Genomic DNA, 120,668 nt, shown 5'->3' with positions numbered 1-120,668 from the left:
ACTTATTAGATTTGTTAGTCCTTAAGCAAAACAAAAAACAAAAACAAACATAAATACATTAACAAAAACAAAAAAAAATAAAACAAAAAGAAAAACAATTAAAAAAATAAAAAGAACTCAAACCAATCTTTCCGAACATTTTCTGAAGAGAAATGACTCATGCACATGACTCAAAAGTTTTTAACAATAAAAGCTCAATTTTGGACATTATTCACAAAGCGGCAAAGTTCAAAACATAATATGCTCAAAGTGTGGTAGTGTGATAGCCAAATGCAACAAATTCCCCAATCTTAGTTTTCACATAATTTCAAAAATCATACAAAGCACAAATTCAACTTCAAATCTCACCAAAATTGTCCTCTCACAAATGAATCACTCGGAAGAGGGCTACAATGCAACACTCAGTTATAAACATGAGATTAGAGTTAAACCATAAGGGACTTAACTCGCAATAGAAAGATGAAGAACTTGCATTAATATGATCTCAAGAAGGATGCCAAACACTTAAAAGTAGAAAAATAAATGCAATTCAACCACATGACATTTAAGATCAATTTAGGTCTTTAGCATAGGTTGTAATGGGGCCAAGGGTGTAAGGTGAGTAAGAAATGAAGGGTATGGATAAAACAAAGTCCAAGAAACTCAAAATATAAGAGCATAAAACAATTGTTTACAAGACTTCGAATCATCACGAATAGATTTTTTCTTTTACACGATCAAAACTCCTTATACCTTTATTTACAATTATTCATACTCCTTTCCTTGAATTGAACAAACACCAATTTATTTAGAAGGCCCAAAAATGAAACCCAAAAATGAAATTTCATTCAACCACCACTTAATCACAATTTTTCTCTTTTCTTTTCTTTTCTTTCACCAATTGAGTGAATTTTTTTTTTCTTTATGTAATATCCCTTCCCAAACTTAGCATGAAAAACACATCCGAATTAGAGCTCATGAGTTCCTTAGAAAGGTAAATTCTTGTTTTTCGGGCTAAGGCGAGGAAATATAATTGGTAAAATGAAAGAAAAGGTTTACATGTAGGCTCAAAATGGTTAACAATGGAAAATCATGCTTAAGCATGCATAAGGTTAGCTTGAAAGGCACAAACGATCCAAAGAAGGCCTTAATATCATTTCTTTAAATGTCATGAAATCAAATTGCATAAGAATGAATGACTTTTAAGTGTTCAACCAAATCAATGAATAATGAGATCAAACAACAACTTTGATGACAAGAAAATAAGAGTATGTGTATAACACTCATGAAATGAAGCACAAGGCTCAAAAGCTCACATTATATGGTTGGTTATATAAGTCTAATTTATGCTTCATACAATTCTTTAGATCATGCAAATCCTTTAATTGGAAAATTATGAAGCAAATGGCAAGTGTAAAGAAGGTTTCAAGCATATCATACCCCCAAACCTAGAAATGAACATTGTCCTCAATGTTTAAAAATTAGCCACAAACAATGTCATAACAAGAAATGAAAGGTACTAAAGTAAATATAAATCACAAAACACACTTGAATTAAAATACACAAATAAAATAAAATAAAATAAATAAAAATAAAAATTACAAAACAAACAAACAAATAAATAAATAAATAACGAAACAGTAAAACACTCAAAACAGTAAGCCCTAAACAGACAGTCTTACGCAAACTAAAACCCAAACGTTTGAAAGCCCAACCCCAAAGAAAGTTAACTCACTTTGAAACCAAAACAATGGTGAAAACCCGACCCACAATGAAATCCAAAGCCCACACGTTTTAATTTTAATTTTTTCTTAAAAAGATAAAACGTGAATTATGAGCGCAAAGCGGGATTTCTAAAAAGAGGGAATGTGGTCCCTGATGTCGTCTCATGGATAGTCATGGGTAGACTGAGCGAGACACGTGTTGACAGATAGAAGCGCCGCAGATTTCACAAGCAGAAATTACGGGCTCATGGAAAGGCGCGAAGGCTTTACTGAACGCGTCCGTTCAGAAAAGACATGTCGTGATAAATGAGTTGGGTATGGTTGGAAAGCGAGAAGGTTGTGGGACTCGAGGAATGCTGGAGATTCAGAAATGCTTAGACGCTGCAATGGCTAGGGTTTGTCAAAGACTATGTATATAAGAAGGAAAAAGATGGGGATAAAAACAAAACCACAAACTCAGAAACACAAAAGAGAAAAGAAGAAAAAAAATCAGAAATCAAATGGCCTCTTCCTACCCATTTTCGTTGGATCTCAACCTAGCTCCACCGACTCAGACATTGGGCCAAGCAGCGGCACTAGTATGGATGCCCTACTTTGGCTCCTCCCGGGGGCCTGTGTCTGTCAATGACTCAATACTCCTAGACAACGATGTTGCTATTGGAGTTGGCAGAAATTTAGTGACTCCCAAAGATATACGTGTGTTCGGGACAAGGGATGACAACCGGGTCACGAGTGATGCCCTGGCACTGAGCGTGCAGAGTACAGCATGTGTCGCAAGTTTGGGTCATCGCCTACTTGCGAAGTCCCATGAGGTGGAGGTGCTCAAAGCTCAGTTGACGGCGGAGCGAAGTATGGTTGAAGATTGTCAGAGTGCTATAAAAAGCTTGAAAAGGGAAAGGTCAAGGATAGTGGAGGTGAATCGACACCAGCTAGAAGTATTGCGGGACGAGAATAAAAACCTATCAAAGATGGTAGAGTTGTATTCTCGCGACATGCGAAAGCAGCTGGAGGACCTAGACCGACCGGGTAAATGCAAGAAAGCAGATCACGAGAGTAGTTACGCTCAAGCTAAGATTGCGATCTTTGGGAGCTCAAGTGATGAGCCCCAAGAGGCTGTGCGTGAAGACCCAGAAGTGGACATCCAGACGGCCAAACTAAAAGCTCCAATGGTCGAGACACCAAGCACCGAGAAGAAATGATTTCCTACTGCATTATTGTTGTTTTTATTTTATTTTGTTGTTTTTGTATTTTCGTTATTTTGTTTCGGAAATAAAATAGTAAAGTTGCAGAAGAAAAAAAAAGAAAACGGAAAAGAAAGCACACTTCCCAAACTTAAATCAAATAAAGACGACAAACGGAAAAGAAAGCACAATTCCCTAACTAAAATAAACTAAAGATGATAGCCGAAAGGGAAAAGCAAAAACACAAAGCTCTAGAAAATGAAAGTAACGGGCAAAAATATTAAACACCAGAAAACACGGAGGAAAAAAAAGTAAAGTAAAGTAAAGGTGCTCCCCCTTGAAGCGATTAGGTCGAGCATGCCCGGGAAATCCGAAATGGTGTTGGCTCTCTCTCATCAGCATATGTCTATTTAAACCACACTTCTGCAAGCGGATGATACCCAGCATTTCTTCCTGCAAACTCAAGGAAAAACATCAAAAAATTCAGAAGCAAAACAAATGGCATCCTCATGCACTCACCTTGATGATCTCAACCTTGAGCTCTCACTTGCACCACCGAATGCCCAGACAAGGGCTCCTCCAACTCCTGTCTTCCCAAACTCCACATATCATCACGGCACGGCCTCAAACTTTGCTGAGGCAATACCGAACTTTTCTGAGGCACTGTCGAACAGAGCAGTGCTGCTAGGAGGCATGATTGGTAACAAGCTCACACCGACAGATCATCTGCATGTGGCACAGAGGTCTGACAAGGCAGCGGTGGAGGAGTCCCACAATTTAACTGTACTCCACGCGGTCTCGGCTACCAATTTGGGCATGCGATTGCTGGCGAGAACACGGGAGTGTGCCGCGATGAGCGAGGAAATAGCTTCCTTGAAGGCTATGGTGGCGGACTTGCAGAAGCGGCTCTACTGTGCCAATCAGCACGTGGAAGCACTGCAGAGAAAAAATGAGGACCATGTGGAGCTGCTGCAGATTCTACAAGTGCGAGAAAATAGAGGCAAGCCATGATGATGATGGAGATGAAGAAGATGAAGAAGATGATGAAGAAGATGATGATGATGTTGTTTTTTATTTTTATTGTTTTTTTATTTTTATTTTTTATTTTGTTTTATTTTGTTTTTTTGTTTTTTTTTTATGCAATGTTTGAAATAAAAATGTGTTTTAACACTCAGAAATAAACTAACTAACCATACCACGTAAATAAATAAATAAATAACATAACAACACAAAAACAGAAACAAAACAAAAACAAAGACTCAACAGAAAAGAAAACAAAGAAAATAAAAAAAACTTAATTTAAAAACACACAATATACAAGCAACTCACAGATGACCAGTTAAGGGCCTCAGAAAACACAGCCAGGGGATCCGGGAAGGTTGGAGGGGTCACAATGGTCCCGCTTAAAACCCAAACTTCTTAGACACCGAAGGTGTCGCCTAAAGAACTCCTAGACACTGTATTAACGGAAGTGCTCACTGGGGTTACCATAAGTCGGCTCATATGAAAAATCTTTTTTTAATTATTTAAAATTTTTAAGATAAGAAACAAAAACAAATTAAGATAAAATGAAACAACAAACCATAAACGAAAATGAACTAAGTACTGTAAACAAATTCAAACAAACAATATAAATTGTTGTACTAAAAGAAACAAACCAAGAAACCAAAGAAAAACAAAAAAAACCAAAAAAAAAACCAAAAAAAACAAACAGCACTTTCTATCACCCATTTATCACCATTTGGACAGATTCGTTTCTATGTTTTTCAGCTTCGACCTATGTTCAGTTTTTAGGCTATAACTTTCCAACCGTAAGTCCAAATTTTACGTTCTTTATATGGTTGGATTCAGCATAGAAAAAAAAAGAACTCAACGCGGACCAAAAGGCAAAAACAACTACGAAAATAAACAGAATTCAAAGAAGAGAAAGGATTGAAATGCTCCCCCTTGAAGCGATTAGGTCGAGCATGGATGCACTTGGAGGTCGCGACTTCTCCCATTGCTCCACACTTCCCATTCTTATGATTGAGGTTGCCATCTCTCTCCATTTATTATTGAGCTATAATAAATTGCTAAAACAAACATAGAAAACTTGAAATGGAATTAAAAGGATTAGGAAATAAAAACTAAAATGAAAAGGAAAATCAACACACATCCAATTCCATGCTTCAAAGCAACAAGCACCAATGGGTTGTGTAAGCTGGGACTTAAACCCAGTTCTCTTGCTTATTGGGCAATTGTCCTTTTCTGTTGGACTACAAACACAACTGGTCCATTAACGTCATTAACTTTAAAACAAGAAATTGTCCAGTTAAGAAAAAAAATAAAGTAGGAAAGCCAAATAGAATCAAACAATGTTACCGATCCCCGGCAACGGCGCCAAAAACTTGTTGCGTAGATACAGCTGCACCAAAATGGGTTCAACTGCATCCTCAACTTGTGATACTCGCAAGTGCACGAGCCGTTTGGTAGTATAGCATATGTAAGTGCGAGGTCGATCCCACGAGGATTGGTGATTGAATGATTCAATTCATTTTCCCTACACAAAACAGAAATGAAAAAGAAGGGAAATAAATAAAACAAGGAAGAAAGAAAATAACTAACTCAAGCAGATAAATTCCCAAGTTCAATTAGATTAACGGATTGATTCTAGCTAATGTATGATTAAGCCATGGTGTGTGGTCATAACCTTGTGTTCCTAATTCCCTAATTTGATCATTTGTTGTCTAACCTAAAATTAAGCATTAGGAACCCATTAAGCATAGAAGAACAATTTAAACAACCAAGCATGTATCTAATCCCTGTTGTCGAATGTCCATACATACTCTTCCTATTCATAGTTCAATTCGAATTAAAGTATGGTGTCTACTCTTAATTCAAACCAAGATAGCTAACATGCAAGCCTAAATGGTGATCAATCATTCAAACTAGCATATTAACTTATAAGCATAATGAATAAGAACAAAAATCATAATTGAAACTTGGAAACTAATCAAACTTGAAACTAAAGAAAAGAATTTACATAACAATGAAAATTAAAGTAGAACTTGGAAAAACTTAAGGAGAATTTCAGCACAAAGATCTCATTATAACAATTGAAAACTAGAAAGAGAAACTAAGAGAATTTGAGGGAGAGAAGGGAAGGGAGCTCTAGAGAAGTGTTTGAGAGCTCCCCCCCTTGGGGTGTGTTTACAAGCTTAGAGAACCTCCCTATTTATAGGCCTAGGGGAAGTGAAAATCTGAATTATACAATTGAATTTTCTAAACACACTAACTTCACCTAACACACAACACTTAATTCATCAACTTAACCTAACACACAATTGCATTTGAAAACAATTCTTCTTGTCATTAAGCTTAGTGTTGCATCATCCACTTCAACATCTTTCAATTCATTTGGCTGCTGCAAAATTCCACTCAATTATAGGAATTGAATATGCTTCACCTAACTTCCCCACAATCAATAACACCTCATGCATATGTCAAGCATGACAATGCATTGCAGTCTTCTTTTGGGCTCGTTTTGGGCTTGTTTCTCCATCCATAAAACTCTGGAAAAATATGGATCTTGAAGATCTTTGAATTATCTTTCCAAGCATATGCAGCCCAACTCAAGGAAAAATCCGGAAGGCCTTCAAATGTGATTTTTTGCCCAGTAACGCAGATGCTGCCGAATTTGACCTTAAGTTGCCAAAACATGTATAACTTTCTCTAGAAGACTCGGAATCATGAACCGTAAAATTCTACAGAAAATAGACTTCCGTATCTTTCCAATGATGTATGGCTCATCATCTGGTTCTTCTTGAGCAAGTGCAGTCCAATCCGTGAAGTTGACTGATCTGCAGACACCGTTTTGAGCTAACTTGTCTCCAAAATGCAATTAGTGATTCTCAAGCTTATCACATTGAAATAAACACAAAACTTATTAAAAGCACAAATTTAACTCAAAAACATAACCAAATCATAAATTAGAAGGGTATAAAATGATATGTAATTATGCACCGATCAGCCGGCCAGCTATACTAGATTTTTTTTAATTTTTTTAAGAAAATGTATAGCCGTTCGGCTATACTGGTTTTTCCTAATTTTAAAAAAAATAGTATAGTCCCTGGGCTCTACTGTTTTGACACTTGCCTCGACAAAATTCACTTATGCAGACGAAATTTCATCGGGGGAAAGTCTAATTCGGCACATTTCGTCGGGATAGACGTGTGCCAACGAAATTGCGTCGGGGGAGGCTTTCTAGCCTTTTTTATTTATTTATTTATTTTTAAACAAATAAAATTAGTTTCTTTACTTATTTTTTGGCCAACTTCTTTAGTTTAATATATGTAATTAAGTAATATCTTAGCCTTTTTTAATTACTTTAATTAGTAATTATGTTTAATTATTATTTCTTTAGTGAATATTTTAATATTTTACTCATTTCATAAATTACTTAATAAATAGTTTTTTTTTTTGGTGAACTTTGTTTTAAATTTTTGTTTCCGCAAAATTAGTTTGGGTAAATCCAAGTCTTGAACCAAAAACCCTAGCTTCTGAAATTGTTCCAAAACCTTTCTCAAGTCTCAAACCCTAACCATAAGCCTATTAAGGAGTAGATACTTTCTCTTCTTTTCCAATGTGGGACTCAAGTTCATGTATTTCAATGAAACTCCAAAAAGTAGTTGATATTATCGAATCACGTTGTCACTTGGATTTAAGTTTCGATGCTAAAACCCATTTTTGGAGTACTAAAGTATTTGGGTACTAAAACTAAATATCTAGGATTTTTATTAAAATATTTAACACTAATTATTCGCTAAAGAAATAATAATTAAAACATAATCACTAATGAAAGTATTTAAACAAGCCTAAGATATTATTTAATGAATAAAAAGGAAAATTTTAAGAGTATAGCCGCGCGGCCGTACTGTTCTGTTCAAGGGTATCGCCGCGCGCGGCTGTACTCTATAAATAGAATTTTAAACGTATAACCGCACGGCTATACTATTTAAATAGAATATTTTAAAAGTATAGCCGCCCGGCTATACCCTTTGAATAGCATAATCTTGATTACTCTTTTTTTAATTAGTATTTAAATATTTGATTAAATAAAAATAATAATTACCATTTATTAAATTAATTAAAATATTTAATTATTAACTAAAGAAATAATAATTAAATAAGTCTAAGATATTATTTAATTATTAAAAATTAAATTAAATAATAAAAGATACTAAATTTATATTTATTTTTAAATAAAATCTCTCCTGACGAATTTTCTTCAACACGGGTCTATCCCGGCGAAATTTGACGAATTAGACTTGCCCCGATGAAATTTACCTCTACCGACGACAGTTCGTCAGGGAAACTCTAAGCCGGCAAATTTCGCTAGGATATACCTATGCTGACGAACTTTCGTCGGGAGAGGTTTTCTAGCCTTTTTTATTTTTATTTTTATAAAAAAAAATGTGATTAAATAATTTAAAAGAATAATTACCATTTATTAAGTTAATTAAAATATTTAATTATTAACTGAAGAAATGATAATTAAATAAGTCTAAGATGTTATTTAATTACTAAACAAAAGTTAAAATAAAAATTTATTGGACCTAAAAGATACTAAATTTATATTTATTTTTAAACAAAATCTCTCCTGACGAAGATTCGTCGGCACAAGTATATACTGGTGAAATTTGCTGGATTAGACTTGCCCCGACGAAAGTCACCTCCGCCGACGAACCTTCGTCGGGGAAAGTCTAATTCGGCAAATTTCGCCGGGATAGACCTTTGCTAACGAAATTTCATCGGGAAAGGTTTTCTGGCCTTTATTTATTTATTTTTTAATTTTAAACATATAAATTTAGTTTCTTTACTTTTATTTTTTGGCCAACTTCTTTAGTTTAATATATGTAATTAAGTAATACCTTAGGCTTTTTGAATTACCTTAGTTTGTAATTATATTTTAATTATTATTTAATTAAAAAATTAAAGAAAATTTCCATAAAATAATTAATTTCCATTTATTAAATCTTTTGTGAAATCATTTGGGTGTCTTAATTAAATTTCCTCAGAGCCCATCACTATTAGACCATCATTTGAGTGCTAAAATCTTTTTACTTTTTCAGAGTTATTACTCGTATAAAGATTTTAGCACTTTCACGTTTAATAATGTATTATGCACGTATGCAAGTATTTCTCATGTTTAATACACGTTTTTTTACAAAAATTTCAATAAGACACACGAAATTCACGTATTTTACACATAATTCTCACATATTATTGAATTAAAATAATATATATTTAAAAAATAGTATAGCCGTGCGGCGCCACTCCTTTTTTAAAATTATTTTTAAAAATAGTATAGCCACGCGGCTTTACCGTTTTCCCACATGGCACATATATATATATATGTTTATAAATAGTATAGCCGCCCGGCTACACTAGATTTTTTAAAACATTTTTTAAGAAATCGTATAGCCGTGCAGCTATACTCGTGTTTCCTACTTTTTAAAAATAAATACTATAGCCTCTCGGCTTTACTGTTTTGACACGTGCCACCTAGGCACGGTTATATTTTTTAAAATAAAATTTAATCTTGGAAATTTCGCCGGCATAGACCTGTGCAAACACAATGTTGTCGAGAAAGGTTTTTTATTTTTATTATTATTTTTTATTTTAGAAATATAAAATTAGTTTCTTTACTTTTGTTTTTTGGCCTACATCTTTAATTTAATATATGTAATTAAGTAATATCTTAGCCTTTTTTAATTACTTTAATTAGTAATTATATTTTAATTATTATTTAATATAAAAAATTTAAAGAAAATGTCCACAAAATAATTAATTTCTATTTATTAAGTCTCTTGATAAAAGGTAACTAGTATATGTGATTATTTATACTATATTGTGACCAATATGTGTTATTATAGTACATAAAAATCAACCTCATTGTGTGGAAGCTTGTAAGTCTAGTGCCTTTTATGGATTATTCATGTGTTTACTAATCATATAGGAATGAAAGCATAAGCGCCACAAAAATATTAAAACTCATGATTTTGGAGGATATAATTGTTGGAGAAACGACCCATCAAGAGTCCATTTTTTTTACCTATTGTACATTCACAGTGATTTCTAAATTCCAAATTTTCTCATTCACTTTATTATTAACTATTACATAAAATAATAGATTTAGAAAATTCACATCTTATTAATCTAACTGATTTCAATTTTGACTCAAGTGAATTTGTAAACAACTTCAACACGACTCCGGATTCTAACTCCTCTTCATCCAATTACAGACACCTCTTGTAAGTTTGAATTACTCGTCTTCCTTTGACCTATTTTATAAAAGAAAAACATGTTTTCGGGTGCCCATCAATGTAAAAAGAACAAAGGAAATACACCATCCAAATCCATATTTATCTGAAGCAGGTTTGTTGATAAAGTTCACGGGAGATGCTACAATGGGAAGTTTCAAAGTTAGGAGGCTATTTGAGAAGGCCAATCCCACCATCAAAATATTTAAAAAATTTCAGTCCCATTATTTCTTTACATTTGTTAATGGTGAGATTGACTTTCTCAAATATCCTTCTCACTTTAAACACCTCATTATAGCCTCCTCATAAAGGTGTGACGAGAAACATTGAGCTCACATAGACTTCGTTTAAAGCCCATTAAATTATCAGCGGTAGAATCGGTCACACCTCGCTTGGGCTAAACCCAAAAACTTACCCAATTTTCAAACTTGATAGATTACAAATTTTCGCACCAACGACCCAAGATTCCATTTCCCGTCGTTCCGTTCTCCAACTTCCAATCCAAATTTCTGTTATCTCTCTCTCTCTCTCTCCTCCGACTGATCCGACTCGACTCGACTCACCGATCCCACTCGTTCATCCATCCAATGGAGAATCTGATATCGCTGGTGAATAAAATACAGAGGGCGTGCACAGCTCTCGGCGACCATGGCGACGAGAGCGCCATGCCCACTCTCTGGGACTCCTTGCCCTCCATCGCCGTCGTCGGAGGCCAGGTCTCTCCTCTCTCTTATTCTCCAATTCAATCTTCTCGAATCTTCGAATTTCACAATTCTCACAAAAAATAAATTTGGCTTCGCAGAGCTCCGGCAAGTCGTCGGTGTTGGAGAGCATTGTTGGCAAGGACTTTCTTCCTCGTGGTTCAGGTACGCCGTCATTTTTGGTTTCTTACGCGAACGCGTTGATTATGCGGTTCGTATTCTGATTCGAAGACGTTGTGCGCAGGAATTGTTACGCGTCGTCCTCTGGTTTTGCAGCTGCATAAGATCGATGAAGGAAAAGAATACGCAGAGTTTATGCATCTCCCAAGGAAGAGGTTCACTGATTTTGGTACATTCTTCTTCTTCTTATTTATTATTATCTTTGCAGATTGTTTCGGTTTTGTGACTTTCGTCGTGGATGTTAAAATCTCGTATTTTTTATATTATATATTTGTAGCTGCTGTGAGGAAGGAAATATCTGATGAGACTGACAGAGAGACCGGCCGCTCGAAGGGGATTTCAAGCGTCCCAATCCATCTCAGTATCTTCTCCCCTAATGGTGAGATAGAGTTATAGCCGATTTAAATAAGTTTGATTTGATGATATTCACAAAAAGAAAGAGAGGTCATATTCTCCGAAGCTCGCGAAATTGTTCTCTTTATTCATGGTTTTAATTTTGTCTCACTAAATTTTTCTCTGTTATATTCACTGAGCTCACGATAAATTGTTCTCTTTTATAGGTGTTGTTTTTTTTTTCTTCAAGTGATTGCATAATGCTTTTATTAAAGCTGTTTCGATTTATATTTATGATTTGTTTGAGTTTGGCAGTTGTGAACTTGACACTGGTTGATCTTCCTGGACTCACAAAAGTAGCTGTTGGTGAGTTATAACTTCCTTTCAACGTTTTCAAAATAGTTAGGACTTAGGAATGTGTTAATTGTGTGGTCTTGTAGAGGGTCAACCGGAGGGCATAGTGCAGGACATCGAGGATATGGTTCGGGCCTTCATTGAGAAGGTAATTTGTTTACAGAATTGTTGAGCATATCTTTTAGCTATTAGGTTATGAGACTTGCATAATGAAGAAGGGTTTTGATTGGCTTTCCTATGTGCTTTTTGAGTGAGTTTTAAGTGCACTGTATGTCCCTTACTATATGCCTTTTATTTCAGCCCAACTGTATTATTCTGGCAATTTCCCCTGCTAACCAAGATCTTGCTACGTCTGATGCAATTAAGATCTCTCGTGAAGTAGACCCTAAAGGTAAGATTAGTTTTAAAAAAATCAGCAGTGATGTGAAAGTAAGCAGAATTGCACAATTTGGAGCTCGCAGTAACAGTTTTTTTTCTTTTCTTCATTTAAATATATTCTGAGCATAATTCTAAAAAACAGTTTTGCAGAAAGATTTTTCATTTGAAAGGTGATCATCTAAGTTTTTAATTGCGATACTCATCTTTATTGATTTATGTACATATACAGCACATGTTTCTTGAACCTTGGTAAACGGGAAAGTCCAGATTCCATATGTTTCACGAGAACCTTACTTAAGTCTTGTTTCCTCTTGTTTTCAATTATGAACAGGTCTATGTCATTTGAGAAGTTGCAGATTGACTTATTAGGAGAAGTTTTCCTTTTATGCGCATTGATTTTAAGTTTGGTTTTCCAATTCTCAGGGGAGAGGACATTTGGAGTTCTGACAAAGATTGATCTAATGGACCAGGGTACAAATGCAGTTGATGTAAGTTGCTTCCAAATTCATAGCTAAGAGGAAAATGGAAAATATAAAAAAATGGACCACACCAGTTTGCTTTTAAATGATGTGGAATCAAGTAATTTAGCTACTTGGTGACATTTTTTTGATTCATTTTCAGAGCCCTTGTTTATGAAGCCTTCTGGTATGAGTACATTGTATTGGTGGTGTTCTGCGATGGTCAATGACACATGCACTTTTTTTTTTTTGTAAGGTTTATATTTTTGGTTAAGTTTCATTGTGGCATGACTTGTTGGAGTAGGTCAAAGTAGTCGTAGGTAATGAATGGTATTTTCTTATGTTACTGATTTTCAGATATTAGTTGATATTATCTCTTGTGGTATGTCCTGTTTGCAAATGAGATAGTTTAATTAATTTAGATGAACTTGAAAAGTGCGTAAAAGTTTAGGCTTTCATAATTTTCAAGATGAAGCACTTAGATGCAGCAACTTTCTTGGCTCTCATCATCTGCTTTGTTCTCAAAAGTCTCCTCTCATTTTCACCGTGGCCTCTTCAGAGTTTCTAATTTCCCAGGGTTTTATTTTATTTTTATTTGTCAGATTTTGGAAGGACGATCATATAAGCTACAGTTCCCTTGGATTGGTGTTGTCAATCGCTCCCAAGCGGACATAAACAAGAGTGTCGATATGATTGCTGCTAGGCGTAGAGAGCGTGAATATTTTGCAAGTAGCTCAGAGTACAGGCATCTTGGAAATAGGATGGGTTCTGAGCATTTAGGAAGGGTGCTTTCTAAGGTATGCAGTTTTGTTCTCCTAAATACATTACATATGGTTCAATTGTTGTTGAAGTTTGATGCCCAAGTATTGGTCTTTGAGATTGTTAATTTTAGGGAAGCACATTTTTCTTTTGTTCCACCGGCAAACATCTTATCTTTTGTTCCACCGGCAAACATCTTACTAGCACACAATGTGTCAAATTTGTAGCATTTGGAAGTTGTCATCAAGTCACGAATTCCAGGCCTTCAATCTCTCATCAGCAAAACTATTGGTGAACTAGAATCAGAACTAAGCCGACTTGGGAAGCCCATTGCTGCTGATGCTGGAGTAAGGATATACATACACATTGTTCCTTTCGTCTCATCCGTTTCCTTTTTATCTTGCTAATTAATGTTTACATAATTTGATCTCTTCTTTCGACATGCAGGGAAAATTATATGTGATCATGGAAATATCTCGTACTTTTGATCAGATATTTAAAGAACATCTTGATGGCGTGTATGTTTCGTGCTAGCATATTGTCCTATTTGAAATTTTGTTGTCATCTCATGTTGGTTTCTTATTCAACCTTGGGTTCAATTTCTGCAGGCGCTCTGGTGGTGAGAAAATTTATGGTGTGTTTGATAATCAATTTCCAGCTGCTTTGAAGCGGTTGCAATTTGACAAGCAACTTTCAATGGATAACATCCGAAAGCTAATTACTGAAGCAGATGGATATCAGCCTCATCTAATTGCTCCTGAACAAGGATACCGTCGCCTTATTGAATCTTCACTGATATGCATCAGAGGTCCTGCAGAGGCAGCTGTTGATGCGGTATGCATACATATCTTCACCTGTAATCTCCCTAGGCACTTAAACCTCCGGAATTTTTTGTTGACGAATATAAAATCCCATGTCGAAAACTTGAAAATTTTAAATTCAACATATGAGTTAGAGGTTCATTACATAACATATATATTCTGTGTCGATGCCTGAAACCATTCTGCTTGATATGTTTTCTCACGATTTCAGGTTCATGGCATATTGAAGGATCTGGCTCAGAAGTCTATAAATGAGACAACGGCAAGTCCCTCAACATTACCTTGAATTCTTGAATTGCCTATAAAATATCCAAAATGTTCTTAGGTTTTAGAAATTGAGTAAAAACCAAGATTGACAGAGAGAAGAAATTCTTTCCTTAATTTTTCCCTAATATAATCTTTTATTTTTAATTGAACGGTTCTTCCATGGCATATATATATATGCAGGAACTAAAGCAGTATCCCCCTTTAAGAGTGGAAGTTGCAAATGCAGCTTTTGAGTCGCTGGAAAGGATGAAAGAAGAAAGCAAGAGAGCCACTCTGCAGCTGGTTGACATGGAGTGTGGTTACTTGACTGTTGACTTCTTCCGCAAGCTTCCTCAAGATATTGAGAAGGGTGGAAATCCCACAGTCTCACTTTTCGATCGATACAATGATTCATACCTCCGCCGGGTTGGTGAGTTTGCTTCAACTTTGACTTTGACTTTCTCACTCTAACGCTATGCTACTTTGAATTTAACCATGGTTTCTTTGTATTTTTGAAACAAACAGGACACAATGTCTTGAACTATGTCAACATGGTTTGCTCGAGTTTAAGGATTGCTATTCCAAAGTCCATTGTCCACTGCCAAGTACGAGAGGCCAAACGCTGCTTGCTCGATCATTTCTTCGCAGAGTTGGGTGCAAAGGAGGTGAGGTTTCAATACATGAGACACATAGAAATATTTTTAAAAATAATATTAGAAGAGGGAAAACCTAGCTGGATTGTATTAAAGTAACTAGTCTCTTGACACGAGCGAAAATGTGTGCCAATTTGACTAATTACATGAAAATATGAACAAATGTTTATGTGGTATTTGAAAGAAACCTAAAATTATAATGTGGATAACGAATTTTGTCAGTTATTTCTCTCTCAATCAAGTATTTATTGAATTTTTGAATGTTTCACCGTTTCGGGCTTTATACAGATAACATGTACTTAATCAATATTTATTTGCAGGCAAGGCAGTTGGCTAAGTTGCTGGATGAGGACCCAGCAGTGATGCAGCGTCGGACGTCCCTTGCAAGGAGGCTAGAGCTGTACAGAAGTGCTCAGTCTGAGATTGAAGCAGTTGCTTGGTCCAAGTAGGGAAGGGAGGTCTGGTTGGTTAACTTTCTTTGCTAGGAGGAGTTAGAATTTGTTCAGTAAATAGGATGGCAGCAGTAATTCTTTTGCTTCACATGATTTACCATTCCTTTATTCATTAATTACCACGAGGAGAGAAAGAGCGATTAGTTTATAGCTTTTTTGCCTTTGGCTTCCTGGCTTAGGCATGATCAGCTCTGATTTGTATCCACGGTTTGTTTTAGTATTTGTTCTGCACATTCTTTCTATTGGCTTAATTTTCTTACTAACAAAGAGCTGATTAAAGTTTTTACTTTTATATATTTTATTACCCTACACTGAGAAATAAAAAAAAGGTTCGGTGTTCAAACTTCAAAGCCACCTGGATCATGACATTGCTTGAGATTGTACCACGTGGCCATAGGGTCAACGGAAACCGCATCCGGAAACCTTGATGATCAGGATCTGGATCAGGACTTACATCACACGGTTATTGTTCTCTAGTGAGAAATTAATTACCGATTGTTTTCTACTTCAGCAAAAGACACATAAATCAGTCAGCAACTCACCTGTAAATCATAATGACTTGATTATCCAAAAAATTAAAGCAAAAAAAAAAAAAGAATATATATATATAATCTTGAGCCTGCAGGCATGCATTACCCTGAAGCCTAAATAAAAATGGAGACTGAGGAAGGTGTTAGGTTGAGGAAGCCAGCTCCTATAAAAACGAAGAGAGCAGAGGAGGAGGAGGGAAGAAGAGATGGAGGAGAAGCTGGCGTGGACATAAGGAACTGCAACAAGGAGATGATGAATGTGGAAGAAGAGCCATTGAGCCCAGCGGCGCGTTTGTTTCATGAACCAAACTTCAACCTGCATATTGTAGCAATCATGGGGTGCAAGACTAGGATTTACCCTGAGGTTTTAAAGGCCAACTTGCCCCACACTTTGCTCAGGCACCCTCGCTTCTCTAGTTTACTGGTAAATATTAACAATCCAAACAAAACTCAAATTATTTAAGTTCATATGATCACATGATGTCACTTATGTATGCATATATGTTATATTAATTACATCCAACGTAGCACATGAAAATGTTTTTATGACCAAAAAGCTTTATTAAAAATCGCAGCGGTTCTTGATAAAGTACTTTGAAGTGTGTTTTTTGGAGAAGCGCATGAAAGTGTTTTTATGATTGAAAAGTTGGTTGTCATAAGCGTTTTTAGCACTTTTAGAAGCAACCCCAAACATGTCGGTAATTTAGACCAAAAAATGTTAGAGACTTCGACTATTTAGAACTTCTATGTCTTAACCTCTAATAAGCTTTCTCTTCTTAATTTTGGTGCCACTACTTATTATACAACTCAGGTTGTGGATGAGAAAAATGGAGGAAAGATGAAATGGGTCAGAACAGAGGTGGATCTAGACAAGCACATAATTATTCCAGACCTGGATCCAAACATGGAGTCACCAGACCAATTTGTTGAAGACTACATCTACAACCTCAGCAAGACAACCATTGACAAGTCAAAGCCACTGTGGGATCTACACATCCTCAACCTCAAAAGCTCCGCGGCAGAGGGCACTGGCATTTTCAGAGTCCACCACTCTCTTGGCGATGGCACGTCTCTCATGTCTCTTCTGCTCGCTTGCACCCGCCAAATCTCAAACCCTGAGGCTCTCCCAACCATTCCAGTGAAGAAGAAGAAAGATGATGACAAGAGGGTTTTTAACAGAGGATTTTGGTGGTGCATCTTTGGGGCTTGGTGGGTTTTGAAGTTGTTTTGGAATACTTTTGTTGATGTGTTCATGTTTATGTTGACTGCATTGTGCTTGGAGGATACAAAGACGCCTCTTAAAGGTCCCCCAGGCAGTGAGTTCAACCCTCGACGATTTGTTTATCAGACTGTGAGTTTGGACGACATGAAACTGATAAAGAATGTAATGAACTTGGTAAGTAAATTTCTCTAAACTATGAAGTAACGGAAACATGATCAATTTAATAAATTTGATAGAATAATACTAGAAGGATCATATATATTACGTCAACTACTGTGGTGAACTGTTAATTAAAATATCAACCGCCGCATGAATTCTGCTAATGTGATCCTTCTAGCATTACTCTAATTCGATTACGTGTCCTTCCTCACTAGTTGAACTTCATATCTAATGTTCAAGTGCTTATGAGTTTTGCAGACCATAAATGATGTTGCTTTGGGGGTCACACAGGCTGGTTTGTCCCGGTACCTCAATAGAAGATATGGTGAACTTCCATCTCTAAAATGCCTTTCAAAAACTCATTGAAATTATTTTAGAATATCGTGTTTTTTTTAATTTTCTTAAATTTTTATGCAATCCATGAATCAAAATTTTCCATTCTTGCATGTGGCCACCTAGGTGACAATGAGAACAAGGACAGTGGAGCTGAGAAGAAAAACAATCTTCCTGAGAAAATTCGCCTCAGATCAACTTTGCTCATTAACATTAGACCAGCAGCAGGAATTCAGGTAAATAATATTAATTAATATTTTTGAATTTTCATATATGCAGCTCTCAAAATCATAATTTGAAGCTTCAATATTTGTTTTTACATATTTGTGAGTGCAGGCTTTGGCTGATATGATGGAGAAGAACACAGATGCAAAATGGGGCAATTGGATTGGTTATGTCCTCCTTCCTTTCACAATTTCTTTAAGAGATGACCCATTAGACTATATTCGAGAAGCCAAGGCCACAATTGACAGAAAGAAACGTTCTCTTGAAGCCATTTACACTTTCTCCATTGCAGAACTAGTTCTCAAGCTTTTTGGCATTAAGGTATATATACTTAATCTATTAGTTATTCTCTCATCCGAGATGTCTGTACGTTATTATCGTGCAAATGCCATAATAATCCATGTTTAATTAACAGAGGGCAAGTGCTCTATCCCATAGAATTATCTCCCACACAACAATGTGCTTCTCCAATCTGGTTGGTCCACTTGAGGAAATTGGTTTTTATGGCCATCCAATGGCTTTCCTTGCTCCAAGTTCTTATGGTCAACCACATGTAAGTTTTTTATTTATTTTTTCTCATTAATTATGGGTATAATTAAATGCTTTTCATGCAGCATTTGATTAACTAGGACTGATTAATTACAGGCATTGGTGATTAACTTCCAAAGTTACATAAACAAGATGACTATTGTTTTGTCTGTGGATGAAGAGACAATTCCTGATCCCCACCGATTGTGTGATGATATTGTACAATCTCTCAACCTTATCAAGGAAGCTGTCGTAGCAAGAGGACTTCTTGTCAAGTAAAAAAAGAAAAGAAAAAAAAATGGCATTTTCATTTTATTATTTTTTGTTTAAGTTTAGGGGAAATAAATGGGGCGTGAATTTGTCACACTCCATAGTGATAGTGTGGATGGGATAATAATGTAAATGCACTCTCACATTTCAATGCTGAAAGTTAATAAGAAGTGCCAATAGCACTCTCTCACGAGTAAATACTTTATCTTTTATGTACCAAGAAACTGACGTTTGGCTGCTTCTTTAAGAATCACTTATGCTTATAAGCGCTTCTAGAAAATGTGTGTTTATTATAAAGATGTTGAAATTTTCATAAGAAATCCAAGTGCTAATAAGAAAAGCACTTGAGAGTGAAGCACATGTTACCGCTTCTATGACCTAGAAGTACTTCTAAAATTTTTAGCCAAACGCTATTAGAAGCAATTTTAGTTATCAGAAAGCGTTTTTAGTAGTCCTTCCAAAAGCACTTCCAAACATATTCAACCTAAATGTCAAAGTATCACTAAGTTGAAGCTTAAGCTTTTTAAACTAATTCCATCTATTATTTAGCTTGAAAAAGTGAACTAAAAATTACAACATGTATTGAATTACACTCGTAAATTATTTTTTATTTTTTATTTTTCTTGAACAAGAAAAGGGAACAATTTAATTTCAAGTCTTCAACTTGGTTGCAGAAAAATACTACATACTACGATGGAATTGTCAAATCTTAATGAAGCAGTAGCTTATGCCAATAGCGCTTATACCAGTAGCGCTTACGACATAAGCGCTTCTACAAAGAAGCAGTTTGTCGTTTGGATGTCGCATTTAAAAGTGCTTTTACACTACATAAAAGCGCTTTTGATATTTTGTTGAGTGTTTGGCTGACACAGTAAAAGCGCTTTTAAAAGTACTTTAAAAAAATTTAAAGAATCGTAGGAAGATAGCATAAGGGAAATCGTGTTCCAAAAAAAGCTAGGTGAAAAGATTATAGAAGATGATGGTGATGAGTTGCATTTCATTGCGTTTGAAAAGTCTCCATTTTGGTGACGATGTGGTTAATTTGGGGTTGTTACTTCAATATCCATCTTTACAAAATAACAGTAGGGATATGAAGAATTTTTACAAGGAAAATGGTGTAGAAAAAGGAGAAAGCAAATTTAGAGGAGACTTGCTAATGTGATAGAGAAACAACTACGGGAAGATTAAAGGGTAGTGTTTTGGTTTTAATAGGAAAGAAAAAGAGATAGAAAAAAAAATAAAGAAAGGGTATTTTGGCATTTTAAAAAATTAAATATGGGTATTTTTGGCATTTTAAAAGTTTCATTAAAGGGAGCCAAGTGCTTCCCTTGTTTTTGTCCTGCAGCGCTTTTAACAATAAGCACCTCTCAAGTGCTTCTTCCAAAACCACTCCAAGTGCTTTTGGATCTCACCCAAAGCGCTTTTGCAATTTTTGCCAAACACCATTTTTAAAAGATAGAAGCGCTTTCACCGATTTAGAAGCGCTTTTCGCTGCTCCAAAAGCATTCCCAAACGAGCCCTGACTTATCTTTTATCCACTATCGGAACTAGCCCAAGGGCTACCCTGGGTTGTAGCCTAGGGAAGGTTTTGGGGAAAAAAAATAATTAGACATATATAGCCTAATATTTTAAACTAAAAATAAATAAATAATATACAATTGCATATCCTACCACACAGTGGCGGACCTATTAAGCTCCTCCCTTTATCGGAAAAATCATTGTAGGTTCTTCAAACTGCCCTTTTTCTCAGCTGGTGGTGGTGCACTTCAAGTGTACAGATGACTTTATTTCCATTTTCAGCATTTAAGTAATTGTCTTTGTCCTTTTACTTTCATTTATTTTTATATTACTCTATTTACTTAAGTTTACAATGTAAATAAGGAAGTACCCTCCATTTGGATTCAAATAAAAATACTAGAAAATCAAATTTCCACCAAATCAAAATATGAAAAATCAATTTGAGTGCAAAATACGATTTAGGCTAAAAATGATGGCTCATTAAGTCAATATATACTTCATACTAAAATCCCATAAAGTCAAGTTTTCTTATTTGATGTGTAAGGAATAAAAGCCGACAAAAATTATCTTGAGAAAATGATTATTCCGAGAAACCATTTTTCATACTTAGTCAATATTTTTACATAAAACAATTTTGCATGTATGATATGAATGCATGAAGGGACCTAAGGTCAATCTAGGTAAAAAGCCTTAGATGTTCAATCCACAAAGAGTTTTTAGCATTTCAAAATTTCACATTCGCTAAAAAATTCTTGGGTCCACCAGTGCTACCACACCAATAGTCATAGTCAAAGGTCTTCCACATTTGTATTTGGTGTTAAAGTTTGTCCCCAAACATCAATTTTAATCCTTTTCCATTAATGTATCTCCAAAAGAGAAGCATTTTTCTAAATAAAATTCACCCTTTCGTGAATAATATGGCTCTAATTCCATTTTTTTTCTTGTGTTTACAACTAGCATGATTTATATGATTTAATGTATATTTTTATTTCTAGAAAAACTATAGAAACTGTTAGTGCCAAAAAAAAAATTATCATTTGATTTTAAGCTAATAACTTAGCTAGCCCACCCATTGAAAAATTCTTGGTTCCACCCTTGGCTATGTGATGAGGCTCCTGTTTTCTTTCAAACTTGTTATAATATATAAAAGAAAGAAAAAGCATAATAAAAGAGAAAAATACAAAAATATGATCAAACAAACCAGTTCAAGAGAAGAGCTAAAGAAGCTTCTAGTCAAACTATGAGTTAGCCATTTTTAGACAAATGAGCAATAGTAATAGCTAATTTTCCCGCACATTTTGCTCTACGGTTTTCGACTAATTAACACGCTTTGACTGCGTATGTTTCCGCGTCCTTCCTCTGTTCCAAATCCAATCGTACGCTTCTGAAGCACCTTCTCTTATATATTTGTTCAAAACAAACAAACCAAAAACCAAACCAATCAAACCAAACCAAAAAACAAAACAGAAGACATATATGAACAGTAGAGCACAAACAATAAACCAGGGCTGCAGTAAACGTTGTAATTTTTGTCCTGTTTCAGAGCAAAAAACACGTTCTGATTCCCTGCTCTTGATTGTTTGCGCCCAAGTTTTTTCGCATCTTCTGTTTTTGGTTGGAATTGGAACAAGTGATATTAATCTCATGGGGGCTATGGGGATGATGGATTGGTCTGCAGCTTCTGCTTCAAATGCTTATTTTGATACCCTCAAACTGGTACATTTCTCTGTTTTGTGTTTTCTTCAGTTTTGTTTTAGAGTATTGGAAACCATGATTGGTTCAATTGGTCATTTGGGTTTGTTTCATCTTCATGATTTTTGGTATTTCTTAGGGTTTTGTTGCCTTTTGAGATCATTACAGAAATGATACCATGGAAGCTTTGTCACATAATTTAGTGGTGATAATGTTTTCTCGTGACAAAAATTTGACATGTTACATAGCTGAACTGTTAATCAAATGCACATTCTAAGAAAATTTACTCGATCAATTTCCCACATTGACAGTTTGACAACATGTCGAGAAGTCAAATAAGATTGCATTAAGGACTATAGTTTTCCAATTTTGAATCTTTTTTCCCTTCATGGTTTGAAGCTTAATGAAGAACGTGAGAAAAACTTTCATGTTTGCTAACTCCAAATTCATGTATTTCTGCAGTGTAATGACCGAAGGAGACAAAGTGACTCATGGAAAACACAAGAGCCAGGGAGCAATGAGTTTGTATCGGCCTTGGCAGCCGGCAAGAAAGCCAAGCTCATAGTGGAGGTGGCCTCAAGTGTTTCCCCATCAACAATAGCCTTAGCAGCTGCTGCAAAACACACAGGGGGCAGATTGGTCTGCATTGTCCCAGAGCCAGTTCTCGACGAATCGAAGAAAGTAATCAAAGACTCAGGCCTTAAAGACTTGGTTGAGTTCAGGACCGGAGACCCCTCTGAGCTATTGTCAAATTATGAGAACATTGATTTCTCTATGGTTGATTGCAAGAACGATGAGTACACAAGGCTGCTGCAGTTGCTTGATGTGAATCCTAGAAAATCAGTGGTTGTGGCTAACAACTTGGTTGGTGAAAGAAAAGGGCTGGGAGGACATATGGAAGTGAAGGAGGAGAGGGTTGTGGTAAGGTCCACGAAGCATCCGATAGGGAAAGGGATGGAGGTCACCATGATTGGGAAGAACCGAGAGATTGGAAAGGGAGATTGGGGTGGAGGAAGGAAGAAGAGAAGTGCTAAGAGCAAATGGGTTGTCAAGGTTGATGAGAAGAGTGGTGAGGAGCATATCTTTAGGGTGCCTGGCTAAATCACTTTTCATGTCCCTCTTTTGGTGTCAACATGTAAAGGGGAAAAAGATGATCAGGATCTCTTCTATCTTTGAACTCTCCAAACAAGTCTGTGCAGTGATCAGATCAATGGTCTCAAGGTTAAAAATGTCATTGCACACCATCATGAATAAAGGGCAGGTTGGGGAATTTGCACCCCTCAAAGATTTGTTGCCTCAATCTGCACTTCAGGTTCTAGCAAGCAATAATGGGGTTGCATCCAAAATGTGGCCTGAACTTCAACCCTGACTGACTGTACTATTTTTTGTAGTCTCTAGTTCTATGTATTGCTTAAAAAGTCATCAATGGTCACTATTGTATGTCAAGTGGTTTTTTTTCAAAATTTCCCCTGTGGTGAGGTTTCTGTCTGTTAGATTTGGTTAATGGCTAAGATGCTTTTGAAAGCAATAAACAAATTATAAGCCCTTCATCATGGTATCTTGTAATACACAACAAGTCAACTTCAAAGTTTGATCATTCATCATATCCATCCATCCATCCATCCATCATCTTATATGACCCACAAATTATCATTTTTTGTTGTTGTTGTTATTGTTGAATTTCCAAATAATAAAATTGCACTATTTTTGCAATTTAATGATGTATCTCCCAATAAATAAAAGGATTTAATAAATAAACAGTTGAAAGAGACACATTGTTGGGGGGTTAACTTGCAAGAAATAGCGGGAATGATGGCAAACCGCTGTAGGATGGCATGTTGTAAATCTTTGATTTGGTTTTTTTTGGTGTTAAAACTTAAACACCCGCCAACACCAACCACCAACCACCAGCCCCCACCAACACCAACCACATTCCATTTTACTTCAAACCCAAGAGACTAAAACCTCCCAACCTCCTGACCTGAATATGCTTCTCTTTCCCAACCCACATTGTTCCTGGTCTTTGTCACTGCTTGTTCTGAGCCTTAGATCTCAATTCAAAGTTCTTGGTCTTTCGAATGGCGAGTTCGGGGTCTTGGTCTTTGGCTTTGAGGTTTGCTTGCAGGTTATATGTTATTCTGGCCCTTGTCTTGGATAGCAAGATTTCGGTTGTGGCTGATGATGACAGTAATGTTCCGGGAGTCAATAGTGCCGGTGTGGGTGGCGGAGCATCAGAGCTTTGTGATAATGAGCTGGGTAGTTTTATGCCACCACCATATGGTAATTTATCAGAAATAGTCTGTAGGCCTGTTTGGAACACTTTTGTTTTGAGGGTAAGTCTCTGTTCTCAATTTATACTTCAGTGTTTAGTTGGTTCTGAACTTGTAGTTGCAACTTGCAATGTTGTTTAAGACATCCTTAATTATATAACATCAAAATTTAAAATGTTTTTTTTTTTGCTTTGTTGCAGTACTCTCAGACTGAAGATCATGTCATGAACATTATATTGTCTGCTGTATACACCACTGGATGGGTAGGATTGGGATTTTCCAAAGATGGCATGATGGTTGGTTCAAGTGCCATGGTGGGATGGGTTAACAGAAAAGGTCAAGCAAGAATTAAGCAATACTTTTTGCAGGGTTCAAAGGTGTCACAAGTCATACCAGACAAAGGTGAATTGCCACTCACCGGCATCCCTGCTTCCCTTGTGCTTCATGGCCCCAGAATTTACCTGGCATTTCAGTTGAAATTCCCGACTCATCTCGCCCGGCAGCCAATTATCTTGGCTATCGGAAGCGGTTACCCTAAGCACCACCACCTAACCAAGCACAACGATAAAACAACCATCCTGTTCGATTTCTCTGCAGGTTCTGCATCTGAGGCACCTACAAACTTTGGGCAGATGAAGAAGAACCATGGAATATTGGCTATATTTGGATGGGGTCTAATAATTCCTGTTGGGGCAATTGTCCCAAGATACTTCAAGCACAAGGACCCTTTGTGGTACTATCTCCATGCACTTATTCAATTTGTTGGGTTTGTCATTGGGCTGGCAGCTGTGGTACTAGGGCAACAACTCTACACCAAAATAGGAGCCAACTTCCCAACACATAGAGCCATAGGGATCTTTGTTCTTGTGCTTAGTATCCTTCAGGTTTGTCCCTCTCAATTAAATTTATTATACAAAAATTTATAAAAATAGTTTTGATTAGTACATATCTATATAGAAGGAACTGCGATTTGATATTTTTGAGTTTTTGACTTTGAGGGTTTTAGATACTGGCATTTTTTCTAAGACCCAACAAGGATGCCAAGATTAGAAAGTACTGGAATTGGTACCACCACTGGCTTGGAAGGTTTGCAGTCTTCTTTGCAACTGTGAACATACTTCTGGGGATCAAAATTGGAGCTGCAGGAAATGATTGGAAGATAGGCTACGGGTTTCTTCTCGGTGTGATTCTGCTCTCAGTCATTGTTTTAGAAGCATTGGCAAGGATGAGGAGAACAGAGAAGGATGCTTTGCCTTCAAACTTCCAAATGAATCCAGTTCAATAGGCAGCAGCAACACCATTCAAGTATCCTCTAAGAGGTCTCTCTCTCTCTCTCTCTCTCTCTCTCTCTCTCTCTCTTATTCTTTTCAATTTGTTTCTTCTTCTTTAGTTTTGCAAATCATAGTTAGTGCACAGAATGGACAAAGTACGTATATGAAATACATAAATGAAATATATAATACTTGTATAATACACAAATAATATGTATACGATTGAAAACGTATATTTTTCGTAGAATTGAGAAGTATACAGAAAATGGATGTGTTTTTTAGTATACGCTATGTATGTACACTTACTAATGCAGATTGATTCTTTCTTTCTGATATGAAACAGGATGAGATATGATTCCAGGCTTGGCATCTTAGGCAAATATTGTAAGAAATACATGGACTTCAGCAATATATAAAAGAGGTCAAACCAAACTGAGTTGAAGTGTAGAGCACTTCCAAAATTTAAGGCATGGCAGCTGATCCTAGTCTATGAAGTGGTGGATGCTTGACAGTTGATTGCTTTGTATGGATTTGTGTTCCTCTTGTGGCCAAAACTAACACGTCTTTTGGATGTCATGAATGAATTTTCTTGATGCCTCAACATTGTAAATCCAGATTTTTTTTTAAATTTTTTTAATTTGTTAATTAGATGTTTTGAGGATTTTTCATCATTTTGGCATTAATGACATATCTTTGGTTCTTATGACATATTATTTTGGCAGCTTCATTCATGCATTTCATCCAGACCATAATAATAATAATAATAATAAATTTGTAAATACATACAAGCGATAGTCTAAACCACAAGGGAGATTTCTTACACATACAACTATGATGTTGTGGGGATTCGAACCTGAGACCTCCGGTCTACAAGTCAATGTCCTTTGAAGATCATTTAGGGGCATATTTCCCTTCATCTATACCATAAATCTTGTTTGAAAGTTTATCTCATTCATTAATTATGATATCTCATTTTGTATGACATATGTGGTGGGGCAGGGGTTGGGGAATTTAATGCACCCTCCAAACCCATCAAGAATCAAAACTGCACGTCAGTCATCTTGCTAGTGTTATTCAAAGAAGAAGAAGCACAGTGCAGAATCGATGGAATATGGAGGGACTTGGGGGCGGAACGGAATCAATGAGATTGAGAGGAGTGACACTAGGGTGTGTCTCTCCCTCATAGAGACATCGCTTTTTACATTGTTGAATCTTATACATTCACCATTTTTATATAGAGTATAGAGTCACACAACTTTCATTACAATGTTATTGGTACTAGTCACAGACTCACACAACTTCAATGTTGTTAGTATTAGTCACAGACTCAACACAACTTTCATTACAGTGTTATTAGCACTAGTCACAGACTCACACAACTTTCATTACAATGTTATTAGCACTAGTCACAGACTCACACAAGTTCAATGTTGTTAGTATTAGTCACAAACTCACACAGCTTCAATTGTTAACAGCTTGGTATTTTCATTTCGTTTGTATATATAAGTTATAGTCAGACATAATTGTATTATAATTGCACATATTTGTGTATACACATAATTTGACACTTATACCAACAAAAATTAATGTTGACGATAAGTTTCTTTTCAAATTTGAAGTTGAAATGTTGGAGGAAACTAAAGAAATCTTCATTTATGCCTCCTCCCCAATGTCAGTGTTGAACCAAAAAAATTCACTACAAAATTGCCAAGGTTGTATTGGTCAAATCCCAGGTGCAACAAACCTTATCTAATCTAAGTTGATAAGTGCTCAAAACAAAATAAACTTGCTGATCAGATAAAGGAAGGAAATTCAAAAAAGAAAAAGACGAGAGTTTGACCGATATAGGGCACTCTCATAGGAGATTGGCAGTTCCGTTTTTGAGGCTCAGCTTATCATCATGTTTTCAAATTAAAACATTCTCTTATGGGTGATCAATATATAAACAACAAGAAAAGAATAAAAAGGGAGGTGGGGAGATCAAGGGAAAAGCAGTTGTGAGTAGACCCTGCATTCGTGTCGTGTTTTCAATGTTTGTGTCAACCCGCTTTTCTTAACGAGGAAAGAAGAAGAGTGCCCTCTACTAGATAAGCCTTTACTCTGCTACCAGAAGAAAGAAGAAGAGTGCTCTCTACTAGATGAGTTCCTCTGCCCGAGATAATATGAGATAATCTTGAATCTTCTAGATAACTCTCTTCCATTCTACGTCGTGCCCTTCTTGAAGCCTGAATTAGTGCATCAAGGAATAATGGCGGACAAAATGTGATATAATGGCGATGTCAACATACGAAGTATAGCCGCCCGGCTATACTATTTAAATACATTATATTTAAAAGGTATAGCCGCGCGGCTATATGATTTACTAAATCAAAAATTAAGAAAAAAAAACCCTCCTAGTTGCATTAGGTTATACTTTCTTCATATTAATCGGCCACTATATAATTTTTTTAATATCTATTATTTTTATTCAATAATATGTGAGAATTATTTGTATAATACGTGAATTTTGTGTCTTATTGAAAATTTTGTAAAAAACACGTGTATTAAATATAAGAAATATGTATGTACATATACAATACGAGTATTGTACATTTGCTCTTTTTTTTTAAATGAATTTTACCGAGTCTTTAAGACATGTACATAACACAGATGTATTATTGAAAATTACGTCTGTATGTGTATAATAGAGTATTAAACGTGAAAGTGCTAAATTTTTTATACGGATAATAACTTTGAAAAAGTAAAAAAATTAAAAGGGGACAATAGAAACTCAGGTAATGGCCTAATAGTAATGAATAATGCTACAAACTACTCTTATCGATAAACAAAAATCGGGGAAAAGATTTAAAATAAAAAAAGGATCCCATTATATATATATATATATATATATATATATATATAGAATAGCCGTTATATTATTTATTAAAGGCAATTAAAACAAAAAAACCAGGTAAAGCCATGCGGCTATACTATTTTCAAAAAGAATAAAAAAACGAGTATAGCCTGGCGGCTCTACTCTTTATTTATTTATTTTTAAAACAGAGTACCCGCACAGCGCCTAGGCACCACTTGTCAAAAACACATAGCCACGCGGCTAGACTATTATTAAAAAAAGACCCCCTAGCCGTTAGGTGCCACGTGTTAAAATGAGTACAGCCACAAGACTATACTATTTAAATACATTATATTTAAAAAGAATAGCCATGAGGTTATATGATTTAATAAATAAAAATTAAGAAAAAAGCACCCTCCTAGTTGCATTAGGTTATACTTAGTTTCAACATATCCAAAGCAGATATGAATCGGCCACTGTATAACTTTTTTAATATGTATTATTTTTATTCAATAATATGTGAGAATTATTTGTATAATACGTGAATTTTGTGTGTCTTATTGAAAATTTTGTAAAAAAACATGTTTATTAAATATGAGAAATACATACATACACGTACATATGAGTATTGTACATTTTCTTTTTTTTAAAACGTGAATTTTACTGAGTCTTAAAACACCCACAGTATACGCGCGGCTATACTAGTTATTTTAAAGATTTTTAGAAAGAGGACCTTGCTATCGATTAGGCGTCCGAATCTTCTCTTTTCCCTACAGTAATTCCAAGGCCTCTTTCTTCTTTTTTTCCTAGGAATGTTTGCCTTGATCTACCTCGTTCTCTTGAGTGCTATTAAATTCTGTTACTGCAAACGTTATTTGTCCTAGAGAATTGCATCCGGAGTTGGAGTTGTCTTGGTAATTGCTTCACTTTTCAAACAACACTTTACATGAAGAATAGTACCACCTCTTACTTTTATACCCATAAATCTGTGTGTGAAATTGTTGTTCTCATTGACAAAGAGATTGCAAAATCACCATCTTGCATTTTTGTTACAACAAGTAAGAAATAATCTTAGCCTCTCACATTCTTTCATAGTTAGTAAAATACAAAGAAAATACGTATGTGTTTTATTCGGAAAATGTTTGGCAAGTTACAACCAAAAAGTTCAGTCACTATATAATACTAGCCTCTCCGCACGTGCTTCCGCGCTTGTGAGAGGCTTTTTTAAAAAAAAAAATTAAATTCATTTTAGAATTAAAAAAGATAATGGGTAGTTGTGTTCCATAGAATAGGATTCATTATCTGATTTTTCTTTTAATTTTAATTTTTTTTAATATGAAAAAGTGTGAATCTACCATATTATCTTCATTTAATTAATAATTTCAGTTCTAAAATCAAGGACATTTTCTGGTATTTTAAATGTTTTACCATTCTCTGCATTTTGCTTTATATATATAGATTTTAACATAATTTATTTAAAATTTTTAATATATGTTATTTTTATTCAATAATATGAAAATTATATGTATAATACGTGAATTTGTGTGTATAATTGATTTTTTTTAAACATGGCAAATATATACGTACGTGTATTATATGTTTGGTTTTTTTTTTTAAATGTGTATTTTACGAATTCTTTAAGACGTGTACGGAAAATGAAAGTGCTATTAGAAAATACGTATGTACGTGTATAATTAAAAGGGAAAATGCTAAATTCTTTATATGGGTAATAACTATGGAAAAGTTAAAAATCAAAAAGGGACAATGGAGATTCGGGTAAAGGCCTAATAGTAATGGATAATGCTTTAAATTCTTTTTTTTATAAATGGACTTCGGTATAGCCGCACGGCTATAATTTTAAAATATTCGAATATATTTAAAGAGTAGCCATGCGTCTATAAGCTTTAAATATAAATTATTATTTTTTGTTTTCCCAAGGTATCCCCAGTCGTGGCCTAAGCCTAATCCTCCGAGATACTGTCGAGCGCATATGCGGGGACCTCTCCCAAGAAAGTTTTCTGCATCAACAAGGACTTGAACCCGAGACCACTTGCTTAAGCGACCAGAGCCCCTTCCACTCTGACCAACCTTCATTGGTTAAATATAAATATATTTTAAAAGTACAGTAGCGACTATACTGTTTACATATTTGAATATCTTTTTCTTTTTTTCAAAATAAAAACTTTAATCTTTGTATTACCTGAACAAAGATATGTATTGCACTACAAGCTTCAAAATTCTTGACTGAATAAGTGTTGATGGATCGTTTGAGGGTTGGAGAGGAGCACGTTCGCACAAGAAAGATATATACATTCAGTACTTTTGACTTTTCTATGTTGAATTTTCTTGTACTTTTGACATTTCTATGTTGGCACCCGTCTTTCAGATTTTAGGGTTTATAGTTTAGGGTTAGAAACGACCTCAACGTTCAACCAGTAATTAAGTGAGCTTGTTTTGAGCTAAGAGTGACAAAAGGCATCAAAGCTGAAGAAGGAAGAAAAGAGTTCAAAAGAATCTCAACTTGGACAATGGAGAAAAATAATTAAGTCATATACAACAGATCCAAATCAAAAATGAAAATCCCATTTATTGTAACCAAAAGAAGTGATATCAGTTTTGAATGCTGTGGTCTGAAAATTCAAAATAACAAAATTTCTTATACGTGATGAACCAAAATTGTCATCCCATAAATTAGTCCCGCAGAAGTTCCAAAATTAAGCTTCCTACTGTAAAACCTGCACATCGACAGTTTAAAAAAGAAAAGCAAGTATAAATATTGATCCTAATAATATAATGATGATAATAATAAAACGTTAGAACAAAGGTGTAAGCAGACCACTAACCTGAATTCATTTTTGAGAAGCATGTGTAAGTAGAAACTGACCACAAGAGAACAGTTGATTCTTGTCCCTTCTGGATATAATGCAAAAGAAGATTTTGATCCCACTTGTTTTGCTCAAAAATCTTGCTGCACCTGATGGGTAACAAAAGCAAATTGGGGGCGTTAAGTAGCAGTTGCTGTGCAATTCTCACTTGATGGAAAGCTGGTGGCTTTGGTAGCATCACTCCCTCTGACTACTCTGTTATTTATGACTTTGAAAGACTGTGAGCCATATGGTCGACTGAGCAAACGTATTGGCATTCTCAGAGTCTGCTTTCGGTTTCTTCTTCCCCTTATCAAAATGCTGAAGGTTTTCTCTCCATCATTTGTCCATTCACCGCTGCTTCCAGCTTTTCTGTTTGGGCTGTCACTTGGTTCATTCTGAGCATCTTCAACCCCACAAAGGTTTGGACCATTTTCCTTTACACTCTCAATTGCATTACTCATTGGCTCTGATGTCAGAAGATTGGCTTCTTTCTTAGTTTCCCCCACATTATCAATGTCCACTGGCAGAACAGGACCAGAATCATCACTGTGAAAGTTTGACTCCAATGGGGGATCAGAAATCGGCTCAACAACAGGTGTTGGGGCAGAGAAATCCATTGGATGGCAGCCAGGCCAAACTGTACTATGAACAAACTCGGGTATGTTAGGGTTCACGTTACACTGCCATGCGAAATGATTTGGATGAAACCCACTGCTGGTAACAGGAAAGGCACTGGTTCGGATTACTTGGGGTTGACTGTAAGGAGGGTACATAAAAGGCAATGGCTGTATGATGTTCGGGGTGGCAGGAGGAGAATGGTATGGGTGATGAGGGGAGGAGCACATTGGTGTAGATAAGACAGTAGCAGGCCCTGGATGAAGATTCATGTTTACTGGCCAAGGAGCAATAGTTGGGACAGGACCTGCACCAGAAGGTATTGCAATGCTCATGGGAACCGGAGCAGCACGTGCCACGGATGGTGAGGGATTGAATGGAGCAGCCGACGCAGACAACTTCTTACTTGGCTGCCCTCGAGTGTCAACTGAATTCGCAGCATCCTCTACACCTTGCAAAGTGGAGATGGAGTCATGCAGTTCACAAGTGCCAGATGGATCCTTCTCACAGATTCCCTTCGTGGGAGAACCCATAGATTTTGGCACTCCATCTATTAGTAATTTATCCTCTACCACTTCATGAATCTTAACCCCACTAGATCCTTGTCCATCCAAACTCTCAACCACCCTCAGTGAAGAGTTATCATCCTTTGCATCTGTTGAATTAATTTCTCCTTTCTTCTCAGCAGCTCCAGTTTCCTCTTGTAAGTGGTCTGTTGTAACCAATACGGAATCCTTCCTTTCTTCAAGTATATTTTCTAACTCAGTTATGTTTGGTTTGGAATCTCCTTTGACTTCAGTTGCTTCTTCTTCATGTATTTGAACGCCATGTTCCTGGTTATCTGGAATGTTGCTATGGGGCAACTCAGTTTGCATTTTCGCAATAGTACCTGGTGGAGCCAGTGCTACTTCCTTGTATGAAGGAGATTTTCCGAGACTGACTGTAGAATTTTTCACTGGAGCAATGCCATGCAGCGAAATGTTTAGACTGAGCTCTGATGGAGAACTGAAACTTTTCCCGTCATTCCTAGAGGGCTCTGCTGTAACTACTTTGGCAGACGAAGGCACAGACTTTACTCTGTATGTTACAGCTTTAACTGTTCTCCGTCCAAACTTAGTACCTTGGGAGGAATTTGCAGTGTTTTCTGCGTAACTTCCATGAGATGTTGGCCTTTTCTTCACAAGGTAATACCTACTGTTTTGATTAGTATTCTTCGCTGAAGAATAGTCCGTGTCACTTTCTACATATTTCTTCTGGTAACTATAAACCTTCCCAATAGTTGCTCGCCGTTGCTTTAGACGCCTCCCATAGGAGCCAGCTGATCTAGGCCTTTGAACTGATTGCCAGCCATCTTCACCTTCAACTTGTGTTTCAGAAGATATCTGATCAAAAACAGTTTGATTTTGTCCTGCAATCTCTTCCACGACATGCTGGGGTTCAACCGGAGCAGGGCTGTTCTCCTGGATGGCATCTGTTTTATCTCTTGGTTCAAGTATATGTGTCTCTTCATCTGAACCCTCTTTAGTGGTTTCTTTTGAAGAGTCATCAGAACTTTCTAAGCTGATAGTTTGGTAGGATTTTTCCTTCAACTGCACAACAAATTGAAATAGTTTGATCAGGTGCGTTACAAGAGAATTGAGAGTTGAAAGAAAGTGAGTCTTCTTGTAGTAGTATGTGTAGCTCTGTTAAACTCATAGCCACGACCAAAACTCTATTTTTCAAGGAGGGGAAGAAAGTAAACAAACAGAAAACACAGAAAAGAGGGAAAAAGAAAACCACAATACAAAATGACCTGGCCCCAGACGTACCTTCGTTATGTAGCTTTTCCTCTTTACTGCCATATCTCTCCCTTTGGCATCATGAGCTGGATTAATGTAGTCAAGCAAATCTGATACACTGCCAATTTTAGTGAAAAAAAAAGGTATTAGAAAGGATATGCATGTTATGAGAAAGAAATTCAATTAAACATGATCCACTAAATAATCTCAGCCAGACAATCTTTTGTATTCAACAATAGAACATAACCAATACCCTTAGAAGAATCATGTAATTTCTCACGACGAGAAAATCCACAAGGAATATATTCAATTTCAAGTTCAGTTTCGACAAATGACACTTGTAGGCATGTAAAAGGGTCGCCTTTTACAATCCATCCTCATGTTTGCACTTCCACAATCAACAATTTAAGTTCATTGGTAGTTGAAAATTACAATTGTGTGGTTAGACACCAAAGCAGAATAATAAGTACATTATAACTTGAGCGATTAAATAAAGTTCCATATTAACAGTGACAATGCTATCAAACCTTAGGTGGCCTTTGCTGGCTATAGATGCATCAGGCTTTCGAGTCCCATTTCTTGCAGCTTCTTGCTGTTCAAAAGCCTTGGACTCAAAGTACTCAAGCCAAGCAGCAGCATCCTGCAGTGTTTGTTAAAACATTTTAGAATGATTAATCCTCAGAAGAGATTTTTTTTTTTTTTTTTTAAAGAAGAAAAAGGGGGCCTAGGACAAGATGAGGAAGATACTTGTGTACGTAAGTCATCTGGGCCAAGCTTTGCTCGCAGAATTTGTAAAGTTGTCTGCTCATGCTGAACACTTAAAGGATATGCTTCCATCAATGAGAGTGCGATTGCAATAGCATGGTAACTTGCAGCTGTCTGGAGAGGTTTAACATTAAAAATGTTTAATTCTCGAACATATAAAAATAAATAAATTGTCAAATTTACTGTCTTAAATAAAATTTATTTACTATCTTGAATACATTTTCTAGTGGGGTATCTGTGAACGCATAGAACATGTAAAGTTTCACTGGTGGTATACTTGTTAGTTGTTACAAACTGAGCCCTCATTTTTGGCATTAACTGTTAAATGATCTATCATCTTACCTCAAATATTGGGATAGTTAGAACTTTAGGCATAGATAAATTAATGAACAAATAAATGAGAAAAAACAAAACCTGAATATGGTCTGGGCCGAGTAACCTTTGGTTACACTTCAAAGCTTTGTGTAGATATCTGAGGGCAACATGTACATTTCCCAGGCCTTCCTCCATCATAGCCACATTGATGTATGTTGCAGCAGTGTTTGGATGAGATGGTCCGCATGTGAGATGCAAAAGATACAGAGCACGCTTTACATACCTGATCAGAAAAAATTGTGAGCTTATACTTGTAGGAAAAAGTAAATCAGAAACACTTAGACTAATGAATGAAGAGACTACGGATCATGCAGTTATGACTTATGAGTCTATGACTATTTTATCTTCCTGTTTTCTTTTCCTTTAAATGGAAAAACTTCAAGAACGAATGAGTAAAAAAGACAAAGCTGGTTTGAACAAAAATAGTAAAATAAACAAAGACAAACAAAACCAACAGCTTGCATCAATAAGATCATGAGAGCAACCATTGACATCATCACACAGAACACAGATTCCCCTGAACATGCAAACTGTGAAAGATTTATATACACGGATATCACCTTAAACAAGAAAAAAACATACTTGAGAGCCAGCTCTGTATGTTGAAGTCTGTAATAGAACACAGCAAGATCCCCATAACTCTTCATGGTGTCTGGATGGTCAAGCCCTAATTCTCTCTCATTGATATCCAGAGCCTTTTGCTGATAAATTGTAGCCTGTAATTGGAACAAACTGTTGATCATCCACGGCATGAAACCTTTACCAAAAGAAAGGGAAACTTTACATATTTTGCACATTTTTGCACATGTTGTTCCAAGAAGCCTTTTACAATGAAAATATGAAGGGATATATGTAGCCAACCCCCCAATTTAAAGTCTATGATTGGTCATGAAAGGTAACAGAATTGACCTCAGATATGTCACAGGAACACCAAAATAAAAGGGATAACAACAGACCTGATTAAAGTCTCCAGTATGATATAAAACTACAGCAAGGAGGCTATAAGCTCCTGCTGTCATTCGATGGTATGGACCACAAACTGCTACCAGCTTTGCAAGTGCCTGAAAATGCCGAAGTACAGCAGGTAACTAACTAGAATACTAATATAAAGGAATGAAAGAAAAACTTCTGGTACCAGCACATACCTTAGTGCCATATGCAACTGCATCTTCAAGTTTCCCCTTATCTAAAGCTGTTTTTGATGATTCAAGGAGTTGCCTACCATCGGCCGAAGAGCAAGCAGCTTGCTGAAAACAGCAGAATAAAAGGTTAAATTACAAATTATGGGCACACTCTTATAACTTCTGAGACTCAATAGAAAAGAAAAAAAATGCTTTTAATATTTTATGTCCAGTCTTCACCTTATGCACTGGGACTAGACTGACAATATCTGAACTTCGGAACGGATTTGGAGAATCCATATCAAAATCCCTTGGAACCATCTCAATACCCACCTAATTTGGGGGATGGGGAAGGGGAAAGAGAGAACAAAATGTTAGAGTTCATATTTTAGTACATATGCAAAATACTTGTTATTAAATACACGATTGATGATCATTTTTATTTTATGATTATCCTCAAATTCAGTAAGACATTAGTCTGATCTATATATGCATAATCTAACATCATAGATAATTATACTATAGAAATCAATGCATTTAGAGAAAAATGGGAGCCAGGACGGAGAATGCTTATTGCAAACTCATGATTGGAAGGATTCATCAAATTGGTTGGTAATGACCATTGATGGTTACATAGGAGTTTTACCTGACTTTGATAAGTGAGTTTAACCTGTCAAAAGTAATCTATGAAGATTGGCATGACAAACAAGTTGAGGCATTAGTTGCAACCTTCATAGTGAGTTCACTTTGGGGCTCTGATTTCCTCTGAATTTTGGGATACACCCTTCTTTTTTATTCATGCGGATTGCCAGGTCGTTATTTCTTAACATATTGTTTAGTTTTAGATGCTTTGCAACGTTAAATTTTCTAGCAGCTAGTTGTTTAGAGGTATTTTATGTATTTCCAGTAGACAGCTGGTTTACTCTGTTTGTAATGGAAGTCTTTTCTTCCTAATATATAGATATGTATTTGCTAGCTTCATCATCAACAAACAAGCTTAAAAACTAGAGTGTGAATTTACAAAGACAGTGTTAAAGAATGTGGGCCATCTCCAAAAGCTAATGTTCATTGACATGCTACATACCTTATGACATAATCCACGTAGAATCGCAAATCTCCTCACATCATCGTAGTTGAAGCTGCTAAGATCCCATCCATATCTCTTTCGCAAGAATACCTCCAGCCACCTCCACACAAGGTAATGAACATTGCATGACTTATTTAATTCTTCATTTTCCGAAACCCCCAGCATAAGATTCAAGGCAGCAGCAATCGACACAGCCATTTTCTCAGTGCTATCAACGGCGGAAATCACTGCCTGAAGTATGTGCTTAAATGCTCGCACTATCATCTCATGAATGCAAAGGGACTGCACATGAGATAGCTTCTCTGAAAGCTTGACCTGTAAAGAAATAAAAGGCAATTTTCATTCAATATGGCATCCTGTTAGCATAACAAACATCACCTACATGTAGGATTTCAAATTTTCTGAGAGTTCCAGTTTGGAGATGAGAGATAATGCACATATCTGATATAAACAAAAGGATAATGCAGATTATAAATTTAACGCTATGCAAACATTAGTGGCTGGTTAACATTGCCTAACAGCCACTAACACATGATAAAAGGATTGCTAGCTCCAGATCTTGGGAAAACGTCATATATTCTTTCGTTTTTGTTTCTTTTTTATTACACACTTCAAAGCCACAGAAACAAACAACCTCCAAAAATCAGAACACCACGTAAAATTATTAAAGTTCAGATAGGACATAGCACACCCAGCAAGGTAAGGACACAAACGAAAATGTTTCTTAGGTAGATGAATTATACAGGGCATGTATTTAAAATACAAAAACTCTAAATTAGTAGAAAACTTACAACGTGCCCCAGAGAACGCATCCGAAGACCTCTAGTATGCATGAAATCAGTTAAAGTCCGACCATCAACTGGTGAAAGTTCCAATGAACCAAAATCTGCTACCTGTATTATATGATAAATTCTAGAAATAGGAATCACCATAACAATACTTACATGCAGAAAGATAAGAAATTTTAAGCAAAAAAAATATTTATTCATTACCAGTTTTGGAAGAGCAACTTCAGAGTAGTACTTCTGAGACAAGTCGATCAGTTCTTGCAGAGACTGTCAAGTACATGGTACATTAGTTCACGATGTATAGTACAAATAAGCAAATGTTGTAAAGCCTCTAGTGACACCTATTATATATTACCTTGCAGTGAAGTCCAGTTTCTGATTCTTTTAGTCGAGCAAAGGCAGCATCAGACAATATCTCTGTCAGCACAAGCTCATTTTCTTTGGCATTAGTTTCAAACTTTGACTCTACAGAAGGGGATGTAGCATTGTCAGCTTCCCCAACAGCACCATCTGCCGGAGACTTTGAGCTCTCAGATTGCAGTTTGATATTGCCTCCATCTGATTTTTTCTTGCTGTTTTTAAGGGATTTAAGAGGTGTCCCTAGTCCCTCAACCTTCATCTCATTCTTAGCCTTCTCAGTTGATGGTTTCTTGTCTTTATCCGCATTTTTTTGGTCTTGCAAGTGTTGTATCCAGCAAGCTCCAAGTTCCCATCTCACAAAACTATCAGAATCTAGCTCCTCTTTCTCTAGCTTAGCAAGACTTTCTTCTAAGAGCCCCTCAACAAAAACGCAGGAAGCAGAAAGCTCTTCATGCTCCAGTGTTTGCATATGTGATGCCGGTTTATTTTGGTCTAAAGGTGTTGTCTTGTGAAGTAGTAATCTCAAACTGCAAGGAACAAGGTACAAGTTAGGCTCTTATAGCAAAACTCCATGACAAAAGGTTGGTATCTTTACATAATATTCACAGATGAATTAATGAGTACCTGTTGATATTAAGGGCATTGGCGCCACCTTCAGGTTGATCAAGGAGTTCAATGGTTTGAGATGGAGAACTGACTTTCTTAGTTTCCTTTCCCTCAACCTTGACAACTGCAATGTAACCACAATATCTGACATTGACAACACCTAGAGTGTTGACATCCTGCACACATAATTTTATCAAGAATCACCTCAACTGTGAAAAAGTTACAAAATAAATCTCATAGGGTGGAGAAAAATTTTATTGATCAACAACATTTATTTCAGAAAATAACTTACATGGGCAGCAGTATTTTCATCAGCAGTGATCCCTTTTAGAAGGTTTCGTTGTGCTAGATTCTTCTTATCCACTCCAATTGCTTGAATTCCATCAATTTTAGTATCTACCTTACAGCTTGCATTAGAAACATCTTTTGTAACTGTCACGTTCAAGTCCCCTACTCTCTCGGTGTAAAGAATTCCACTGTTTGGAACTGAACCAGTCAATTCCGGTTTTCCAATTACATGCTGCACAGCCTTAATGGCTCTAAAAATGGAGACATCAACAAATAGGCTGTGAAGGAGAAATGCCTTCCTATCTCGAATCTGCCTCTCCTCGGCTGTCTTGCAAGGCATAGATGCAATATACCAAAACTCGTTAGCCCAAGGTATCAGATCAAATTTTCCATCTCTTCCTAGACCACCTCCATTTCCACCCCAAGTTTCATCCTCCACGGGTAGAGCAGGGAAAACTGAGGGTGTCTGTGCTGAAACGGGTGGTACCAGCCATGAGTTTGCTCGAAAGCCATAAGGGAGATTCCCAAACTGCAAAAGATCAAGAAACTCAGTTACAAACATAGAACTGGGAAAATACACACTCATGCAAGAAAGCATAAGGAATGATCCTATACCTTATTACGTTCCAAAAATGCTTTCAAGAGCTCATCATAAGCCTGAAATATGAGAAATTAAATACACAATTGCAAAGCTGAATTGCTCTACACATTACATACTTAAGCTGAGAAAAAAAAACACTTGAGAAACTCAACAACAGCTTACTAACATTGTCAAAGGCTCTACTAAGCTGCCGTAACAAATCGACCAGGTTGTGACACAGAATCCGTTGCTTCCCTACGCTATAGAATCCCTTTCGGCAAGCTTCAACATGAACCACCTTCCCATTGCAAAGCTTCACCTGATCATTGCCAAAACATAAGATGTGTTTGGATGTTGAGAACTCAAAAATAAATTAAAAATTGTGTCTTTGTGTGCGCATAGACTGCGTAGACGAAAGTCTTACTTCAAGGGAAAAGAGGTGATCCTGGGGCAAAATCTCATCGACTTGTCGTTTCGTCCCCCTTCTAATAACTGCAACAATTCACAGCATTTACACTCAATTTTTATGCCATAACATACATACATAAATACATAGAGGAGATAGAGCGGACAGAGAGAGTACATTGCAGAGGAGGAGTGAGGTGGGAGAGAGAGAAGAAGTCGTAGAAAGAACCAAGCTTAAGGCAAGAGTGGCTCATCTCGGTCTCCGAGTCCACCGCCACGTCTCGCTTATCGGCTCCTGTGGAAACTTGAGACTTGGAGGTGTTGGTGGTGGTGGATTTCTTGGCGCTCTTATCCTGCGCACCCGGCGCATTTTTACCGGAGCCTGTAGAAGAGGCATCGAGCTTAAGACCTTGGTCCTTCGTCGGCGAAGGCGACGCCCCGAAGCTCGTCGTGCATGCCACGATGTCCAGCACGCGTCTGACGTGCGCCGTCGCGCGCTGTTCATCGTAGTCCTCTGACAAAAACAGAGCACACACAGAGTGAGAAATTTGATTGAGGAAGAAGAAGAAGCGCGGGTACGACGACGTTCTGGATACGTTCGGCCCAATGGCCCTGAAGCCCAATGGGCTTCAAACTGCTTAAAGACCAACGGGCCATAAAGATAGATCATAGAAGTTAGACAAAACGACGTCAGGTTTATTTTTTGAATATTTACCTTCGACCAACGTCAGGACGCATGGTTTTAGTGCGGAAACGTCCACCGTATCCTTTAATCGCTGCCCTCTTACCTGCAATGAACGACAATGATATTATGGTCGTTTTATTTTATTTTATTTTATTTTATTTGGCCTTTTTGCAATAAATCATGGGTAATTATACATTCATCACCGCGAACGTGATTATGGTCTAACTTTTTCTGCTAGGCGTTCAGCCACATGCAATTGATTTTAGGGTTTCTTTTGATTTGGTTTTGTACTAAATGCCCTAATTTGTCAAAGGCAATGAAATGAAAAGTCTTCAACTACATGCCATTTTCTCCTCCAATCAGATGTTGTGAGAGCATCCACAATGGGCTCGCTAAACCACTTCCTTAGATAATTTTTAGGAAGAATTTGGAAAAATACAACTCCAATCGTGCTCCTTATCCACCTCCTAAAATAGGGAGACCTTTAGGAGCTCCTAAATCTGAGGAGAGAGAAAGGACTTCTAGTGGCTCCCTATAATTTAATGCTGCTTTATTTAATGAGTATTTCAAACCTTTAATTAATGTTAATTAATTTTTATATTATCTTTTAATAGAGATGGACCAATTAAAAAAGAGTTATAGCATTTATGACTCCCTAAATTAGAGAGCATGATTGGAGTTTAAATTTTATAGAGAGCTCCTAAAATAACTTTCATATTTTTTTAGCTAAAATTTAACTAAAAAATAGAGAGCATGATTATGAATGCTCTGAAATAAAATTAGCCATAAACAAGAATAAGACGATCACGACGAAGTATTGTGAGTAATGAAAATTACCTCATGGGTAAGCGAAAAATTTGTGATATTGCAAGTTTCTGTGTTCACTGATAATAGCTGGCGAACATCGATAATCCTATCCGTTGAAATTCCCTGCTGAAAATATCAATGTTAATTTTGCTACATACTCAATAATGCTAATACGATACATACGGACCTCACTTAGCATAAGTAATTCAACCTTCATATATACGATACATGTAGCATTAACTAAAAAACATAATGTACTTGTGTCCTTAAAGAATCGGAATATGACAGTGAATTGGCTCATTATAACTTGGTATGAACAATAACAATAAGGACAAGGACAAGAAAAAGCACATTACATTTTCTGTGCTTGCAAGAGAGGCTTCTAGCTACCTTCTATTATGGAAGTAGGTGGGTGATGCCTATAGTTTGGAGACTATAGCACATATTCGAAACCGGCCAATGAACCAACTTTGACACTATACAAATGCTTGTGCTTAAAATATTGCAAACACTATATAAAATAATTATTTTAAATTTAAGAAAAAAGTGCCCATGTGAACTGGAAGCAACAGAAACAACACGTTCCTGTCTTACAAGAGAGTACAAGTCACAGAGGCAGAGAGACTTAGTTAGCCAAGGTTGACAAAGCTAATAGCAGAACTTGTTATAAATTAATTGCAGCCACAAGAGCCATGAGCTGAATTTAGAAACCATCCAAACCTTTAAAACAACACTGCTTTCATCAGGAAGGTTCACAGTGATGTCCATGACAACAGGAAGAACTGCAGAGACAGAAAGAAAAAAACGGCACAAAGATTAATTAATCCGGGTGCTTAACTAATGATTTGTTTGACTAAACTAAGCAATTTGAAGACAAATTAATGACTGATTACCCTTCTCTTCTTTCTTCTTCTTCTCTCCTTTGCCCTTTCCACGACTGTTTCTGGGTGCCATTTTCAGCTTTTCTTGAATGAATGAGCTTAAACTCGAATATCCTTAATTACCCACCTAAGTAGATATCTGAACAAGTTTAATTAATGAAATCAGTGTTAGTAAGATGCAAGATACTCCATGGCTAAATTCAGATAAGGTTTAGAGCACAAGCCAATAATATCTCAAAGTGTTTCTTTCTATTCTGAGAAACACTTCAGAAACAGAAACACTTTTAAAAAAACAGCTGAGCTGAAGATTAAATGAAAACACAAAAAGAAAAAACCAATAAAAAAAAAAGATTACCAAGTATGTGGAATTAAGCTTTTCCGAAGTGTGGAGGAATGGAGAAACAGAGCAAATGGTGTTTTTTTTAATGCAGAAGGAAGCAGAAATGAATAGCAGATAATTAAACTGAGCTGCACCAATTAACCATGCAAGTAGAAAACCATAACTAAGCTAATAATTATGAAGAAGATAAGAAGAGTAAAAGCTCTCTCTCTCTCTGTGAGTGGTGAGGTTCAGAGTTTGGATAATGAGGAGAGCAGAAACAATGAAAGAGGTTTGTATGGAGATGAAGAGGAAGAAGAAAAAAGGTGGAGATGAAAAAATAGGAGAGGGAAAGAGATATAGAGAGATGGGTGTGATAAGGAAGGAAGGGCGGAGATTTAACAGTCAGAAGAAGCAAAATTTGGCTTTTTATGGCAGTTTCTTTCTGGATTATGCAAGAGTAATTATCATTTTTGTGGGATGTATTTTATTTTTCTAATTTAATTTATTAATTTTAATGAATTTTGAAATTCTTATTAAATATATATATCTAATGGGAAAGGGCTGGCAACTGTCTCTGGAGGTTTCTGCTGCACTTTGTATTGTAGGAGGAATTTGGGGCCCACTTCCTTGTTGGGTCCACTGAGACTTGGATTCCATGTAAAAGTAATCAGAAAATCCCAGCCGTTGAATTTTTTGTTAACGGTTTGTAGAATCTCTTCTTGCTTCCCTTCCCTTTGGATTGGGATGGGATTGGTATTTTTCTGGGACCCACCCAGTGATAGGAATAGTTACGTACCTTAAAATGTCCCTTCATGGGCTTAAAGAAATTACATTACCTTTTTTTTAAACTGCAGATTGATAGAATTGTAATTATATGATCCTAATTCAATTCAATCAAACTTCACATACGGGGAAGTAGATGACAATTTGATCCGCACCCTCTTGAAAATGTTTACAATTTAATGCTTTCACATTTAAGTCACTATATGAAGTTTTGTCTTACATCGGAAAATACTCTCAATTGCCAATCGATTTTGAGTTGGAACATCATCTTCTTTATGGTATTAAAGCGGGATTTCTGCGTGTGAATCCCAACTACCACGCGTGTTACTCATTACCCAATATGCATTGTTCACATGTTATGCTTGAAATTTTGTCACATGTATGGGAGTGTGTGATGATATGAAGTGAATTGCTGTCTCATATCAAAAAATTTAGAGAGTTTGACTACTCGCTCATTGCTAATTAATTTTATTTGTTCAGTATTTCATATATGAAATCTTTCTTTTTAAAATTATAATAAAGAATCTCATGCCCACGTTTGTTTTGTTGGTGATAGGCCAAAATCAAATAAATTTATATATAGTTGGTACACATTTCAGGGCAATAAATTCCTGCATGAACAAATAGTAACTTGGAATGCATCATTTCATTACTACTAATGTAAACTTGTCAAGTCCATAGTTATACTTCTTCAATAATTATTGGAGATCAAATCAGGGTTTCCATAAGTCATATAAAAACAAGCAAATATAGGACTATAATGCATATATGTGGATGGAGAAACCACCACTCCACCAGCATGTATAGTCACTGAGACTGATGTTTTGTTTGGTAACTTTGACACAGACCTATGAATTTTTTGGCTCCTTTTAATTTAATTCCTTTGTTTTGAATATTACCTCTTTTGTTCTTTCCCAACAAACTAGATTGTTAATTAATCTGGTAATATTGTTTAAAGCATCTAATATCTGTACAGACAAAGATACTTTCACTGCATTATTAATACAGTTATTTTATTTTATTTTGTTAAGAAAAAATTATTATAATTAATAGTTTTTTTTTTTTGGCAGATGAAGCAAACAAAGTTTGGTGGTGCTCCACGGATGGAAAAAAGGATTGAATTGCTGTTGCTTGTTTGTTGCTTTGCTTGACACGTTTCCCTTTCTTTTTGTCTTGAGCAAATTTTCTTCATTGTTTGCACGGTTCTTAATTTTCCACCAATTATATGTTGTTAAGATAAGATTGGACATCTTTTTTTTCTAACAAATTTTAGGAAATATTTGCATTTTTCTTTGTGAGCTAATTGTTTATCTATATATATGTGGGGTAATTATTCACTTAAAATAATTTAATGGTTAGTGGTATAATTATTGTAGCTTAGTTGACATAAGCCGAAAGATTATATTATTTTCTAAGATATCTTAGGTTTTAGTTGCTTTTTTTTTTCTCCCACGACATTGATTCCCTCCATTGCCTTACACATGCATATGATAATATGTTACACATATAAGTATATATAAATAATTTTGGAATTTATTTACTTCTATGTTTTCTTTCATTTTGACATCGAGTCCATGGACATTGCTTCCCTCATTCCCTCAAAAGAGGTATTCCTACTTCTTACAAATCACAGTACGATACATATACAAAAATAATTCAAAAAATACATAAAACGATAAATCTCTACACACACGTCAAATTGTGATTAACAAGAGAATAGGGAGTTCCCAATTTCAGGAAAAGAGACAAGTATTTTCCTTTTTGTATTATTGCAAAGCCCAGTGGAAATGATGATGCACTTGCATATAGCTGCAAGTCGTTACTAAATGTGGGCAATAGAACCCACTCGAAGTAGACCAATTTTAACGTTAGGACAACTAGTGGCCACTATTCAATTTGCCACTTGAACAAATTGAGTGGGGCGGTAATCAGACTGTGTGTGCACTTTTTTGAAAAAAGAATACACCTTTTGGATTAAATTATAAGTTATTTTTTAAGGGATTTGACAACCAATTTTAAATAGCTCGGTGTTTTTCCCAATTATGCACCAACAGAAGCAATATCATTGGTGCAAACTGTATCTGAAATTTATGACAATGCAAATAGGAGATTGGTCAAAACAAGCCAAACATATTTTTTGTTGGGAAACCAATAAGTGACCAAGCACAGTCCCATTCTTTAGTGAGCTTTGTGCGAGTGTCTGTCTAGGTCTGCTCAGCATCACTTTCCCAGTTGGAAGTCCCATCAAAATTCAACCCTAGTTTTGGTCTAGAAATCAACCTCTTGATAAAATAAGAAAAAGACATAAACCCTCAAATCCCCTCTCCATACTGAGCGGTCAATACTCTATTTGAGCTAGAGATCATCCTCTCTCACAATACTCCCAGACAACAATCACCTGAAAAAAGTTCAGGCAACTTTTTTCTTTCAAAACCCACCACTCATGGCTCACAGAAACTTAATCTTTAAATTCCTAATCCTCTCAAGAATACTCTGGCACCTATTCTGAAGCTTATTCCCCATCCAGCAATCCCGTCACAACCTCATTTTGATCTATCCCTTCTCTGGCCATCAAATCCAGGTTTCTCTAGAATACACCAGTCCACAATTTCATTGCTCCACTTTTCCACAGAGAGGGAGAGAGAGGGAGAGAGAGGAAGGATAATAATAATAATTGAATACATTGCCTTTTTTTTTAGTAATGCATTGTCATTATCTTTTACATTTTCAGTAAACAATACAATCTTTCCCTTTTTTCCTATAATAAGTAAAGCAATACAACATATCACTCTAGGCGCATTGCTAATACGAACTTCTACCAGCAGCCAGATAAAGTGACATTCTTTTCTATTTACACAATTAAGAGCAAGTCAATACTCATAATTGTGTAACATGGCGAGAGGTATGGTCAGATGAACAAGTAATCAACCATTATAACATGGCGAGAGGGCCCTATTGCTTGTTGAATCAAACCACGATGCTTATATCTAGCCATGCTTGTGTACAATTGATACAGAAATCAAATAAGAATGCAGAAAATGAATTCAAGGGTGGGAAAGTGGGGATTAACTGTGCAGGAGGGGGCAAATAGAATCTTGCTAGCACTAAAAACAGACAAACAAGCAGACATTCTCTTCAAACTAAAAGGGGAAATTAACTTTGCACGGGAACTTTTGGGACTTGCACAGAATCTTCCAACCAAAAGAGAACACACGCACAAACACATATGAATAAGAGATTAACTAAACACATCAACAAAATAGACGCACAACATAACCAAGAACAGAACAAGTTAACAATCAACTCAAGCCAAAAATGAAGGCCAAAATCTGTTACAAAAATGAAATGCTGGCATCCATGAACATTATATTTAGAACACTAGTAACATGAAAAGCCACTAACAAGCAACCAAAACCGCAAATCCTTAGCAGCCCATTACACGACACCCATCCAGCATTCATTTTCACAAAACATATACACAAATTTTGTTACACAATATGGACCAGGGGAAACATAATAGTTACCAACAATCAAAAGACAACCTAATATACATGGGTTTCAACCCATAAGAAATAACTAGGAAAAAAATTAAAAGAAAAATGTGAGCTATAAAGTGTCACAATCGAAAGCTAATACACATAAGAAGAAGGGCAATCATATCATGGGGATGGATCAGCAGAAAGATTTTTTATCAATGCTGGAAATTGTGATAGCAGCTATGTCACTGGTGCAATAGCAACCATTATGTTGGGAGCAGTCTAGGCTGGCATTCAATATTAGAATGTAACCCACGCCTTTTCTTACGACCCATCACTGAGGCTTATAGATCAAACCCCAGTGCTGTTTGATTTAGAAGAGGTTGCGAAAGTCGCAATGCAAAAGCTTTAACAAGGACTAGGGCCCTCTTCGGTTTTTTCACTGCCATCACAAAATTCCAGCTCAAACCTTTTACTATTTCACCATCATATCCATCTCATTTTCATGACAAGTTGATTTTTGCATTTTCTTCTGTGATTTTCTAGGCATCCAAACAGATAATTTAGAGAGGGAAAACTGAATATACCTGAATGAGGCCGTAGAGCTTAAGCTGGTAACTCCTCAGAGTGAGAGGGAGGCAGAGATTCGCGAAGAGTTTGGGGCAATGATATTGGTGGTGTTATTAGGGCGTCCTCCTCGTCCGCTAGACGATGTCGTTTTGTTTATCTTCACCTAGGTCGGTCAATGAAGCCCAGCCCAAAATTACAAAAGAAATAAGGCCCAATCTTCGGCTAATAAATTATAGCAAAGCTTGGTCCTCAAACGTCCAGGCCCAAGATTCAGCCCATCTTCACCCAAGTTTCTTTTTTTTTTATTATAATTTTTATAAAACCTAATTTTCAATTGAGCGAGGGTATTTTTGTCACTCTATTTATGTACATGTTGTTCGACGTCCTTTGTAAATCTTTGAATATAAATTAGTTTTTGTCCATCCTTCCTTCCTTTAGACCGCATAGAATAATTTCAATATTGCGCCCTGTTTTGTTCACATAAAAGATTATATCAAATGTGACTTATGTATAACTCATATCTCATGTCTTAAACGCTAGATTATAAGGGGATTGTACCTGAGATGTCAAGAGTGGTTTCCCCTTCGTTTACAGTAGGAAGCTTAATTTTGGAACTGTGGGAATAATTTATGGGTTGATAATTTTGGATCATCACATATAAGAAATTTTGTTTTTTTTGGGTCTGAACCACGAGGTGGTTCTAGATGGGCCCCAACTATGGGTGGCACCTTTAAGCCTTAACCACAACTCAGACTAATCCCCGCTCACACCAGGTCGCCCCATAAGGGGTAAAGTGTTGGCCAAAGTGGTGACTCTATACGAGAGTGGGGATCGAACCCCTGACCTCTCTTAAGGAATGAGAGTGCCGAACCACTCACATCAACCACCTTGGTTGTTATTTTAAATTTTCGGACGCGACATTTGAAATTGATATCACTTTTTTTTTTGTTACAATAAATGGGATTTTGATTTTTAATTTGGATAAACTGTATATGACTTGATTATTTTTCTTCATTTCTTTTTATCATTTTAGATGAGTATTAACACTAGTAACTTGGAATCTTTGTTGTTTTTTATGTTGTGAAACCATGGGTTGTCCAAGTTCAGATTATTTTGAACTATTTTCTTCTAATATTAAGACGGATCGAGTTGATACAAAAGTTTCCTTGTCTGGGACAGTGATGCTTCCTTATACTCATTTGATTGTCCAAATTAATCGTAATTTCCTAAAGGCACAGACAAAGTCGGCTAACTAGTGCCCACTTCAATAAACAACTCACATAGAACGAGCTATAAAAAGAAACCAAACATAGAAATTAGGGTACTAAATTTTAGATTTCAGAAATTCCAATCATGTTTGCTTAGTCTTCTTCAATCCCCTAATAATTTCTTGAATGAAGTTCATACGCAAACGTACTCTTCTTCAATCCTCAAATGATCCATCAACACTTCTAAAGTCAAAGGCTCATTAATATTGTACTTCGACTTGATGCTCACATGCTTCCAAGAGTCAGGGAGCTTGGATAAGATGGCAGATACATGAAATGTCTCACTCAACGTCATTCCAGAAGCCACAACTTCATCGAAAATGCGATTGAATTCTTGAATTTGCTCCACAAGTGGCTTTTCATCGACCATCTGAAAATCCATGTACTTTCTAACCAGATATTTTTTTGTTCCAAACATTAATTTTAGATCGTCCCACAGTTGTTTAGCAGTTGTAGTTTTCTTTCTCTTTCTGTAACGATGGAGGAGATCATCAGATAGATAGTTCAAGATCGTGCGAAGACCTAGAAAGTCATCCTTGATCCATTTCTCTTCAGCAGCCTTCAATTCAGTAATTCCTTCACTAGTTGCTACAGATCCTACAATAATGCTAGGGCATGGCTTATAGAGTACATATTCAACTTTTAATTCCTTGAGGAAAAACTCCATTCGCCGCGCCCAGATTGGGTAGTTCTTCCCATCAAGACGAACAGGGTCAACGGGAACAAGTTCTGGACGAGCAAGACCAGACATACCACATTCCCTTTGCTCATTATCACGTTCAGATCTCAACTTTGACTCAATCTTGGCGACCTCATGCATGTCTCGGGTCCTCTTATTAAAGTCTTTCCAGATGACTGAAAACATATAGCATCAATACAAATCACTTGAAATTAATCCAACCAAATGGGAAATGCATATATCAACATGAGTTTTAGGTTAGGAATATAATTTAAACAGTAACTTAATGAAAGTATATACACATTTCTAACACAAACCAGGACCAGGAGTCAGTAATTGCTATGAGAAAATAAGATATACTAGTGTATGGTACCATAGGCAGAAACCGGCCTTCCATCTCTTCCTTCAAAAACTCCCAAGAATCCCCCACTCTTCCTTGGCGTTGGTATTGGTAGCTAATAAAACAAGAGAATTAATTTAGATCACACACCCACAAATTAATTTACACCAAAAAATTCCGAAATTCGTACATAATTTCTTTTCTTTTTTTTGCTTAAAAAAGAAGAAGAAAACCTTTCATCAAAAACAAGAAAAAAGAAGAAGAAGAAGAAAACCTAATAGTGCAACCCACTAAACACTCATATAGAATAGAACCAAAGAAACCTATTATTGAAGAATTCAATTTTCCTTCCTTTCCAAGTAGCCAGACGTAGAAATTAGGGTTTCACCTTCGTGTCCTTGAGCTCTTCTCCACCGTTCCGGCCCTTACCTGACGGATCGATTCCAAGTCGCTCTGTGTCCATATCTCCAAGTGTTTTTAAGCTTTGAAAGTTTGATTTGAAGCCCTTATTATAATTTGTCAGGTAAAAAAATGGTTGGTGGCATGATCCCAACCCTAATTTAAATTCTAGTAATTCCGAACATGTTGTTTGTTAATCCAAATCACGAAAAACCTGGTCAATTGGCAACACGTATCCTATTCTTGTTGGCCACGTCAAAGTTAAGTCTCACAAATGAATGAAAATAGTGATTTAAATTAAGATTAAAAAAAAGTTGGCAAACAGTGAGTGAAAGAATGACGGAAACTATATATCTATCTATATATATAAAGCAAAAGGCAGAGAATGGTGAAACATTCAAAATACCAGAAAATGCCCTTGGTTAATGCAAACATTAAGAATTGAAATTATTAATTAAATGAGGATAATATGGTAAATTCACACTTTTTCATATAAAAAAATTTAAAAATTTAAAAAAAAATCAGATGGATCCTCCTTTTAAGGAACACAACTACCCATTATATTTTTTTAATTCTAAAATAAATTTATAAAAAAAATTTTTAAAAAAGCCTCTCGCAGGCGCGGAAGCGCATGCGGAGAGGCTAGTATATATATATATATATATACTAGCCTCTCCGCACGTGCTTCCGCACCTGCGAGAGGCTTTTATTTTTAAATTTAAAAAAGATAATGGGTAGTTGTTTTCCATAAAAATAGGATCCATTATCCGAATTTTCTTTTAATTTTAATTTTTTTAAATATGAAAAAGTGTGAATTTACCATATTATCCTCATTTAATTAATAATTTCAATTCTTAATGTTTGAATTAACCAAGGGCATTTTCTGGTATTTTGAATATTTCACCATTCTCAGCCTTTTCCTTTATATATATAGATAATGCCATGTGACGTGTTTAAGAATAAATCAACTTATTTACAATAAGATTTGTTGACGCCAAAAAGTGGTTCAGGACTTTTAAGGGTCAACTTAGTAATTTTACGCCTTCGGTATCCTAGATGCCTCGGTAGGGAGAGCGATCTGCAATATAAGAAAACGCTCGGTAAGACCTAGGGCACCGGTGTGGTACCGGCCGAAGACATGCTTAAGTAAGTTCGGGATTAGAAAGTTCAACTGACAGATCAATAGGCTTGTATGCCGTAAGTTATGATTACCTCTATTTTGGGGTAGTTGGCCTCCTTCATAGGCCTTGGGAGGTGTGCACTTTGTTGATAATTTCGATGTGGGACTGTGGATGTCGCTTGGGAGCATGCCACGTGTCCCAGGAGAGGGTGTTGCCCTAATGGATCGATTGGTAGGTGCCGAGGGCTTCCCTGACCAGGCTCGATTTCTTCCACGTGTCTTGTTCTCATTGGCTGTTCATTTTGGGTATAAACAAGCTTATCTGCAAATTATTCAAAACATCTCGACCTACAATACCTTGTGTCACAATAAATATTTATAGGGGAATTTTTGTTGATCTCTTTCAAATGTGCAGTCTTTGATCCAAAAGATAGTTTACAACAGAGGACGATAGGGGAAAAAGGGAGGGCTTTTGGGATCAACACTTTGCGAGTTACTTAAGGATTGGCTACTGGTGATCACACTACTACAAAAAGATCACACTAGCTATTGATGTTCATTTGATCATTTCTTATTGTCACACACGGTTTGGATTACTATAGGAATGGAATTGCTTATATTAAAGCTACATGAACCAAAGTGAAGAATGGCTGAATTTACATATGCAAAAATAAAGGGGATTACTTGCCAAAATAATATTACGAGAGACATTGTACAAAATTATGAATGACCATCTTACAAAAGCTTTAACTATTGATACGTATTTTGAAACTGAGTTTTGAATCTTACTTAATCCTTAACTTCAATTGTTCCAGCTAACTCCCCACATAAAAATTACGTGACTCATAATGCCTCATTTCCATCTACTCGTACAATAATCATCAATTGGGTAACATGGCACATAAATGAATCCCTTGTTTTACTAAAATGTATGCAACATGTGCAAAGAATAATTCCACTATGTTAGGCATCTAATTATAAGCGCATCTGCAGACATAGGCTTAGTCAGGTTGGGTAGAACGGATGTGCTCCCCACTTTGCATCCAAGTTCGAATTTTCATCCACGAAGTTTAGATTAATTTAAAGTAGAATATTGCTTCTGTCCAAAAAATTTATAAAAAAAATTATAAGCTCATCCACTAGCTATGATAATTAATTCCCTTGTTTCTCATGTTCATTACTTATTATATATTTTATTATATTTTATAGATTGTAATAATAATATTTTTGTTGGGAATTGGATGGGTAGGGATGGCAGAAATCCCATCAGGTCGGATTGGGTCGGGTCCCAGATGTGGCATCCCAACCAAATTTAATCATTTTATTCAATTTAATTCGATTTACTGAAATTGTGAAATTACATTTTTGCCCTAAGAGTAAGGTCGCGATAGTCACTTTTCGATCCGTAAGGATTTTAAGGATTTGAGGCACCGTTGAGTAGAGCTCGTCTATCCGAGTTCGAAGACACGTAGTGGGCCCAAATCGGAGTTTTAACGAAGAAGTTACAGTCAACAGAAGTGTAGTGGCACAACCGTAAATATTTCAAAATCGAATTTTTAAAAAACCAGTTAGCCCTTCTCTCTCTCTCTCTCTCTCTCTCCTTCCTCCGTACGCGCGCGACAGCCAGATCTTTGACCGGCGATATCTCCGCCGTCCGACAGCTGTTGGCCATGAAACCACCATTTTTGTCAATCCAGGTATGCTTTCTCATCCTCTCAATGTGATCTAGCTGATAGTTAGGTTGGTTAGGATCATTTTGAAGTTTTGAAGCTCAATTTAGGATTTAAGTTTTGACCCCTTTTTGGCTTGATTTTCCGGCAAGCTTCGGTCACTTTTTGGTCGTGGCCTAAGAACAAAAGTTGTTCCCCTAGTTGTCCTGGTCACGTAGGTATAGGTATTGTCGGGTGTTTCGAGAATTTTTCGGTCGTCGGAATTTTCTCAAGACACCTACGTGTTTCCAGCGCGTGGGCCATGGTGTGGTGGCCCATCTTGTCCTAAAATGTTCCCCATGTTGACCCGAGCATGACGGTATGCTCGAATTCGAATTTGGTTATCATCTGACGATCGAATAGATTTATGCATATTAGGCGATATTCAAGTTCGATATGTTTGGATAGTTGGATCGGCTCCATTTCCAAGTATGTTGATCTAGGTACCTCTAGGATCATGTAAGAACTTCCGGATACTCCGAATCAATGATTCAAAGATTACGTAAACCGGTGACCGTCCGATTGTGCAATCGAGAGCGATCCGATCGCTCGATCTGGACTAAACTTGCAGGACGTGTTTAGTAAACTTTGTTGAACCTATAGGAATGTTCGGATCGGAAATATGAGGTCGTGGACCTCGTGGGCCCACTTGACCAAAAACGAGAAGTTTGACCAACTGTTGGACTAGGGCAAGAAAAGGTATTTTGGACATTTGTACCCGATACCTACTAGGTGTTGGACACGCACAGGGTTTGACACGGATTCCAAAGTAAAATTTGGGTCAAGTCATGTTACCTGACCTTAACGGGGGAAAATGAGGCGGGTACGGGGATCCCCAATTTTTAACAATACCACACCGGTGACGGGCTAAGGATGGTATCCCTATCCCAAACTCGGCATGATAAGTGATGTATTTATTTTTAATTGATAAATTTATAATGTGATATAATATAAAAAATAAAAAGTTATCCTAAACTTTGTAAGATGTTGAAGCTTTGGATATTTTATTATTATATGATTTTATTAGATTTTTCAAATTAAATTGAGATGATTTTGAATGGTTGAGTGAAATTTAAGTGTTATATGGATTTTACCCGAACGGAGACAAGGACGAGAATTTCCCGAAATTTCATACACGGGATGGGGAGCGGGGACATGGATAATATTGTCATATCCAATCCCTAATCGAACCACCTGTTGATGGATGTGAACACTAGTATTACTACGTACTCAGTTTAATTAATAAAATAAAATATATTTTTACTAAACTCTACACCTGAAAAGGTAACCTCAGTAGTACTGAGGTCGAATTTTCTCCAATAGGTGATTAGAAACATGTGTTACTGATTAAACATATAGTCAGAGCAATTGAATAAAAAAAAATTTATCAATTTAAAAAGAAAAACAAAGCATGGAAGGTCCCATTAAAACTCAAAACATGTAATAAAAAACCAAGCTTACTACTAGTAGTTTCCTTTTCTTGTGATTAACTAATTGATGCGTGATTGTTGTTCAACCTTCAAGCGATGAATCAGCTTTGTAAGAGGTAGATGCTCCTCGCGCATCAACTCAATGCACACATCCTCCCAAGATGGGGGGAGCTTGGAGATGATTGCATTCACATGGAATTCCTCATCTATCGCTATTCTGTCACACTCAACCAGATCTCCGAACATAAAATCTATTTCTTCAACTTGCTCCACCATTGGTTCCTCCTCCTCGAGCAAATGAAATTCCAGGTACTTTTGAACCCGAGATTCGTGTCCTCCAAACCTCAATTCCAGCTCATGCCACAGTTGCTTGGCACTTGTTTTCTTCCTCCTCTTTGAGTAATGAAGAAAGAGATCATCAGATAGATGGTTCAAGATTGTATGAAAACACAGGGCGTCATACTCGTTCCATTTCTCTTCGGCAGCCATTGATCGAGCAATTTCTTCAACACTTGCTTCTGTTTCTACCACAAAACTTTGGCGTGGCCCATAGAGCACACCTCTAAGATTATCTAGGACATGTTCATTCATATTACAACGCCAAATACCGTAGTTCTTCCCATCCAAACGAAGATTGTCAACGTCAACAAGTACTTCATATGAGCACGACATGAACATGCCAACACAACACAGCAGCAACAGGGTAAGAAGGAAGTTATAATTATGCAATGCAAGTTAAATACAATCATAACATGAAGCTAATGTATATATATTTGGTTTCGTTGTATGCATTCATTTACCTTTGGGAGTAACAACTTGATATCCATCCCCCAGCTGTACAAACAAAATAATTTAGATCAGAAACCCACAAATTAAGACACCATAAAATTCTCAAACTCTTAATTCTTTCTACCAATAAAATATTTCCTATCGAAATATCATCAATTTCTCATTGTCAGACGCACAACCCAACTTCATTAACAACTCACATAGAACTAAAGTCCTTCCAGTTCCTACACTTTCCAAGTAAACAAACCTAAAAATTAGGGTTTTACCTTTACTTCCTTCTTTAAGCGTTCCATGTAGTGTAGAATCGGGTCCTGATTGGGTGGGTGTTGCGCCTGATAGATTGCGCTTCGCTCTGTGTACCCATGGACTGCACATTGACACGACATTCCAAACCAGAATCATGAGTCAGTAAATGCCATGAGAAAATAAGATTAAACCCAATAATCTAAGGAGTTGGGCTACTCTCTTCATTGCCAATTGATTTTGAGCACATGTTGGACTCAATGTCAATATTGTGCCTAATGACCGCCCGTGCTCCCACATAACCTAATCTGTGTTGTCCAGAGGCAGGAGCTAAATTTGGAGATATATTGGTTGTATGGTACCTAATAATCCCCCCAACAGTTCGTTTTTCCCCTTCGGTATTGGTACCTAATAAAACAAAAGAGTTAATTAATTAAGATCACAAACAAAACCACAAATTAATACACCAAAAAGTTCTGAAATTCGTATAAATTTCTAATAAATTGTCTTCTTTTGGCTATTGCTCATCCACCAAACAGAACACTCAACACTCACACAGAGAACCAAAGAAACCTATTATTGAACAAGTCAATTTTTCTTCGGTTTCATACACTTTCCAAATAAACAAACGAGGAAATTAGGGTTTCACCTTCATTTTCTTCCGCTCTTCTCCACCTTTTCGGCCCATACCAGACGGATCGATTCTGAGTCGCTCCGTGTCCATTTCTCCGAGTGTTTTTATGCTTTGAAAGTTTGAAGCCCTTATTATACCTTTATCAGGTAAAAAAACGTTGGTGGCATTTGTGGTAAATGCAATTTTAGTCAAACTTTTTAAATCCAAATTCTAGAAATGTGATCTGATCCTATTTTTGCGGACAACGTTAAATTTTTGTCTCACAAATTAACAAAATATTATAAAACTAGGGGGAATTGTAGAGAGCAATAAGAGAAAGAGAAAGACAGAGAATTTATTCTATGAACTTGTATCAACTTATCTTATTCATCTTTGATAAGCGCCTAATTATATGCTTACAATAGAGGTATTTAACCCACAATTTATAGCTACTAATTATAATAATAAGGGCATAGGTTACAAAACAATAAGGGGTGTCCTATTTTCCAACCCACCTTATCTTCAAAAATTTAAAGATAAATTTACCCTTTTGCGAAATGACTTCTAAGGACAAATTTACAATCTCTTCTCTCTCAGGCACGCACCTCTTTGGGTTTGAAACCCATACCCATCTTCATACCCAACTAGGGATGGCAGAAATCCCCGTCGGGTTGGGTCTCTGTCGGCTCCCAGCCCTAGCAGGGGGTGATTTCGGAGCAAAACGGAGATCAGGTACGGATTGACTACTTGTGATCACACTACTACAAACAAATCACACTAGCTATTGATTTTTAAGATAATAAATTGACAAGCCATGTTCAATTGATCATTTCTTGTCACACACGGTTTGGATTAAGATTGTAAAAGCTGGCAAACTATAAGAGTGTAATTGTTTATATTAAAGCTACATGAACCAAAGTGAAGAATGGCTGAATTTACATATGCACAAAATAAAGGGATTACTTGCCAAAATAATATTACGAGAGACATTGTACAAAATTATGAATGACCATCTTGCAAAAGCTTTAACTATTGATACGTATTTTGAAACTGAATTCTAAATCTCACTTAATCCTGAACTTCAATTATTCCATCTAACTCCCCACATACAAATTACGTGACTCATAATGCCTCGTATTCGTCTACTCGTACAATAATCGTCAATTGGGTAACGTGGCACGTAAATGAATCCATTGTTTTACTAAAATGTATGCAACATTGTGTAAAGAATAATTCCACTATGTTAGGCATCTAATTATAAGCTCATCCATAGACATGGGCTTAATCAAGTTGGGTAGAGCGGATGTGCTCCCCACTCTGCATCCGAGTTCGAATCTCCATCCACGAAGTCTAAATTAGGTTAAAGTAAAATATCGCTTGTATCCAAAAATTTAAATAATAAAAAATATAAGCTCATCCACTATGATAATTAATTTCCTTGTTTCTCATATTCATTCCTTATTATATATTTTATTATATATTATATATTGTAATAATAATATTTTTTTTGGGAATTGGATGGGTAGGGATGGAAGAAATCTCATCAGATCGGATTGAGGATGGAATCCGAATTGATAAGTGATGTATTTGTTTTTAATTGATAAATTTATAATGTGATATAATATAAAAATTAAAAAGTTACCCTCAACTTTGTAAGATGTTGAAGCTTTGGACATTTTATTACTATATGTTGAAGCTTTGAATGGTCGAGGGAAATTTAAGGGGTCGTTTGGTACGGCGGACTGTCATGGACTGGACTAAATGCTAGTATTGTCTTAGATTGGCTTAGCTTGGCATAATATTAGTATAACGTTTGGTGTATGTTTGATTGGACTAGGACTATTTTTTTTATTATATATATTTTTGACTTTTCTTCTCTCACCATCTCTTTCCTCGTTTTCCTCTCTACTTCACTTTCTTCTTCTTCCCATCTACATCTCTTTAATCATCTTCTTCTCCATTTTCTCTCCTCTTCTTCTGTCTCTTTTCTTTTTTCTTTTTCTTTTTCGAAAAATTTATCTCCTCTTCTCAGTTTTTAAAAAAAAATTTATCTCCTCTTCTTCTCCATTTTCTCTCCACCCATCCTTTTATGCCCTAAAATTCATCACATCTCAACATACCCATTGATGTTGTTGGGGTGGTGAGAAGATTGGGACGATGATACGGTGACTTTGTTGTGGTGTTTGTTTTTTTGAATTTCGAACGGGCTATGGTTGTTTGGGATGAAGATCCAGTGGCCATGGTGGATCTGTGAATCTGGGTTGTGTAGTGGTGTGAGTGTGGGAGTAGAGAAGGGAGCAAAAGAGAGATAGAGAGGTTGGGCACTGGGCAGTGGCGTGGGGGTTGGGCTGGGCAATGTCTTCGAGTTGCAGACGCTAGCGAGAGCACGGGACAATTTACTCCCTCCATCCCAAGCGGGTTTCAATAAGAACACCTAAGGAGGTGTTTTTGGTGGACCCGGGATCACCAATCCCACTTGAGCTTAGAACCGCATGACAACAAACATGGGATAAATTATTATCCAAGCTAGTCCAAGTCAAGGAGGTGTACCAAACGAGCCCTAAGTATTATAATATGGATTTTACCTGAATGGAGACAAGGACGAAGATTTCCCAAAATTTCAGACAGGGGATGGGGAGTAGGAACATAGATATAGTTTTGCCATACCTAGTCCCTAATAGGCCCACCCGTTGCCATCCCTATCTATGGACGAGAACACTAGTATATTACTGCTCAGTTTAATTAATAATAAAAAATATTTTTGTACTAAACCCTACACCTGAAAAGGTAGCCTCAGTAGTATTGAGGTTGCATTTTCTCCAATTGGCGATTACAAATATATTACTGATTAAACAAATAGTCAGAGCAATTGAATATAAAAAAATGCTATCAATTTAAAAAGAAAAACAAAGCATGGAAGGTCCATTAAAACTCAACACATGTATCAAAAACCAAGCTTACTATTACTTTCCTTTTTTCTTGTAATTAACTAATTGATGTGTGATTGTTGTTCAACGTTCAAGCGATGAATCAGCTTTGTAACAGGCAGATGATCCTCGCGCATCAACTCGATGCGCACATCCTCCCAAGATGGGGGGAGCTTGGAGATGATTGCATTCACATGAAATTCCTCATCTATCGCCATTTCGTCACACTCAACCAGACCTAAGAACATTGAATCCATGTCTTCAACTTGCTCCCCCATTGGTTCCTCCTTCTCGAGCAACTGAAATTCCATGTACTTTTGAACATGAGATTTGGGTCCTCCTCCAAACCTCAATTTCAGCTCATGCCACAGTTTCTTGGCACTTGTTTCCTTCCTCCTCTTTGAGTAATGAAGAAAAAGATCATCAGATAGATGGTTCAAGATTGTATGAAAACACAGGGCGTCATCCTCATTCCATATCTGTTCGGCAGCCATTGATCGAGCAATTTCTTCAACACTTGCTTCTGTTTCTACCACAAAACTTGGGCGTGGCCCATAGAGCATACCTCTAAGATTATCTAGGACATGTTCATTCATATTACAACTCCAAAAACCGTAGTTCTTCCCATTCAAACGAAGATTGTCAACGTCAACAAGTACTTTATCATGAGCACAACATGAACATGCCAACACAACACAACAGCAACATGAACATGCAAATTAAAATACAATCATAACATGAAGCTAATGTGTAGATATATATATTTGGTTTCGTTGTATATATGCATTCATTTACCTTTGGGAGTAACAACTTGATATCCATCCCCCAGCTGTTAAAACAAAATAATTTAGATCAGAAACTCACAAATTAAGACACCATAAAATTCTCAAACTCTTAATTATTTCTACCAATAAAATATTTCCTATCGAAATATCATCAGTTTCTCATTGTCAGACGCACAACCCAACTCAGCCAAATAGTGCACTTCACTAAAAACTCACAAAGAAACCCATTTTTTTATTAAAAAAATTCCTTCCAGTTCCTACACTTTCCAAGTAAACAAACCTAAAAGTTAGGGTTTCACCTTTGCTTTCTTCTGAAAGTATTCTATGAAGTGTAGCATCGCGTCCTGGTTGGGTGGGTGTTGCGCCTATTATTGAACAAGTCAGTTTTTCTTCAGTTTCATACACTTTCCAAATAAACAAAAGAGGAAATTAGGGTTTCACCTTCGTTTCCTTCCCCTCTTCTCCACCGTTCCCCCCCATAGCAGACGGATCGATTCCGAGCCGCTCCGTGTCCATGTATCCGAGTGTTTTTATGATTTGAAAGTTTGAAGCCCTTTATTATACCTTTATCAGGTAAAAAAAAGGTTGGTGGCATTTGTGGTAAATGTAATTTTACTCAAAATTCTAGTTTGCTCCCTACCTTAATTAGAATTCTAGTAATTCCAAAAATGTTGTTTGTTAATCCAAATCACGAAAAACCTGGTCCAATTTTCAAACTTTTTAAATCCAAATTCTAGAAATGCGATATGATCCCATTCTTGTGGACAACGTCAAATTTTGGTCTCACGTATTAATAACAAAAAATAATATAATTTAAATTAGGATTAAAAAATAGTTAGCAAAACAGTAGGACTCCAATTGCCAAGTTTAAATAATAACTATAACAGTATCGTAACTGAACTTTGTTTTTAACCATATAATGCCACGTGTTTAAGAACTTTGTTTTCTCCTTATACCAGAACTTAAATACCTCAAAAAATTAAAAATTAAAAGGAAAATGGAATCAATGAGGTGATGTGTGTTGTTGTGCTCTTTTATTATAAAGGCGAACCTTTCCATTGATTAGTTATGGTAGTTAGCATCGAGCAGAGAGTTTCTTATTTCCCGCCGCTGTTGAGTAGTGTGAGGAGTTCGTTATTCGAAGCAAATCCGTGAAATAATTTAATGGTTAGTGGTATTTATTGTACCTTAATTGGCACATATAATTTTGGAATTATTTACTTCTATCTTTTCTTTGATTTTGGTATTATTGCAAGCCCAGTGGAAATGATGATGCTATGGCATATAGCAGCAAAATCTTTACTAAATGTTGGAAATAGAACCCACTCAAACTATAGACCCTTCAATTAGCTACTTGAACAAATTGAGTGGGGGCGGTACGGTAATTAGATTGTGTATGCAATTTTTTGAAATTGCACAAAATGGATTTTTTTTATAAATAAATAAATAAATAGTATGGCCCACGGCTATACTGTGGTGTTTTTTTATTATAAATAAATAAATAAATAGTATGGCCCACGGCTGTGGTGTTTTTTTTAAATTAATAGTATAACCGCACGGCTATAATCGTAAAAAATAAAAAGTTGGGCCGCCTAGCTGCCTAAGCGAGTCTTTTTATTTTATTTTATAAATATACTGAGTATTTTAAAAGTATAGCCGTGCAGCTATACTACACAAAATGGTTTTATTTTTTGTAATTAAGTAATACCTTAGTATTTTTTAATTAGTAATTATGTTTTAATTATTATTTATTTAGTGAATAATTAGTATTTAAATATTTTACTAATTTCATAAATTACTTAATAAATACTAATTAATTATTTTGTGGATTTGTTTTTTGTTTTTTATACAAAATTATTATTTTTAGTTTAATATTTGCAATTAAGTAATATCTTTGTCTTATTTAATTATATTAATTATTCTTTATTTAATAAATAATTAGTATTTAAGTATTTTAGTTAATTTCATAAATTACTTAATAAATACTAATTAATTATATTTACTTATCTTAAATAATTTTGTGGACTTTAAAATTATTTTTAATTCCCAAAAATGGATTTGAGCCTCCAAACCCTAAATCCAAGTCTCAAATCTTTCTCAAGCCTCAAACCCTAACCAAAAGACTACTATGGGGCACTTATGACTCGATTAGGTTTGGATACTCACGTAACTCGACTTGGGGTTTTACAATTAGAGTTTTGATCTCAATAAACGATTAGTACGATATAACTGGACCTACCCCTTCCTAGATGAGATATAGAGAAGAAAAAAAAAACATCAATTTGGTGTCCATGTAAGTAGAAACATGATCTATTGAGTGCTACGTCATTAAAAAAAAAAAAAAAAAAGGACTTAACTTAATAGATTGAGGTACAAATCAACTAATGAAGTAACTTGTAACTTTAGGTTTTTTTTTTAAGTATCAAGTTTAAAACATAGGGAATAAATTGTTACATGTAATTAACCCTACTAATAACGTTATACTTAGAAACTTTTTTTCCCAACCATACGACATTCGCTATAAACATTAGTTGGTTTTCCAAATATATTGATGTAGTGTTGTAACAAAATGTCACATCTTTCTTCCAGCTTGAATTATATAAATTTATTAATGTATATTTTTCACAGCTCTTGTGATATGGTTTAATGCGTTTCTTAATTGTTTTACCTAATTACTCTTATTTAAAAAGTATAGACGTGCGTCTACACTCTTTAAAATGTACTAGAATATTTTAAAAGTATTAAAATGTATTAATATTTAAAGAGTATAGCATGTATTCGAATATTTTAAAAGTATAGATGTGTGGCTATACTGCACAAAATATATTAAGATTTAAAGAGTACAGCGCACAACTATACTCGTTAATTATATTCGAATATTTTAAAAGTATAGTCGTGCATTTGTTCTTGATTTCACTGTTCAGGCTTCCGATATTGAGGTTCGAGGGGCAAGTTTGTCTGCTTTAGAAAGTGTCCTAAGGCATGCTGGGAAGAGCTTGAGAAGTGCTGTTAGAACTCGTGTCTACTTGCACCTTAATGATTTAGTTCGTAATGATGATGACCAAGTTCGGATATCTGCTTCAAACATTTTGGGTATCACATCACAGGTATGTCATGGATAATATTGGAACTTCTCCAATATCTATATCTTTCCATCTGGTGTTAATTTTGTGAATGAGCAATTACGGTTTCTAGCTGTATTTAGCTGTATCTTAATCATCATGTTCAAGATTATGTATTTTTGATATATGGTTGTAGACAATGTTCATACTGTTGATATTGACTCGTATGCAGAGCATATATATGAAGATTGGAAAAGATATATGTAATATTGAACGTAACAATAAAAGAAATTTGGAGATTTCGTTTGGAAGTTTGATATTTGTTGATTGATGCACTAATATATATGTCGGGATACATAATAGTGCAAGTTCATCGTTAGCAACTTGGTAACGCGTGGAGTGTGAGATACTAGAGTAATTAATTGACATGAGTCGAATCGAATGCATGATTTTGTTGAATAAAAATAATAGTAAATTGAGCTTAGACCCATAAAATTCATTTTGAGTGCTGCTATTTCCACCCACCTGTCCTATTTTCCCACTCACCTTATCTTTAAAATTTTAAAGATAAATTTACCCATTTATGAAAAGACTTCTAAGGACTTAGAGAAAAGGATTAAAAACCAAAACAATTGCCTCAACCTTAAAATTAAAAAAAGTTAAAAAAATCCAAATCACAAATATCAAACCTTGTAACTATGGGCGATTCTTCAAATTTCCTATCTCCCATTATTGCACCTTCTCTACCATCCTATCTCCCATTAACAGACCTCTTTAACTTAAAAGATAATTTGCTTGAATTAATAATTTAAGGGTGTTTTAGGAATAATAGTGGGTGGAAAGATAGGATTGTGTTTTTTCAAATTTACATAATGGGTGGGAAGATAAGGTGGGTGGGGAAATAGGACATGTGGGTGGAAATAGCAGCACTCTTCATTTTAAATCACCTACAACCCTTTGCTTTAGTTTTATATTTAAAATACCCAATTTTTTCAAATAATACCCGATGACTAGGATCCAACTAAGCAAGTTACCTAATATAACTTAAAATCTGATTTATTGTATTTTTCGAATTCCAAAACTACCCCTATTTATGACTTAATGTGTTATGGAGGGTGTAACTAATGACACACGTTGAATTTGGAAAGATCACCAAATGGTTGTGTTGAGGCCCAAAAAATCCACGGTTTGGCCCAAATAAATTCTCGGCCCAATGCAATACCTTACCGAGGAGAAGCCCGATTAGGGCACGTGAAAGTTCGTCATACGTGCTTGCACACATGCCACGCCAAGCAAATAAGCAACACGTCGCGCTACAAGCTTATGTGGGCCCAAGCCACTCAAATGCCCGGGGCTTGCTTGAGTGGGTTGTGGTATGGATGGTAATAAATCAACATGAGGCCCATTGATGGGCCGAGAAATGGAAGCCCCGAGTCGCTTGGGAGCCTCGGGACTCAAGCCCATTTCTTAGGCCCAAACATGTGGGTGAGCACAAGAGGAAGAAATAGCCCAGTCAAAATAGCCTATGAACCTTACCAAAAGCCCAAACGTTTAATGAAAATAGCCCAATCAAAAATAGCCCAATCAAAAAGTAGCCTATTGACTCAACCAAAAAGCCCACTTACTTAATAAGCCATCTTGGCCCATACAATTACCCCAACTGGCTGGGAGAACAAAAGCCACGAAGGGGGAGGTTTGAAGGTTTATTGAATAAAGCTGCTGGAGGTTCCAACACATGGGGGAGCAAGTTCCAAGCAAAAATCCTTCAAGGAACCAAGGGATATTAGCACGCAAGGAGGGATGCCATCCCTTGAACCAGCATACAAACCCAGTTTCTTTCCTTCATCAAATTTGGCCATGGAAAAAGGAAGAAAGAAGAGAAAGAAGATGGGTGAAAATAAAGGCTCTCCTCTAAAGCAGCCAAAAGTCTCTGATTTTGTGGGATTGGGCAGAGCTAATTGTTGCCACCATAAGGTAAGTCAAGAGGGAGGAGAAGAAAGAAGGAGGAAAGCTTAGCTAGATTGGGAGGAAACCATTAGGGTTTCTTGGAGAAGAGCAAATCTCAGCAGCTATAAATAGGACCCCTCTCTACCCAACACAACACACTTGGGAGAGCAAGCTTCCTCTCCTACCTGCAAGCTCAGTAATTTTCGTGCTTAGCTGGTCTATCACCCTTATTCCCCTCATTTTTTCCTCTTCTGGCAGGCTGCTCAGAGTCACCGACGAGCTGCCGAAAGTGATACTCAAGTCACCCATTTCTCTCTTTCCCTCAATCTCAACCAAACCTCTCTGCAAAACTCTTTCCTCTCCTACCTTAATACCCCATCTTTCCCCTAGAAACACTTAATTTTCCCTCAGTGCTAAACTCATGTTGATTTTGCTTCCATGCCACATGCCTCTCATGCCAAGCCCAAGATTTTATCTGTAAGCATGAAGAAATTATCTGTAAGTTGCTGTTGTTTTGGTTTGTGAAGGTAACCAAAATACTTCCTAAGGCCCTGCTGCCCTTTCGAAGCATTTTGGGGCTTAATTTTTGAACTCAGACAAAGGGGACAATTTCATCTCTAAGCCCACCTGCCGCCGGAAGAAAAAGACCCCTACAGGTTGTAAGAGCAAGTCCAGCGTTGGTGCAAAACCGGGCAAAAGGCTGCTCGGGCAAGCCCAATTCGACTCCAGCGGTAGAGAACAAGCCCAGGCAAGGCATGGGACCCACCAGCCTGGGCAAGCCCACGGGCAAATCTTGCCTAGGCTCAAGCTCGAAGGCGCTGACGTCAGCGCTGATGCACGCTGACGTCAGCGAGCAAAAAAAATTCAAAAAAATCCAAAAAAAATCAATTTTTTTTTTATAAAAAAAACCAAAATATTATGGATGTTTTCCCTATAAATACATAACAATTTTATTCACTTTCTAAATTGTTTATATTTTGTTGCATAATCTTTTTTTTTTTCTTGCCCTTGCCCTAGCCTTCCAAGGGTGGAACCAACTAAGGCAAGGCTGCCACTACGTGAATAGTGGCAGCCTTGCCTTAGTTGGTTCCACCCTTGGAAGGCTAGGGCAAGGGCAAGAAAAAAAAAAAGATTATGCCTTGCCTTTGCCTTGCCTTAGCCTTCATGGGTGGACTTGCTCTAAGGATGTAGGAATTAATTTAGAAACTTATTTGAAATTAAATATTAAATTCAACATTAACGTATTAGTAATGTATTTTACGACTAGTAATCTATTTTTGAATTAATGTTGTTTTCCTTTTATGAATTACGACTAGTAATCTATTTAACGCATTAGTAATTTAAATTCAATGTTGAATTTAGAAATTAATGTTGTTTTCCTTTTATGAATTATACGACTAGTAATCCATTTTATTATAGTTTTATGAATAATAGTGTACATTTTAATTATGTTGAAAAATAATTTGATGATCTATTTATTGTTTGTTTTTTGAAAAAACATTTTTTTTAAAATGAACCTATTTTTTCTCTAAATAATGTACTCTTTTTTTCTCTAAATAAAGCACCTATTACTTGTTTTATGAAATAATTTGATCATCTTTTTATTATTTATTTTATGAAAACAATTTTTTTTTTTAAAAGAACCTATTTTTTCTCTCCAAATAATGTATCTTTTTTTTTTGGTCTAATAATGTACCTAGTAAAACAATTTACCTAGTATAATGAACCTATTTTTTGGCTAAATTTTGTATCTATTTTTTTCTCTAAATAATGTGCCTTTTTTTTCTCTCTCTAATAATGTATACCTAGTAAAACAATTTACCTAGTATATAATGAACTTATTTTTTTCTTCTAAATAATGTAGCTATTTTTAATTTATAAAAAATGTGCATAAATTTCAATTATACAACGCAACTACCTAGTAAAACAATTTACCTAGTATAATGTACCTATTTTTAATTTATAAAAAATGTGTATAAATTTCAATTATACAACGCACCTATTTTCTATAAATTATTGTGTACCTATTTTTAATTTATGAAAAATGTACGGAAATATCAATTACAAAGTAACTGACCTATTTTTTTATAAAAAATTTGGTAAATAATATACCTATATATTTATATTTATATTTTTCATATGTACATTATTAGACATGTAATTTACATATATATATTTTTGGTTTGCAATTTTAGGGGGCGATATGTTAGAGGGAATGGCAACCAAAAGAAATGGGGTGACTGATATGCTATTAATAGGGAGCTTTAATTACAATTATAGCAATTAATGAAATGCTTGGAATTAATTATAAATAAAATATGAAGGATGATGGCAAGGATGTAAAAACATAGGAATACTACGACCTCTTATATCTTACTGGTCATTTAAGTATGAAATTGGGTTTTACACATAGATTTATAGAATGATGGGTATATGTCTAGGAAATAGAAATTGTAGGGATCTATATTGGACAAGCCCTAAAAATAATGAACGTACGAATGTAGCAAGTAAGAAACAACTTAAATAACGATCAATATCAAAGGGATATAATTCGAGAAGGTTATATAAAAGGAGGAAACATACTTCTAATCTTGGGCGTTGGATTACATTCATTAAATGTGTTGATAGCCTCTTAGATGCATTCCAATACCCAAGATTAGAAGTATATAACAAATCCTTAACTTAAATACTTGTTGGAGAATGTCCCTCTATATATATATATATATATTTAAAGAGTATAGCCTCATGGCTATACCCTTTGAAAATAGAGTATAGCCGCGCAGCTATACTCTTTAAATATATTCGAATATTTAAAAAATATAACCGCACGGCTATACTCTTTATATATATATATAGGGGGCGGATCCGTGGCACTACGTTTTTGACACAAGTTTTGACACAATTTTTGGGCCATTAGATTACTCCACTTTCAATGGTTGAGATTAAATGTTACATGGCAAGCAGTTTTAATTTTTTTAAATAGACAATCATTAATTTTATTTTCTCTCTCTTAAAAATAAAAGAAAATCTTTCTCTCTCCAACCTTTTTGCTGGAAGACGTGATATCTCTTACCTTTTTAATCTCAAATATTTATTAGGGTCTATCCCCAAATAGATAATCCATCAATTCTCTCTCTCTCTCTCTCTCTCTCTCTCTCTCAATTTTTGCCTTCTTCGCTGGGAAGAAAGCTTTGCTCCACAGGTACATATTTCAATTTTCGATTTTCATCAGATTTGGTTTATCTTTATTTTATTTTTTGTTGGAATTAAACTAGGATCTTTAGATTAGGAATTTAAAGAATTAATAGTGTCCAAGGGGATTAAGTGTATTTCTTAGGTATCTATGATTAAGCTATTCATTTCAATTTGTTTCAAACTGTTGGTAGGATTTCTTACTGTTTTTTTTTTCTTTCCGATTAATAGGGACAGAATACAAGGAGAAAATTTGATGGCACACCACTTGCTTCAACCTCCTCCCTCTTTGGGGTTGGTTCTAGAAATTGATGGATTATGGAATTACAGTTTATGAATTGTTTTTTTTCTTTCTTCTAGCTAGTGTCTTTGCTGGGGGCTGTCCAAAATGAATGTTTCTTCAAATGGCCTCAACACCTTGGTTCTACTCTGCTCCCCTGTGGTCCTATGTATTATGTTTGGTTGTTAGTTTTGGGATTTTTGCCCACGGGTGGCTTTTATGAAAGTTTGTTTTTCTGATTTTGCTGTGGTTGCCACTGGGAAGAAAGAGTTGCTTGTGTTTACAACCCAAGCTTTTTTCCTGATGTGATTTCACCTATGGAAGGTGATATGCTGTAGAACATTATTTGATGAGGAAGATTTCATTGGTCTACGTGTTATATGTGTATGAAAAACAAAAATTATTTATTCACTATAATAAAGTGATTAATTTCATTAATTAGAATAAAATGTTTTACACAAGTTCATTGCAAAGTCCATCCATTGATTTTTTGCCCTTTTTTTCCTGAACACAAAGAATGTCATTTGAAATCATTTAAGTGGGCATCTACAATATTTTCCTATCATGAAACACCCATAAACAACGGATTAAGAACAATTTTGAAACACATTATGTATCATATAGTACGTAAATATTCCTGATACAAGATATCATAATCCAAAAAGCGTAGATTCATATCATTTGTCTATGTAATGCCACATATATGGAGATAACAAGACCAATGATCACCACTGAGACAAGAGCTTCCCCCTAATGAACATAATAGACTATTCCTGATGCAAGACAATGTCAAAGATACACAAGAGCTTCCCCCTGATTAACAATATTCTTGGTCATCACTCTCCATATCTTGGCACAAGTCTTCTGACTCTTCATTGCCTGAATTTAGATTCATAATAATCAAATTAAACATAAGCTTTTGACCTTACTATTAGAAATATAAAAAAATAAAATAAAAACAAAGTGAACCAACTTACATAGATTCGTTGATTCATTCTTTCTTCTTTTCAGATTTGATGGACAATTTCTTTTGTCATGTTGTGCTATCTTTTTGCATAATGCACACTTTCTTTTCTTCTTGTTTTGAGCCAACTCAATACCACTTTTTATCCTTTTTGAACCGCTAATATTGTCCTTCTTTCTACCCTTAGTTTGTGAGATATTAGGGTCCAAAAGCAACAATTGAGAGGAATCAATATTAGTACTACATGGATCACCTATTGTTGAGGAAGGAATTGTTGCATGCTGAGTAGAATTGTCTGACAGTTTCTTGGACAATTCATTTATAGCTTCCATAAACGTTGTGTATGCCTCATTTGAAGATGCTGCAATGCAAGCCAACTTTGTTGCTTGATGACACATATGGCTAAGTCGTAAAGCCTCTGATTCTTCTTTACCATCATTTGTCACCAAACTTTTAAAATCCATTATCCTAAATTTGTTTGCTTCTTGTCTCCATCTTGGAAGAATAAAATGGTCAGGTAGTGTATCTATATCAAGGCGAACAAATACTTTCAACAAATGTCGACAAAGTATTCCAACAAACTCAAAATTTTGGCATTCACACATACCTTTGTATGTTTGTAAATTTAACTTCACCACAAACTCTTCATGCTCTCCAAGTTTTGTTTTCACTAGGTATGCATGATATTCGTTGTCACATGGAATTTCTTCAACTTTGTAGAGAGTAACTTTACTCCATTCATCCTTAAACTTGTTGAAAACATTTCTAGTGTAAAACTTCGCTGCGTGTTTCAAAAGGAATTCTCCTTCATTCACAATGCGATACTTGTGTTCTGATTCAAAATCTTCATCACTTTCTCTATCCATGATCCTCTTTAATGCTTGCTCATATTTGACAACAAACTCTCTAAGATTTATTGTCGGTGTAACGAATCCATCAAAAAAAGAATTAATACCCTCACTACGTCCAGTAGTGTTCATTCCTGCAAAAAATATGTCACGATTATAAACAGGAACCCAAGAAGAACGTATATCATATAAACTATTCAACCAGTCATCATTAGCCAATTCACATTCTTTCATCAATTCCTTCCACTTTTCTTCAAATTCCTCTATCTTGTATGTTGACCGAATACATTTCTTCATCTGAATTTTGAATTTGGACTTCTTGAAGTACACATGTGACAATTTTTCTGCAAACTTCTTCTTAATATGCCAAAGGCATAACCGATGGCGAGTGTTAGGAAAAATCTTGGCAATTGCTCCTTTCATTGCCAAGTCTTGATCAGTAATAATGGAAACTGGATGACGTCCTCCCATTGCTTCAAGCCATGTCTCAAACAACCACAAAAATGTCACCTCTGTCTCATCTTGTAAAAGTGCACATCCAAATTGTATTGATTGCAAATGGTGGTTTACTCCTGTGAATGGTGCAAATGGCATATCATACTTGTTTGTCCTATAGGTTGTGTCAAATGTGACTACATCTCCAAAATAGTGGTACGCCATGCGTGATTGAGCATCCACCCAAAAGAAATTAGCTGCCCTTCCGTTTTCATCACATTGAATGGCATAAAAAAATTGAGGATTCTCAGCTTGCTTCTTCCTAAAGTAAGTAAGAACTGACTGTGCATCACCTCCATCCAGTTGTCTATGTCGGACATTTCTCAAGTGGTTATAACAATCTCTATTGTTAAAACCAATATGCGGGCCACCAAGGATTGAAGGAACTTTTGCTATTGGCAAATTTTCTTCATGAAATGTTTCAGTCAGAATTTTAGCTGCTTTCGGCATAACCCTATTTGACTTCATTTTCATTCTTCTTTCCGGTGTAACTGGCTTGTGATTGTGAGAGTCTTGGAAACTTGAAACTTTCCATTTGTTTGACCATCTATCAAGCTTAATTCGCATACTTGCTTTGCATCCACATTTCACCGTAGAACAATTTTTACCCGTTCTCTTCATATTCTCAATCTCACTTAAGTTTCTCTCATCATTCTCTTCTGAAGCCTTCTGTGATGTATTTTTGGGCACGTATTTTCCTTCATGTGCACAAACAAATTGTCTACTCGTTACCTCATCTAAACGCCTTCTTGTCTTGGAGGAAGATCGAGTTCTAATCCAGAATCCTTCTTGCCGGCCATACTCTTCATAATAGTTTCTTGCTTCTTCCATTGTGTTAAATACCATCCCTGCATATGGTGCTTTTAATTGTGTCACTTTCTTTTTTGGAGTACTTGTTTCACCATTCTCCACTTGAATTATCTCCTCTACCTATTGAACATATCGATCATTCTTAACGATGCAACTTAATAAGATATATATGAAAATAAAGAATATGATTCTCTCTGTATCAGAATATTAACGCAAGATGAAATATAATGGAATAAAATTTCATACTGATTTTAAAAAATAATTCTTACGTTAAAAGATTATTGTTTGTCAATCATATAACACCATATTTATAAAACAAAAAAAAAAAATTCAGCAATCCTAATTGTCTACAGGAAGAGCTACAACAAAGATAAACAAAAAGAAAAAAGAATAAAAATCTTAGATGAAGGTAACATACCAAAGATACGCACTGAGAGTTGGAGGAAATGTCTTGTGTGTGCTCCAACATTTTGATGAGGCAATATTGTATTAAGATATGAGAAATTGCTTTGACATAAAAAAACTATACTGAAGATGAATTCATGGTTGCGTATATGCTGTGCGCTGTGCATGAAGAAGGATAAACTGAAAAGAGTCCTTATTAGACTTTAATAAATATTTGAGATTAAAGAGGAGAGAGAGAGAGAGAGAGAGAGGCGTGCGAATGTGGGATTGTATTTGGGCATTTAGTTTTTGGTGATCAGATTCTTTATTTATTAGACCCTAATATAAATATTTGAGATTAAAAAGGCAAGAGATATCACGTCTTCCAGCAAAAAGGTTGGAGAGAGAAAGATTTTCTTTTATTTTTAAGAGAGAGAAAATAAAATGAATGATTGTCTATTTAAAAAAATTAAAACTACTTGCCATGTAATATTTAATCTCAACCATTGAAAGTGGAGTAATCTAACGGCCCAAAAATTGTGTCAAAACTTGTGTCAAAAATATAGTGCCACGGATCCGCCCCCATATATATATATATATATATATATATATATATATATGGTTCAGATATCTGCTGCAAGCATTTTGGGTATCGCATCCCAGGTATGTCATGGATAATATTGGAACTTCTCCAATATCTATATCTTGCCATCTATTGTTAATTTTGTGAATGAGCAATTACGGTTTCGAATTGTATTTAGTTGTCGCTTAATCATGATGTTCATGATCCGTCCTTGCTAATCCGTCTAGTAATAAGTGATTCTTTTATAAATAATTGCTAAATCATTTTTCTCTCCTCTTAATTTGTTTTGTCTTATGATATTTCAACACACATAAAAAATTAAGATTGATCCACAATGCTCTGTTATGTTTGTTGACATAAAAGATTATACAAACTTGAATATGAAACATAATACCAAAATTTTCATACTTAGACTAATCAAACATTAAATCATGTACTCGTAACTCATATCTTGTCTTATTAACACACTAGTTTTAAGGTCTTGATTCGGACCTCAAACATCAAATTCTAGAATTTGGACCCTAAACTGCAAATACCTCAAATTCCAGAAACTCGTATAACTATGTAGGTTTAACTTGTATAGTTATTACTCTAGTTTTTGTTTCTAGGGTTAAAGTTAGGAAGGGGGAAAAGGGTTTGTACAAACACACAATGTTAAGGTGTCATTGAGATAATTTGTTTGCAAGTCAATGCCCTTTTCGACTAAGTTAGACCTCATTAGCCTATTACTTTAGTTGAGACAACTTATCCCAAGTAAAATTGGGGATAAACTATTTTTCGTTTGATCCAGTACTATTTTAATTCACTGTAAAAGATTTGTAGCTCAAATAGTTAAGGGTGATTACTTATGCAATTGACATAGTGTGACTTTTGGGGGCTAAGAGAGAAACTCTCAAGCAACGAAAATGACACTTTTTTATATTCCTGACCAATGACACAATGATATGTAAAATAACTTTTCCACATGTCATCGTATAACACATCATCGGGCTTTCCGCTGGTGATACAAACTAATTCTGCTATACGGATTAGGATCCACATCTGTCCCACAACAAATTGAGCAGTGGCACACCGAGTACCGACATGTCAGCAAGCAAGAAGGTAGCACAGAAGTTCCATGCTACCTCCCAATATATTTCAATTCGCGCTTTCCCGTATCAAAAATTTCCAACATCTCCCTCCTTCCCAAATTTTGGAGCCAAATGGCGGAAACAAAAACACGAGGCCCCGTATATTTGTAATTATTTTAATTATTTTATTAAGGTAAAAATATTATTAATTTCACGTTAATATGGTTATTCTCAAATAATAATTATAGATCACGTCGTATATAAGCAATTCGTCGTTGTGTGCAAAACTGTAAATTGTGGTTTTAGGCAAACGGGACCTCTGTGTGTGTGACAAACACAGCTCGAGCTTTCTTGATTTTCCGGGAAACTTTTATCTTGATTTTCCTGAGAAAGTTGGTCCCGGCTCCATCACGGCACCGACTCCAAGGTCAAAATTCCGACTTCGTTTTGACTCTTTCTTTTTGTTGTCTGCTTTTGGCCGAAAGAAAGTTACAGAGAACCGTTTCAAATTCATTACCTTTCTGCATCCGTTGCTTTAATTAGGGTTTTCGCACCCAAATTTGGGTATTTGCATTGATTCCGGCGGCGTAAATTGTCTCTGAGGACGGTGGCCGATTTTTAAAGTCTTCAAAATTCGATTGTTCAGTTTCTTTTTGGCGTTCTTTTTTCAAGGTTTGGTTTGGGGTTCAATGTGAAATTAGGGTTTGGGTTGTTATATTTTGAGGAGATTTTGTGGAATTGAATGGTTAGAATATGATTATCAAACGGCCTCTGAAATTCGAAATGCCAAATGTGAAACGTTGCAAGCTCGAAGAGCCCGAAGCTACAGCCTATGAATTTTCCGCGAATCCGAAGAAGCGGAAAACGAATGGGTACAGCTCAGTTGGCAATGGAGAGGGCGAAGATTTCAGCAGCGGTTCAGGTTCTTCGTACAACGACGAGTTGTCTTGGCCCACCAAAGAGGTCCAGTCAAATTTGGAGCGATTGATTAATCAACGAGCGTTGAATCGGAGCTCCGGGAAGTTCCGGAGGTCGTCACGAGGACGAATTCAGATGCTTCCTTCGAGGTTTAACGATTCAGTCATTGATGTATATAACAATAGAGAAACTAATTTTGACGAAGAAGAAGGTTATGAAGTTTTAGTAGAAGATGATATAGAGGGAATTGAGAAATTGGGTTTTGTTAAAAAGAGCCAGGAGGATATTTATAGGCACAAGAATTCGAAGAAGTTCCAATATTATGGGAAGGAAGAACAAGAAGAAGACGACGTGGATTGTATAGGGTATAAACATTTTGATCATAGAAACTATACGACTTTGAACAAAAGTGGGAAATATAGAGATGGGTTTAGTTTAGGGGGCATGGAGAAAATTAGTAAAGCCAATGGTGCAAAGAAGAAAGAAATATATAAACCACAGGACTTTGCTTTGGGTGACATTGTTTGGGCTAAGTGTGGGAAGAGCTACCCGGCTTGGCCAGCTGTGGTGATCGACCCCATATTGCAAGCTCCAAAATCAGTTTTGAGGTGCTGTGTTCCTGGTGCTATATGTGTGATGTTCTATGGGTTCTCAAAGAATGGAACACAAAGGGTAAATCTCTTAATAGGGAAACTTTCTGTATTTTTTTTAAGTACTACAAATTTGTTCAGAGTGGAGTTTAAATGAACGTTGATGTGCAGGATTATGGGTGGGTGAGGCAGGGAATGGTATTCCCCTTTCCGCAGTTCATGGACAGGTCTGTAGCTCATTAGTTCTGTGAAGTTTGCCTATTTGTTTAGAAAAATCTTTGAGCAATTTTGTTTGTCCAGATTTAGGGGGCAGACACAGTTATACAAGAGCAAGCCAAGTGATTTTCAGATGGCAATAGAGGAGGCGTTGTTAGCAGAAAATGGGTTTCTGGACACAAGCTTTGGGACAACAACTAATTCAGAGGAAAATCCCGCCCAATTCCAAGAGGCTACTGGGTTTTATCAAGATCAGGAATATTACTCTCAGAGCCATGTAAGTTTTTTATTTTTCTACTCTGGGAAATCCCTTTTTCTCTTCATTCTTTGGATTTCGGTACATCTTGAAGAATATAATCCGGGCCTTTAATACATTGTTGTGAAGGACTCATATAATCCGGCCTGTTTGGAGAATGCTACATGGTATAACCTTGAATGAATACTTTTTGACATTTCTATGAGAAATGAAAAGGGTTACCCTACAAAACTGAATAAATAGCAGAAAGAATAACAAAGATGGATAAATAACAAGGATCAAGACAACTCTCCTTGCGTTATTTTCAGTTTTCTCTTTTGGTTCGGCTATTTTTCATGCAAAGATTTTGATTTTTAGACTAGTTTTAGGTTTCTGAATTTTTTTCCTGTGCAAAATTTTGTTTCCATGCTATAAAGTATAATCTTTTATTTCAAATGCTATATTTCATCCAGTGAATTTATTATGCAGGAAGCATATCATAAAGACACAAGGGCTTGTGATTGTTGTGGTTTGGTTACTCCTTCTAAAGCTATGAAAAAAATGAAGGGCTCACGTTCTGAAACCCAACTTTTATGTACACATTGTGCCAAGGTTCCAAATGGCCTCATGTTGGAATTATTTTCTTTTTAAATTATTTAAACATAATTATAGGTTCCTAATGCTTACATTCATCTTATGTAGTTAAAAAAATCAAAACAATATTGTGGCATATGCCAGAAAATATGGCACCACTCAGATGGTGGGAATTGGGTGAGTTATCTGCAATCTATTATTTTCATCACCATCATCATCGTAATTTGTTTCTTTAATTATGTGGTTGAATGGTTTGACAGATTGTTGGTCTTAATCTCTGTCTCAGGTATGCTGTGATGGTTGTAATGTTTGGGTGCATGCCGAGTGTGACAAAATTTCCAGTAATGTTTTGAAGGTATATCTTTCATGTTTACTTTGAACTTTTTTCCTCTCTCCTATGCTTTACCTAATTTTGATAAGGAATCGAGGGTTACTAAATTGACTGGGGTTCAGGACCTGGAGCAAATTGATTACTATTGCCCTGATTGCAAAGCAAAGTCGAAGTGTGGATCATCAGATTTGGTAAAACGTCAGAAAAAAACCAGGTATGTTAGAAATGTTTTCTTTTGTTCATTTCATCTGGTGGCAAGTGAATTTCTGCCTTTATAGATTTTCTTTTAACGCTTCCATTAAGTTAACTGAAGGATATGGCAATTTTTGAAACAGTTCTGCACTACACGTCCAGAAATCGTTGAATCCTGAGCAGATAACTGTAGTTTGTAATGGCATGGAAGGAACATATGTTCCAAAACTTCATATGTAAGCCCTTATCTTTTGTAAATGCAGAAGTTATATTGAAATGAATTATTCTATGTATTTTTGTGGATTCCATTCGTCATTGTCAAGTTAAAATCATCCATTCTTGCTGGGTCTGTCAGTTTTCCTTCACCAATTTCAGGCTCTCCAGTAAATCTGATCGTGCTGTTTTATTGAGTAATTCAAGTCAATCATTTCAAGTTTCAGCTATACTGTAAAGTGAATTTATTTTCGGGAAGGATTTTCAGAGCTGCTTGTAATTATGTTATGTTGCAGGGTTATTTGTAAGTGTGGTTCTTGTGGGTCAAAGAAGCAGACACCTAGTGAATGGGAAAAGCACACAGGCTGTAGAGCAAAAAAATGGAAGTATAGTGTGAAAGTGAAGGCTACAATGCTACCACTGGAAAAATGGGTTTGTACCATATCTGTTATTCTGAAAAATTGACGATTATTGGGATTTCTCTATAGTTAATCTTATTAAGAATATGTTTATTGCCATTAAAATAATTAACAATAGTTTTTTTAAGTGTAATTCTGATAAGACCTCAATGGCCCCATTTTTGTTTTGATTGTAAAAGATTAACTTTCAACTCTTTTTTTCTTTGATCAAAACTATGCATTATATTGATGATCTACAATTTCATACTAATGCCAAGTATTTTCCAGATTGCAGAGTATAATGAACATGGCTTTAATCCTGCCACTTTAGATAAGAGGCGTCTGCTTGATTTTTTGCAAGGTGAAATAAGTGCCACATTCTTTACACATCATCTTGTGTGTATGTGTATGTGTATGTGCTGGGAAGGGGGTGCAGGGCTCTTGTGCTTATGTCTTAATGAGGTGTTTGGTTGATGAATTTGTATGGTGAGGAGACTCACGTGCATCTTTGTTTCAACAGAGAAGTATGAGCCAGTTAATACAAAGTGGACAACGGAAAGATGTGCGGTTTGTAGATGGGTTGAAGATTGGGAGGATAACAAAATTATTATATGCAACAGGTGTCTGTCTCCACCATTTGTTATATCTGTGTGCCAATTTTGTATATTTAGATAATTGATTTAGTCTTCTTTCCGGTGCAAGATTGGACCCTTTTTTATTTTTTATAATAATAAAAAAGCTATTAGATTCAAAAGTTTTATATATAATTTTTGTTGCTATGTCCAGGTGTCAGATAGCTGTGCACCAAGAATGCTATGGCGCAAAAGATGTGCAGGATTTTACATCGTGGGTTTGTAGAGCATGTGAAACACCTGATGCCATTAGAGAGTGTTGTCTTTGTCCTGTAAGAGGTATGTTGCCTATATCTAGTGTCTTGAGTACTTAGTTATTTTGTCTTTATTTTTTTTTAATGCGTACATTTTTGGTGTTTTTAGTGATGACTGTTTTTTAATTGTTGATTTAATATTTAATGGTGTACATAAAATATCTTTATTTGAGTTCTCACCATTTTTTTTTCTATTTCAAACATTTATTTTTGTTCTCATTTGATTATTATTTTTCATGTGAATGATGACTCATTGTTAACTAATGCTTATCATCTATATTTCCTTCATCCTCAATTTGGAAGCTTATGTGAATATTCTCTTTCCTTCTTTCATATCATGAATAGTCATGTATATTTTTGAATAATCTTAACGGTGTACACTGAGTTTTTGTATCTTATGAAAAAAGCTTATGATTCATATTAAGGATGAAACTTACATGATGATGCTACTTTATATATTCAGTAAAGTTGACTGCTTCCCTTGTATATTGCTGCTATTGACTTGAAAGTGGTTTGTTCAGGAGGTGCTTTGAAGCCTACTGATGTTGACACCTTGTGGGTTCATGTCTCTTGCGCTTGGTTTCGCCGTGAAGTTGGTTTCTTGAATCATGAGAAAATGGAACCTGCTGTTGGAATCCTCAAAATCCCACCAACTACTTTTTTGAAGGTAAAGTTGTGTTTCAAGTGATCTTGCAGTGGGTATAATTTCTGACACTTACTGTTTTCTTTTCCTTTCTTGTTAACTGAAAGGGGTAATTTTTCTTGGGTGGTTTTTTGTTATCCTCCATGTTTACTCCTCAAGTTGGGAAAGGACTTTAGCCTGTAATTTTTGTTCTGCGATATTTATATATCTTTTTTTTTTGTCTCGTTTTTACATGATGGTACAATTTGCAGTCTCTAATTTAATTTACGTTATCTTCTGGAGTGCAGCGTTGTGTAATTTGTAAGCAGATTCACGGTTCCTGCACCCAGTGTTGCAAATGTGCTACTCATTTTCATACAATGTGTGCATCAAGAGCAGGCTACAGCATGGAAGTAAGTGTCCATAGGGTGATGACTTTTCCTCTAGTAGTTTGTATGATTGCACCTATCTTATAATGGCTAGAAATAATGTGTGAACAATGTTGGTGATTTTGATCATATTGTATCTTGAACTTTCAGTTGCACAGTCTAGAGAAGAATGGGATACAAATCACAAGAAAGTTGATATATTGTGCAGTTCACAGGTTAGAACTGTGGTGTATTTATCTTATGTTTAGTCAAAGTAGTATTTTCTATTGCTCGTACCAGTGAGGTGGTATCCATTTTTGGTTGCAACTTATTGTGTGTCACATCTGTTGATTCATATCTTGTTTCCAATGCAGGGCCCCAAATCCAGATGCTGTTGTAGTTGTGCATACTCCTTCGGGTGTTTTTGCTGCCAGAAACTCGCTTCAAAATCAGAAGGGGTGCTTCAGGGGTGCAAGGGTGGTGCCATCAGAAAGGACTGAGCTTCCAGAACCTTCGACCTCAGAGACTAACGAGTTGGAACCACTCTCTGCTGCAAGATGCTGTGCTTTTAAAAGATCAAACTATAAGGTAATTTGTGTTAGAATATTTGCATCCCTTTCATTATCTTTTGATTTTTGTTTTCCTGTGGAATTTCTCATAACTTATTTTATATGAATGTTGTGAACTTTTTTTTTTGCTTTATTGTTTCTGAGTTGATTTGTTGATTGTTTTATGTTCATTATTTTCTACCAGAGAGGTGAGCAGGTAGCAATATTCCACCGACCAATGGGGCCAACACATCATTCCTTGGACACAATAAATAGCTTGAGTACATTTAAAGTAATATTCTTGTCCTTGTTGATTTAGACTTTTTATTGACTCCTAATGTTAAAAGTCTTGTTTTCCGTATAGACAATATATATTTTTCTTTGGTGGATTGGTGTGACAGATTAACTTGCCTTTTATTAGGAAGTAGAAGATTCTAAAATTTTTTCTTCATTCAAGGATCGGCTTTTCCATTTACAGGTAAGTCAAACTTCTCATATGGCTATAGTTGCTAACTTACAGAGTTGGATGTTCTCAATAACATCTCCTGTGCAAAATTCAATAACTGTTTCTTGTTTCTATTTCAGAAAACTGAAAATCACCGGGTTTGTTTTGGGAAATCTGGAATACATGGATGGGGTCTCTTTGCGCGTAGGAATTTTCAAGAAGGAGAAATGGTACTTAATGAACTTGTAGTTTCATATATAAACATGTTTTTGCCTATGTACTCACATATGGATTTATTTCTAATATCATAATCACTTAAAGTTCACATTACCAACAGAAATTGAGACTTCTATGTGCTTGCTTGAATTTTTTAATACAGTTTTTGAAATCTTTTTTGATGAACAACTTCAAGGAATTGTCTTTGAGTATATTATTTTAGATTTTCGACCACCAAAAGGTTTGTTTCGTGTTATCCTTTTATGGTAATATGTTTGTTTGCAGGTTGTTGAGTATCGTGGTGAGAAGGTGAGGCCTAGCATTGCAGATCTGAGGGAAGCACGATACAGACGGGAAGGCAAAGATTGCTATGTGAGTCAATTTTCTTAGGATACTCTCTTGTTTCCATATGCAGGTGTTGTATTGTCTTGGCAGTAGATAATTACAAGCATGTGTTAGCTAACAACTTTTTGCAGGTTGAGGAATTCAAGAATACATAACATCTCTGTTACATGTGGAAAAAAAAGTAGGAACTTTCTAATTTGGAAAGTGTAGTTTTATGTAATCAATCGTTTCCAATTTATTTATCCTCTTATAGAAAGTAGGAAAAGCTTGGCACAAAAATGAAGATAGAAACAAAAAAATGGTGGTCGTATAGAAGAGAGGTTGATCCATCACATTAATGATACAGTAAAGATATGGGATGTTTATGTTTATGTGCTAGATCACTTTGACTTGAACCTGTAGAAATTGTGTGCACCTACGTGGTTGTTCAAGCACCTACCGCAGTCACCTCTCTTTCTATCAAATTTTATTTGTCATTGAGATGTGATTTTGAAGTCTATGAACTATTTTTTTTGGCAGCTCTTCAAGATCAGTGACGAAGTAGTAATTGACGCTACGAATAAGGGAAATATAGCACGCTTAATTAACCATTCGGTGAGTTCCATTTTCCCCTGTTCTCTCCATTTTGCGTGAAGGTGTAGCTAATCACTTTGGGGTTTTTGGTTTTGGGTGCTTGTGGCTTGGTTTAATCTGTAATTCAAGTTATCCATCACAAGTCTGGATTGGTTGGATTTGCTAAGTGCCATGCAAGCACGACTTAAGTTGTAAAATTTGGTCAAAGCTTGTATTTCCCTTTGTTTGCAAAACGTGGTGTAATAGAAATGACTTTCCAGAGTTCTGGATGCACGCACATCTTGCATATCATGATGCTAAATTTAACCGCCTGTGCTGCAGTGCATGCCCAACTGCTTTGCAAGGATCATGAGCGTGGGTGACGAAGACAGCCGGATAGTTCTCATTGCTAAGACTAATGTGCCTGTCGGTGAAGAACTAACGTAAGTCTTCTTCTCTCCGGTTTGGTTTAAATTTCGCTGCATCGGTTTAGATTGACCCCGATTTGGTTTGGAAAAGTAACATTTCCCTCCTGTTCTTTTTAACAGGTACGATTACTTGTTTGATCCGGATGAACATGATGAGCTGAAAGTCCCCTGCCTGTGTAAAGCTCCCAACTGTAGGAAATTTATGAATTAGTTCACAGTTCATACATTTTTTTGCTCCCAATTCATCTATGCACAGAGCTGACCCATCTCCTAACCATTAAGTTCACCTTTTCTTTCTCTTTTCCCTGAGCTTGTAATTCTTTCAAGTTTCTTTACTGCTAGTCGTGTTGTAACCATTCAGTTACAATGTAATAACCCAAATATTTGGCTGCGGCCTTTTTTCCGTGTAAAAGTTTGACGGATTATTATACAATCTTCTCATGTCTAACTGTAATTGTTGCCTAACAATATTGATATTTCAGTATATACACAACCAAATGTTTAATTTATTGCTGTTAATTAAAGAATTAATAATGGAGCTTTTCTTTTGTGTATTTGGTTTACCATTTGTCCTTCATTTATATAAAGAAGGAAGTTTGGCTCCAAGGAGCTCCTCCAATGTGGTTTTGACATTTGTCAAATTTCAGCAAAATTGATTAACTTTCAATAGAAAAAAAGAGAATGTTTAAGGAAGTTCCTCAGTTTTAACTTTTAAGGAGCCAAGTTTTTTCCAAATCGTTATTTAAATGAACTAGACTCAGTTAAATTGAGCTTAGCCCCCGAGGCTAATGGTATCCAAGCATTTTCTCCATATTTAAATCAAATAGCTTCATATATTTGTATTCTCCTCAAATCTTTCCTTTGCTCTCTTGCATGTGAAACTAATGGCCGAATATGTCCACTCCAAATAAATAGGGGTTTCTATTCATTCCCAAAGAATTTATCTCTTTATCCAAATATTAATGAAAATCTTTAATCACAAAAAGATAACCTAAAATTGCTTTCAAATTTAATAAATCTAAAAAATAAAAAAACCCCATGAAAGATACGGGCCACGTGGAAGGTCCAGCTTAGGGAAAATGGTATTGATCTACCGGCCCATAATTTAGGCCCATATATTTGAATTCAGTTTTTTATATTTTTGAATTTGAGGGTGGCGCGCGTATAAATAGCAAAGCCTGGAGCTTTGAAAGCGCCATCGCTTTAGTTTTGGCTCAGAACAACCAAACATACACTGAGAAAATGCCGAAGCGCAAGAGAGCCGTCGTCACCCAGCCCCAACCTCCGCAAATGCAAAAGCGTATGAGAAGAACCAAGACGATTTGCTCTTGCAGTTCTCCTCGCTTCACTGACAACTCCGCTGGCTCCGCCTTTTGCTGGTTCTCTCTCTCTCTCTCTCTCTCTCTCTCTCAATTTGAACTTGAATTTCGAAATTTTTTGCGCAAATGCGTTTGAATGCGTTTGAGTTCATGAATCATGAATGAGATTCTAAATGATGACTTCTGATTTGATTTGAATTATTTTGCTGTACGAATGTTGTTTCTGTTTATTTGAGCTTCTATCTTCAGGTCTACATGCATGTGATTGAGAAATGAAGGATTTGGATTGAAATCGGAGCTGTGATTTGAATTTTTCTCTATTTTGCTAGAAATTTTAAGCTGAATTATGCGTTGCATGTGCGTTGTTCTTCGAACTTGATATGGACTTTGATCTTTCTAATTTGGTCAAAATTTTGAAAAGTTCATGATATCGAAGCGAATTTCGGTTAGTTCAACTTCAAGCATATGAGATTTGAATTTTCGTAGAGAAAAATGTGTTTACAGAGAACGGTATGATATATCTGTTTGTTAGTTGCAGAGGAAGCTGTTCTAGTATAAATTTACATTGATCGATTTCTAAGAATGAAAACTCTAGATGTTTTGGGACCTGTTTGGTTGCCGAGAAAAACAGAGAAAACGAGAAATCTACATTTTTCACATGAGAAATCCTGAGAATCTCTCTCTGTTTAATTTGGAAAGCATTTCAACACTAACCAAACAGAGCGTAACTAATTTTCGAATTTTCACAGGCCGTAACTAATTTTCCTTTCTTGTACTTAAAAAGGTACGAAGAGGACGTTTGGACAGAGATCGCCAAGTATCTAGACGGAAAGTCATTGGTGATGCTCGCAACGACATGTCGTTGGTTCCACGGTCTGATTATGGAAGGGAGCATATGGAAGTACGCGTGCCTGCGTGATCTTCAGGTCCCTGCTCCTCTCCATGTGGCATTCAATTGGAGGAAGCTCTACGTTTCGGCCTTCGGTACGGATCCGAGCCTCCAGATGTCAATTATATTAGAATAGACTGGTTTAAAACGAATTATAATCGTCTGATCAAGTGGGGTTGCTAATGCTAATGAACCAATTGGGTTTGGTGTTTTGCAGATGGAAGCCATTCTTACATGTTCCGCCAGAAGGAGAAGCATATTGGTGAGTGCGCAATTTTACCTCTGTTTCGGTGGTTTTTGTGCGCAATTTTACCACATAAGTAGGAAAATGTTATCATTATGTCACGTCAAAATTAATAATAAGATAACACATGATTATGCTCAAAGAAATCTATATGATTTTGATTAATTTTTTTGGTAAGATTTGGATGACATTTATATGATTATTTTGTTTGTTGGCGAAATATGATTCATATTAAAAGATGATTGTGTGCTATGTATCATAACTGGATTGAAGACAATAAGTAGTGAAGACAATGAGGACTTTTGAAGACTGTCGAAAGTCAGTGAGAACTTTAGCCAACCAAAAGTTTATTAGTCCTTACTGTATAGGTTTCTGTTTTTTTCTTTTCAAAAGTCAATGAGAACTTCTAGCAAGTCATAATGGTAAGTAACTTTGCTTCGAGTACACATTTTGTTACTCCTGACTTTGGAAATTGATGCATGTCTAATTTTCAGCTGGTTTCTATGTTCTTATGTGTCTAATTGCATTGCTAGAGTGCAGTGTGGACTAATTGGCTGTCACAGGTGTCCTGTTTCTTTAAAATATAAGACAAATGCTTTCTCCTTATTCTCTTGGGCTGAACAATAATCACAAACCTCACCATATGTATAATAATTTCCACAAAAGACTAATGAGTTTCTTTTCGTATTTGTTTGGACTAATCAGACTGGATGCGGATTGGTGCATTTTCCGTTGAATCTTCAGAAGCACTCTTGACAGAAAGGCTGAGCAACCCAACGAAACTCCCAGAAGAAGATACCATGCAGAAAATGTTGGAGGCCTGCGGCTATTGTGTGCTGGATAACGTTAAAGCTGGGATATGGATAGCTGGTAACTTCAGCTGCACCCAATCATGCTGCCATTTTCTTTCAGACAAATGAAGATCAAATTTTGTTTTTCTTGAACACTTCAATTTAACTTCAATTTTCAACTCAATGATTTCCCACAGATCTCCAACTTGTTCGATGCCCCGTCTGCGAGCTCAATACATGTGATGGTAAGGCAGAACAAAACCCATAACTTCTCAATACTTGTGTTTGAACTTTGACAGATGAAATTATTAGCTATTTGTTAAAAGTCCTTGGAAAGTCAGGGGGATTGGAGGCAAAGGGCTTCAGGGTCTCTCATTCCATGTTTGTTATGCGCAGGAACAATGCAGACACTGGATGCAAGGCATATAGAATTGTTCTTGAGCGAGGGGTACCAGAATGGAAGCTGGGAATACGAAATTATCGGTTCCCATGATGTCAAAAAGCATGTCGATGGTGCTTCGGGGGCTATTTTCGATCTCAAACACCTCAATGACTCTCCAACATCTGGTAACTTCTTCAGATGCTCTTTGCCCTGCTACTTCTCCAATAACCCAAAATTAGTCAACGTTAATCTCATTAATTAGTCTTAATGTTACCTCTACTTCTGTTTGCTGAACATACAAGTTAATGTGGTCAATTTTCCAAATGAAATGGCAGCAGTCTTTAATCTCAAGTCATGGGTTGGTAAACCAAACGACTGGCAACCAAAGGCTATCATTACTCTACATTCAGTTGCAGTCAACACCAACTTACAGAAAAATGAAGGTAGAAAAAGAAAAAACTTTTGATTTTTCCAAGCTCACATGTATGAACATAAAAATTGCATTGCCTTTAGCCATTTGTTGATCGACAAATTTATGTCTAATTTTCTTATTTTCGTTGAATTTCTTCATACCAGGACTTCAAGTCAAATACCAAGTCATGAGAGCTGGAGCTGGAGGTGAAGTTGTATCTATTAGAATCTCTCAGCAGCTCCTGTAAAGTCCCATCCCATCCCACTGGTCTTACCCAAAAGCGAAAACATTCCCCTTTGATAAACTGATACCCAAAAAAAATAAAATAACAGAAAACAAACCCATATTGGGGTTCATTAAATCAGTAATTAGTAGCTTAATTTCCTGTTTACTCCCATTAAAAGGGAAAACATAAAAGCTTTGAGATAGTTTCGTCTTCCCTGTAGAATTGATAAATACACGTGCTGTGCTACAAATATAAATTTTAATTTTAGTTGATCTTACGTACACTCTTTGGCTAGTGGATGTTAATTGCGTATTAATCTTTAATGATTTTTTTTTAGGTTACCAAATCTGTGAATTTAATCTCTGACTTTGGATTTAAAACTAAAAAAATGTGGTTAAATAGGATTAACAGGTTATCTGAGCTCACTGCTGACCTTTTTCACACAAACATATTCTAATTGGTAAAATCGTACAAAGGCAACGATCGTGGTGAGCGATGACCACTTCTTTTTATGTGGGCTAGAGCTACCATTACTTCATAAACTTTTGACTTTAGAATTTTTTGAAATTTTTTATGAATCTCTCCTACAAATTCCACCTTCTCATCCTGGTTTTAGGCCTTTTGGTATTATGGATGTCTTAGACATCTTCTTCGCCCTCCTCTTCCTCTTCCCCCAAATCTACGCCCGAGACGACTGCCCGGTCTCCGTCTGCGGCTACACCGGCTTCCCCATCCGCTTCCCGTTCCGGTTACAATCCCGGCAACCGGAAAACTGCGGCTACCCGGGCTTCAACCTGACCTGCAACAGCCAGGGCCTAACAGTCATAAAACTTCCACTTTCCGGAGAGTTTTTCGTCAGAGCAATCAGCTATGCCACTCAAGAGATTCAGCTCTACGACCCCAACAATTGCCTCCCTCAAAAGCTTCTAAGTCTCAGCCTTGCAGGTTCTCCTTTTGCTGCTGCTGTGTATCAAAACTACACCTTCCTCAGCTGCCCGGCTTCCTTCACCAAGTCAAAGTTCACCCCCATTGACTGCCTCAGCAACTCCACCACCTCAGTTTTGGCCACCCCTTCCACCACCCTTGCAAACTCCATGTCCACCACGTGTCGGATTCTTGCCACATTGGCTGTTCCGGTTACTGGGCAGGTCCAGACGGAGGACGGGTTCTCGACCAACCTTGATTCGGATCTTTTTTTGACTTGGTATGAACCCGCTTGCAGTGCCTGTGAGATCGAAGGTGGGATTTGCGTACTCTTCAGCAACACCAGCCAAGAACTTGTCTGCGACTACAATTCAACAGCAGGTTTTTTTTTTTTTCTTTTGGTTCTTTAATCATCATTATTTTCAGTGTCCTAATTCACAGATTAATTGCCTAATTGAATTTTCGAAGTGCGTGTTCGTTCGTAGAATTGGAATTAACCATGTGAAAATTTTAGAAAAATTCTATGCATTATGCCAATATTACTAATTAAACAATGTCAACTATGTATCAGGAAAATTAAAAGCCAACTAAAAGGATGAATAGAAAACTTCATAACTTGATTTTCCCTTATACTATGGCACACGTAAGCTGTCTTTATCGATTTGAAAAGTTCCACTTCAAATCTTGCAGCAGCAGGGGCCAAAAGTCAAAACCCAATAACTACTTCTTTCCTAATCTTTTTCACACTTTTTTTTAAAAATAAATTTTTTAAGGGATAAGAAAATAAATTAATAATAATTGCTTGAATAAAAAGATGATAATAATGACAAAAAGAAAATGCATTGGGTGGCCACTAAGTGGAATGCAATTCTAAATCTGCAGAGCAAGAGCTTGTTTTCCAGCACTAAATAATGGCTTCAAATTCCAGGCGGATCAAACAATGGCTTCCAAGTTTTCAGGATCATTTGCATGTCCATCACGGTACCAGCCCTCACCTGCGCAGTTGGGATAGCCTGCTTTGCTTGCATCAAGGACAGGGTTCCTGGTGGCTCTGCACAACGAAGCGCCACCGCAGTTGCCGCCGAACCACAACCGCAAGAACCCACCATTGTAACCATGGGTCTGGACCAGACCACCATTGAGTCATATCAGATGCTAGTTCTTGGTGAGAGCCGCCGGCTGCCGGGGCCCAACGACACCACGTGCGCTATATGCTTGTCGGAGTATCTGACCAAGGAGACGGTGAGATGCATCCCGGAATGTAAACACTGCTTCCACGCTGATTGTATAGATGAGTGGCTTCGGTTGAACAGCACATGCCCAGTTTGCCGAAACAATCCATCCCCGGCACATGCCGACTCAAACTCGAATAATGTCTGAATTTTTTTATTTTTAACTTCTGTATTTTGTAAACTTTTACTCACTCGTTACTGTACATAGTGGTTAAGATTTTGTGGGACTTTACCATTCATACCCAATTTTTGTGTGTGGATATTTTCCTCAATAGAATGTGTAACTTTTGGGGTTGAAAACTCAGGCTCGTAAAAAAGAAGAGCAAATCTAAACCACAGATAATGCACACGGCAGCTTCTACATAGTGAAGTTGAAAAAACAAGAACATGAAAATTGCATCAGTCAAAGGATCAGGCATTATCCATCAAAGGTATACAAGAACTTAACTAGTCAACAACTGGGCAGAGATTGAAATATTAATATACACTGAACTCCCCCTGTTCATTCATTAAAGGAGAGGCTGTCCTCTACAAAGTAAAAAGATGAAGTACATTATATTCTCATTTCTTTGCAAGCAGCTTCTTTGGAATCTTCTCGATCGGGGTAGATTTTAGCATAAAAAGCCTAGCAGCGCGCTCTTGCATAGTACCGCCACATTTTAACCCACGAGCTTGCAGTTCAGACTTTAACCTTTCCAGGCCAAGAACCTACCATAATAAGGTGGAAAAATCATGTTAATGCTCACTAATGATTCGATGTCAAAGCATCCCTAACTAAAATGAGCATGGTAGGAGAGATGATGGTGAGAGCTGTGATGAAAAAAGCAATCAGGTAGGTATGTTTAAACTAGCATGGGCTTTAATTTTTCTTGGAAGTGGACATGATGATTCATGACCACAAGGTAGAGTATCTTGTACATATTAAACAAAAATTCAGCTTCTTGAAACGGGAGTGCCTTAATTAATTATTTTTTTGGGTCTGAAACAGTGCCTTAATAGATTTAAACGAAGCATGCAAAAAACCTACATCACCCTAATAAGTAACAATGGCTGCATAGTATATCGCCAGAAAGATTATAAATATGACAAAATAAACTTCTCAAAAGCATACCTCCATTTCTGCTGCTGAATTGAACTCATCAAAATTCAGTGGCTTCTCTATCTCTGCAGCGTCCCCACTTGCAACTGTTTCTTCCCGAACTCGTGGATTGGATTCCGAAGAACCATTGGCTTCCAAAACAATTGATGTAGTTTCAATTCCTTTCACATCACCTGAACTAGAAACCTTCTGGGACTGATCGACTACGTCCATATTTCCCATATCAGGTCCATTGAAATCCATCTTTTCCTCTTGCACTGCTTCAGGTTTCAAAACCACATCAGGCTCTGAATAGGGGGTACTTGCACTCCTAACTATCTTCTCTTCATGAATTACTGATTCAACCACGTCATTCTTTTCACTGTGAAGAGATTCTTGACCCTGTGTTCCCTGCACAACAATCTCTTTCTCTTCCTCAGAGCCACTCTCACCCGACGTTCCACCTGAGATCTCACCGTCCTGTTTCCTACCAGTCACAGAATCCAAACTTCCCTCAGCATCCTTACTTGAATCTGAGTTATTCCCACTATTTAATACAACAGATTTCTCCTTTTTATCTTCATTATCACTGTCATCATCCTCTGTATCACTGTCACTTTCACCCATTTTTCTCTTGCCCATCCTGACAAAAACAACGAACTCAGATGTGAATACCAATAAGATTATATTTTAATACAAGAGAGAGACAGCTTTGATAGCAAAAAATTTCTGAACGAAAATGTAGTATTTCTGAAACAAAGTTCTCTGCCAACAGTAGAGATTATTCCAAAACTTAGGCTACTCTAAACCTACTGAGACCTTCTGGCTTAACCAAACTGAGTATGAACTATCATATCTGACCTTCATAACTTTATATTCCTGACCTTCATAAAGCAACAGGAAACTGATAGAGTAAAGAACTTAGCTTTATCAGCCAAATATTCAGCAACACAGAATCTAGCCAAGTAGTTCTAGAATTCTGAACTTTAATTAACATATAATTTAACCTCTATACCTATAACTAACATCAGTCCAAATCATTACAAAGACCAATTTACACAAACCGCCTTCATTTACCATATAATTTCCATTACTTCCTTTTATTTTCTAAGCTTCCTATAAACAATACATATCATGAAAATCATCAGCCATGTTGAGTAAAAGGATAAAATCTTCCTTCAATTTCACAACTTCCAAAAATCCCCTAGCACACAATCAATATAACTAACATAAGAGAAACAGAACCCATTAAAATCCATCAAATTCCTTACCAAATTTTCATCCTTTTCGACTGTGCCACCGCCTTCTTGGCCGGCCCTTTACGCTTCCCACTCACAGCCTCCTTAACCGAATCCAAAACCTCGGAGACGCAGCGCTCCGACTCAGCTCTATACTTGGCCACATATTTTTCAGCCTCGGCGTCTCCAGTTCCCTTTTTGCCCTTCTTCGCCAGATTCTTCAGAAAGTCCTCTGCATTCTTTTCAAGCCTCCTCTCCGTTTCCTCAGCCCTCCACTCCTCAAGCTTCTTCTCCGCATTGACGTGGCGCAGCCTCCGACCGCTCATATCACGACACGCATCGAAATTGCTCGTTTTCTTCTGCCCGGCCTTCGTCGCCGCCCCACGCAGCAGCGACCCGAAACCACCTTTCCCGCCGACGAGCCGGAGCAGAAGATGGACCGTTGGGAAGTACGGCACGTCTGAAGAGCACGAAATTACGGAATCATCCTTGAGCTGGCGAGTCCCGGTAACCAGACGCTGGTGGTGGAGGGGTATTTTGGTGATTTCGAGAAGGCGGTTCTTGATGGAAGCGGCGGAGACATCTGGGGCTTTGAATTTTAGGGTAAGGGTTTTGCCCTCCAAAAGGGTCACAAAGAGGTTGTATGTCTTGGATTTGGTGTCCTCCATTGTTGACAATTCAAGGGGCTTTTAGGGTTTCGAAGGACCAAGAATTCGACCCCAAAAAAAACAGACCAAGACTGTTGGCAATCGAGTCGAAGGAGAGAAGGAAATAAAGTTTGGTTTGGGGATCGGATTTTATATGGTTCTCGGGTTTCTATTTTATCAGATTCCGGGTCGGGTATTTATTTCCTTTTTTAATAAGATTTTTTAAAAAAAATTTAAGAAAATATAAAATACGTGTCAAAAGTTAACTAAATAACTGTCAACGGGTCTAGCCTAGTAGAAAAAGGTCTTGACTTGCAGATAAGAGGTCTCATATTCGAACCCCAGGGCATCTTAGTTGTTTGTGTGTGAGAAATCTCCCTTTTTTTTTAATTTAGACTATTGTTTATATTAAAAAAATAAGTAAATAACTAATTTTACTCAAATTCGCCACACCACCAATCAAGTAGCAAATTAGCTTTGAAACTGTGGTCTTAGTTTGAAAAAACTCATGATTAGCGATAAATTGCATGAGAATTGTAATCCCTAATACTCTTAGGGCTCGTTTGGTACGCAGGACTGTCTTGGCATGGACTATGCTTAAGTACTGTCATGGATTGACTTGGCTTGGACTAAGTTTAATAAGACTTGTCCTGTGTTTGGTATAATTCTGGACTAGGACTAGGACTTAAATAAAAAAATGTTTATTTAATTAATTAAAAAAATTTTAAAAATAAAAAAAATAAAAAAACTAATAAAAGTAATTTTTTATTTAACCCATAGCCACAATCGCCCAAAACCATCGACAACAAGCCACTGGATCTCTGCAAGGGAAGCCAGAACTCCCCAAAAACCATCAGCACCATCCTCTCCTCTTCATATCTCTCTCTCTCTCTCTCTCTCTCTCTCAATTTTGGTTCTTCCATTTCCATTGCGATTTCAGATTCGTCAAGGCATCGCAGGCACATCACGAACCCTCGCACTGATTCAGATCCATGGGATTTGCTCGGCGATTGGGTCCGAGCTCGATGACACGGTGTTGTGTTCAGGGATGGAGTCGCTATCGATCAAAAACTCGGCTGATTTGGCGGACATGGGAGCAGAGGACAAGCACAGAACGCTCGAGATTTTTAATTTTTTTTTTGGGTCTGAAAACACACAGGATTGTTAGTCCCCTCCTTTCGCACGGGATTCGCTAACACTTGCTAAGGAGGTGCTTCTGGTGGGCCCCGCATGAATAATCCCAGCTTAGAACTAGAAGTTGGTGTATCAAACATGGGCCTAATTTTAGTCTAATCCAATCCAGTCCAGGGAGGTGTACCAAACGAGCCATAGGCTTTAGGTTTGAAGGGGAACAAAGTATTCTAATAAGGGTTTGAGGTTCTTTCGAACAGTTTTTAACGAGGTGAGGGTCGCCTATTGGGCTAATTTGATGACTTGACCCTTATGTAGGGAAACTCGCCTAATTACTTTGGCTCGGTTCCTATAATAGTAAACTATCACTTTTGATATAAGAAAAAAGAGCTAATTTGTAATGAAATTAGTTAAATGAGTATTTTATGAAATTTTTTTTAAAAAAATGGTTAAATGAGTTATCTTGTAGTTAACATTTTTCCTACCGAAAAGAGGGATAAATAGATTCAATTTTCACAAACAAACAAACCGGAGCAAGACTGTTATGATTTCCTTGGTAAGCTTCAGCCAAGAAACAAAGAGAAAATAAGAAAAGGAGAGAAAACTTTGTCTCCTCTGATACGAATCCTAGAGCCTCCCACTTACAGCAAAACAGACCCGACAAAAACCATTCACAATTACTTCAATGGGTGAAAGGGGTCGGGGCTTTCAGGTGGATCCGAATTTGCCCAGATATGTCTGCCAGAACTGCCGCAACTCTCTCTGCATCGTCGGCGCCGATTCCTATGCCGAAAAGTTCTTTAACGATTTCTCTCGCTCCGGTTAGTTTTTTCTTTTAATCCCTTTCTTATTTGTATTTACCATTTATGAGTGTATGTATACGCGCAAATTTGAGTTCTGGGCATCGAATTATTGAATTCCATTTGGTTTCTGGAAGTTTGTGGGAGGTTTCAATTGGAGTTTTAATGGGTGAGACTGTAAATGATATTCATTGAGGGCAAATTTTGAATTGAAATGGATTGACCCTGGAAAGTATTAAACTAATTTCGTTGTCGAGAAAATGGCTTCGGTTTTGATTTAGTAAGTTAAATTGTTGCTCTTTTGAACTTTTATTGCGGCTAAAACACCTTAAGTTTGCTGCTTTTGGCGTTATGTTTTTCTTAATTTCATGATCAAAGGGTTTAAGCTAGAAATGGGTCTTATAGCCAGCTGACCCTTGTGCATTTGCAATTCATTAAGTATGAAACTCTTCGTTTGCGGAACAATTACTAGAATGGGAGCTGTGTTGGACTTTTGAATCCAAATGAGTGGATTATTTGACCAGAATCGTATAATGCTTACCAAATATAAGATTTCTCGAGTTGGCTATTTTCAGTGGAAATTTGAGTTTGTAATTTTATGGGTGGTTAAGGGTTTTGTTGATGGCCAAGTGCAGTGATGTGTGCAGAAAGGATTGCTTTCTTAATCAGTAAGCGGTTTGGTGATGAATATATGCAGGCATGCAGGGCTCTTCAATGCATGGGGCAAACAGTGTGTTATCAACACGGATGGACAATTCTTTTGTTGTGTTACCAAAGCAAAGACCCCAGGCACAAGGAGTCCCTCCTCGTCCCCGTGTTGGAGCCGCCCAAACAAGCCAGTCTGGAAAGGCAATGGATGAGTCCTTTGTGGTTGTTTATAAATCTGAGTCATCAGCAGATGGTGGTGGGGCCCAGTTGCCGTCACCTGATGGAGGACCCAATGGTCCTTTGCAGCCTAACAATTCTGGGTTTCACTCTACTATAACTCTCCTGAAACGGGCATTTGAAATTGCCACCACCCAAACACAAGTATGTATAATAGTGCAAAAGAACTTAAATGGAATTTTACAGTTTCCTTTTGATAGCTTCTACTATGTTGGTGCCAGAAATTGTTTTTGAAAAAAGAAGTTATAATCTCTATATTTCTGCTAACATTTCCAGGTCGAGCAACCTTTATGTCTTGAATGCATGAGGGTAGTGTCTGATAAACTTGACAAGGAGGTTGAAGATGTGAATAGGGACATTAAAGCCTATGAAGCCTGTCTTAAACGCTTGGAGGGAGAGACAAGGGATGTTCTTAGTGAGGCTGATTTTCTCAAGGAAAAACTAAAGGTGCTTACTTAAAATGTTGTCCATGCATAAATCACTGTGTGATCTATATTTGGAGAGTGAAATAAGTTATTTATTATTTATTATTATAGCAAATATGCCTTTATTCAGGGGAATGGTGAATTTAGAGATTGCATGACCAGCAGGGATGTGTTTGTCCTAATTAATATCAAATACATCCGAGCTCTCATCATAAGAAACCTTCAAAAATGCGTTTGATTTTATATCAGCATATTTAGTATCATAGTTTTTCAAAGTGAGGTCTAAATGCTCACTCTTCATCTCTGGATGCTATTTAAGATTGAGGAAGAAGAGAGAAAACTTGAAGCAGCAATTGAAGAAATGGAGAAACAGAACGCGGAAGTAAATAATGAGCTGAAGGAACTTGAGTTAAAATCTAGCAGTTTTAAGGAATTGGAGGAGCGGTATGTTCCTTTTCCTAATGTTGTTTGTTGAATTTTGTTGGTTTACTTCCTGATAAAATATCAAGTGTTCTTCACTATGTATCAGATTTCATCTCGTGTACTCACCCTTTGACGTAAACCTGGGAAATCCTGATTGTTTATTTTGCTTAACGTGTAACAGGTACTGGCATGAGTTCAATAATTTTCAGTTTCAATTAATTTCGAATCAGGTGTGTTGCTGATCTTCTTCTCTTCCTCTGCTTCTCTAGCAGTTGCATTACAATCTTCTAGGCAGTACATTTGTCCTATATGTTCTGAATTTATGTTGATATTCTGGCTGTTGTTTGGTGTAGTCTAAAGTGGTTTCAAAAGTTTCTTTGGCATTGAATTATTATTATCTAATGGTTGTCTTCACAATGTGGCTTCTGGTAGTTCTATATATGTTTGTCAGCAATTAGTTTTTTTGTTGTCCTCATCAAAAGAAGAGTTGCATACATTGCCTTTGAGTCTGAGAAAAATCTTTCCCATCCTTTTTAAGTATTCCTTTTATGTCCTGTTGGTACTTTGAGTCCAAGAAAAATCTTTTTGGTTAACAGGAAGAGAGAGATGCAATTTTGTCAAAGATAGAAGTTTCACAGGTGCACTTGGAGTTGTTGAAACGAACTAATGTGCTCAATGATGCCTTTCCTATCTGGCATGATGGAGAATTTGGTACCATTAACAATTTTCGACTTGGACGACTTCCAAAAATTCCGGTCAGAAAACTAAGAATGCATTTTCCTTCTCCTTTGAGAATTGTCTTAGCACCAATAAATTGAATCTTTCCTTCTACCCTTGAGGGACAGAAAATAGGGTCTGATATTGATGTTTACCATGCTGTGAATACAATTAGGTTGAGTGGGATGAGATAAATGCTGCCTGGGGTCAAGCCTGCCTTCTCCTCCATACCATGTGTCAATATTTCCGTCCAAAATTTCAGTATCCTTTTTACAAGACAGAAGAATTTTTCATTTTAAGCTGTTGTGAATAATGTCTTAGTTATATTGTGTTGAAATGGCCTTAATTCATTACCTTCTAGATATCGAATAAAAATACTTCCTATGGGCAGCTACCCTCGGATTATGGACAACAACAACAATACTTATGAGCTGTAAGTATAGACTATGCCTTTAATTTTATTCACTATTTAATTGTTTTTTGACATCTAATTTCAGTATTGTAAAGTTCAAATTTAGTAGATCCCCCTTTAGCAGTACATCGTGCATGAAGTGGAGATTACCCAAATGTTGAGTGGCTAGGATAGATGATTATAAATTATAACAAATATTTATATATGTTTCTTATGTACAAATAAAGATGTCTATGGATTTGGTTTGGGGTTGGGGTGGGGGGAGAGATCTCTGAAATGACCTGTATTTCGCAAGTCGGGTTTTACTTTCCTTTTTTCCAACATTTTGTTGGATGTTTTAATTAACTTGAGTATTTATTAGGTTTGGTCCCGTGAACTTGTTTTGGAGCACTCGGTATGACAAAGCAATGACATTGTTCTTGACATGCCTTAAAGACTTTGCTGAGTTTGCAAATTCCAAGGATCAAGAAAACAACATACCACCTGAAAAATGCTTTAAATTGCCATACAAGTAAGTTTTTGCAGTCTACATCAATAGTATGTTATATCATGTTCAAAGCATTTGCTGCCTCTCCTTGGTATTCATTTTTCATAGATGATACAATATTTGCATGAATGAGCACCGTAGTTTATCCTGTTTACCCTTTCAATTGTTTTAACACACATGAGAAGCATGCAACATAGACATAAGTCTTCATGGTTTGACAAACTTTATTCTGCATGATTATCCATGTACTTAATGAATGTTGTGTATAATTATACTTTCTCTAGGTACCATTTAATTGTCTTGGACTTTTTCGTTTGCAGGATTGAGAATGACAAAGTGGAAAGCTATTCTATCACTCAAAGCTTCAATAAGCAGGAGAATTGGACTAAAGCTCTAAAGTACACTCTCTGCAATTTGAAATGGGCTCTGTATTGGTTTGTTGGGAATACGAACTTCCAGCCTCTTTCTGCAGTGTCTTCACATGCTGAAGTTCCAGGTGTCGGCTCGTTGTATACAAGACGTGGTACCGACTCCAAGTCTGAGTTCCGAAACTCATAATCCATGACAGAGATTGAATACGCAGCGTACATGTACATAGAAACACGTAGTTTAGTCTTGTGCAGTTAGTAGCATTATTTACAGTGTATTGTAGTAATACCGTATTGAAAGACTCAAAATATTAAAGCTAAAGATTGCCGTTTTTCTTTTTCTTGTATACTTGTGGAACATCAGATTCTAAAGAAAAGAAAATTTGTATGAAAGAGGATGACTCACACGAGCTGTTTTAAGAGTTGTCTGAATTTCAGGTTCTTATGAGCAATGTGTCTGGCCAAGAAATATTAAACCCAAAGGGAACTTCTTAGTGTGCCCTAATTAAGTTGTTCACGTAATCCCAACATGAGAAGTCCTATTTCTGTCTTCATGGAAACAGAAACCGATCACTGGCATGAAACTTGCATGAGCATAATTACAGCTGTGGGGCTTGAAAACTGAAAAACCTGCACTCAAGCATTTATATATATACCTTGCAGTCTTGCAAAGACCTCAAACTTGGGAACTAAACACTTGCCTCCAAGTGATCTTAAAATTTAGGAGCAACAATGACTCGCCTCATCGGATTCCTAGCCGTCCTCTGGTTCCTTTCAAGTGCTGCAAATTCGGCGCCTTCATGCCCTACCGTAACCCAGCAAGTGGCCCCGTGTCTCAGTTTCGTGAAAGGTGGAAGCGACACCAAGCCATCGGAGGCTTGTTGCAAAGGGGTTAAGGAGCTGAGTGTCAACGCTAATTCCAGACCAGACAGGGAAGCTGTATGCAAGTGCCTTAAGCAAGTGTTGTCTTCCGTTGGAAACTATAATCCCTCTCAAGTCTCTCTTCTTCCCAAGAAATGTGGCCTGTCCCTCAATCTCCCTCCAATTGATAAAAACACTGACTGCTCAAAGTAATACATACACACTCCAAAATGCTAAAGGCACCTGAATTTTCTGACCACATTAGCTCATGACTTAGTAGTTGGTGCTCACTTATTACATCAATTATCACGGTCAACAGTTAATTAACAAATCAACTGTCATATAATGCGGTCAAAAAATAAATATAGTTCATGTAGCATTACTTTACACACTTCTCTTTTTCAAGGTGCTGACCATCGTTTTTTCGCTATGCAGGGTTGGAATGTTTTATCATGGAGAGTGATTTTGTTCATTCCAGCTGGGTTTGCCATTGCCATAGCAAGAGATTTATTTATAATTAATGTGACAAGTATAAAATAAATTGTACACACATAATTATATTATCAGAGCCATTAGTGAATAATACCACTGTATGATAACAATGGAATTATATATAATCCTTGTTTTATTTTCCTTTTGTTGTAAATAATGTAGATGGAGCCCACATGAAGAAAGTAAAAGTATGGTAGTCAAAAGATGAATTATGATGTTGGAAGAAAATCTTGAAGATGCATTCACAGGAAGCCATTGTAATTGCCTATAAATAGGCTTCCTCTTCAGTTGCAAAACACACCCAACGGAGGAGAGAAGAGAAGAAAGAGAAAGAGAGAGTAAAGAAAAGAGAGTGAGAAATCAGAGTGTTTGTGAGTTTTATCTGTGAGAAAATTCTGTCAGTGTAAATACCACAAAGAATAAATATAATTCCACACCCAATATTCATAGGTAATTCCCATACTCTGATTATTTTATTTTATAACACGTTATCAGCACGATAGTCTCTCCATTTTTTAAATTTTCTCAGCTCAACACTATGCGGTTATTTCTCTTTCTCCTCTCCGTCATATGTCTCCTCTCACTTTACTACTACGATGACATGCAAACTTTCTTTTTTGTGTTCTCACAATTTTTATGTTGTTTCATCCATGTTTGTTTAATTTATTTCTTTGTAATGTAATTTGGAATGGCGCAGTTTTATACCCTATCCTGTTGTTTTATGGTGGTGTAATTTCCATTACCCATCGGGTTGTAACACAAATTATCATAATAAAATGATTGTGTGACCTTAAAACCCATCTATTATATCTTGAATACTGGTGCAGTTATATTGCCCACAAAATATAATATATTATGTACTTCCTGTATTTTTAGTGGTGGTTTTATCCCCACATTTACTATGGACGGTTTTCACCTCCTATATATTTTAGTGTGCCCCTAGTGGTGGTTTTATCCCCACACTTATTTTATTTATTATATGGTGTAAGATTATTACCCATACAACATCATTTATTTAAAAGTGTGGCGCGGGTTTATCGTCCACACAATTGCCTTTAGCATTTACTTTATTTACTGTATGGAGTAGGTTTATTACTCATACGGCAGTATTTATTTAAAGTGTGGTGTTGCATTCCTAAGAGGACACAAATTAATGTGCAAACAACCAATTAAAAATACCCGCAAGTGCACGAATCTATCGAAGTATAGATTATGTAAGTACGGGGTCGATCCCACGAAGAACTTGTCGGCTTCCTATAAGTTCTAATTTGAGTACATAAAGAACACTTATTTAACACACCACAAATGCACAAATAAAAGAGGGAAACTAGAAATGAGTAAAGAAGTGTAAAAGAAATGGAACAACACAAGAAAACTAGAGAAAAACACAAACAGCACTTTCTATTGCCATTTTATCACCTGTTTATCACATGTGAACAGTGCCGTGAACAGTGAACAGTGACATGAACAGTGCCGTGAACAGTGAACAGTGACGACCGGTCGTGACAGTGACGACCGGTCGTTCGGCAGAGTCGAAATTTCAATAAACGTGTGATGAGCGACCGGTCGTGAACAGTAACGACCGGTCGTTTTTGGGCAGATTCGTTTCTCTGTTTTTCAATTTCGACCTCTGTCCAGTGTTTTGCCTATAACTTTCCAACCGTACGTCGAAAATTCACGTTCTTTATACGGTTGGATTCAGAACAGAAAATTCAAGAACACAACGCGGACCAAAAGTCCAAAACAATTACGGAAACAAATAAAATTCAGTATCAAAGACACACCACGTATCAAACACACAACTCACACACACATTGGGGGGGGTTTTGATTTGTTTCAAGTGACCTATTTCTATTGCATGAAAGTAAATGGACTTTGAATTTAAATGAGAAAGGCAGAGATGAAATATCAAAGAGTGGAATTAAAAAGTAACAAACACTAGGGTTTCGGAATCCACCCTAAACAATTCTACCCAAGTTCATGAATACTCAAGTGATGAACTCTAAACGTGTTGATGAAAATGTTCGCAATCAAGGCCATGGGTCGTGGCTCAAGACGCATTGATTCTCTCTAATATACGTAAAGTGCATGGTTCGTGCTACAATACTTGTGCCCTCCCCATAACCGAACCTAGGTATGGTTCGTACTTTGATTCAATTACAAGGAGAACCCATTAAGTTCAAAGAGAATATGAACATCACAAGAATCCTAATAGCATGGTGTTTACATTAGGTATTCAAGAAACCAATTCACATGGATGATTCTTACTTCATCCATTTATTGTTTAGGATAACATGAAGATACACATAATCCCAACAATCTCAAGAAGCATGCTTTCAAAGATGGCCAACCAAGGAAAAACACACATCAAGGATAGATTAATTTGGTGAATTGGAATTCATCAACAATATCTAGAAATTCATACACTCAAGTATCAAAACAATAAGGTAATCATGTTTAGGGCTTCAACCTAAGCCCTAGCTATAGAGTTTAGTTGCTCATACTTATTTCAAATACAAACTCAAAATGAAATTAGAAAGAGTTTACAGATTTTCAGAAAATGATGAAAGCTTCAAGATCATCAATGGTGGAAGTCTTCTTCTCCACTTTTCTTGGCTGCACCTTGGCTTTCTCCAAGCTCCAAACTCTCCAAAATCTGCTCTCAATCTGTATAGAATGTGGAATAGCCTGATTTCCCACGATCAAAAGGCTCCCAATATCAGATTGCAATTTTGACTTCTCCTCCCTCTCTCCTCCTTTCCAGCTTTTACCTTTTAATATAAAACTACCACCTTTGATAAAGCCTTAGCCCATTGTCCCCTTGCCATGATGGAGCTTTGACTTCACAAAGATGCCAAAAGCTCAGAAAATATCTATTTTACAAATGTAATTCCTTGTTACCAAGAGTTATGGTAACAAGAAGTTAAGATGACACAAGGGAGGTAAAAGCTGGCCAAATCCGGACTTCCAGAACTGTGGTAACATGATGGATTGGTTGGATAGGCAATACTTGTCCAATGGAGCTCAAATTTGGATATGTTGTAGTTAACATCCATTGGAACAAGTCTCATGAAGATCATGACCTCATCCGAGCACCAGAGCATGTTGATCCCAGGCCAAGAAGTTGACCTACGAAAATGAACAAAAACAGAATTTATAACTAATAATGCACTTTTAGCTCATTTTCATCCCAACCAAGGCAAAATCTAAGAAAACACAAAAAGGAAGTAAAAAGCTATAAAATGTCAAGAACTAACTCAAAATAGTGGGTGAATAACATGAAAAATCATGTGTAAAAATGAACCGAACAAACTTCCCAAACTTATCTTTTGCTAGTCCTCGAGCAAAACAGAAACTAAAACAAGACTCGAAACAAAACTTTTCGAACACTTTCCAAAGAGAGAGTGACTTATGCAAATGACTCAAAAATTTTCACAAGAAAAACTTAGTTTAGACATTAGTCACAAGGCGGCAAAGTTCAGAACACAACATGCTCAAGTGTAGTAGTGTGATGGCCAAATGAAACTCATTCTCCAATTTCAGTTTTCACACAACTTCAAAAAATCATACCAAGCACAAATGTAACTTCAAATCTCACCAAAGTTGTCCTCTCACAAATGAATCACTCGGGAGAGGGTTACAATGCATCACTCAATAATAGACATGAGAATAGAGTTAAACCATAAGGGACTTAACTCAAAATTAGCAAGCTGAAAAACATGCATGAATATGATCTCAAGAAGGATGCTAAACACTCAAAAGCTGAAAAATGTGTGCAAATCAACCACATGACATTTAGGATCAATTTAGGTCTTTATTATAGGTTGTAATGGGGCTAAGGGTGCAAGGTGAGTAAGAAATGAAGGATATGGATACAACAAAGTCCAAGGAACTCACAATGTAAGAGCATATAATCGTTGACTAAAAGACTTTGAAACATCACGCTTAAGATTTTCAATTTTTTTTTTTTTTTTTTTTTTTTTTTTTTTTTAGGGGTGATCAAATAGACCACAAAGCCTTGTACCTCCACTAATTATGATTCACACTCCTTCCTTCCATTCGAACAACCAAGAAACATGGAATTGGATTTGAAACCATTGCCACTTAACCACAACTTTTCTCTTTTCTTTCACCCTTTGAGTGAAGTACTCTTTTTTTTTTTTTTTTTTTTTGAAATGTAATAACCCTTCCCAAACTTAGCATGAAAAACATATCTAAATTAAAGCTCATGAGTTCCTTAGAAAGGTATATTCTTGTTTTTCAGGCTAAGGCTAGAAGTAAAAATTGGTTACTTGAAAGAAAAGGCTTACATACATATAGGCTCAAGGTGGTTAACAATGGAAAATCATGCTTAAGCATGCATACGGTTAGCTTGAAAGGCACAAACGGTCCAAAGAGGGCCTCAATATCATTTCTCAAATGTCATGTAATCAAATTGCACAAGAATGAGTGACTTTTAAGTGCTCAACCAAATCAATGAATAATGAGATCAAACAACAACTCGGATGACAAGAAAATAAGAATATGTGTATAACACTCATGAATTGAAGCAAAAGGCTCAAAGCTCACATTATATGGTTATACAAGTCTAATTCATGCTTGATACAATTCTTTGGATCATGCAAATCCCTCAACTGGAGAATTATGAAACAAATGGCAAGTGCATAGAGGGTTTCAAACATATCATGCTAGAACGATGCCATTTAGTGAATAACAATTTTTTTTTTTTTTAGCATTTTCAATCAAGTCATGTAAACATTCATCACAATCTCATCGTATATGTCCGGAAAGTGACTTGAAAACAAAAAGACTCAAAACAGAAAAGAAAACAAAATAAAAGAAAGCAAGAGTTTAAGTGAAACGAAAAAGACTTGCTATCCCTTCCCAAACTTAAAAATAAACATTGTCCTCAATGTTAAAGAACTTAGGCATCAACAATGTTATAACAAGAAATAAAGGGAATAAAGCAAGTAAAAACAAGAACAAACAAGAAATACAACTACAACACGGCTGCAAAACAAAACGAAACAAAACAAAACAAAACCAAACTGAACCAAACAAAACAAAACAAAACAAGCAGAACAGTAAGCCCTAACAACAGTCCTACGCACGCAGAAATCCAACCCAAAGAAACGCACAAACCAAAATGAAAGCCCAACCCAAAGGAAAGCCCAAAAGCGAAGGAAGTATATAAAACAAAGAAACTGAGTCAGAAACACAAAGAGCAAGGACTCAGAAAAATAAAAAAAAGTGGGCCCTGATGTCTCGGCTCCTGTGAGTCACGGGATACAAAGTGAGAGACGTGCCGACAAGCAGAGGTCTCTCTCACGGTCCCAAGCCAGAATTATTGCCTTCATAGGAAGGCGTGACGACTTTCGTTTCTTGAAAGCGCTGAAAGGCGGAAATGCAATTAAATGGGTTGGGGGACAGGTGAGGCGATAGAGGGGGATAGGCCGCAAGGGCCGCGCCAAACCAGAAGCGCAGTGGCTAGGGTTACGTAGAAACTAACTCTATAAAAGAAGAAGAGAAAGAGTTGGGGCAAAACACACAAAACTCAGAAACACACAAAAGAGAAAAGCAAGAACAAAAGAAAAGAAAGTTCAAATGGCCTCTTCCTACCCATTCTCGCTGGATCTCAACCTAGCTCAACCAACTCAGACTCAGGGCCAAGCAGTGGCACCAGTGTGGATGCCCTACTTTGCCTCAGCACGGGGGCACGTGACAGTGAATGACTCGATACTGCTGGACAACGATGTTGCCCTTGGAGTTGCTAGAAATCTAGTGACTCCCAAGGATATACGGGTGCTGGGATCAAGGGATGACAACCGGGTCGTGAGCGATGCTCTGGCACTAAGCGTGCAAAGCACAGCAACAGTCGCAAGTGTGGGTCATCGCCTAATTGCGAAGTCCCATGAGGTGGAGGTGCTAAGAGGTCAGTTGGCGACAGAGCGAAGTATGGTTGAAGAGTGCCAGAGTATTATTAAAAGTTTAAAAACAGAAAGGGCAAGGATACTAGAGGTGAATCGACACCAGCTGGAGGCGTTGCGGGAAGAGAACAAAAATCTCTCAAAGATGGTAAGTGTTTACGCCCATGACATGAGAAAGCAGCTGGAGGACATAGACCGACCGGGAAAACGCAAGAAAACAGACCGCGAGAGTGGTTACGCTCAAGCTAAGAATGCAATCTTTGGGAGCTCGAGTGATGAGCCCCAAGAGGCTGTGCGTGAAGCCCCGGAAGTGGATAGCCAAAGGGCTAAACTCAAGGGTCCTATGGTCGAGACACCGAGCACTGGAAAAAAATGATTCTAGTGTATTATTGGTGTGCCTGTTTGTCTTTGCCTTTCGGTGAAATTTTTTTTTTGTTTTTTTGTTTTTTTTTGTTTCAATTTCTCGTTTTCGGAAATAAAAGAAAAGAAAGTTGCAAAAGACAAAGAAGAAAAACAAAACGCACTTCCCAAACTTGAATAAAGGGAATGCGACAAACTAAAAAGAAACAAAGCACACTTCCCCAACGGAAATAAAACAAAGACGACAAACTAAAAAGAAATCAAAACACAATGCACCAGAAAACAGGGAGGGAAAGAAAGTAAAGTGAAAGCAGAAATGCTTCCCTGTTTAACTTGACTCATCCGCAAATTGCTCCGGAAATACAAAGTGGTGTCGGCTCCCCTATGAGAATAAGTCTATTTAAACCACTTCTCGGTTGAAAGAAGGAGCATCCTGCATTTCAACCTGCAAACTCAAGAAAAACCATCAAAAAGCCCAGACAGAAAAATCAATGGCATCCCCAGATATGCTTGTTGATGACCTTAACCTTGAGTTGTCGCTTGCACCACCAAATGCCCAGATACGGGCTCCTCCAAACCCTATCTTCCCAAACTCCTCATACCATCATGGTTCGGCCTCGAACTTCTCTGAGGTGGTGCCGCGTAGGGCAGTAATGCCGGAGGGCATGACTGTCAGCAGACTGACAGTTGCAGATCATCTGCATGTGGCGCAGAGGTCTGACCAGATGGCAGTGGACGAGTCCCACAATCTAACCGTGCTCAACGCGGTCTCGGCCACAAATTTGGGCATGCGCCTACTGGCAAGAACACGAGAGTGCGGGGCACTGAGTGAGGAGGTGGCGGCCCTGAAAGCTCTGGTGGCGGACCTGCAGAAGCGGCTCTACAGTGCCAACCAGCATGTAGAGATGCTGCAAAAAAGGAATGATGATCATGTAGAGCTGCTGCAGATTCTACAAGCAAGAACAGATAGAGGCAATTAGCAGAAGCCTCAGGTGGCGCAGAATGCAACAATGAACGTGTGATTAGGAATTTTATGTATGCATTTTCAAGTTTATAAATGTAATCACATGTTATGAAATGGAATAAGCATTTGAGCCAAAGTTCAGAGTGTGCAATCATGAAGCAATCTACTTCCCAAACTTACTAACAAAATAGAAACACAAACAAATAAAAGAAAGAAAGAGTAAGAAAAACAAAGAGAAACAACAAGAAATTCGAAATTACCTTGGTTGGAAAATTGTAACCCTAACACAAAAATTAAATAAATAAAATTAAATAAAAGAAAGTTTGAGTCTAGAGAAACTCCACTTTGAAGCGATTAGGACGACAACAAACTTCTTCTATTCACCTTGGGTTGCCTCCCAAGAAGCGCTAAGTTTAAAGTCTTTTGCCGGACTTCCAACATACCATGGTCACTTAGGGGGTTTTGGCTCAATCGCCTCCTTGTGCCGAACATGAAGTTTCTTCAAATCTCTTTGCCATCTAATCAACCCATTTCGTATTCTTTTCTTTTTATGCGCATGAGTAGATTTCAAAAGCAATTTTAAGCGCTCTTCAATACGTGGATTAGATGGAGGAGGCACATATTTAGGGTCGGGTGGCCTTCTCATTTGAGTAGAAGGAGTGACATTGAACATATGATTGGTGCTTGGAACATGGATGTTCAGCTTGTCTTCCTTTAGTACTTCAAAAACAGAATATGGCATTAGATTAATTGAAGCACCGAAATCAATTAAAGGTTCTTCAAACAATTTATCACCAACTATACAAGGAATTGTGAAACTTCCTGGATCTTGCAAATTGGGAGGAAGCTTCCTTTGCAAAACAGCAGAAACCTCTTCCATTAATGCAACAGTTTCGCATTCCTTGAGCTTGTTTGCATCCAAGGAAGGAATATTGACTTGCACTTGCTTGAAAGTTTCCAATATGTCCTTGGCATGTTGATTTTTCCTAGAACTCATCAACCTGTGAGGAAAAGGAGCATGTAAGATATCTTCATCAGTAGGTTCACGACTTACCTTCTCCTTTCTCTCTCCTCCTTTCCAGCTTTTACCTTTTAATATAAAACTACCACCTTTGATAAAGCCTTAGCCCATTGTCCCCTTGCCATGATGGAGCTTTGACTTCACAAAGATGCCAAAAGCTCAGAAAATATCTATTTTACAAATGTAATTCCTTGTTACCAAGAGTTATGGTAACAAGAAGTTAAGATGACACAAGGGAGGTAAAAGCTGGCCAAATCCGGACTTCCAGAACTGTGGTAACATGATGGATTGGTTGGATAGGCAATACTTGTCCAATGGAGCTCAAATTTGGATATGTTGTAGTTAACATCCATTGGAACAAGTCTCATGAAGATCATGACCTCATCCGAGCACCAGAGCATGTTGATCCCAGGCCAAGAAGTTGACCTACGAAAATGAACAAAAACAGAATTTATAACTAATAATGCACTTTTAGCTCATTTTCATCCCAACCAAGGCAAAATCTAAGAAAACACAAAAAGGAAGTAAAAAGCTATAAAATGTCAAGAACTAACTCAAAATAGTGGGTGAATAACATGAAAAATCATGTGTAAAAATGAACCGAACATGTGGCACGGGTTTATCCTCTACACAACTGCCCTTACCTTTTATTTAAAAGTATGGAGCAGAATTAGTGCCCATACCAGCACGTTTACTTTATCGCACATTTACTTTTATTTAAAGTATGATGCGGAATTAACCCTCATACAACAAGCAATTTACTTTATGGACTTACTTTATCACACGTTTACTTTCATTTAAAGTATGGTGTGGGTTTATCGTCCATACCAGCAAATTTATTTATAGCACTTTATTTTTATCATCAATTAATATACATGAATAATGAGGGCCTGAAGTTCCTCAAACAATTATAGGGCCTGAAGTTCCTATTGATAAATGGCTTAATGTCCCAGATCCCGAGCCTGAAGTTTCGGATAAAATATGCAAAAATATTTTTGGCCTGAAGTTCAAAAATATATTAAGCCTGAAGTCCCGAAATATGGACAGAAAATTATAAAAATGTCCATACTATGAGAATATGTAATTTTGGCTTGAAGTTCAAAATCTAACAGTATTGAGAACCTGAAGTTCCAACAATTAAATGGACAACCCTCAAGATATTATTGCAAATTGTGGTGCCCATTCATATGGCTTGGGTCCAAGGGGCAATCCATCCACGAGCGGCAAAAATGCATCCTGGATTAAGGGGAAAGCACAGACAAGCCAAGTGCCTAGAAATATTGAAGGTGCTTGTCACAGATATGGTGCAAAGGGACATTGGGCGCTTACATGTTGTACGCCAGACCATTTGGCGGATCTTTATCAATCTTCACAGGAAAGTGAAAACAAATTATATTGATCATCTTATACTAGATCCGCCAGCCACAGATGGCTCATCGGAAATATCGCGTCTGTTAGACATGATGCATCTGGATATTTCTGATTTTTGTAATTGAAAGAGGGAATGAAGTTTATGGGTCCGAATTAGACTAAATGCACCATTTGTATTATCTGAAGTACTGTTTTTAATTTTTCATTTCAATCCAATAAAAGTGGCAGTGTTTTTCTTTATATTGAATAATTGTTTATTAATCCAACTTATTTTATTTATTTGAAGGCATGGATATAAATTATGGATGCTCCCAAAACAAGAACTCTAGCAAAGATATTTGTCTCGCAGACAGTGCGACTACTCATACGATCCTTCGAGATCGAAAGTATTTCTCAAACTTGATGCTTACAAAAGCAAAGGTAACAACCATATCAGGTCCTACAGATCTGATTGAAGGCTCAGGAATAGCCCAAGTTATGTTACCAAATGGAACAATACTGTCCATTCAAGATGCCTTGTATTCATCTAACTCCAGAAGGAATCTGTTGAGTTTCAAAGATATACGTTTGAATGGCTACCATGTTGAAACAAAGAATGAGGAAAACATAGAATATCTTTGCATTACCTCCAGTGATACCCAAAAGCATATACTGGAGAAGCTTTGTGCGCTCTCATTAGGGTTGTACTATACAACCATACTGACAATTGAGGCACATAGTGTCATGGACCAGAAGTCCATTGACTTAAATGCTTTTAAGCTTTGGCATGACCGGTTAGGTCATCCTGGATCCACCATGATGCGTAGGATCATCACCAACTCTAAAGGACATCCCTTATTGACAAAACACATTATGGTATCAAGTGACAGCTTTTGCCAAGCTTGTTCACAAGGGAAGTTGGTGATCAGACCATCACAACCAAAGGTTGATGTTGAGTCCCCATCATTTTTGCAGAGAATCCAAGGGGACATTTGTGGGCATATTCATCCTCCTTGTGGACCATTTCGGTACTTTATGGTCTTGGTGGATGCATTTACCCGATGGTCATATGTTTGCCTGTTGTCCACTCGGAATATGGCATTTGCTAGGCTCTTGGCTCAGATAATTAAATTACGAGCCCAATTCCCAGATTATCCCATTAAGTAAATAAGACTCGATAATGCTGGTGAATTTACATATCAGACTTTTGATGACTACTGCATGTCACTAGGCATTGACATTGAACATCCTGTTCCTCATGTTCATACTCAAAATAGCTTGGCAGAAGCTTTAATTAAGCGTCTTCAATTGATAGCTTGCACTTTGCTAATGAAGACAAAGTTGCCAGTTTCTGCTTGGGGATATGCCATTTTACATGCAACATCACTTGTGCGGTTGAGGCCTGTTGCCAACAATCAATATTCTCCAATACAACTTATGTTGGGTAATCAACCAAACATTTCACATTTAAGAGTTTTTGGTTGTGCGGTATATGTGCCTATTGCACCACCGTAGCGTACTAAGATGGGCCCTCAACGCAGATTGAGAATTTATGTTGGTTTTGATTCACCATCTATCATCAGATATCTGGAGCCCCTAACAGGTGATATCTTTACCGCACGGTTTGCGGATTGTCATTTTGATGAGACAATTTTCCCACAATTAGGGGGAGAAAAATCTGTTCCTAAAGAACAACAAGGCAAACTCGTTCCTGAAGAACGATGTGAATTATCGTGGGATGTACCCACTTTGTCTCAATACAAAAACGAAGTGAGAAGGATCGTTCACCTCCAAAGTATTGCAAATCAGATGCCAGATGCATTTAATGATGCAACAAAGGTGACGAAATCACATATCCCAGCTGCAAATGCACCTGCAAGGATTGATGTTCATAATGGACAAAGCAATGTGCCAGCAAGTGGCTCATCTGTTGCACGCCTGAAGCGTGGCAGACCACTAGGCTCAAAAGACTCAGTTCCTCGAAAGAGAAAGTTAATGGCCAAAATGAATCCAAATGAAATAAATGGAGAGCCCACAATTCATGATTCAAACGCCCCCCCAAGAGGGACAGGTACTTCTTGAAAAGGAAAATGTTCTTGGTGAGACAAGTGGCCCTGATGTGGCAGCTGTACCTGAAAGTCAAGAAATCTCCATAAATTATACATCCACCAATGAATTGTGGAATAGAAATGAGATGATCATCGATGATATATTTGCATTCTCAGTGGCCACTGAGATCATAAAAGATGATGATATTGAGCCGTGCTCTATTGATGAATGCACAAAGAGGCAAGATTGGCCTAAGTGGAAAGATGCAATCCAGGCAGAATTAAACTCTTTGGAAGAAAGGAGTGTTTTTGGACTTATTGTTCCAACTCCACCCAATGTGAACCCTATAGGTTACAAGTGGGTATTTACAAGAAAGCGCAATGAGAAAAATGAGATCGCGAGGTATAAAGCGCGACTTGTTGCGCAAGGTTTTTCATAAAGGCCTGAAATTGATTATGAGGAAACATACTCCCCAGTAATGGACGCAATTACGTTCCGTTACTTGATAAGCTTGGCGGTTTAAGAAAAACTTGAAATGAAACTTATGGATGTCATTACCGCATATCTGTATGGAGAATTGGATACAGACATATACATGAAAGTCCCAGAAGGACTTAAGCTGCCTGAAGCAGCCAGGAATAAACCACGGGCCATGTTCTCAATTAAATTGAGAAGATCACTATATGGGCTAAAACAATCTGGGCGAATGTGGTACAATCGTTTCAGTAAATATTTACTAAAGGAAGGATACACAAATGATCCTATTTGCCCATGTGCGTTTATTAAGAAATCAGAGTCTGGATTTGCGATAGTGGCAGTATATGTCGACGACATGAATCTAATTGGAACTCCTGAAGAGCTCCAAAAGACTGCTGATTATCTCAAATGCGAGTTTGAGATGAAAGACCTTGGAAAGACAAAATATTGTCTTGGCTTACAGATTGAGCACAGTGCTAATGGAATTTTGGTGCATCAATCAAATTATACTGAAAAAGTATTAAAGCGGTTTGGCATGGATAAAGCCCATCCACTTAGCACTCCAATGGTCGTTCGGTCGCTTGACACTAAGAAAGATCCATATCATCCAAAAGGGGATGATGAAATGGTCCTTGGTCCAGAAGTACCATATCTTAGTGCAATAGGTGCTTTAATGTACTTAGCACAATGTACCAGACCTGACATAGCATTTTCAGTAAATTTGTTAGCAAGATATAGCTCTGCTCCAACAAGCCGACATTGGACCGGCATCAAACATATTCTACGATATCTTCGTGGAACAACAGACGTGGGCTTATTCTATTCCAGTGAATCGATCAATGCCCCGAGTATTGTTGGATATGCTGATGCAGGATATCTCTCTGATCCACATCAAGGACGCTCACAAACTGGGTATGTGTTTACATGTGGAGTAACTGCAATCTCATGGCGCTCAACGAAACAAACGTTGGTAGCCACATCTTCCAATCACTCATAAATACTTGCCCTACATGAAGCCAGTCGTGAATGCGTTTGGTTGAGATCGGTGATCCATCACATCCGGAGCACATGTGCCTTGCCCTCAGCAACGGACACTTCAACAATCCTGAATGAGGACAATGCAGCTTGTATTGCTCAAATCACAGGAGGATACATCAAGGGTGACAGAACCAAGCACATATCACCAAAGTTTTTCTACACACATGAGCTTCAGAAGAGTCAAGAAATCAAAGTTAGACAAATCCGTTCAAGCGATAACCTGGCAGATCTCTTCACCAAATCTTTGCCAAAATGTACATTCCAAAAGCTAGTGCATGGCATCGGATTACGTCAACTCTGCAAGCAATCAAATTGGAGCATGCAAAATCAGGGGGAGCACTCAAGAGTCCTCTAACATAGGACCTAAGCGCGTTGTACTCTTTTTCCTTCGACTAGGGTTTTTCCCATTGGATTTTTCCTAGCAAGGTTTTAACGAGGCAACATGAGCGCATTACTCTTATGTCCCAAATGAAATTGTACTCTTTTTCCTTCGCTTAGGTTTTTTCCCACTGGGTTTTTCCAAGCAAGGTTTTAATGAGACAACCAATCTAGGGACATGTGGTCTCCAAGGGGGAGTGTTGTAAATAATGTAGATGGAGCCCACATGAAGAAAGTAAAAGTATAGTAGTCAAAAGATGAATTATGATGTTGGGATGAATTATGATGTTGGAAGAAAATCTTGAAGATGCATTCACGGGAAGCCATTGTAATTGCCTATAAATAGGCTTCCTCTTCAGTTGCAAAACACACCCAACGGAGGAGAGAAGAGAAGAGAAGAAAGAGAAAGAGAGAGGAAAGAAGAGAGAGTGAGAAATCAGAGTGTCTGAGTTTTATCTGTGAGAAAATTCTGTCAGTGTAAACACCACAAAGAATAAATATAATTCCACATCCAATATTCAAAGGTAATTCCCATACTCTGATTATTTTATTTTATAACACCTTTCAAATTGTTAAAAAAATTTCTTTGAAGGCAATCCTCTACATATGGTAAATTGGGACTTGCTACGCATAAATACGACATAATAGGGGCTTAAATTTTAACGACATGCCGTATAAATCACGTTGTTTCTCTCTTCTTTTTTTCACTTTTTTTTTCATACCTACTGTGTTCGAAATTTATGAAAATGAAGCGTTCTCCTGCTAATGAAATTTCTGTCTCTTCGTGCCAAGAAGAGAATTAAGAAAAGTCAGAAAGGTAATTACTTCCAGTGATTTTCTTTCTGTTTGGTTAATTTATGTTTGGCTCCTAAGAAAATACAGTGCAACAACGTAAACTTTTATAATTTGTTGATGGTAACTCATCATGTAAAGCCCATCTGGGTTCTTCAAAGTTAAGCCCCAATCGAATGTTTGATAGTTTAATTGATAATCTTGAGCACTCTGTTTTGGGTTCTTTTCATTGGGTGCTTAGCTACTTATTCACATATATATATATGGAACCTTAACTTAGCTCAACCTTGAAAGGCCTTGATCCCAACTTATCAAATATTTAGGTGGAATCCATGAAAATGCGTTGTGAGAGCTTCTTTGAGTTGATTGAGAAAAAAAAAAGTGAGAAATTGTTAAAGAGTAATCATACTAGATTTCAATAGTGAAGACTAAGAAATATTAGCAATCACTAAAGATAGTACAACTTAGTACCAATGATTTGAAAGGTGAGGCGTTGATGCGAGACGTTTTAGTCGCGTTATGCGAGGCGTAAGCCTTTTGAACATTAATTTATTTTAATAAGACAAATTTATGAATAATACTATACCCATCTATGCTATTTGATGTATACAAACACACTTTGTTGGCAATACAACTTAAACTTTTGTATCTCGCGATTTGTACAACCTTCTTGTTACCACTTTCTGACATAAATGCATATTCAATGTCCATTCGGGCAGTTTTTGTCCATCACTTCATTATGAGTGACGATGGAATTTTCATAACATGCTCCCACTTCATCACATAAAACACATGGCAACATGGGATGCCTTCGTTTTCATATTTCTGACAGTTGCACTCTATTCGAACATCTTTCCCGCTAAGGTACACAAAACTCGAATTATTTTGCAGTTCACCGTATTTCACTAAAATATACAACCGTCCTCTGAAATTATGAATTATTTTTTCATGAATGAGTGCTGACGAAACATTGATCTCGTTACATACCAATAAAAAGCACCTAGGTGTGTAAATTTGGGAAGCATGTTGCTCAAGACTTTTCAGTGTTGTTGTAAACACTTTCTTTGACTGTTTTCTGTGGTATGCATTCAAACAACTTAACGCCTTTCCTCAAGTAATCTTTTACAAACTTGTTCATACATTCCACGCATTGAGTAGTACACATACCACCGAAAAACTTGGGTCTAAGACGTGATTTCACCCATGCATCTCGTTTTGCATACTTCACTTGCAGCCATCCTTTTGTTTATGTGTAGTAACTTTGTCCTTCAAAAACTCTCATTTCTTTTCAAACTCATTGATTGTAATTGGTTCCCAAAGATATGCTTGAAATGATCGTACCAATTCTTCATCCTTTAAATTATTATGTGCATTCCTTACCACGTGCCATGAGCACAACCTATGATTGCACATGAGCAACACATACTCAATTACTTTGTGCGCATCGCCTCATCCCCATCCGTCAGTATTGATGTAGGCTTCTTGCCTTTCATGGACGATATGAATGTCTCCAATAATTACTTTTATGTTCCAAAGGTCTCGTCAAGCAATAGGGCACAACCAACACTCGCCAAGTGGTTGTTTGAACCAACAAATAACACTAGAGGCTTGTCATACATATTGATATTGTATGTGCTGTCGAAGATGAGGATGTCTCCAGAGGCAACATAATCCAAAAGTGAAGTAGAGTCTCTCCAAAATAAGTTAGCAAGCCTATTCTCCTTATCTACACTGAACTTACCAAAAAATTCGAGATTCGCTGACGCTTTCGCTTTCATGTAGGCGAATGTAGCTTCAGTGTCGCCGTCTAACAATATTTCCCTACGTGATGCATCCAACTTCTTCCTTAAGGATCAAAGTCATCAGCTCATGCATTGATGGAGGCTTAAATCCTATACCATATGCGGCAATCCCTTTCACCATAGGTAGCCAAAATGGATCATTTACAATATTAAATAGGAGTGCTCTAAAGAAGAAAAAACGACCAATCTTTCGACAAACTTCCTTTCTTTCTTCTTGTTTGTATGCTGAATTTAATATACTTTGCCGAGTGTTGAGGCCCAAAAAAGTCACGGGAAGCCCAAAGACATTTAAGGCCCGATATAACATATCATGTTGGTCATGCGTTAATCCAAGCTGTATTTTGGAAATTAATTTATTAAATAAATATAGAAATAGTGTGCATGCCATGCCAAGCCAATAATGCATTTTTCATATGTCAATCGCCTACCAAGCTCACATGAACCCAAGTCATGTGGTTTACGGGGCTTGCACGAGGGATTGTGGTGTGGAAGGTTACGGAGGTCCACAAGGCCCACGGAATCTCTTGGATAATGGAGACTTTGGGCGAGCTACTTGGGAGCACCAAAGTCCAAGCTCATTACTTAGAGTTCTCCAATGTGGGTGAGCAAATGAGATCTTTTTCAAGCACTTCCTTTTACCCATAGGAAATAGTCATTTTTCAAATGTCTAGCTTTATCCGTTGGAAACAAGCTTTTTGTAGCACTCCCTATTACCCGCTGGAAACAAGCCATTTCCAGCTCTTTCTTTTACCAATAGGAAATAATCAGTTTATGGTACCTAGCTTCACCTACTAGAAAATAGCATGCCCCAGTGCTCCCTTTTAACCATCAGAAATAGGCTGGTTCCAGCACCTCCTTTTACCTATTGGAAATAAAGGAAAACCCCCACCCTCTATAAATTGGGAGGCATTTGCTAAGCAAAATCAACTTCTCTTGGTTGCTGCAAGCCTCTCAGCAACCATGAGAACTCATATTCATTCCTCCCTTTGGCTGCTGCAAGCATTCCAGCGGCAATCCCAGCCATCAATCTCCATCCTTTGGCTGCTGCAAGCATCCCAGCAGCCATCGACCAACATCTCTTAGTTGCTCAAGCACCCCAGCAACCATCAAACCACTTTCCTTCCTCCCTTCAACTGCTGCAAGCGTTCCAGCGGCCATCCCAGCCATTCCTCAACCATCACAACCATGTTTCCTACTTTCTCACCCTTGGAATCCTCTATCTTTCCTATAAAGCCTCACCAAGCATAACTCCAAGCTTTTCCTTCATCCTCATACCCTTCCAAGCTATAAACACCATAGCCTTCAAATCCCAAGCTTTTCATCCCATCTTCCTCTTGAAACTCTTAAATCCCCATAGTCATAACAACAAACAACAAATTATGAACACCCAAACTCAAGCATATCCAACACCAAGCCAAGCACATGCATTCTCATTTGCTAAACTTGTGGGTCTTTAGCTCCCACACTCCAAGCTCTCATGCCAAGCTTACACAATCTCAGTTCAACATCAGCAAGTCACCTTCAACTCTTCGTTAAGCTGCCGAAAATGTCAGCACAAAACACGTAGCCGCTGGAAGAAGAACAAAGTACTCCCCTGGGACTTGCTTCTCCCTCGGGATACTTTGGGCCTAGTCCTCGCTAACTCAGAAAAAGGGGCAACGAAGGCTTGACCCACCACTCTATGGCGGTCCAAGAATCAACAAGCCCGAACGAGCCTTCCGACCGAAAAAGACCCCAACACCGAGCTTCTAAACTGATAAATCTATCCATTGGTCCTTTTGATTTAGGTTGTGCTCTAAGAGCCTCATCAACTGCAGCACTCCTAGTACCGGGGATTTCATATTCTTTATCCAATGAAGTTTCCATACTCTGAGCCCTTCCTTGTGGACCATCCCTAATCTCTCTAAGCATTTCATTTTTCAAGATGAAATTTTTTCAAAGTTGAGGCACACTCTTTTTTCACATGATCAGGAACTTTCTTACATGGTTGCATACCATGATGTGTTTGACCCAAATGATGCTTAAGTCTAGAAATTTCTCCACTGCATCTTTGATCACAAAATGTGCATCTCAAGTATTTTCCCCCTATAATTCTTTTGCATACTTCCACGCATGATCTTTTCGATTCATAGCTATAAAACAACTCCATTAATATTTCTAAGATACAAGTATGATGCATGTACGTCAAATTTCAACTATATCACATAAACGAATAAGATAACTAATATATTGAAAAAACAATTGAAAAAAAATTATACGGAACTTCAAATTACAGTTGCGAAGAATTAGAGAGAAAAATAAAATGGCTTACTTGCAGTCGAAAGATGAAGAGAATTCTTGAAATTGATGGAGATTATCTGGTAAGGGTAGAAATTAGGGTTGTACTATACAATATATATATACTAGCTCCTTGGCACATGCTCACGCATGTGCCAATTGGTTTATTATTATTATTATTTTTAGTATTAAGAAAAGATAACATGGGTAATTATTATCTGATTTTGTTTTTAATTTTAATTTTTTTAATATAAAAAAATGAATTTACCATATTATCCTAATTTAATTAATAATTTCAATTTTTAATTTTTGAATTAACCAAGGGCATTTTCTGATATTTTGAATGTTTCACCATTATCTGCCTTTTGCTTTATATATATACTAGCCTCTCCGCACACGCTTCCTGGCATGCGAGAGGCTTTTTAAAAATAAACAAAAAAATTATTTTAGTATTTTAGAATTAAAAAAATAATGGGTAGTTGTGTTGTGTTCCATAAAAATAGGATCCATTATCTGAATTTTCTTTTAATTTTAATTTTTTTAAATATGAAAAAGTGTGAATTTACCATATTATCCTCATTTAATTAATATTTTTAATTTTTAATTTTTGCATTAACCAAGGGCATTTTCTGGTATTTTGAATGTTTCACCATTCTATACCTTTTGCTATATATATATAGATTAATTTAGAAAAAAAAGAAAGATAAGTAGAATAAAGCTACAGCCGGCTGGATTTAGAAAAGGCAAGAAAGATATTAATTCTTCTTGCCATAAGTTTATCTATATCTATATATATAAAGCAAAAGGCAGAGAATGATGAAACATTCAAAATACCAGAAAATGCCCTTGGTTAATGCAAACATTAAGAATTGAAATTATTAATTAAATGAGGATAATATGGTAAATTCACACTTTTTCATATTAAAAAAATTTAAAATTAAAAGAAAAATATGATAATAGATCCTCTTTTTATGGAACACAACTACCCATTATCTTTTTTAGTTCTAAAATAATTTTTTTTTATAAAAAAAAAAGCCTCTCGCAAGCGCGAAAGCGCGTGCGGAGAGGCTAGTATATATAAAGCGAAAGGTAGAGAATGGTGAAACATTCAAAATACCTGAAAATACCCTTGGTTAATTCAAACATTAAGAATTGAAATTATTAAAAGTAAATAAAAATAAAAACAAAATAAGATAATATGTCCTACTTTTATGGAACATAACTACCTATGCTATCTTTACTTAATTTTACTAGTCTTTCTGCACGCACTTCCGCGCCTACGAGAGGCTTTTTTAAAAAAAATTAAAAAAATTAAAAAAGAAAAAAGAAAAAAGAAAACCAATTGGCACATGCGCCAAGGGGCTAGTTACAATTAAGGTAAGAAAAAAAAAATTGCGTTTTTTATTTGAAAAAAAACACTCCAAGTGAAACGATGTCGTTTCAGGTAGAATTTTTTTTTAAAACTCAATCGAAACAACGTCGTTTCATTTAAAGTTAAAAACACTGCAATCTAAACGACGTCGTTTCATAACAATAAACCTAAAAAAAAAACACGTGAGTCGTCTTCCTCGCAGAGTCGCAGCCAATTTGCAGACTCGCAAAATTTCTTCCAGATCTGGCTCGCCTGGCCACGCCTTGCAACGCTCCTTACGCCTTCCCCGCGCTAAACGTGCAACTCGCGAAACAGCTGACCGCCTCGGGTGATTTCCTGCCGCCTCGCTCCGACGCGCTCGCCGAAGCGCGCGAAGGCATGCCTTTAAAAACACTGCTCAGTACAAGTCCAAACAACTCAAAACTTGGGGTTGCAAAATTGCTTTCATTTCTCCTTCTTGTTACATTTTCAAAGTAGAAATGTTACTTTCTGTCTTGTTTTTTATTGTTTTATATTGCATATGTAGTATCTCTTTATAATGTTTAGATATCTGCTTCTTTTAGCAGAAGTTAGCTAGCAGAAATGGCTTGTAGACGTAGTGTCTCCACCACAGTGACCTTTGGTACCAGACGTTTCCACCCTTCATTTAGTCACATTCTTCATGATAACAATGAGGATGCTAAATCACATGCACCAAATTCAAGTTCACCTCCACCTGTGATCAAGAGTACTTTGCCAAGTGGCTCTTACAACTCGACACTTGGATTTTGTTTTGGTTCTCGATGTAGAGAGAGGACAGGCTCATCATTGGCTTGGAAAATGGGGCTTGGCTCCTTTCATTGTAGGTATATGTCAACCGTAATTGATGATGGGTCTGATAAGATTAATGACGTTGGCTATTTTGCTGAGGTTATTACGGATAAGACGGTGGAAGTGGTAACCTCCCAAGCCCCTGCTGTGAGTGAAGTGGCTGCTGCTGCAGCAGATTCTTTCTTCCCAGTTGCTGCCCTGCAGTACTTGATCGATGGCGTGCATTCTTTTACTGGATGTAATTGGTAAATGAAATGATTTTAGAGAGAATTCTCTTACTTTTTGACAGTTTTGTTTATTTTTACTTTTGTATATGATTTTAATATTTTTTGGTAAGTTGAAGGAAAGGTAATAGTGAAACAATTATGTAATGCTGCTTGAGTAGAAGTACAGAGCTTATGGTTACAAATTTTATCTTAAAGCTATTTTGGTTTCTCCTTGAAAGTGATTAATTGTTTTTCCAGGTGGGCCTCAATAGCTTTAACAACTATTCTGATTCGAGGGGCTACAATTCCACTTCTCATTAATCAACTCAGGGCTACTACACAACTTAGTGTTAGTTTTCATTCCCTTAAGCTCAATGGATTTGTGTGTGTGCGCACATGTGAATCTGTTATTGAAAACTATAAATATATCAATTAATTTCCTGGATGTGTCAGTTTAAAGTGTGATGAACATCAAAGGTTGTATTTGATACTCCAGAAAGATTTCTTGCAGTTGGAATCACTATATTTTTAATGACCATAACTGTGATAACGAGCCTTTGTCCAGAGGTTGTATGTTTCCTGGGCTCTCTCTCTCTCTCTCTCTCGGGGTGGATACTCTATTTCAGCTGTTTAATAACCTGATTCCATGTTCGTTAATCCTTTTGACCATATGAAAGAAACAACATTCCTTGATTGTTTGTGCAAGCAGTAATCTTTTAAATGTGATGGTGGCATGATTCGTATTTTCATGAGTTGAAGTATGTTTTGAATCACTTATATGACACCCCCCAGCAATTTGGGGGGTGGGGGTAGAGGGGTTAGGGGCAGGTAGTATGTTTCAATACATTTGTGAATATCGATGTAATTTTACTAATTTTGATGTTTTTATTCAGTTTCTTACATTGTTTAGAAGAAGAGAGCATTCAATTAGTATCTGACTGTGTTTATTTTAATTTTTTCTATTGCGATACAGTTAATGAGGCCCCATTTAGAGGAGTTAAAACAACAGATGCAAGATATGGTATGAATTTCTTTCTTCTTCTTTTTTTTTCCTTTTCTTTTGTTTGGGGTGGGCGCAGTAGCTGGAGGGGAATCATGATAATCTAGTATGCTGAGATACTCATCAAAATCCACCATGGTCTCTTTGCTTCTTTTGGCCAGCATCTTATATTGTCTTATCTCAGAATCAACTTTCATTTCCTCAAATGATATAGTGTGCATCATAAAGTTTTCAGAAAGCTTCATTTTCTGCATTTTGATACAATATATTTGTTAGGCAATGGATCCGAATGTTTTGCAAGAAGGTCAGAAACGAATGAAGGCATTGTTCAAGGAGTAAGTAATTTTTCACTGTATGATGGAATCACATCTGATGGTTAGCTATTTTCCTTTTATAGATGTAATCTTGTCAGATACATACAATTCTTTCTTCCATTGTGATACATAAATGTGTTTCTATGAAGATAGCCAATTAAAAAATTAAGACGACTTTTTTTTTAAAATTGCAAAAAAGTTCTTAGTAATGGTTGGTTTGCAAACAAAATGAAAGAAAGATAGAAAAAAGAGGACTATGATTTGATTTAATTAAAATAATGATGATTAGAAGCAACCTAAATCTAAAGCCAGAAAGTCTACTTCCTGAATTTTCCTGTGGTAGCTGTCTCACATGTTGGTTCGACAACCGTTTTGCCTGTACATTTAGTGTAGTTGAATTCTCACTGTTTGCAGATTAAAGGAGTACACACACATTGTATCCTTTTATTTTTCTACTTCTTTGTCATTGTTTCTCATGCAGCCATCTTATGTGTGCATGTGCATGCATCTAACTCTTTGAAACTGCACGGTTTTTGCAGATATGGAGTCAATCCACTTTCTCAATTGCAACCGCTATTCATTCA

The 120,668-nt window shown here is 36.7% G+C and overlaps 13 protein-coding genes, 4 long non-coding RNA genes and 1 pseudogene across 24 annotated transcripts in view; 11 read left to right on the top strand and 7 right to left on the bottom strand.

Moving 5' to 3' along the window:
* The first annotated feature begins 10,611 nt into the window (after positions 1 to 10,611).
* On the top strand, positions 10,612 to 15,762 carry LOC110757822 (phragmoplastin DRP1A-like). Its single transcript, XM_021959555.2, has 16 exons — positions 10,612 to 10,901; positions 10,988 to 11,051; positions 11,131 to 11,235; positions 11,344 to 11,445; positions 11,715 to 11,765; positions 11,840 to 11,901; positions 12,054 to 12,144; positions 12,555 to 12,619; positions 13,192 to 13,386; positions 13,576 to 13,695; positions 13,796 to 13,866; positions 13,957 to 14,182; positions 14,381 to 14,431; positions 14,617 to 14,845; positions 14,941 to 15,080; positions 15,389 to 15,762. Exons 1-16 carry the CDS (start codon positions 10,773 to 10,775, stop codon positions 15,515 to 15,517), a joined length of 1,830 nt encoding a protein of 609 aa, XP_021815247.1. The 5' UTR covers positions 10,612 to 10,772; the 3' UTR covers positions 15,518 to 15,762.
* Positions 15,763 to 16,174: 412 nt separating this feature from the next.
* Positions 16,175 to 18,975, top strand: LOC110757847 (medium-chain-alcohol O-fatty-acyltransferase). Its single transcript, XM_021959587.2, has 7 exons — positions 16,175 to 16,474; positions 16,862 to 17,446; positions 17,690 to 17,756; positions 17,891 to 18,000; positions 18,101 to 18,310; positions 18,405 to 18,542; positions 18,635 to 18,975. Exons 1-7 carry the CDS (start codon positions 16,175 to 16,177, stop codon positions 18,794 to 18,796), a joined length of 1,572 nt encoding a protein of 523 aa, XP_021815279.1. The 3' UTR covers positions 18,797 to 18,975.
* Positions 18,976 to 21,751: 2,776 nt separating this feature from the next.
* On the top strand, positions 21,752 to 23,603 carry LOC110757850 (uncharacterized). The gene is made up of 2 exons (XM_021959588.2): positions 21,752 to 22,021; positions 22,460 to 23,603. Exons 1-2 carry the CDS (start codon positions 21,782 to 21,784, stop codon positions 23,096 to 23,098), a joined length of 879 nt encoding a protein of 292 aa, XP_021815280.1. The 5' UTR covers positions 21,752 to 21,781; the 3' UTR covers positions 23,099 to 23,603.
* A 349-nt stretch (positions 23,604 to 23,952) lies between these two features.
* Positions 23,953 to 26,246, top strand: LOC110757845 (Cytochrome b561/ferric reductase transmembrane with DOMON related domain-containing protein). Its single transcript, XM_021959584.2, has 4 exons — positions 23,953 to 24,330; positions 24,468 to 25,151; positions 25,274 to 25,586; positions 25,882 to 26,246. Exons 1-3 carry the CDS (start codon positions 24,076 to 24,078, stop codon positions 25,550 to 25,552), a joined length of 1,218 nt encoding a protein of 405 aa, XP_021815276.1. The 5' UTR covers positions 23,953 to 24,075; the 3' UTR covers positions 25,553 to 25,586; positions 25,882 to 26,246.
* A 4,686-nt stretch (positions 26,247 to 30,932) lies between these two features.
* On the bottom strand, positions 30,933 to 43,088 carry LOC110757824 (Tetratricopeptide repeat (TPR)-like superfamily protein). 2 transcript variants are annotated; one of them, XM_021959557.2, is made up of 25 exons: positions 42,735 to 43,088; positions 42,392 to 42,518; positions 42,219 to 42,280; positions 41,529 to 41,624; positions 40,722 to 40,794; positions 40,185 to 40,520; positions 40,026 to 40,093; positions 39,789 to 39,920; positions 39,637 to 39,678; positions 39,026 to 39,550; positions 38,752 to 38,909; positions 38,123 to 38,654; positions 37,972 to 38,034; positions 37,771 to 37,872; positions 36,977 to 37,294; positions 36,133 to 36,225; positions 35,917 to 36,018; positions 35,728 to 35,832; positions 35,354 to 35,487; positions 34,811 to 34,994; positions 34,379 to 34,510; positions 34,159 to 34,271; positions 33,662 to 33,749; positions 31,215 to 33,442; positions 30,933 to 31,106 (listed from the first exon to the last, which is right to left on the bottom strand). In XM_021959557.2, exons 2-24 carry the CDS (start codon positions 42,450 to 42,452, stop codon positions 31,376 to 31,378), a joined length of 5,586 nt encoding a protein of 1,861 aa, XP_021815249.1. In that variant the 5' UTR covers positions 42,453 to 42,518; positions 42,735 to 43,088; the 3' UTR covers positions 30,933 to 31,106; positions 31,215 to 31,375. The 2 variants fall into 2 exon arrangements, with proteins under 2 accessions (XP_021815249.1, XP_021815250.1); XM_021959558.2 differs by having other exon boundaries at positions 41,529 to 41,621.
* Positions 43,089 to 46,152: 3,064 nt separating this feature from the next.
* LOC110757821 (uncharacterized) lies at positions 46,153 to 47,637 on the bottom strand. Its single transcript, XR_002526847.2, has 2 exons — positions 47,548 to 47,637; positions 46,153 to 47,402 (listed from the first exon to the last, which is right to left on the bottom strand). It is a non-coding gene; the product is annotated as an uncharacterized LOC110757821 (long non-coding RNA).
* Positions 47,638 to 48,931: 1,294 nt separating this feature from the next.
* LOC110757857 (uncharacterized) lies at positions 48,932 to 50,280 on the bottom strand. Its single transcript, XM_021959594.2, has 3 exons — positions 50,206 to 50,280; positions 49,851 to 49,932; positions 48,932 to 49,653 (listed from the first exon to the last, which is right to left on the bottom strand). The coding sequence occupies exons 1-3, from the start codon at positions 50,278 to 50,280 to the stop codon at positions 48,932 to 48,934; spliced, it is 879 nt and encodes a 292-aa protein (XP_021815286.1).
* A 5,256-nt stretch (positions 50,281 to 55,536) lies between these two features.
* On the bottom strand, positions 55,537 to 56,241 carry LOC110757819 (uncharacterized). Its single transcript, XR_015833668.1, has 3 exons — positions 56,157 to 56,241; positions 55,870 to 55,915; positions 55,537 to 55,631 (listed from the first exon to the last, which is right to left on the bottom strand). It is a non-coding gene; the product is annotated as an uncharacterized LOC110757819 (long non-coding RNA).
* Positions 56,242 to 59,842: 3,601 nt separating this feature from the next.
* LOC110757856 (uncharacterized) lies at positions 59,843 to 60,346 on the bottom strand. The gene is made up of 3 exons (XR_015833672.1): positions 60,274 to 60,346; positions 60,132 to 60,197; positions 59,843 to 59,876 (listed from the first exon to the last, which is right to left on the bottom strand). It is a non-coding gene; the product is annotated as an uncharacterized LOC110757856 (long non-coding RNA).
* A 7,529-nt stretch (positions 60,347 to 67,875) lies between these two features.
* Positions 67,876 to 68,692, top strand: LOC110757843 (uncharacterized). Its single transcript, XR_002526849.2, has 2 exons — positions 67,876 to 68,043; positions 68,265 to 68,692. It is a non-coding gene; the product is annotated as an uncharacterized LOC110757843 (long non-coding RNA).
* A 254-nt stretch (positions 68,693 to 68,946) lies between these two features.
* On the bottom strand, positions 68,947 to 71,615 carry LOC110757838 (protein FAR1-RELATED SEQUENCE 5-like). The gene is made up of 2 exons (XM_021959575.2): positions 69,291 to 71,615; positions 68,947 to 69,192 (listed from the first exon to the last, which is right to left on the bottom strand). Exons 1-2 carry the CDS (start codon positions 71,464 to 71,466, stop codon positions 69,131 to 69,133), a joined length of 2,238 nt encoding a protein of 745 aa, XP_021815267.2. The 5' UTR covers positions 71,467 to 71,615; the 3' UTR covers positions 68,947 to 69,130.
* Positions 71,616 to 73,744: 2,129 nt separating this feature from the next.
* SDG14 (SET domain protein 14) lies at positions 73,745 to 82,032 on the top strand. 2 transcript variants are annotated; one of them, XM_021959574.2, is made up of 23 exons: positions 73,748 to 75,057; positions 75,147 to 75,202; positions 75,276 to 75,468; positions 75,916 to 76,038; positions 76,129 to 76,197; positions 76,307 to 76,375; positions 76,474 to 76,565; positions 76,687 to 76,779; positions 77,053 to 77,188; positions 77,443 to 77,515; positions 77,675 to 77,774; positions 77,941 to 78,065; positions 78,562 to 78,707; positions 78,971 to 79,075; positions 79,202 to 79,266; positions 79,405 to 79,618; positions 79,784 to 79,870; positions 80,000 to 80,056; positions 80,164 to 80,253; positions 80,525 to 80,611; positions 81,104 to 81,178; positions 81,479 to 81,579; positions 81,685 to 82,032. In XM_021959574.2, exons 1-23 carry the CDS (start codon positions 74,221 to 74,223, stop codon positions 81,773 to 81,775), a joined length of 3,084 nt encoding a protein of 1,027 aa, XP_021815266.1. In that variant the 5' UTR covers positions 73,748 to 74,220; the 3' UTR covers positions 81,776 to 82,032. The 2 variants fall into 2 exon arrangements, with proteins under 2 accessions (XP_088105424.1, XP_021815266.1); XM_088249298.1 differs by lacking the exons at positions 80,164 to 80,253; positions 80,525 to 80,611; positions 81,104 to 81,178; positions 81,479 to 81,579; positions 81,685 to 82,032 and having other exon boundaries at positions 73,745 to 75,057; positions 79,980 to 80,056.
* Positions 82,033 to 82,786: 754 nt separating this feature from the next.
* Positions 82,787 to 86,197, top strand: RMF (reduced male fertility). The gene is made up of 8 exons (XM_021959581.2): positions 82,787 to 82,943; positions 83,668 to 83,867; positions 83,990 to 84,034; positions 84,722 to 84,886; positions 85,005 to 85,052; positions 85,204 to 85,374; positions 85,525 to 85,632; positions 85,766 to 86,197. The coding sequence occupies exons 1-8, from the start codon at positions 82,807 to 82,809 to the stop codon at positions 85,846 to 85,848; spliced, it is 957 nt and encodes a 318-aa protein (XP_021815273.1). The 5' UTR covers positions 82,787 to 82,806; the 3' UTR covers positions 85,849 to 86,197.
* Positions 86,198 to 86,246: 49 nt separating this feature from the next.
* LOC110757841 (putative RING-H2 finger protein ATL21A) lies at positions 86,247 to 88,509 on the top strand. The gene is made up of 2 exons (XM_021959580.2): positions 86,247 to 87,132; positions 87,680 to 88,509. The coding sequence occupies exons 1-2, from the start codon at positions 86,457 to 86,459 to the stop codon at positions 88,129 to 88,131; spliced, it is 1,128 nt and encodes a 375-aa protein (XP_021815272.1). The 5' UTR covers positions 86,247 to 86,456; the 3' UTR covers positions 88,132 to 88,509.
* Positions 88,350 to 91,082, bottom strand: LOC110757840 (Ubiquitin-like superfamily protein). Its single transcript, XM_021959579.2, has 3 exons — positions 90,333 to 91,082; positions 89,095 to 89,704; positions 88,350 to 88,691 (listed from the first exon to the last, which is right to left on the bottom strand). The coding sequence occupies exons 1-3, from the start codon at positions 90,965 to 90,967 to the stop codon at positions 88,545 to 88,547; spliced, it is 1,392 nt and encodes a 463-aa protein (XP_021815271.1). The 5' UTR covers positions 90,968 to 91,082; the 3' UTR covers positions 88,350 to 88,544.
* Positions 91,083 to 92,590: 1,508 nt separating this feature from the next.
* On the top strand, positions 92,591 to 97,026 carry ATG6 (AUTOPHAGY 6). The gene is made up of 10 exons (XM_021959578.2): positions 92,591 to 92,898; positions 93,575 to 93,906; positions 94,039 to 94,209; positions 94,507 to 94,631; positions 94,792 to 94,840; positions 95,207 to 95,365; positions 95,503 to 95,588; positions 95,689 to 95,760; positions 96,101 to 96,250; positions 96,547 to 97,026. Exons 1-10 carry the CDS (start codon positions 92,763 to 92,765, stop codon positions 96,782 to 96,784), a joined length of 1,518 nt encoding a protein of 505 aa, XP_021815270.1. The 5' UTR covers positions 92,591 to 92,762; the 3' UTR covers positions 96,785 to 97,026.
* Positions 97,027 to 97,326: 300 nt separating this feature from the next.
* On the top strand, positions 97,327 to 97,918 carry LOC110757855 (non-specific lipid-transfer protein 1 pseudogene; annotated as a pseudogene).
* A 20,023-nt stretch (positions 97,919 to 117,941) lies between these two features.
* Positions 117,942 to 120,668, top strand: part of OXA1L (inner membrane protein OXA1-like protein) — a 4,627-nt gene continuing 1,900 nt past the window's right edge. The window contains exons 1-6 of one of the 6 annotated variants that reach the window (XM_021959570.2): positions 117,942 to 118,130; positions 118,321 to 118,809; positions 119,029 to 119,119; positions 119,744 to 119,791; positions 120,047 to 120,105; positions 120,624 to 120,668. The exon at positions 120,624 to 120,668 is cut by the window's right edge and continues 31 nt beyond it. In XM_021959570.2, the coding sequence (XP_021815262.1) occupies positions 118,337 to 118,809; positions 119,029 to 119,119; positions 119,744 to 119,791; positions 120,047 to 120,105; positions 120,624 to 120,668 (716 nt within the window). In that variant the 5' untranslated portion in view covers positions 117,942 to 118,130; positions 118,321 to 118,336. Of the gene's footprint in view, positions 118,228 to 118,317; positions 118,810 to 119,028; positions 119,120 to 119,743; positions 119,792 to 120,046; positions 120,106 to 120,623 lie in introns of all 6 variants that reach the window. The other 5 variants (XM_021959569.2, XM_088249282.1, XM_021959566.2 and 2 more) reach the window with 5 other exon arrangements.

This window comes from Prunus avium, chromosome 2 (assembly GCF_965620075.1).
Source record: "Prunus avium chromosome 2, drPruAviu1.hap1.1, whole genome shotgun sequence".
Classification (NCBI taxonomy): Eukaryota; Viridiplantae; Streptophyta; class Magnoliopsida; order Rosales; family Rosaceae; genus Prunus; species Prunus avium.
This window is presented reverse-complemented; position numbering and strand designations above follow the sequence as displayed.

Bases quoted from the DNA above. Each gene is read 5' to 3' on its own strand.
- LOC110757822 (XM_021959555.2), top strand. From the start codon at position 10,773: ATGGAGAATCTGATATCGCTGGTGAATAAAATACAGAGGGCGTGCACA. The intron at 11,766-11,839 runs GTGAGTTATAAC...GTGGTCTTGTAG, and splicing joins ACTCACAAAAGTAGCTGTTG to AGGGTCAACCGGAGGGCATA. The intron at 11,902-12,053 runs GTAATTTGTTTA...CTTTTATTTCAG, and splicing joins TTCGGGCCTTCATTGAGAAG to CCCAACTGTATTATTCTGGC.
- LOC110757847 (XM_021959587.2), top strand. From the start codon at position 16,175: ATGGAGACTGAGGAAGGTGTTAGGTTGAGGAAGCCAGCTCCTATAAAA. The intron at 17,757-17,890 runs GTGAACTTCCAT...GTGGCCACCTAG, and splicing joins GTACCTCAATAGAAGATATG to GTGACAATGAGAACAAGGAC. The intron at 18,001-18,100 runs GTAAATAATATT...TTGTGAGTGCAG, and splicing joins GACCAGCAGCAGGAATTCAG to GCTTTGGCTGATATGATGGA.
- LOC110757850 (XM_021959588.2), top strand. From the start codon at position 21,782: ATGAACAGTAGAGCACAAACAATAAACCAGGGCTGCAGTAAACGTTGT. The intron at 22,022-22,459 runs GTACATTTCTCT...GTATTTCTGCAG, and splicing joins ATTTTGATACCCTCAAACTG to TGTAATGACCGAAGGAGACA.
- LOC110757845 (XM_021959584.2), top strand. From the start codon at position 24,076: ATGGCGAGTTCGGGGTCTTGGTCTTTGGCTTTGAGGTTTGCTTGCAGG. The intron at 24,331-24,467 runs GTAAGTCTCTGT...GCTTTGTTGCAG, and splicing joins GGAACACTTTTGTTTTGAGG to TACTCTCAGACTGAAGATCA. The intron at 25,152-25,273 runs GTTTGTCCCTCT...TGAGGGTTTTAG, and splicing joins TTGTGCTTAGTATCCTTCAG to ATACTGGCATTTTTTCTAAG.
- LOC110757824 (XM_021959557.2), bottom strand. From the start codon at position 42,452: ATGGCACCCAGAAACAGTCGTGGAAAGGGCAAAGGAGAGAAGAAGAAG. The intron at 41,625-42,218 runs GTTTGGATGGTT...TGATATTTTCAG, and splicing joins AAAGCAGTGTTGTTTTAAAG to CAGGGAATTTCAACGGATAG. The intron at 40,521-40,721 runs GTAAATATTCAA...TGTTTTTGTCAG, and splicing joins CGTCCTGACGTTGGTCGAAG to AGGACTACGATGAACAGCGC.
- LOC110757857 (XM_021959594.2), bottom strand. From the start codon at position 50,280: ATGGACACAGAGCGACTTGGAATCGATCCGTCAGGTAAGGGCCGGAAC. The intron at 49,933-50,205 runs GTGAAACCCTAA...TTGTTTTATTAG, and splicing joins AAGAGCTCAAGGACACGAAG to CTACCAATACCAACGCCAAG. The intron at 49,654-49,850 runs GTACCATACACT...ATATGTTTTCAG, and splicing joins AAGGCCGGTTTCTGCCTATG to TCATCTGGAAAGACTTTAAT.
- LOC110757838 (XM_021959575.2), bottom strand. From the start codon at position 71,466: ATGGTATTTAACACAATGGAAGAAGCAAGAAACTATTATGAAGAGTAT. The intron at 69,193-69,290 runs GTAAGTTGGTTC...ATCTAAATTCAG, and splicing joins GAATGAATCAACGAATCTAT to GCAATGAAGAGTCAGAAGAC.
- SDG14 (XM_021959574.2), top strand. From the start codon at position 74,221: ATGATTATCAAACGGCCTCTGAAATTCGAAATGCCAAATGTGAAACGT. The intron at 77,775-77,940 runs GTGTCTGTCTCC...TGCTATGTCCAG, and splicing joins AAAATTATTATATGCAACAG to GTGTCAGATAGCTGTGCACC. The intron at 78,708-78,970 runs GTAAAGTTGTGT...TCTGGAGTGCAG, and splicing joins CACCAACTACTTTTTTGAAG to CGTTGTGTAATTTGTAAGCA.
- RMF (XM_021959581.2), top strand. From the start codon at position 82,807: ATGCCGAAGCGCAAGAGAGCCGTCGTCACCCAGCCCCAACCTCCGCAA. The intron at 83,868-83,989 runs GTACGGATCCGA...GGTGTTTTGCAG, and splicing joins GCTCTACGTTTCGGCCTTCG to ATGGAAGCCATTCTTACATG. The intron at 85,053-85,203 runs GTAAGGCAGAAC...TGTTATGCGCAG, and splicing joins CGAGCTCAATACATGTGATG to GAACAATGCAGACACTGGAT.
- LOC110757841 (XM_021959580.2), top strand. From the start codon at position 86,457: ATGGATGTCTTAGACATCTTCTTCGCCCTCCTCTTCCTCTTCCCCCAA. The intron at 87,133-87,679 runs GTTTTTTTTTTT...TTCAAATTCCAG, and splicing joins CGACTACAATTCAACAGCAG to GCGGATCAAACAATGGCTTC.
- LOC110757840 (XM_021959579.2), bottom strand. From the start codon at position 90,967: ATGGAGGACACCAAATCCAAGACATACAACCTCTTTGTGACCCTTTTG. The intron at 89,705-90,332 runs GTAAGGAATTTG...TGTTTTTGTCAG, and splicing joins TCGAAAAGGATGAAAATTTG to GATGGGCAAGAGAAAAATGG. The intron at 88,692-89,094 runs GTATGCTTTTGA...TTATTATGGTAG, and splicing joins ATTCAGCAGCAGAAATGGAG to GTTCTTGGCCTGGAAAGGTT.
- ATG6 (XM_021959578.2), top strand. From the start codon at position 92,763: ATGGGTGAAAGGGGTCGGGGCTTTCAGGTGGATCCGAATTTGCCCAGA. The intron at 94,632-94,791 runs GTATGTTCCTTT...AACGTGTAACAG, and splicing joins TTTAAGGAATTGGAGGAGCG to GTACTGGCATGAGTTCAATA. The intron at 95,761-96,100 runs GTAAGTATAGAC...AGTATTTATTAG, and splicing joins AACAACAATACTTATGAGCT to GTTTGGTCCCGTGAACTTGT.